Source organism: Symphalangus syndactylus, chromosome 8, assembly GCF_028878055.3.
Source record: "Symphalangus syndactylus isolate Jambi chromosome 8, NHGRI_mSymSyn1-v2.1_pri, whole genome shotgun sequence".
NCBI lineage: Eukaryota > Metazoa > Chordata > Mammalia > Primates > Hylobatidae > Symphalangus > Symphalangus syndactylus.
The window spans coordinates 110,628,661-110,770,105 of NC_072430.2; the positions used below are offsets into that span (position 1 = coordinate 110,628,661).

General features: G+C 42.6%; 3 protein-coding genes, 2 non-coding genes and 1 pseudogene across 14 annotated transcripts; 3 read left to right on the top strand and 3 right to left on the bottom strand.

The window, feature by feature from the left end:
• Positions 1-352: 352 nt before the first annotated feature.
• On the bottom strand, positions 353-37,070 carry NDUFS1 (NADH:ubiquinone oxidoreductase core subunit S1). 3 transcript variants are annotated; one of them, XM_055290368.2, is made up of 19 exons: positions 36,997-37,070; positions 31,232-31,296; positions 30,011-30,102; positions 27,139-27,246; positions 26,344-26,420; positions 25,080-25,161; positions 24,858-24,988; positions 24,231-24,416; positions 22,214-22,348; positions 21,343-21,457; positions 20,002-20,147; positions 19,259-19,387; positions 15,434-15,563; positions 9,976-10,136; positions 6,834-6,988; positions 4,503-4,678; positions 3,395-3,529; positions 3,223-3,295; positions 353-673 (listed from the first exon to the last, which is right to left on the bottom strand). In XM_055290368.2, exons 2-19 carry the CDS (start codon positions 31,290-31,292, stop codon positions 582-584), a joined length of 2,184 nt encoding a protein of 727 aa, XP_055146343.1. In that variant the 5' UTR covers positions 31,293-31,296; positions 36,997-37,070; the 3' UTR covers positions 353-581. The 3 variants fall into 3 exon arrangements, with proteins under 3 accessions (XP_055146343.1, XP_063501099.1, XP_063501100.1); XM_063645029.1 differs by lacking the exon at positions 36,997-37,070 and adding an exon at positions 36,751-36,803; XM_063645030.1 differs by lacking the exons at positions 27,139-27,246; positions 36,997-37,070.
• A 209-nt stretch (positions 37,071-37,279) lies between these two features.
• EEF1B2 (eukaryotic translation elongation factor 1 beta 2) lies at positions 37,280-40,577 on the top strand. Of its 2 annotated transcripts, XM_055290370.2 has the most exons (6): positions 37,280-37,714; positions 38,245-38,367; positions 39,004-39,130; positions 39,702-39,768; positions 40,135-40,260; positions 40,378-40,577. In XM_055290370.2, exons 1-6 carry the CDS (start codon positions 37,635-37,637, stop codon positions 40,530-40,532), a joined length of 678 nt encoding a protein of 225 aa, XP_055146345.1. In that variant the 5' UTR covers positions 37,280-37,634; the 3' UTR covers positions 40,533-40,577. The 2 variants fall into 2 exon arrangements, with proteins under 2 accessions (XP_055146345.1, XP_063501134.1); XM_063645064.1 differs by lacking the exon at positions 38,245-38,367 and having other exon boundaries at positions 37,307-37,714.
• LOC129489026 (small nucleolar RNA SNORD51) lies at positions 39,542-39,620 on the top strand. Its single transcript, XR_008659850.1, has one exon. It is a non-coding gene; the product is annotated as a small nucleolar RNA SNORD51 (small nucleolar RNA).
• On the top strand, positions 39,895-40,024 carry LOC129489032 (small nucleolar RNA SNORA41). Its single transcript, XR_008659856.1, has one exon. It is a non-coding gene; the product is annotated as a small nucleolar RNA SNORA41 (small nucleolar RNA).
• A 10,453-nt stretch (positions 40,578-51,030) lies between the features above and the next one.
• Positions 51,031-94,101, bottom strand: CMKLR2 (chemerin chemokine-like receptor 2). 7 transcript variants are annotated; one of them, XM_063645039.1, is made up of 4 exons: positions 93,928-93,993; positions 89,423-89,541; positions 54,838-55,440; positions 51,031-52,986 (listed from the first exon to the last, which is right to left on the bottom strand). In XM_063645039.1, exon 4 carries the CDS (start codon positions 52,956-52,958, stop codon positions 51,891-51,893), a length of 1,068 nt encoding a protein of 355 aa, XP_063501109.1. In that variant the 5' UTR covers positions 52,959-52,986; positions 54,838-55,440; positions 89,423-89,541; positions 93,928-93,993; the 3' UTR covers positions 51,031-51,890. The 7 variants fall into 7 exon arrangements, 6 of the variants coding, with proteins under 6 accessions (XP_063501109.1, XP_063501111.1, XP_063501106.1 ...); XM_063645041.1 differs by having other exon boundaries at positions 55,260-55,440; positions 93,928-93,985; XM_063645036.1 differs by lacking the exon at positions 54,838-55,440 and having other exon boundaries at positions 89,423-89,537; positions 93,928-94,101.
• Positions 94,102-115,057: 20,956 nt separating this feature from the next.
• LOC129488806 (ATP synthase subunit O, mitochondrial-like) lies at positions 115,058-115,768 on the bottom strand (annotated as a pseudogene).
• Positions 115,769-141,445: the final 25,677 nt, after the last annotated feature.

The window sequence follows — 141,445 nt, forward strand, 5'->3', positions numbered from 1 at the left end:
ATGAGATACTACTACTATCTCACAGGGTTGTAGCAAGAACAAAAGAAGATAATGCATGTAAAACCAGGGTGCTTAGCACATATAATAAAGCTAAATTATCATTAGCCATTGTTACTATGATTATTATTAATTATAATTATCCCAGATACATATCTGAGCATGATTATATATTTTTCCTATTTACCCAGCTTGACAAAGTGCTTAAATCTTTTCTTTAGCACTAGAAAAAAGTGGGTTTTAATTGAAACTCTTTTCATTTCATCCATTTTATAGACATAAATTATTTACGAAGATAAGCCAACAACTCGTAATTTAAGGATTTCTTTATATTCGTCACAAAGGTTATCAATGCTTTTAAGAGCATCTGCATAAAGTTTTATTATTTAACCTTTACACACAATACATGTTTTTCAAACTGCAAAGTTGATAACTAATATCATTTTCAAATAGGCATAGTATAACCTTAAATATTACATGATTCAGATTATTTTTTTTTTACAAAGAAATAAACCTGTAAAGGATCACTGCACTATAGTTGTCCATTAATTATCTGCAGCAAAACTGGGATCCTAGTAGATGCTTCAGCATATGGATGGTTCCTCTACTGCCTGGGCACCCTCTGTGACAGCTTTGACACATTTGGCCATTGTCTGTGAGGCTCTGCTAATTGAATCTGAAAAATATTAAGAGAATGTCATTTTGATAATACAACTTTTTAAAAAGCACATACTAAAACTTTAATGGTGCACATATTCGGGAAGAAAAAAGATTATAAGGCCCTATGCAAGTATATGTAATTATATGTAACCAACAGATTCCAACGATAAACCCCTTACTGGCCAAATGCTTTCAATAACTATCCCTGGAAACAATCAAATAACTATAGAACAGCTAGACAGCGCACCAGTATGCAGCCATTAAAAAATTATAGAAAAGGCCAGGCATGGTGGCTCACGCTTGTAATCCCAGCACTTTGGGAGGCCGAGGCGGGCAAATCACGAGGTCAGGAGATCGAGACCACGGTGAAACCCCATCTCTATTAAAAATACAAAAAATTAGCCGGGCATGGTGGTGGGCGCCTGTAGTCCCAGCTACTCGGAGAGGCTGAGGCAGGAGAATGGCGTGAACCCGGGAGGCGGAGCTTACAGTGAGCCGAGATCGCGCCACTGCGCTCCAGCCTGGGCGACAGAGCGAGACTCCGTCTCAAAAAAAAAAAAGAAAAAAAAATTATAGAAAAGTATTAAAAATATACGAAAGGCCAGGTGCGGTGGCTCACACCTGTAATCCCAGCACTTTGGGAGGCCGAGGCAGGTGGATCACGAGATCAGGAGATTGAGACCATCCTGACTAACACGGTGAAACCCCATCTTTACTAAAAATACAAAAAATTAGCCAGGTGTTGTGGCATATGCCTGTAGTCCCAGCTCGGGAGTCTGAGGCAGGAGAATGGCATGAACCCAGGAGGCGGAGCTTGCAGTGAGCCAAGATCAGGCCACTGCAATCCAGCCTGGGCAAGAGAGCAAGACTCTGTCTCAAAATAAATAAATAAATAAATAAATATAGGAAAAATGTGTACAATACTATTATTGAAAAAGGTTACAAAACAGCATATGTACTAAAATACATTGAATTGTGCACTTCATGAGTAAATTTTAGGGTATGTAAATTATATTTCAATAAAGCTATCAACCCCCACCCCCAAGTGAATAATCTCACTTTTTTTTTTTTTAAGAGACAAGATCTGACTATGTTGCCCAGGCTGGTCTGAAACTCCTGGATTCAAGCCATCTGCCCCCCTCAGCCTCCCAAAATGCTGGAATTACAGGCATGAGCCACTGCACCCGGCCTAATCTCACTTTTTGTTTAACTAAAAAATATATAGGCCAGGGGTGGTGGCTCACACCTGTAGTCCCAGCACTTTGGGAGGCTGAGGTGGGCGGACTGCTTGAGCCTAGGAGTTTGAGATCTGCCTGGGTAACATGGCGAAACCCCATCTCTACAAAAAATACAAAAATTAGCTGGATGTGGTGGTATGCACCTATAGTCCTAGCTACTGAGGAGGCTGAGGTGGGAAGATCGCTTCAGCCCAGGAGGCAGAGGTTGCAGCGAGCCAAGATTGTGCCACTGCACTCCAGCCTGGGTGACAGAGTAAAATCTCATCTCAAAAATTATACACACACACACACGTAAACAGTAATAATTATATATAAATAACAATAGACAATTAATATAATATTATATATGTATATAATGCATATGTATGTCCCTGGAGGAAGAGTGACTAAAATGTTAAAAATAATTATAGTTATTTCTTGATAGTGGGAATGTAGTGATTTTTCTTTTTTAAAAAAAAAAAACTTTTAGGTTCAGGGGTACATGTGAAGGCTTTTTACACAAGTAAACTCATGTCACGGGGATTTGTTGTACAGAATACTTCATCACCGAGGAATTAAGCCTGGTACCCAAGACTTATCTTTTCTGCACCTCTCCCTCCTCCCACTCTCCACCATCAAGAAGACTACAGTGTCTTGTTTCCTTCTTTGTGTTCATAAGTTCGCAGATAAATACCGGAGAAGTGACTTTTTGTTGTGCTTTTGAGCACAGGTATTATTTTACAATGAAGGTAATCTTTATTATCTAACTAAAATACCTATTAAAAAAAACTTAGATACAAACTATATAAAAAAATTAAGAGTTCTATGTGCTTTTAGATAGAAAATTAGTTAAAATAATCTGTCAACTATTAAATACCTCATAACCTAGATGTTGTATCCACTGTTCTAAGAATCTGCAATAAACAAGTTTCAGTCTGTCTGCGTTCCTTAAAAACATTCCTAACAATTTACATCAGAAGCAGTTTAACATGTTTCACATTAAAATGTTTTGATTGTTCCACCTATAATTCTCAGAAAAACCTGCAGTTATTTGCCACTTTGGAAAATTCACCCTAAATTGCTACACAGTGACTTTCCTTACAACAGCAAAATTTTATATTTAAAATCTATTAATTGCTTGGATTTTCAAACTTGCTTACATTTCAGAAACAAAAAAACTAGAGTAGAATCAGAAAATATGCTTACGTTAGTTCCAATGTTTGAAAAGCTTCAAAGATTAACAATTGCAAACACTATCAATCACAAATTGGAATTATAACACCAAATGAGGTGATCTGATTACTTCTTACCTTTCGTATTTGGCAGAGTCATGTTGACAATTACATACCTGTCATGTAGAAGTCTTTTATAGTTAGCTGAGGTGGAACAAGTGGGTCAGCAAGAAGCTGCTGGTTCACTAGCTGCACAAAAAGAGAAGAGATCAACAATAATACGGAAAACTAGTACTGTTACACCAGTAGATACAACATTATGAAAACTGCTCATAGGCGAGCTGTTACCTTTGAGAGCTCATTTGCTTGCTGGAAGTAATTAGCCCCTTCAATATCATCATATCGAACAAGATTAGGAGAGACTTCTTCCAATCTGTTCCTTACTTGATCCAGAGTATCATATGGAAGAGTTATTCCAGCAATCTACAACATGTCAGGTCCCCCAAAACAACAAAAAGCTTTAATACTTAAAAATATCAAATAATAGATAATTCTAACTACGGTGAAATAATGCAGCACTACTGAAAAACCTATTGGTGTCCATTAGCAGACATACATTTATGAAGGAAGCAGTTAAGCAGGGAACACAAATATCAAAAATTCTAATTCATTCACAGCTGTCAGTACATTAGTGACACTATGAAATGATTAAAGAGACAACGCTATGCTAAATCCAAATGTTTTTGCTAACCTGTTACTAATAATACACAAAGTTTACAATGTATTATTATTTTAAAAGTCAGGATGCTTACTTTTACATCAATAAAGAGCTAACAGATATATTTTCAGGCAAAAGACAAGTCAACAATTTTCAACAATAAAAGCACCAATTTCAGGCCAGGTGCAGTGGCTCACACCTGTAATCCCAGCACTTCGGGAGACTGAGGTGGGAGGACCGCTTGAGGCCAGGAGTTCAAGACCAGCCTGGCCAACATGGCGAAACCCCATCTCTACTAAAAATACAAAAATTAGCCAGGCTTGGTGGTACACGCCTGTAATCCCAGTTACTCGGGAAGCTGAGACACAAGAATCGCTTGAGCCCGGGAGGTAGAGGTTGCAGTAAGCTGAGATCACACCACTGCACTCCAGCCTGGGCAACAGAGAAAAACTCTGTCTCAAAAATAAATAAAATAAAATAAAAGCACCAATATCAAGTTCCTTTATTTTTTAAGAGACAGGGTCTTGCTCTGTCCCTCAGGCTGGAGTGCAGCGGTGCAATGAGAGCTCACTGTAACCTTGAATTCCTGTTTCTGAATACTTGTTTTCTATAGAAATTATTCAAATCATCTCTGCATTTCAGATTGGCATCTTCCTTGACTTTGAAAATCATTCTAACAGGTTAAAATATCAAATATCCCTTTAGTAGCATCACTAAGAAATGACTCAGAAATTATACCTCAGAGAGTGCTCTTATAATTTTCCAGTCTTCTCTTGCCAAGCCAGGAGGTGTCACTGCTACCTTAGTCTGCTGAGCTCTACCCTCAGTGTTGACATACGTAGCAGACTTCTCTGTGTAAGCAGCTCCTGGGAGAATAACATCAGCTATGGGAGCCCCAACATCACCATGATGTCCTGCACAAAGATGGAAAATGGCAAACCAAAATTTTATTAAAAACTGATTTTCTACTGTACATGAGGATAGTATATATCATTTTAAATCCCATTTTGTAAAGTCACAAAAGTTTTTAAAACTAAAATAAAATAGTAGTGAAGTAATAAAAATTAAAGCCCACCTCACCCCTAATTCAACTCCCTTCCCAAAGAAAATTATTATTATTTTTTTGAGATGGAGTCTCGCTCTTTCGCCCAGGCTGGAGTGCAGTGATGCAATCTTGGCTCACTGCAAGCTCTGCCTCCTGGGTTCACGTCATTCTCCTGTCTCAGCCTCCCAAGTAGCTGGGACTACAGGTGCCCGCCACCACACTCAGCTAATTTTTTGTATTTTTAGTAGAGACGGGGTTTCACCGTGTTAGCGAGAATGGTCTTGATCTCCTGGCCTCGTGATCCGCCCGCCTCGGCCTCCCAAAGTGCTGGGATTACAGGTGTGAGCCACCGCGTCCGGCCCCAAAGAAAATTATCGTTAAAGCATTTGGGGGCCAGGTGCGGTGGCTCATGCCTGTGATCCCAGCACTTTGGGAGGCCGAGGCGGACAGATGACTTGAGGCCAGGAATTTGTGTCCAGCCTGGCCAACATGGCAAAACCCCATCTCTACTAAAAATACAAAAAAATTAGCCCAATGTGGTGGTGTGTGCCTGTGATCCCAGCTACTCAAGAGGGCTGAGGCATGAGAATCGTTTGAACCCGTGAAGCAGGGGCTGCAGTGAGCTGAGATCACACCACTGCACTCCAGCCTGGGTGACAGAGTGAGACTCTATCTCAAAAAAAAAAAAAAAAAAAAAAAAAATTTTTTTGTAAAGAAAAAAAGTATCTTCTCAGACTATTTTATGCAAATACAAATATGTATAATATCATACACACATATAAAATAGGCGAATAAGCCTACTTATGCTTACAAAGTAGAAATGCTTGCAAAGTAGAACTGCTCAGATGTACCAGTTTGTGAAATTTGGTAAAGTAGACTGAAATGGGGGAGGATGCAAAGACAGGAATATGACAGTAATACTGAAAAAGGCATAAATGAAAAATTACAAAAAAATTTGGAAACACTACCACCCATTAATAACAACTGGCAGAAGAAAAAAGTTATTTAGAAAAGAAGACCTTTAGAAACATCTGAATCAAGTGTAAGAAAGTCGTAGAATAATATATAGTTTAATATAATTTGTGCACATTTGTATATGTGTATGAAGATGTTATGAAGTATGCATATCAAAACTGTCATCAATGATTACTTCTTAAAGGACTAAAAACGGGATTTTAGTTTATTTTGTTTATGTTATTTTAATTTTATTAAAAATAACATTTTTTATTGCTCTGTCACCCAGGCTGGAGTGCAGTGGCGTGATCATGGCTCACTGCAGCCTCAACCTCCTGAACTCAAGTGATCCTCCCACCTCAGCCTCCTGAGTAGCTGGGATCACAGACATGCAGCATCACGCCTAGCTAATTTTTAAATTTTTTGTAGAAATACAGTCTTCCTATGTTGCCCAGACTGGTCTAGAACTCCTAGGCTCAACAAATCCTCCTGCCTCAGCCTCTCAAAGTGCTGGGATTACAGCATGAGCCATGGCACCCAAGGAACAGGATTTAGTTCATATATTTTGGTTTAACTTTTTTTTTTTTTTTGAGAGGGAGTTTCACTCTTATTGCCTAGGCTGGAGTACAATGGCATGATCTTGGCTCACTGCAACCTCTGCCTCCCAGGTTCAAGTGATTCTCCTGTCTCAGCCTCCTGAGTAGCTGGGATTACAGGCGTCCGCCACCATGCTCGGCTAATTTTTATATTTTTAGTAAAGACAGGGTTTTACCACGTTGGTCAAGCTGGTCTTGAACTCCTGACCTCAGGTGATCCACCTGCGTTGGCCTCCCAAAGTGCTGGGATTACAGGTGTGAGCCACCACACCCGGCAGGTAATAATTCTTAAAAGCAGTATCAATTATGTAACTAATAACACTTTTGGTTTGTTTAAAAAAAAAGAAGGGGGAGTAGGGGAAGGCAAAATTCTCAAATGGAAAACATTCAGTTCACTAAATATATTACTAAATGGTTTCTAACATACACAATGTACTACTCTCTTTTGTTTCTGGTGTCACAGGTGATACTTACCTTGATAAATAATGAAACAATCCTTTGGCAAATCCTGCCGTGTGATACAACCTCCATCTGCTCCCAGGAGAAACAGCACCTTGGGAGAGTTCTTCCGAATTGCTTCCACCCCAGGCTTATAGCCAAGGTCCAAAGCAGCTACCTGACTTGCAATCCTGCAAAGCAATTATGGAATTTTACCATAACTGCAGTGTTTTCAATGTAAAAAATTAAATGTGATTTTTGGAATAATTTCCTTTCAACAATGTCAAAAAACCCATTTTATTTTATTTTTTATTTTTTTATTTTTTTTGAGACGGAGTCTCGCTCTGTCGCCCAGGCTGGAGTGCAGTGGCGCCCTCTCGGCTCACTGCAAGCTCCGCCTCCCGGGTTCATGCCATTCTCCTGCCTCAGCCTCTCCGAGTAGCTGGGACTATAGGTGCCCGCCACTACGCCCGGCTAATTTTTTTGTATTTTTAGTAGAGACGGGGTTTCACCGTGGTCTCGATCTCCTGACCTCGTGATCCGCCCGCCTCGGCCTCCCAAAGTGCTGGGATTACAAGCGTGAGCCACCGCGCCCGGCCTATTTTATTTTATTTTTTTCATGGCGACAGAGTCTCACTTTGTCGCCCAGGCTGGAGTGCAGTGGCATGATCTCGGCTCACTGTAACCTCTGCCTCCTGGATTCAAGCGATTCTCCTTCCTCAGCCTCCCAAGTAGCTGGGACTACAGGCACGTGCCACCACACCCGGCTAATTTTTGTATCTTCAGTAGAGATGGGGTTTCACCATGTTGGCCAGGCTGCTCTTGAACTCTTGACCTCAGGTGATCCACCCGCCTTGGCCTCCCAAAGTGCTGGGATTACAGGCGTGAGCCACCACACCTGGCCAAAAAATCCCATTCTTACCCATTTAAAATAGATGCTAAAACCAGAAACAGCAGTCTTTTACTGTTTTGAGAATGGCAATCAAAGAAATGTCAGATTCTTAGGACGCTCTGTCTCTCCATGACATAGTATTGAATGAAATAATTCTAGAAATTTTATGCCAACTGTAATTGCTTTAAGTCTGATTCTTATTCAATAAAGTAAGACATAAAACATGATAAGCCATACATATTCATAAAAGAAAAATCAGATTATTTCAAAAATGAAAAGGGAGAAATTGAAAAACCACTCATTAAACTATAATTCAGCAAAAACCATAATGAAAAAACCAAAACCTTATGGAAATTTTTTCTATGAATATATATTACTCTTATAAGCAGAAAATAATCTTTTAAAGAAGAGGTCTGGAATAAATATACTTTGAATAGCAGGGTTGTTGTTTTGGTTTAGCTTGCTATTTGTTAACTATCTAGAAATAGCCATTCTGAGTACCTAAAACAAGTTGGAAGCATGCTTCGAAAGGCTCAGAAATGGTTATCCTGTGTGCCCCAATAGTTCTACTTTTAGAAATATATCCTAAGAAGATAATTTCAAATGCAAAGGTATCTGTGCATCACTGTATTATTTAAGAAGTTAAAAACTACCATCAACACACATATTAAAAAGAAAATGGCTAAAAAAATTTATAGTATATTCATGATATCAATTAGCCATTAACGTTTTTATTTACAATTTCTAGAAAAAAAATTCTGATCATAGTAGGAAATTCTCATTTGGCAATGAAAACCTATTAAAACCAGGATACAAAATTGTATTCACAGTATAATTTCACCTATGTAACTAAAAAATATTACACAGCTGTGAGGTGCAGTGGCTCATATCTATAATCCCAGCACTTTGAGAGGCCGAGGGCGGCAGATCACCTGAGGTCAGGAGTTTGAGACCAGCCTGGCGAACATGGTGAAATCCCGTCTCTACTAAAAATAAAAAAATTAGGCCGGGCGTGGTGGCTCACACCTGTAATCCCAGCACTTTGGGAGGCTGAGGTGGGCAGATCGCCTGAGGTCAGGAGATCGAGCCCATCCTGGCTAACACGGTGAAACCCAGTACCTACTAAAAATACAAAAAATTAACCTGGCATAGTGGTACATGCCTGTAGTCCCAGCTACTCAGGAGGCTGAGGCAGGAGAATTGCTTGAACTTGAGGGATGGAGGTTGCAGTGAGCTGAGATTGTGCCATTGCACTCCAGCCTGGGCAACAGGGCAATACTCCGTCTCAAAAATAATAATACTAATACTAATAAAATAAAAAAATTAGCCAGGTGTGGTGGCACACGCCAATAGTCCCAGCTACTTGGGAGGCTGAGGCAGGAGGATGGCTTGAACCTGGGAGGGGGAAGCCGCAGTGAGCCAAGATTGTGCCACTGTACTTCAGCCTGGGCAACAAAGTGAGACTCTGGTCTCAAAAAAATAAAATATTACACAGGGTAAAAAAAAAAAAAACTAGAAGAAAATGCATGAAAACAGCAGTAATAATTATCTACACATTGTAGAATAAGGATCAGCTCCATTTCTGCACATATCTGTCTCTTTTCAACTTACCTAAATTAAACCTGCATTATTGATATGGTTTGAAATAAAGGCCAGGTGCAGTGGCTCATGCTTATAATCCCAGCAGTTTGGGAGGCTGAGGCAGAAGTATCACCTGAGCTCAGGAGTTTGAGATCAACCTGGGCAACATAGTGAGACCTTGTCTCTACAAAAACAAAAAATTAGCTGGGCATGTGGCATGCGCCTGTAGTTTCAGCCATTTAATACTTGGGAGGCAGGGGTGGGAGGATCGCTGGAGCTCAGGAAGTCAGGGCTGCAGTGGATTATGATCACGCCACTGCACTGAGACCCTGTCTCAAAACAAAAAGCCAAATAATTAAAAAGAAAAAAAAAAAAGAAATCCTTCAGCTGAATTCTCATATTAGCTTACATTTTTATCATTTAATTAAAGAATTTGTTGCAATTTTTGAACCAAGGTATAACTAATATAACAATTTTTAAAGTACTTCACTTTTTTTCTCAGCACTCACTGTTATTTCAAATATTTTTAATATTCTTTATCATCTTGGGCTCTTCTCACACAGAGTAAAGGTCTATTTCACATGTGTAACTGGTATAATGTTGCTAAATGTTGTTTGTAAGTTAAATTTAACAGTGTATCAGGAACACATACATATACACAAAATTACTTGAATTTATAGTATATAAAGCAATTACTCAACAAACCTATGAAGGATATTCATAACTTTCCAATCACCAGTAACACCACTAGTCATCCGAATCTTTTGTGCAATGCTAGAAACAGCTGCAAGAATTGCTGCTCCATCATTTCTTTGGAGTGCAGAACTGCCTAAAACCACCATTGGTTTTTTAGCTTCCTTTAGGACCTATTAAAAAAAAACAAAAAACTTTGATTTTAAAATATTACAAGTAAGCTGAACACCTAACCATATTTGCCTCTATAATGTATGTTGTCCCAAGTCTTAGGCGTAACACGAATGTCTTCAATTTGTTAGCCCAACATACAGACACACATATACAACCAGATTTAGTTTAATCCAAAGCATCTTGCCAATGCTACTGTGAAATATGCCTGAGTGAGTATCAGCTAAGACACGTTTTCTAAAAGTAATTATTCGGAATAAAAAGCCTAGCAAATTATCCTGTGGTCAGAATAACTATGGGCAGGTCCCAGAAACACTGGGGAACTTCTCTCCAGAGATTCAGATGGTAATTAAAGAATAGGAAAAACCATGCTTAAGTATCATGTCTACTATCTTCCATCTACCTACCATGCCACAGACAGGGAGGAGAAGGCAGGGAAAGCAATGATCACTAGATCACAATGTTAAATACCTAAAATTTTAAGGCTTTGTTTTAAACCATAGTAACTCTGAATGACAAAAACTGGGAGAATGCATCCCAAGACTAAAGGAAACTACAGATTTCACAGAAGATGGGCAAATAAGATGTAAAGTTATAGGCCAGGGGTGGTGGCTCACGCCGGTAATCCCAACACTTTGGGAAGCTGAGGTGGGTGGGTCACTTGAGGACAGGAGTTTGAGACCGGCCTGGCCAACATGGCGAAACCCTGTCTCTACTAAAAATACAAAAAAATTAACCAGGCGTGGTGGTATGTACCTGTAGCCCCAGCTACACAGGAGGCTGAGGCATGAGAATTGCTTGAACCTGGGAGGTGGAGGTTGTAGTGAGCCAAGATTGTGCCACTGCACTCCAGCCTGGGCAACAGAGTGAGACTCTGTCTCAAAAACAAAACAAAACAAAACGTGTAAAGTTATAGAATACACGTCTCATTCTCCCACCCATCCTTTGTGTCATTCTTCAATAAATAGCTGGCCACAATAAAAGAATCAGCATGGAAATTATGCTGAGATATTATAAAGAGGAATACATTAATCACAAGAGGAACTTGCCAAGGAAATATGAATCGTTGAGAGAAATAGTTTTTAACAGTCTCAAAGACACTGAAAAATAACACACTGTTTCTCACTTAAAAACTCAAAGAAGCAACACTGTAGAGAGTATTATATAGTAAGGAGATTTTCATCACCGAATTCAGGAAAGAACTGGAAGAGAAACAAATAATAAATACCATTCCAGAAACAATAAAAAACTAAATAGGCCAGGTGCAGTGGCTCACGCCTGTAATTGCAACACTCCGGGAGGCCGAAGTGGGTGGATGACTTGAGCCCACGGGTTCAAGTGCAGCCTGGGCAATGTGGCAAAACCTCGTCTCTACAAAAAATTGGCCAGGCATGGTGGTGCGCACCTGTGGTCCCAGTGGTGGCTGCAGCGAGCCAAGACAGCACCATTGCACTCCAGCATGGGTGAGAGCCAGACCGTCTCAAAAACAAAAACAAAAAAAGAAAGAAAAGAAAAGAAAGAAAACATGATTAAATACAGGGACAGGAAAGACAGGGTACAGGATACACAACAAATGGAAAAAGGAAAAAAACACAGATATGAAAAACCAGGCAAGGTTGGCTCACGCTTGTAATCCCAACATTTTAAGGAGGCTGAGGTGGGAGAATTGCTTGAGGCCAGGAGTTTGAGGCCAGACTGGGCATCACAATGAGCCCCATCTATACAAAAAAATATAAAAATTAGCTGGGCATGGTGGTGTATGCCTGCAGACTCAGCTACAGGGGAGGCTTAGGTGGGAGGACTGCTTAAGCCCAGGAGTTTGAGGCTACAGTCAGCTACAATTCTGCCATTGCACTGCAGCCTGGGCAACAGAGTGAGACCTTAAAAAATATATATAGAAAAGAAGATTTGACAACTGCATTGCCAAGAGTTCTTTTTTTTTTCTTTTGAGACAGGGTCTTACTCTTTTGCCCAGGCTGGAGTGCAGTGGCATGATCTCGGCTCACTGTAACCTCCACCTCCCAGGTTCAAGCTATTATCTTGCCTCAGCCTCCCAACTAGCTGAGATTACTGGCACGTGCCACCATGCCAAGCAAATTGTTTTTTTTTTTTTGGTATTTTTTAGTAGAGATAGGGTTTCACCATTTTGCTCAGGCTGGTCTTGCTCCTGACCTCAGGTGATCTGCCTGCATTGGCTTCCCAAAGTGCTGGGATTACAGGTGTGAGCCACCACATCAAGAGTTCTTAATGAAGGTAACAGAATTAATGAAAAATATATTTAAATCTATTATAGAAGAAAACATTCTCAGGCCAGGCGCAGTGGCTCACGCCTGTAATCCCAGTACTTTGGGAGGCCAACACAGGCAGATCACGAGGTCAGGAGATTGAGACCATCCTGGCCAACATGGTGAAACCCTGTGTCTACTAAAAATAAAAAAAATTAGCTGGGCATGGTGGCTTGCGCCTGTAGTCCCACCTACTCAGGAGGCTGTGGCAAGAATCACTTGAACCTGGCAGACTGAGGTTGCAGTGAGCCGAGATCATGCCACCGTACTACACTCCAGCCTGGGGACACAGCAAGACTGTCTCAAAAAAAAACAGAAAAAAGAAAAAAAGAAAAGAAAACATTCTCTGAAAATAGCAGTCACCTATCACATGGGGATGGGAATTAGGAGAAAGGAAGACTTTTCACTGAATATTTTTTAATATTTTTGATCTTTTAATCATAATTTTTTTTCTATTCAAAATAAACAAGTTGTGCTTTGCTACTTCATCCTCTTGCACATCACCGTCTTCCCTACACCTGAGACTGTAAGTGAAGCAACCATCTTGGAACCACAAGGAGAGAGACACACAATCACATGTGAGCAAGCAAATGCACCGATGACAGCGAAGCAGGAAGGCAGGCTCTCTTTGATGATATCCTTGGACAACTGCATCAGCTTTTTTTTTTTTCTTTCTTCTTTTTGTTTTTTTGAGATGGAGTCTCACTCTGTCACACAGGCTGGAGTCCAATGGCGTGATCTCAGCTCACTGCAACCTCTGCCTCCTGGGTTCAAATGATTCTCCTGCCCCAGCCTCCCAAGTAGCTGGGATTACAGGCCACCACACCCAGCTAATTTTTGGATTTTTTTTTTTTTTTTAGCAGAGGCAGGGTTTCACCATGGTGGTCAGGCTGGTCTCAAACTCCTGACCTTGTGATCCGCCCGCCTCGGCCTCCCAAAGTGCTGGAATTACAGGCGTGAGCCACCGCGCCCAGCCTGCATCAGCTTTCAATGTGCCTATCTCCAGACCCCCTTGTGTGACAAACAGAAACTCCTTAGTTTTTATTTATTTATTTATTTATTTTTTTGAGATGGAGTCTCGCTCTGTCGCCCAGGCTGGAGTGCAGTGGCATGATCTGAGCTCACTGCAACCTCTGTCTCCTGGGTTCAAGCGATTCTCCAGCCTCAGCCTCCTGAGTAGCTGGGATTATAGGCGCCCATCACCACACCCAGCTAATTTTTGTATTTTTAGTAGAGACGGGGTTTCACCATGTTGGCCAGGCTGGTCTCGAACTCCTGACCTCAGGTGATCCGCCCACCTCGGCCTCCCAAGGTGCTGGGATTACAGGTGTGAGCCACTGCACCTGGCCAGAAATTCCTTAGTTTCTTTCCTTTTTTTTGAGACAGAGTTTCACTCCTGTTGCCCAGGCTAGAGTGCAATGGCGCAATCTCGGCTCACCACAACCTCCACCTCCCAGGTTCAAGCGATTCTCCTGCCTCAGTCTCCCAAGTAGCTGGGATTATAGACATGCACCACCATGCTCAGCTAATTATGTATTTTTAGTAGAGATGGGGTTTCTTCATGTTGGTCAGGCTGGTCTCAAACTCCCGACCTCAGGTGATCCACCATGCCTGGCCAACTCCTTAGTTTTTCAGCCACCTCCACCACCACGCATATATTCTAAAATAATGAGAACCTCGTATCTTTAGACTGAAAGTACATTCTGTCCTATAGTCTTATAGTGATGTCTTCACCTTTAAGACATATTTTGGTGAAGTTACTGAATTTCAAGAATGATAATCAGAATCCCAGCACTTTGGGAGGCCGAGGCGGGTGGACCACAAAGTCAGGAGTTGGAGACCAGCCTGGCCAATATGGTGAAACCCTGTCTCTACTAAAAATACAAAAATTAGCCAGGTGTGGTGGTGCGTGCCTGTAGTCCCAGCTACTCAGGAGGCTGAGGCAGGAGAATGAACCCGGGAGGTGGAGGTTGCAATGAGCCAAGATCGTGCCACTGCACTCCAGCCTGGGTGACAGAGCGAGACTTCATCTCCCTGCCAAGGAAAAAAAAATAAAAAAAAAGATAATCAGGACAGGGTTTGGGGCGGGGCGGGGGAATAAAGTTTACATGCTTCTTCACTAACAAAAGGCAGTGTCTATAAGCTCAGAAAGGGGAGAAAAAAAAAGTCTGACCCTGGAATTTCACATCCTGACAAGCTGTCTCTTCAGGAGTAGACATTCCCAAGCAAGCAAGAACTCAAGGAACACAGGCACCCATGAGCCACCTTTGGGAAAAGCAAAACAATAAAGCCAACGACAAAATGAATTAAAGAAAGAACTCAAATGAAAAAAACATGTACGAAAATAGGAGGACTGGTAAAATTTTAAGGAATAACTCCTTTTGTAATAAAGAAAGATTTAAATGAAGTTAAAAGTGCAATTCTTTCAGTTTTACTTTGATTTCTTTTCAGATAATTTCAAGAAAATTAAACTCTGGTAAATAAAAACTGCATGTAGAGTATGATCTCATTTTTGTTTGACTATTCATCCATCTTGCTTTGCTCTCCGTATAAATGGAGAGATGATTATGATGTTTTATCAATACCTGTTTTGGGGTGGTGGAATTTTAAGTAATGTTTTACTTTCTTCCTCATGTTCTTTTCTGTATTGGTGTAAGTTTTTTGGGGGGCTGGAGTGCAGTGGCACAATCTTGGCTCACTGCAACCTCCGCCTCCTGGGTTCAAGCAATTCTCCTGCTTCAGCCTCCCAAGTAGCTGGTACTACAGGTGCACACTAACTTTTGTTTGTATTTTAGTAGAGACAGGGTTTCACCGTGTTGCCCAGTCTGGTCTTGAACTCCTGACCTCAGGTGATCCGCCTGCCTTGGACTCCCAAAGTGCTGGGATTACAGGCATGAGCCACCGCACCCAACCTGGTGTAAGTTTTAACACTTACATAGGATTATTACAAAAACAGTTAAGTTTAAATAATAATTAAAAGTCAACAAGAGTAGATACATATAAGTTGAGAGCACCTGGCTAAATGGATGGCTTCCCGAAGCAATGTCTTGAAGAATTCTGGGGGAGTCTCCCAGGTGGTCATATGTGTAAGTGAGGTCCACTGGACTGCCTATAAGGGCCACTTTTAAGTCATTATGCAGCCAGCTGAAATAAAAACAACATTTTAAGAAGTAAACAACTAAGCTAAGCAGTTACTGGTCTCATCAATCCTAAGTGATACATCTGTTTACTATTACAAAATGTTAAAAGCACAGACAATACATTTAACAGATATGATTTACTATGTACCTTTCAAAACAGTGTTGCAAAAAGGCACGCCAAGGCAATTCAATACATTAATTTGCTGTGTAGAAATGCTATCTAGACCAGGCGCAGTGGCTCACACCTGTAAATCCCAACACTTTAGGAGGCTAAGGCAGGTGGATTACTTGAGGTCAGGAGTTTGAAACCAGCCTGACCAACATGGTGAAACTCCATCTCTTCTAAAAATACAGTATTAGCTGGGCATGGTGGTGTATGCCTGTAGTCCCAGCTACTTGGGAGGCTGAGGCAGGAGAATCACTTGAACCCAGGAGGTAGAGGTTGCAGTGAGCTGAGATTGGGCCATTGCACTCTAGCCTGGGCAACAAGAGCAAAACTCTGCCTCAAAATAAAAAATTAAAAAAAAAAAAAAGAAAGAAAGCAATGCTATTAAGCCAGCTATAAAAGTTATTTATTTATTTATTTTTTTGAGAGAGAGTCTCACTGTCACCCAGGCTGGAGTGCTGTGGTGCGATCTTGGCTCACTGCAAGCTCCGCCTCCCGGATTCAAGCGATTTTCCTGCCTCAGCCTCCTGAGTAGCTGGGATTACAGGCACCTACCTCTATGCCCAGCTAATTTTTGTATTTTTAGTAGAAGGCAGGCTTTCACCATGTTGGCTAGACTGGTCTTGAACTCCTGACCTCAGGTGATCCACCCGCCTCAGTCTCCCAAAGTGCTGGGATGATAGGCGTGAGCCACTGCGCCCGGCCTAAAAAAATTTTGATTTTAGAATTAATCTGCAATTTTTATTTTGCAGTATTTACATGGCAAGGTCAATTATCTCTTAATTATCCATTAAGGATATTTAAACATTTTCATAATTCATGAAAATATACTATGTTATTCATATTTATTCTCTACAGCAGGGAACTATGGCTCCAGTTCCTCCAAAAAGTCGTAAGTGCAGTGACTATACAATCTGGTTTGTCTGAGATAGTGCTTTTTTTTTTCCCTGTTATCCTGATGTAATTATTAATTCCCTCTTTCACTCCCCTAGTTTAGACAATAAACTATATGGCTACCCTCTTTACACATCTCTAAGATGTAAATCTAAAAGACAGAAAGCATGCTAGAAAATAACTGGTTTGTGGCCGGGCGCGGTGGCTCAGGCCTGTAATCCCAGCACTTTGGGAGGCCGAGGTGGGCGGATCACGAGGTCAGATCGAGACCATCCTGGCTAACATGGTGAAACTCCATCTCTACTAAAAATACAAAAAATTAGCTGGGTGAGGTGGCGGGCGCCTGTAGTCCCAGCTACGCGGGAGGCTGAGGCAGGAGAATGGCGTGAACCCCAGGGGGCGGAGCTTGCAGTGAGCCGAGATCGCGCCACTGCACTGTAGCCTGGGTGAAAGAGCGAGACTCCTTTTCAAAAAAAAAGAAAGAAAATAACTGGTTTGTGTTCTTAAAAAAAAAAAAAAAAAGTCAAAAAAGGGACCAGAACAGTCATGAAACTAATTGTAATGTATGACTCCAGAATGGATCCTGAGGAAACAAAAAAATTGCCATAAAAGAGATTATGAAAAAAAATCAATGAAATTTAAACGGAGGCTTATGAAATAATATTGTATCAAAACTAAATTTCTGGCTGGATGCAGTGGTTTATGTCTATTACCCCCAGCACTTTCAGAGGCCAAGGCAGGAGGAACACTTGAGCTCAGGAGTTCAAGACCAGCCTGGGCAACATAGGGAGATCCCATCTCTACAAAAGGTATTTTAAAAAATTAGCTGGGCATAGTGGTGCATGCCTGCAGTCCCACTACTCAGGAGGTTGTGGTAGGAGCATCATTTGAGCCCAGGAGGTCAAGGCTGCAGTAAGCTGTCATCATGCTAACATATCTTAGCCTGTGTGACAGAGCAAGACCCCTAATACAAAAACTAGCTGGGCGTGGTGGTATACGCCTGTATTCCCAGCTACTCGGGAAGCTGAGGCAGGAGAATTGCTTCAACCCAGGAGGCAGAGGATGCAGTGACCCGAGATCAAGATCTCAGAAACCAAAAAAACTAAATTTCTTTTTTTTGAGATGGAGTTTTGCTCTTGTTGCCCAGGCTGGAGTACAATGGCGTGATCTTGGCTCACCACAACCTTTGCCTCCCAGGTTCAAGCGATTCTTCTGCCTCAGCCTCCCAAGTAGCTGGGATTACAGGCATGCGCCACCACGCCCGGCTAATTTTGTATTTTTAGTAGAGATGGGTTTCTCCATGTTGGTCAGGCTGGTCTCAAACTCCTGACCTCGGGTGATCCACCTGCTTCGGCCTCCCAAAGTGCTGGGATTACAAGCGTGAGCCACTGCGCCCGGCCTAAATTTCTTCATTATTTAAGAGAATGCTCCTTGCTCTCAGGAAATCCACACTGAGAATTTAGGTATAAAAGGGCACCATGTCCACCAGAAACTTCCAAATGATTCAGAAAATTAGATTCACACATATACACACTACATATATATGTAGTGTATATATATATATACACACACATATATATGTAGTGTGTATATATATATATACACACACATATACACTATATATGTACACACACACACTAAGAATCATAATACAAATATGGCAAGATGTTAACATCAGTTAATCTATGTGAACAATATACAAAATGGTATAAAAAGACCATTTAAAGCATCTTGAATTATTTCAAAATAAAAAGCTAACAAAGTAAATTTAAAAGACTGGCAAGGAGAGGAGAAAATGGACCTAGTAGAAATTGTCGCAACTGGGCGTGGCAGTTCATGCCTGTAATTCCAGTACTTTGGGAGGCCAAGGCAGGAGGATGGCCTGAACCCAGGAGTTCGAGACTAGCCTGGCAACATGGCAAGGCTCCATCTCTAAAAAATTAAAAAGGCCGGGCGTGGTGGCTCACACCTGTAATCCCAGCACTTTGAGTGGCTGAGGCAGGCGGATCACAAGGTCAGGAGATCGAGACCACAGTGAAACCCCATCTTTACTAAAAATACAAAAAATAAGCCGGGCGCGGTGGCGGGAGCCTGTAGTCCCAGCTACTCAGGAGGCTGAGGCAGGAAAATGGCATGAACCCGGGAGGCGGAGCTTGCAGTGAGCCGAGATCGTGCCACTGCACTCCAGCCTGGGTGACAGAGCAAGACTCTGTCTCAAAAACAAAAAAATAAAAAATAAAATTAAAAAAATTAAAAAAAATTTTAAAAATTAATTAAAAAAAAAAAAAAAAGGCTCGGCGCAGTGGCTCACACCTGAAATCCCAGCACTTTGGGAGGCCGAGGCGGGCGGATCACAAGGTCAGGAGATCGAGACCATCCTGGCTAACATAGTGAAACCCTGTCTCGAGGCGGAGCTTGCAGGGCCGAGATCCCGCCACTGCACTCCAGCCTGGGTGACAGAGTGAGACTCCATCCCACCAAAAAAAAAAAAAAAAAAAAAAAAAAAAAAAAAAATTGTCTTCCAGTTATCTTTTGGAGTATCACTACCACTAACACTATTAGGAAGATGTCATTTTTCACATATGAAACAAAAAAATTACATAAATATTTTTAAACCTTGAATAAATACTATTACCAACCTCTTTCGAATTCTAGCGTTAAACAGTGGTGCCTCAAAACGTGGATTTGTACCAACCAGAAGTACAACATCTGCCTCTTCCACACCAGCAATTGTAGTATTAAGAAGATAATTGGAACGCAAATCTGTGCTAGAAATACAATATATAAAATGCAAATTTACTTTAAAATACAGAGAATTCATGAAATATTCTATCATCAAACCCATTGCCTTCCCAAACAAAAAATTTTATGAAGTATTTCTAAATTAAATGAACATTTCAGATACTTTTTTTTTTTTTTTTTCCAGACAGTCTCACTCTGTCGCCCATGCTGGAATGCAGTGGCGTGATCTTGGCTCACTGCAACCTCCACCTCCCAGGTTCAATCAATTCTCCTGCCTCAGCTTCCCAAGTAGCTGGGATTACAGGCGCACACCACCACGCCTGGCTAATTTTTTTGTATTTTTAGTAGAGACGGGGGTTCACCATGTTGGCCAGGCTGGTCTCGAACTCCTGCACTCATGCAATCTGCCTGCCTTGGCCTCCCAGAGTGCTGGGATTACAGGCGTGAGCCACTGTGCCTGGCATGAGATACTTAGTGATAAGTGGATTCCTCTATTTCCTATAACTTCTGGTTTGATCTTGGTCTATATGTGAAAATAAATTGGGGGATATGTTGGAGAATCCAGATTGTCACATTTTATACATAACTTGTAACTAAAAAAAAGAGAGGAAAGCCTAGATCCTAGCTTCATATTTCTCACCCAGCTCCTGCAGTGGGGAAGACCTCTTCAGTGCATAAGGTGTCAGAGTCCACTCTATTAAGCAAATCTTTGAGAGCTACTAAGGCTTCAGCATCGACCAAGCCACCTGCAATTGCTGCCACATCTTTGCCTTGAAAACTCTGCAACTAGAAACAGATGAAAAGGGCATCACCAAGAAACCTATATGCAGCAAAGACCATAATGAAATGTTCAGAAAATAAAACAGTAATTGTTTTCAAGTACAAAAAACATTAACAAACTTCTGATTAAAAAGTTTTACAACATGCCCAGGGGCAGTGGCTCATGCCTGTAATCCCAGTACTTTGGGAGGCCGAAGGGGGTGGATCACCTGCAGTCAGGACTTTGAGACCAGCCTAGCCAACATGGTGAAATCCTGTCTCTACTAATAATACAAAAATCAGCTGGGCATGGTGGCATATGCCTGTATTCCCAGCTGCTCGGGAGGCTGAGGCAGGAGAACTGCTTGAATTAAGGAGGCAGAGGCTGCAGTGACCCGAGATCAAGATTGTGCCACTGCACTCCAGCCTGGGCGACAACAGCAAAACTCCATCTCAAAAACACAGAAAAAGTTGTACAACAATTATTAATTAATCTAAAAGTGAAAAGCTGCAGAGGTGTTATGTGGGGCCACAGTTAATAACATCAGCTTAGAAGGAAGCTGTTTTATATTTAGGAACAAAGGCATTTCAAAATGAGGTCTGGAGAATGAAGTGGAACTATAGTTACCGTAAATGCAACCTCCTCTCAAGTATCTGCCTTTCCCTCTAGTGCTTTATGTTGTCTTTCTCTCACAAGACAACTATTCCCTCCACTTGTACTCTGGCAAGCTCATATTCATTCTCAGATTCTTCTTTAAGAATCACCTTCTGTAGGAAGGCATCTTTTTTTTTTTTTTTTTTGAGGTGGAGTCTCGCTGTGTCACCCAGACTGGAGTGCAGTGGTGCGATCTCGGCTCACTGCAACCTCCAAGGAAGGCATCTTGATATGCCTGTCCTAGTTAGGCATTCCTCCTACGTGCTCTCACTCATATTACTCCTTATATAATTACTCATAGCTGCATATAATAATTGCTGAATTGTGCAACTTTCTCCACTACAAGATTGTAGGATGCAGGAATGATATGTCCGTGGTCTTTATATCCCTTAATCTAGCATAATATCTAGCATATGTCCTCAGTAGATGTCTGTAAAATGGAAGGAGATTAAATCATAATCTTGGTAAAAGGAAAAAAGGGAAGAAACATACATCCCCCCTCTTCATGGCAAAGATGTTTCTTGATAATCACAAACACTATTTAACACTATTTATTTCGAATTTTACCATTCCAGCTACACGAGAGAGTGCATCCTCCCAAGAAGTATAGGTTAAAAGCCCTTTTTCATTTCTGACCATTGGCTCGGTAAGTCTTTGACGTTTTAGCCCATCATAGGCAAATCTAGAAAACAGAAATTACACCGTTGTGGAATCTTGCTAAAGAAGTAACTATAATTTTCAAGTTAAATCAACAAGAAATGTTATTTAAATACAGTACTGGTTAAAGTGTCAAATATCTAAACACCTAGATACAAGTAATTATTCCAGATATTTTTAGAGATGAACTAATAGATTTTATGAACTTCACCTAAAACTAAAATACCATCTGAAAGTTTGATTTTTTCCCTTAAATCATACAAAAAAGTTTGATTTCTTACACTTTCAGCTAACTGAACAATCTTAAAATTACAACACAAAAAAACTGACAGCTAAAAAAGGCAAATCATTTTTATTTACAAAACATGAGTATCTCTAAATATTTTATCAAAATTATATTGTGCAAACTCTTCTATTTAGCTTCTTTTTCAAGCAATCATTCCACCTTGGCCTCCCAAAGTGCTGGGATTACAGGTGTGAGTCATTGCGCCCAGTCTAGCTTCTTTTCTCTAACGAACAAACTGAAATAAGTTGAGAATGTATCAATCTACTTGAATTTCTCCATGGGGGAAGAAAAAATATCTTTCTCAAAGTAAATACAATATCCGGGGATTGACCTAGCACTATTAAAGTCAGTATTATCACATTATATAAGGAGCTCAGATTCCAGTAGTCTATATTCAGTAACTAATTTGCAAATATAAAAGCTAATTCTTTAAAATTATTATAAAATTTCCTTTAAATAAACTGTAAAAGTTAAGGAAAACAATATAGCATATACCTAGTTTTATCAGAGATCCACTCTTCATTGATGTCCTCATGCATACGTGGCAAAATCCTCATCACTTCTCCAGTTCTTGTGCTAACCACAATATTACTTCCAACCGCATCCATTACATCAATGGATTCTGTCTTTCTGAGAAACACATACGGTGTTTACTACGGTGCTTTTGAGAATAAAGAAAGTTTCTGTTACCTGGTTTACCAAGAAAAATTTTTTACAATTCATTCCCTTTCTGAATAACTTTGAAAAATGAAGCTTAGAGGAACTACAATTAAATAAAAGAACCCCCCACCTTTTTTTTGCCATGGGGTCTCACTCTGTTGCCCAGGCTACAGTGGCATGATCATAATTCACTGCAGCCTAGAACTCGGGCTCAAACTATCCTCTCACCACATTTTAAAAATTTTTCGTCGAGGCAGTGTCTCATTATGTTGACCAGGCTGGTCTTGAACTCCTGGTCTCAAGCAATCCTCCCACCTTGGCCTCCTAAAAGCTGGGATTATAGGTGTGAGCCACTGCTCCCGGCACACCCACATTTGAACATACAAATTCCTGGCACGGTAAGGAAGGCTTTAAAACTATTATCTGACACAGAAGCTAGTTTGAAGGGGCTCCAACTAGCCAAATCTGGGACAATTCAACAAGAGGGGCAGGATTTCTGTCTATGGGAGATTAAGGAGCTCAAAAAAATCTTCCCACTGAAAAGCAAAAGTAAAGCTGGCCAAAAATGACAAAACCCACAATTTTAACAGTTTAGAAATCTAAACGCATACAACAATGTGCGAAGCATTTATGCACTGAAAAACTGGTGGCTGGGCTCGGTGCTGCTCCTACACTCCTCTCCACCCCCTCAAAATGGAATTTCTTCGAGGCTGAGGCAGGCTGTGAAGATGAGAACTTCTTTGGTACAGATGGAGACAACTCACTTAACTTGCAGCACTAGGCAAACTTGTTTGTGGAGGTGATGCTTTGGAGGTCATCATAACTGAGGATAGCCAAGATTTTACTAGCCTAAGTTTGCAGTGGTAATTGCGGCAAGCATTCCTAGCAGAGGCTGCTACATGTGCAGGTGAAACCAGAGAGAGCTCAACCTATTCATAAACTCCTGGATAACACTGAGACCCAAAGGGACCAGTGCAAAGTAATAGCTGGGCAGACTTGAAAACAGCCTGAACTTTGAATATGCTCCTCCATCCACAAACAGATCCACTGGCAAAGAACATAACTCTTATTAGGTCAAGGTGTTTGAAGTACAATTATACCTGACTACTAAACTATGCAGACACAGGGGAACTCCTAAGAAGCCTCACTTAAAAATAAAACCAAGAATATTAAAATATGTGCAAAGAACCAAAGAAAATCATGTTTAAAAACTGAAGGGGATGTATGACAACCACGAATCAGCAAGTAGAGATTCTCAGTAAGGACACAGAAATTATACAGAAACAAAAAGCCAAAGCCCAAGTTGAAAAGTATAAAGTTTAAAATTGGATGATAATTTGTTATGTTTTAAGAACCTTAAAAATATTCACACCTCTTGCATCTATCTACTCCATTTCTTGGTTTAATCAGGAGAATGAGAGATATACACAGAAATTTGTAAACAGCAATATTTTTTATAGATTTGTAATCATAAAGAAATATACAAGCTAAATGTCTATTAGCCGAAACTGGTTAAATAACATGACATTCCTCATAGTTGAAAACTTAATAAACAATAACATGGGAGACTATACATCTAAAATATCAACACTATTAAACTCTTTAGAAGAACACATGAAAAAAATAATTCTGTGGTTGAGTACTTTAGAATTAATTTCCAAGAAAACTACAGTTAATCTGCACAGGTTTAATCCATTCTAACTACTTACCTTCTATTTAAAGGGTTTTACGTAAACAAACAAAGTCAACAGACCAAAACAACTGAAACCCAGGAAGAAAATGAAACTTAATATTTTTTTGAATAGTAATGAATTAAGGACAAAAAAACAAATTATCATAAAATAAAAGATACCTTGTTTCCCAAGGCCGGGCAGTAAAGGCATAGGGCTTAGAGGTTAGGGCACCTACAGGGCAGATATCAATAATATTCCCAGACAGTTCAGACATGAACATCTTTTCAATGTATGTGCCAACTTGCATATCATTTCCTCTGCCTGTTGTTCCCAAATCATCTACTCCTGCAATCTCACTTGCAAACCTACAAGATAAAAAATGTGCCATCAATGGTCAAGTCCAGCAAAATTATTTCCTTTCTTATTCATGATCACAAAGAGATGATTTTCCAAACACTAAAAAGAAATCAGTATATTTTCAAAGGTGAGCACAGTCCTAGAATAAAAAATAATGAAATGTTTACATTTAATTGAGGTGTAACACACATGCAGACTTGTACAAATCATATGTGTACAACTCAGCAAGTTATGAGTGAAAGCAAATGCTTATAGATTTTAATTTTTAAATCCACCTGAAGTTGGTACTAAATGAAAGTGAACTTATTTTATTCATATATCAGAAACAGCATCCCTCTTCTCCCACCCAACAAAAGTAGCCATTCTTTCCAATGTTATTATTCATCAAATTGTGACTATTAAGTATACAATTATATTCTATAATAGAAGAAAAAAGGAAAAAAAGTTACCTGATGCAGCGAGTACACTGTATACATCTTGTCATGATGGTCTTTACCAATGGCCCAATGTTCTTGTCTTCCACAGCACGCTTCCCCTCTAAAAATCGGCTCCTATCATTTCCAAACATCATGGACTGGTCCTTAAGTAGATTATGAAAGAGTCAGTCTAATGCTGCTAATAAAATTAAAATCTGAGACAACCAAAAAGATTGACAGAATTCTACTACATACCTGCAGATCACATTCACCTCCCTGGTCACAAATAGGACAGTCCAATGGGTGATTTGCTAATAAGAACTCCATCACACCTTCCCTGTATGAAAATTGTAACATATAAAATGACTCTCAAGTACACACACACTGACATTAACTGCTGGCACTCAAAATGACCTATAGACTTTATTTTTTTTTTTTTGAGATGGTGTCTCGCTCTGTTGCTCAGGCTGGAGTGCAGTGGCACAATCTTGACTCATTGCAGCCTCCTGCCTCCGCCTCTCGGGTTCAAGCGATTCTCTTGCCTCAGCCTCCCGAGTATCTAGGATTACAGATGCCCACCACCACACCTGGCTAATTTTTGTATTTTTAGTAGAGGCAGGGTTTCATCATGTTGGTCAGGCTGGTCTCGAACTCCTGACCTCAAGTGATCCTCCTGCCCTGGCATCCCAAAGTGCTAGAATTATAGGCATGAGCCACTGTGCCAGGCCCACCTATAGGCCATTTAAACAACCTTCATAGATGTATATTTTTTATACAATTAATAGTAATTTTACATTTAATATCAGAAATGCCAATTATCTATCATTCTGGTAATTTTTTTTAAGAGATGGGGTCTTGCTATGTTGCCCAGGCTGGCCTTGAGCTCCTGGGCTCAAGGGATCCTCCCAAGTATCATTCTGGTAGTATTAAACACAATCTGGAAAATGCTTAGAGGAGCCTAGAATAAAGTATCATTAGAGAACATAGAAAATTATGATTTTCAGTCAGGTTTGGTGGCTCACGTCTGTAATCCCAGCACTATCGGAGGGAGGCTGAGGCAGGATGATCACTTGAGGCCAGGAGCTCGAGACCAGCTTGGACAACATAGTGAGACCTCATTTCAAAAAATAAAGAAAATTGTAACTTTTAACAATACCGAATGATCAAAAGTTGCTGAATGGTCCTCAGAAAATATTCACATTAATTCAAAACAAAAACAAACACAATCAGTCCCAGTACAGTATAGTAATAGCTTAATAAGTCCAGATTCACCCTTCATCACAAGTTGAGCAAGTTGCTAAACAAGGATTTTTAATGCTGATCCTAAAGCTCAATACCATAAACTCCTGACTTGACCTTCTCTACTATGTAGTACTCACTTCTATTGCTCCTAGAAGCTGAGCACACTAACTTCTTTAGAGTTTGATATTAAATTTTTAATCTATGGGAAGGTCTAAATACCAAAATGTGCAATTTTCTGCTTTATGAAAGGGAACTACGTTGAATAACAATAAAGTACCTGGCTTTTTTGGATTTTTCTGAGTTCGTTAGGATATTCCAACCCTTCATTACTGGCATGGCACAAGCAGCTACAACCTGGGATTTCAATGAAAAAAAAAAATGTGTATTTGTATTTATTTGTGATTGCAAGCAACTCAATATATAAAAATGTTAAATTATATAAAATCATTATACATTTGATAACAGGCAAAGAATAGGGTATTTTTTAAAACTGAATTTTTTTAAGTTTTCATATTCATAATATGATGATCTGGTACTTTGCATTTATCTCAGAAATAAAACATCCTGGTTTTTAGGTTTATTCTAATAGTCAATGCAATTTTTTATTCTGCTCTGAAACAGAACACTAAATAACTGCTTTGATTAGCAGGCACTATTGAATAAAAAAATTACATACACCAAAATGAAATTAAACTACTGAAAGTGAACTTCCTCCCTGCAACCCTCTTCTCTACTAAAAATGGCAGGGCGTCAACACTTTTAATGTGCTACCTGGCAACTCTACATCCTGGTTATATATTATACAGCCATTTGGAAATACTGACAGCTATAAATCACCTTTAATTTCTAGATATGTTACAATTATATGGCACATGGGTTTGTAAAGCACTTCCATCTATGTGTTTCCAGTTTTGAAATGAAGAGAATCAATTGTACAAAAGAATTAAATTTATAGATAGAAGTAAAGAGGGCTAGGTTCTCCACTACAATATTGATTCTAAATAAAATTTGCTGCAAGATTTAAAGTTTTCTACCTTCTACAGCATGGTGTAGAATTTTAGGCATCAAGTACCTTAGGGGCTTTCTCAATTTCAACAAGGCACATCCTGCAGTTTCCAGCAACAGACAACCTTTCATGATAACAGAATCGAGGGATTTGCATGCCAACCTTCTCACAGGCCTAGAAAAAAAAAAAAAAAAGCATTAGAATAACCTGACTTCACTGCTGTTATTGCTGAAACACACACATACAGCATCTTATTACTACTATCTATCTATCTATCTTAATTCATTCTTATTTCAGTCCCTTTCTTTGCCTTTGATGCTAACCCGTCTCCTCTGAAGCTGCCTCAGAGGATCTCAGGATCCTTGGCGTGACTTCACCTTATGTGGAAGAAACTGGATAAAGTATCCTTCCACTGTGCTGAAGACTTGACTTCCCACATCCATTTTGAACCATTGTCCACAATGTCCCCAGTGGTTTCATACCTGGACTTCTTCTTTGCCTCACTCCCCTCCTTTGGATTAGAGATTTCACTACACACTATCTAGCTGGCTATCTGTCTTTGGCTCCTATAACCTACCCAGGACTCACCTCCCACTGTCGTTGAAGGTTTTCCCAGTTCCTGTTTGCCCAGTAAGGGGGATTATCCCTGCTCTACCAATTATCACCTACCCTGCTCTGCAATTTCTTCCTCCTTTTAGTCTATAAACATGTTCAAATTTCCTCTAGAGTTAGCTGCTCCATCCTCAGCCTTCATTCTAAAGCAATCTCATCAATTTCCAGTGTTTAAACTATTTAATTAGCAAAAATGTGTTGAGTCTTTCCTTTGTGCAGGATGCAGGTATAGTAGTGAACAAGACAGATAGTGTCCCAGCCTTCATCCTAGCTGACATTCCTTATGATGATTATGTCCAAACCTTAATCTGCAGCCATGTTAGACCTCCACTTCTCCAAGCTTCAGATTTACAGGCACTTGCATGTGTATGTTCCACAGACAGCTTAAATTCATATGATTTCTCTCCCCTCTATACACTCCAAAATAACCAAACAAATGCAGAAAACCACAAGAATTCCTCTGGTCTCTTTGAATTCTAAAGAACTATTTGTCTGTGTCTCTACTGAAACTTCTTTTGTGTTTTTTTTTTCTCACTGCTAAAGCAATATTGGGAAGTTCTGTACAACGGGGGAAAAAATTCCTCAGGTCTTCATCATTCCTGAAGGCCTGTCTACATTTCATTCTCCCTTGAATCTTCTCTTTTGTTTTCATTCCCATCGCCACTATCTATTTTAGGGCTTTCATAGTATCCTGTCCCAATAATACAAAATGCTTTTTCCTTGTCTCTTATTCCAGTCTTGCTATTCTCCAAACGATCATCCTCTACAGTCACTGTCACCCTGCTTAAATAGGCAACAAAACTCCTGATGGATCAAAATATAAGCTCTTCTGCATAGCAGATACTTTATTTCATGACTGGACCTTCCCTTCCTCAATAACTTGATTTCCTGTGATCTTATCTTCTACTTATACCTTGTTTCATCAATATTAAACTATTTGAAGCTTTCAAAACATGACAAGCTATCTGCCTTAACTTTTTCCATAGGAAATGCAAGCATGTCCTTCTTGTTCACATATGAACACACATGTTCATCCTTTAACACCTCCTCAGGGATGAACAGAGGCACCCAATATCTCTTTCTACTACCTCCTATCCCTGCCACAACTTTTCACTGTACCTTGAACATACATTTATTATATATCATATTTTGTGCTTTCATGTCTGTGACTGGCAGATAGTCTAGAAATGACTGCTAAAATGAACAAAGAACATTTAGATCTCTGACAACTTACAAATGGAGTGAAGCATCACTTCTCTATGACCAATTTATTATTTCTGGAGGAATATGAAGAAATATTTAGAGCATGAATGTAAGCACATGCTACCCTCCGTTTACCTGCTTTGTAGGATATATTTCTATGAATATTACTAATCACAGAAAGGTTATATGAAAATGAAAAGCACCAAGCAGGCCCACAACAAATGAAGGTTATTTTTTCACAAACTTACCTATAGTAACTAATTTAAGTTACTTCAAATTTCTTTTCTTTTTTTTTTTTTTGAGACAGACTCTCGCTCTGTCGCCCAGGCTGGAGTGCAGTGGCACAACCTCAGCTCACTGCAAGCTCCGCCTCCCGGGTTCACGCCATTCTCCCGCCTCAGCCTCCAGAGTAGCTGGGACTACAGGCACCCGCCACCGCGCCTGGCTAATTTTTTTTTTGTATTTTTAGTAGAGACGGGGTTTCACCCTGTTAGCCAGGACAGTCTCGATCTCCTGACCTCGTGATCTGCCCGCCTCAGCCTCCCAAAGTGCTGGGATTACAGGCGTGAGCCACCGCGCCCGGCCTCAAATTTCTTTTCTTTTGTTTTTTTTTTTGAGACAGTCTTGCTCTGTTGCCCAGGCTGGAGTGCAGTGGCACAATCTTGGCTCACTGCAACCTCCACCTCCTGGGTTCAAGCGATTCTCCTGCCTCAGCCTCTCGAGTAGCTGGGATTACAGGTGCGCACCATGATGCGCAGCTAATTTTTTGTATTTTTAGTAGAGAAGGGGTTTCACCATGCTGCCCAGGCTGGTCTAGAACTCCTGAATGATCCGCCCACCTTGGCCTCCCAAAGTGCTGGGATTACAGGCATGAGCCACTGTGCTCGGACTTCAAATTTCTTAATGGGTATTCATTTGGAATGTAGAAGTGAAACAAAAGAACTACCATAATTCACTAAAAATGCCACAAACAAATATATGACAGCTCACTTTGAAGTGCCAAGATTTTGCTATGTATAGTTATTTTAAAGAATTATTTACTAATAATCAGTAAAAAGGAAATAAATTAGTATTTTTTAAAAAATCAGAACACACACACAAAATAGTTAGAATGTATGCCTACTTGGAGGACGGTCGTTCCTGGTTCCACCATGACAGACTGACCATCAACAAATACTTCAATCAAGTTGCTTGCTGCTGTGGCAGTTGTTCGAACTGACCATCAAAGATATTGAAGTGAAAAACAGATTAACAGTTTATTATAGCAGATGATAATGGATGAATTAACTCTAACTACAAACCTAAAATTTTTCATTCCTTATTATTCCTCTGTATTGCTCTGGATGCAAACTTATGGTTCTCTGCTTTTGACAGTAGAGTAGTTTAAACTTAAACTTCTTTCTTCTTCTTCTTTTTTTTTTTTGAGAGGGAGTCTCGCTCTGTCACCCAGGCTGGAGTGCAGTGGTGTGATCTTGGCTCACTACAACCTCCACCTCCCCGTTTCAAGCGATTCTCCTGCCTCAGCCTCCCAAGTAACTGGGATTACAGGCACTCACCACCTAATTATAGGCACTCGCCCGCTAATTTTTGTATTTTTAGTAGAGACAGGGTTTCGCCATATTGGCCAGGATGGTCTCAAACTCCTGACCTCAAGTAATCCTCCTGCCTCGGCCTCCCAAAGTGCTGGGATTACAGGAGTGAGCCACCATACCCAACTCTAAACTGAAACTGTTAATGCCACTGAAAATATATTCATGGGAAGATCACTTTTCAAAAACAGAATGTGATTTTTCCATTTTGGCATTGATGTGTGTAGTTCCTAATACTTTCTATTCCATAATAATTCCTATAAACTGTTTAAAGTAAAATTATATTTTGAAAATTATTCAACTTAGATCATTTGTTTCTTCTTCTTCCTTTTTTTTTTTTTTTTTTTTTTTGAGATGGAGTCTCGATCTGTCTCCCAGGCTGGAGTGCAGTGGCACGATCTTGGCTCTATGCAACCTCCACCTCCTGGGTTTAAGTGATTCTTGTGCCTCAGCCTCCCGAGTAGCTGGGATTACAGGTGTGCACCACCATGCCCAGCTGATTTTTATATTTTTAGTAGTGATGGGGTTTCACCATGTTGGCCAGGCTGGTTTTGAATTCCTGGCTTCAAGCAATCCACCTGCCTCAGCCTCTCAAAATGCTAGGATTACAGGCATGAGCCACCACACCCGGCCTGTTTCTATTTTTATTTTAAAAAATTATGGGTTTAGGGTCTTTGATAAACTATTCCATAGACTTATAAATTTACAAAAATAAGGTCTAATATCCATGAATGCAAATTTAAAAAAATACTCACCACATCCTTTAGGAGACTTAGAAAGGCCTACTAAGGCCTTTCTTACAGGTATCCTTAACATATTGCTAAAAATAAAACAAAGAATTATATTATTGTAGGGAAAAAAAATCACCAACTGTTTGGTAATGTTTTATGGCTTTAAATTATTTCACACACATTATGTCATTGAACACTCGTAGGTTCTGATATTTTCACTCAGTCTGTAGATGAGAATTCTCAGTCTCAGAGATACTGACTTGTACAATGTCAAAGAGCTAAGCAGCAGCAGCTATTGTATACATTTGGACTTTCTAATTCTATGCAGAGAGCAGTTTTGCCATTTAAAAAAAATTACATAGAAAGGATCAAACTTAAAGCACTACCACACGGTAAAATAAACTGCAAGACGAACAGTGAGCTTATCATTAATGGTTATATAAAATAAAGTCGTCTTCTCTGCTTTCATTTCCTACCAATACCCATTCTATCATTTCATGTTCTAAGGATAGCTGTCTACTAAATGCTCCTGAGATATTCTGAGATAGCTCACCAGCCCAAGCCTTTGAGGTGTCTTGATTGCTATTTTCTGGTACACTTATCTTATAGATTTCCAATTATGTGTTTATAAGCCCGTTCTGCCCTCACTGATTAATTCCTTGAATTTTTCTATCTTCAGTACCTATCCACCAGGCTGGCACAGAGTAAGCTCTTAAACAATGGCTCTCAACTGAGGACAATTTTGCTCCCCAGGGAATATTTAGCAATGTCTGAAAACACTGTTGTCACAAACAAGAGGAAGTTACTGACATCTAGTGGGTAGAGGACAGGGTGCTGGCTATTCTACAATGTACAGGACAGTCCCCCACAATAAAGATAATTATCCAAAGTTTCAACAGTGCTGAAGTTGAGACACTGCTCTAAAAGGCTTGCTGAATTACTGAAATAAATGGGGGTGGATTATATAAACACCACGACTTAAAGACACACAAAACAGAAAAGTTACCAAAACTTCTTTTTATTTGTTTTTTGTTTGTTTGTTTTTGAGATGGAGTCTCGCCCTGTCGCCCAGACTGGAGTGCGTTGGTGCAATCTCAGCTCACTGCAACCTCCACGGCCCAGGTTAAAGCAATTCTCCTGCCTCAGCCTCCTGAATACCTGGGATTACAGGCACCTGCCACCACGCCCGACTAATTTTTTATATCTTTAGTAGAGACAGGGTTTCACCATGTTGGCCAGGCTGGTCTTTAACTCCTGACCTCATAATCTGCCCACCTTGACCTCCCGAAGTGTTGGGGTTAAGGCTTGAGCCACCACCCCCGGCCCTTTTTTTTTTTTTGAGATAGAGTCTTACTCTGTTGCACAGGCTGGAGTGCAGTGGCACGATCTCAGCTCATTGCAACCTCTGCCTCCTGGGTTCAAGCGATTCTCCTGCCTCAGCCTCCAGAGTAGCTGAGACTACAGGCATGCACAACCACGCCAGGCTAATTTTTGTATTTTATTTATTTATTTATTTATTTATTTATTTATTTATTTATTTATTTATTGAGACGGAGTCCCGCTCTGTCGCCCAGGCTGGAGTGCAGTGGTGCGAGCTCGGCTCACTGCCACCTCCGCCTCCCAGTTTCAAGCGATTCTCCTGCCTTGGCCTCCTGAGTAGGTGGGACAGGTGTGTACCACCATGCCAGGCTAATTTTTTGTAGTTTTAGTAGAGACGGGGTTTCACCGTATTAGCCATGATGGTCTCCATCTCCTGACCTCATGATCCGGTCGGCTCAGCCTCCCAAAGTGCTGGGATTACAGGAGTGAGCCACTGTGCCCAGCCTATTTATTTATTTTTAAGGCGGGGTCTTGCTGTCACCCAGTCTCACTCTGTCACCCAGGAGTGCAGTGGCACAATCTCGGCTCACTGCGACCTCCACCTCCCAGGTTCAAGTGATTCTCAGCCTCCCGAGCAGTTGGGATTACAGGCGCTCACCACCATGCCCGGCAAATTTTTGTATTTTTAGCAGAGACAGGGTTTCGCCACGTTGGCCAGGCTGGTCCTGAACTCCTGACCTCAGGTCCACCTGCCTCAGCCTCCCAAAGCGCTGGGATTACAGGTGTGAGCCAGTACATCTGGCCAATTTTTTTTATTTTTTAGTAGAGATGGGGTTTCGCCATGTTAGCCAGGCTGGTCTTAAACTCCGGACCTCAGGTGATCCAGCTGCCTCAGCCTCCCAAAGTGCTAGGATTACAGGCGTGAGCCACCATGCCCGGCCAAGTCACCAAAACTTTTAAACTTTTTGAGTTTTTTTTCTTTTCTACTCACTTGATCATATAGGCTAAGCACTGAACTTTTCTTCTATTCATTTGATCATATAGGTTGAGCATCCAAAATCATTTGGAACTTTTAAAGGTATTAAAAATGCCCGTAATCCCAGGACTTTGAGAGGCTGAGGCAGGTGGATCACGAGGTCAAGAGATCGAGACCATCCTGGCCAACATGGTGAAACCCCTTCTCTACTAAAAATAAAAAAAAAAAAATAGCCAGGTGTGGTGGCAGGCGCCTGTAGTCCCAGCTACTCGGGAGACTGAGGAAGGAGAATGGCGTGAACCCGGGAGACGGAGCTTGCAGTGAGCCGAGATCACGCCACTGCACTCCAGCCTGGGCGACAGAGCAAGACTCCGCCTCAAAAAAAAAAAAAAAAAAGCAAATTGGCCAGGAGAGGTGGCTCATGCCTGTAGTCTCAACACTTTGGGAGGCCATCGCAGGAAGATGGCTTGGGTCTAACAGTTAGAGGCCAGCCTGGGCAACACAGCATGATCCCATCTCTACCAAAAAAAAAAAAAAAAAATCAGCTGGGTGTGGTGGCATGCACCTATGGTCCCAGCTTCTCAGGAGGCTGACCTGGGAGGATGGCTTGAGCCCAGGTGTTCGAGGTTACAGTGAGCTACAATCATGCCACTGCACTCCAGCCTGGGTGACAGAATAAGACCCTGTCTCAAAAAAAAAAAAAAAGAAAAAGCAAATTATGTGATTAGAACGTATTAAAAAATTTCAACATTAAAGTTTCAATAGTTGCAATAGTATTATTGAATAATAGTACATATACATAGGTTTTAAGCAGAAAATTCTGCATACTTATCATAGATGATGTACAACAGGAAATTTCATTCATAAATTTCATTAATTAAGAATATGTGATACTGAATTTGCAAACATCAAATCTGTTTCCTGCTAGCGAGTAATTTTTGGTAAATCACTTTCTGGTTCTTTACTTATAGAGCACAAGGAAAACAATACTTCCTAGACAATGAGCTATTAGTAGGGGCTCAACAAATGCCAGTTAAAGCTGAATTCAACTTAGGCAATACTGGCCACTGACAATCAGTGTGTGTGTGTGTGTGTGTGTGTGTGTGTGTGTGTGTGTGTGTTTTGAGACACAGTCTCGCTCTTTCGCCCAGGTTGCAGTGCAATGGTGTGATCTTGGCTCACTGCAACCTCCGCCTCCCAGGTTCAAGCAATTCTCTTGCCTCCCAAGTAGCTGGGATGATAGGCACCTGCCATCATGCCTGGCTAATTTTTGTATTTTCAGTAGAGAAGGGGTTTCGCCATGTTGGCCAAGCTGGTCTCAAACTCCTCACCTCAGGTGATCCACCCACGTCGACCTCCCAACGTGTTGGGATTACAGGCGTGAGTCACCGCGCCCGGCAGACAAACAGTTTTAAAGTACTCTTTCTTTGAGCTCTTTTTCTTCAGTACCAGTACACGCTGTGTAGATATTTTTATTGTTCTACTTACTAAACTGTAGGTTAGTAATCAATTTTAGTACCTACCAGACTGTAAGCTCCTTGAGAACAAGGAATCTGGACATTTCCCTTTTTTGAAGACCCAGCACAGGACCCTTATGAAAATAACCACCAAATAGTCTTATCACCAAGTTCTAGAACTAGAGTAGCATCTGTCCTATTAAAAACTACTGATGGCATAAATGTAAACCTAAACTTACTCCATTAGAGCACTGACAGATTTGAAATCAACAATCAGTATTTCATACAATTTTAAAACTTTTAATACTTTTTTTTATCTCCAATGCGATATAAAAATAGTACTCACTTTGGATAGGAAATCAACTAGAACTAGACTGTTGACATCCAGCAATAAAGCACAGCCCAACTTAAATACAGATTTGCAACACTTCGATATGTGCTTTGAACATTGATATGCCAAGTTGCAACAGAAATAATTATCTCTTTAGATGGAAAAGTGTTAATGACTAATCATTTCTAAAACTGGACTGGATACTTTTCCGTATAGGGGCTATACTATTCCACGTTCTCCAACATGGATCCATCCATTTACTTCTTGCCTTCCAAGGTACCACCCTATCCCAATCCACCATCACTCCTTGCCTGGAGTATTTCAATAGCTTTTTTTTTTTGAGAGAGAGTCTCACTCGGTCGCCCAGGCTGGAGTGCAGTGGCGCGATCTCGGCTCACTGCAAGCCCCGCCTCCCGGGCTGACGCCATCCTCCTGCCTCAGCCTCCCAAGTAGCTGGGACTACAGGCGTCCGCCACCACGCCTGGCTAATTTTTTGTATTTTTAGTAGAGATGGGGTTTCACCGTGTTAGCCAGGATGGTCTCGATCTCCTGGCCTTGTGATCCGCCCGCCTCGGCCTCCCAAAGTGCTGGGATTACAGGCGTGAGCCACCGCGCCCGGCCTTCAATAGCTTCTTAATAGGTCACCAAGCTTCCACACTATTCCCACACAGCCCCTCACCTCTTGCCACCGGCTGTGACCTCAGACTGAAATGCTCTTCCCTGGCCCCTCCTTATCCTTCAAATCTTGGCTTAAAAGCCTTTTCTCAGTTTCATTGACCAGCCTACCTAACATTTCCTGACGATTCCCCCAACATATCACCCATTTTATTCTTCTTTAAGGACTCATTTCTGGCTCGTAGTAAAAGTTCAATAACTGTTAAGTGAACCTAATCTCTAATTTCTGTCGTTAATTTGTAGAGACCACTTTCCCGGATTTAAAAAGTGCAGGTGCTTTGGCAGCCTTAAGTCGGTGAAAACAAGAATATTCCACAAAACAAAAATAACTTGTTTATTCATCAAAAACAGTTATCGTTACACTTCTATACTGTCAATTCGTGTGTGAACAGAGTTGTGTCTGATCCAAGACCTTACAGTACAAGCATTAGATCCCAATAACCTGTAAACAACGTTTTGTTATTTGCAATGCAACCCTGGGCTAACTTTTCAAAAGTCGTTTTTCTCAATTTCCCGTTAGTGAAAGGAATAAAAAAAAATGCTGTCCAACGTGGTCAATGGACAAAACAAACAAGGACAACAAACAGAGGCGTGAGCCATTGCTAACACAACAGCGACCAATCATGCACTGTACCAGGCATGTAAAAATCTCGGGGGAAAGGCTCAGTCTCAAGGCCTAAGTCATCGGACACTGGTCCTCTCCCGGGGAATAAAACGGCCTCCTCCTCTGAGAGGGAAATGTCCTGAATTTTCCCTGCAGAGGGAAGGTCGCCTGCAAGCCTGCATTCGGGCCAGCGTTCCCGAGGGACCCCTGATCCTCATCTTCCTTTCTGCTTCATCAGACCAGAGACCGTGGCTAAAAGCCCCCCCATCTGCCGGCTCTCAGGGGCTTTCGACGCAGCGGGGCGGGAGGCGGCGCCCAGTCAAGGACAAGAGAAGACTAAGTCGCGTGGGCCAAAGGAAACAGTCCCGTCAATAAATAAGCCTCTGGCCGACGCACCTCACCCTTCCCATCCATACAAGACCTCACCTTCTCCCCGGAGCCGCGGAGGCTGTTCTGCTAAACTGTATGGACCACAACGACCTCCTCGGAGGCTGGGTCGCTTACTCAATATGGCGGCCTCAGCTAACTCTGTCAGCCGGGCCTGGAGAACGGAAAGCCCGGAGGGACTAGAATCCTTGCATTCGACAAGTTTGTCGGCAATTTCCGTCAGCGACCAGAGGGCGGAGCTGAGGTCGGCCCAGCCCGGAGGCGGGAAGGACAACTTGGACCCGCAGTTCCGCCGGAAGTGGCCCCAGCCGCGAGGCGGAGCGACTTCGGTCATCTCCGGCGCTTCTAGGGGCGGTTCCCGTCATCTTCGGGAGCCGTGGAGGTACGAACTTAAGACATGCCTATTTTATTAATTTATTTCCAAACGCAACGAAAGGTCCATGGACAATTTGTGGGCCATTTAATTCAGGGCCCCCAATTCGTACGTGGAGAAGTGGGAATGCTAACGTACTTTGACCTTTAACCTTCGGTCCGGCGCGGTGGAGGGAAACGCCTCCGTCTCTATATAAGGAGTTTTCCGGCCTCTTCGGGCCCTTTTTCCTCTCTTCAGCGCGGGGCGCCGACAATTTGCGCGCTCTGTTTCTGCTGCTCCCCAGCTCTCGGATACAGCCGACACCATGGGTTTCGGAGACCTGAAAAGCCCCGCCGGCCTCCAGGTGCTCAACGATTACCTGGCGGACAAGAGCTACATCGAGGGGTGAGCGGACGGGCTGAGTCGGGGTGGCGGGGGAGGTTTCTCCGCCCGGGGCCGGGGCCACGTGGCGCAGCGTGTCGGCTGCCGCGGGAGGGAGGGAGGCCGGGCCCCAGTGCCCTTTCGAGGGTGAGGGGAAAGCTCCCCGTTTCCGTCTCCCAAGGCCCTCGTGTGGTGCGAGCCCGGCCTCCGGGGAGCGGTTCGCGAGCAAAGAAAGGTTAAAATGTGCTTTATTTACACTTAATTCAGCCAGGTGTTTACGCGTCGCTGCCCAGTTAATACATGTTAGGTTGTAGATAGAGCAATGCTAGACATTGCAGTATTTGAGGTCTACTAAGTGGCAGACATTTCTCAGGATAGCGCGGTGACCCAAACATATTGTTTGATTTGAAGGAACTAATAAGAAAAGAAAATCATTAAAGCAACCCTACTGGGGTTAGTGCCCACTAATTAATGTGATGCATGCAGCATTTATTATTTATTCGCTGGCATTTGTTTTTCAAAGGTGTGTGTGAATGCTTCTGTGTCATTGGCAGGTATGTGCCATCACAAGCAGATGTGGCAGTATTTGAAGCCGTGTCCGGCCCACCGCCTGCCGACTTGTGTCATGCCCTACGTTGGTATAATCACATCAAGTCTTATGAAAAGGAAAAGGCTAGGTAAAATCATCTTTGTGTCTAGCTGAAGAGTAAGACTGCTCTCGAAGCTTTATCTGGATGTTCACATGACAAAACTGGACCCAGGCTACTTTAGTTTTGTTGGGATATTGTAAGCTAAATTTTTCTGTAACTTTAGAAGGCCAAGAGACTGAAGCCCTCCATTTTTTCACAGAACAGGTAGAACATGGACAGCAGCAATTCAACTTTTCCCCACACTGCCCTGCCAATGTGCCTCGACCTTGACCTGGGGGGCCCACCTCTGGGGTGAGAGGGTGGCTCATTCATTCAGTCCTTGGCCATTCTTCTGAAACTGCCAACAAGGGTGGAAGTTTGGGGAAGTGGACTCCAGTTCACTAAGAATGGAACTGAGCATACTTAATGAAATCTCAAACAGAAATGTTCATACTGAAAGAGTAAATCATAGTGAGTATTGAAAATAATGTCTCACATGGTACTAATGCTTGTTGGGTGAGGAGTTGAACATATGACAGTGTTTACCTGGGAGCATGTGAAAGGGTAAATTATTATTGCAAAAGGGATCTAGTGATAAGTAGTGATTAAAACAAATTATTTTGTATTGTCTGGAAAAGGATGTTATACTAGCTCAATAGTGGTTGAATTTAAATGTTTTTCAAGCCTGCCAGGAGTGAAGAAAGCTTTGGGCAAGTATGGTCCTGCCGATGTGGAAGACACTACAGGAAGTGGAGCCACAGATAGTAAAGATGATGATGACATTGATCTCTTTGGATCTGATGATGAAGAGGTATGGCATCTTCTATAAAGAATATATCAGCCAGGCGCGGTGGCTCAGGCCTGTAATCCCAGCATGTTGGGAGGCTGAGGCGGGTGGATCACAAGGTCAGGAGTTGAAGACCAGCCTGGCCAAGATGGTGAAACCCTGTCTGTACTAAAAATACAAAAAAATGTGGCGGGCATCTGTAATCCCAGCTACTCGGGGCTAAGGCAGAGAATTGCTTGAACCTAGGAAGCGGAGGTTGCAGTGAGCCGAGATCATGCCACTGCATCCAGCCTGGGCGACAGCGAGACTCCGTCTCAAAAAAAAAAAAAAAAAAAAAAAAAGAATACATCAATTAACACTTTTATCAATGTGGTTAAGCCGAATTGCCTGGATTTGAATCCTGGCTTTAATTTATATGCCTTTTTCAAATTCTGACTGGTTGCATGATGAATAAAATCAAATCACCATCTTTCGGCTGAGTTCGTGATGGATTTGCTGTTTTCTGATTAAGCCAGTCTTTTTTGTGATGACCCCACTAGCTTTAAGCAGAGGAATAACCGACTTTCTGGAGTGGATTAATTTTTTTTCTTTACAGGAAAGTGAAGAAGCAAAGAGGCTAAGGGAAGAACGTCTTGCACAATATGAATCAAAGAAAGCCAAAAGTAGGTCATTTGTTTTTAACGTCATTTCATGATAATGTAAGTAATCTTTTTCAAAGCTTGACCTTGAAGTAATTTCCTCCACATTCCTTGAATAGGTCAATATTTTAAAACCTCCTGTACAGGTTCTTCCACAGCTACTGGTCTGCAGCTGTTCTTATGGTAGCAGTTGTGGCATTCCTCTGTGGGAAAGAAACTGTTAACACAAACACCTCTTTCTTAGCAAAACAGAAAGTAGGTATATGTGTGACAGACACAAGATGTATCTGTAGTTTTGTTTGGCTAAGGAGATAGTCCGTCTCAAAACAAATTGAGTAGGGTGAAAAAAATACATTTCATTATTTGAATAATGCTGTTTATTGTTTTTAGAACCTGCACTTGTTGCCAAGTCTTCCATCTTACTAGATGTGAAACCTTGGGATGATGAGACAGATATGGTGAAATTAGAGGAGTGCGTCAGAAGCATTCAAGCAGATGGCTTAGTCTGGGGCTCATGTGAGTTTAGGCTTTGCATTTTTTTTTTTTTTTTGAAACTATCTGGAATTTGCATACAGCTTCAACCTTTCTCTACAAGGCTTTTCTAACTAAGATTTTTCTTAATGCTCTTTTTAGCTAAACTAGTTCCAGTGGGATACGGAATTAAGAAACTTCAAATACAGTGTGTAGTTGAAGATGATAAAGTTGGGACAGATATGCTGGAGGAGCAGATCACTGCTTTTGAGGACTATGTGCAGTCCATGGATGTGGCTGCTTTCAACAAGATCTAAAATCCATCCTGGATCATGGCATTTAAATAAAAGCTTGAAAGATTACCTTTGGCTCTTGAGTATGTTACATAGGATGGTGGTGTATATATGCCTTTCATTTTGAGGGAAGGAATTAAATGAATATGTGATTCCTAAATAACACAAATTTGGTTCGGCATTGTTGTTAGAAAATTGCAGTGCAGGCCAGGTGTGGTGGTTCATGCCTGTAATCCCAGCAGTTTGGGAGGCTGAAGTGGGTGGATCAAGACCAGGAGGCTGATACCAGCCTGGGCAATGGGGAGAGATCCTGCTCCTACAAAAAATACAAAAATTAGCTGGGCGTGGTCGTGCACCCCTGTATTCCCAGCTATTTGGGAGACTGAGGTGGGAGGATTGCTTGAGCCCAGGAGGTTGAAACTGTAGTGAGCCAAGGTGGTGCGACTGCACTGCAGCCTGGGTGCCAGAGCAAGGTCCTGTCAAAAGAAAAAAATTATAGTGCAACTTTACCGACTTGTAATGTCCTTAGCCGTGCCTGATGATGTGATTTGTTGTAACCTAGCATCTTCGCACTGGGAACTTGAACATGTGAGATATGTGACACTACTAGAAGACACCTAACCCAGAGGAGGGAGGGCTTCCCAGAATTTGGCATGAATTATAACTGCTTAACAGGTTACAAATTTAAAATGATGACTCATGATGTAAAGAAACCATCTTTTAAGTGTTGGGAATGTGATTTGGAGTAGCACTGTGTCCTGGTAGGGGGATTATATAGGTGACTGGTTCCCAGGCTTCCCAGAAAAACTTGACTTTGCTGAAGATTCATAGGTGCTGGGTTGTAGAGGTGGAATATTTTACTTGAATTTGGAAATCCAATTAGTTCTCATGCTGCAGGTAAATACTGGGATGAGGGTAGTATGTTGAGTAAAGAGATAGTCAAGTATTGGAAACAGTTTAATCTTGACAGGGAATTTGGGGTCTGGCTAACATTTGATATATTTTTTTCTAATCGTTTTACAAAAGCAGTGCTTGGGAATTGCTGATCTCAAATGATCAAAAAATTTTAGGTCAATTTTTTTTTTTTTTTTTTTTTTGAGACGCAATCTTGCTCTGTCGCCTGGGCTGGAGTGCAGTGGCGTTCTCTCAGCTCCCTGCAATTTCCGCCTCCCAGGTTCAAGCAATTCTCCTGCCTCAGCCCCCTGAGTAGCTGGGATTACAGGCATATGCCACCAGGCCCGGCTTCACCATTTTGGTCAGGCTGGTCTCGAACCCCTGACCTCAGGTGATCCACCCACCTCAGCCTCCCAAAGTGCTGGGATTATAGGCATAAGCCACAGTGTCCAGCCCCTAGGTCAATTTTTTAATAGAACTATACAGTGCTATTTCTTCATCTGATTTTATGTTGTGACTGCCTTGACTGGGAAACTATATTATAAGGAAGATTTATTTAACAGATAGATACATTGAATGATATCTCTAAGCAATGTTTATAATCCAACCAACAGCCTAAAAGTCATGGGAGACATTTTCAGGTTGTCATTATCATGAGAGCCAGCAGAGGGCAGCACTACATTTTTCTGGAAAACCAGACAGCCTGGGAATTCTGAAAATGCCAAAAAACCACACAAAAAACAAAAAACCAAAACCATGAATAAACTTAAGTGAATGGTAATAAAAATTCGCAATTATTGACATGGTGAAGGGGTTGAGTCCCAAATAGCTTGGCCAAAATGTTAAGTATCAGCAGAAGTTTATGATGAAAAAACTAATGATTAATAATTTGTTTAAAGGTGGTCAAAAATTTAGAATGGTCATTTCAAACCACAGATGTCTTCAGAATCCTACAGTGATGAATGATGAAGCATACCATTTTGAAATCTTGATTCCACACCCTTGAATGAAAAATATTTTGATGGTATCTTTTAACTTCATATTTTAAAAAAATAGATGGCCGAACGTGGTATCTCACACCTGTATTCCCAGCACTTTGGGAGGCCGAGGCAGCTGGATCACGAGGTCAGGAGATCTAGACCATCCTGGCTAACATAGTGAAACCCTGTCTCTACTAAAAATACAAAAAATTAGCCAGGTGTGGTGGCATGCGCCTGTAATCCCAGCTACTTGGGAGGCTGAGGCAGGAGAATCGCTTGAACCCGGGTGGCAGAGGTTGCAGTGAGCTGAGATCGCACCACTGCACTCCAGCCTGGGCGACAGAAGCGATACTCTATCTCAAAAGAAAAAAAAAAAGATGATAATATACCAACAGTTCAAAATTCAAGAATATGTACAGTGAAGTCTGTCCTGTCCCCTAGGCCTCCAGTTCCACTCCATCAAAGCAGTATTAACAGGTTCTTAGGTCTTTCCAGAGCTACTGTAAGCTTTTGCATAGACTAATTGTAACATACCACATAGATTTCTACACCTTGCATTTTCCTTATGAAAATGAACACCTTGGGGCCGGGTGCGGTGGCTCACGCCTGTAATCCCAACACTGGGAGGCCTAGGTGGGCAGATCACAAGGTCAAGAGATCCAGACAATCCTGGCCAACATGGTAAAACCCTGTGTCTACTAAAAATACAAAAATTAGCCGGCAGTGGTGGCGCATGACTGTAGACCCAGCCACTCGGGAGGCTGAGGCAGGAGAATCGCCTGAACCCAGGAGGTGGAGGTTGCAGTGAACTGAGATCGCACCACTACACTCTGTCTCAAAAAAAAAAAAAAAAAAAAGCCAGGCATGGTGGCTCATGCCTGTAATCCCAGAGGTGGGGGATCACGAGGTCAGGAGTTCGAGACCAGCCTGGCCAACATGGTGAAACCCTGTCTACTAAAAATACAAAAAAAAAAAAAGAAATGGACACCTTGGAGATTATGCCTTGGATATCCCATTATTAGTACATCCTTATTTAATAGATGCATAATTCATGTTTTCATTTCATAATTCATTTTCTCATAGTTCATTTAGACAGTCTCCTGTTGACTGGATTCTTAGGTTGCTTTTAATGTTTTGTTATCATGGGCAGTGCTGCAGTAGAAAACCCCGATACTCATTTTCTTGAGAGCCAATATACTGAATGAACTGGTTTGTTTTGTTTGGTTTTGTTTTTTTGAGGTGGAGTCTCACTCTGTCGCCTGGGCTGGAGTAAAGTGGTGCGATCTCAGCTCCCTGCAACCTCTGCCTCCCGGGTTCAAGCGGTTCTCATGCCTCAGCCTCCCGAGTAGCTGGGATTACAGGTGCCTGTCACTATGCCCAGCTAATTTTTTGTATTTTTAGTTTGATGGTGTTTCACCATGTTGGCCAGGCTGGTCTCAAACTCCTGACCTTGTGATCCCCCCTCCTCAGCCTCCCAAAGTGCTGGGATTACAGGCGTGAGCTGCTGCACCCAGCCCGTGAACCCATGAACTTGTTTTAAACCAATAGTCTCAGAAGGCACTGGTTTCCAAAGAGATTTTTTTATTCCTGTTTCTGGCTTTAGAGTGGAAGGAAGCAAAGATAAAAAAGAGTCCACTTTTTTTTTTTTTTTTGCATGCCCCATAAATGATTATAATGACTATGAAAGTTTTTCTTTTCTTTTTTTTTTTTTGAGACAGGGTCTCAATCTATCATCCAGGATGGAGTGCAGTGGCACGATCACGGCTCACTGCAGCCTTGAACTCCTAGGCTTAAGCAATTCTACCTCAGCCTCCTGAGTAGCTGGGACTACAGGCACGTGCCACTATACCCGACTAATTTAAAAAAATTTTTTTAGAGATGGGGTCTTGCTATGATGCCCAGGCTTTGAACTCCTGGACTCAAGTGATCCTTCCACCTTGGCCTTCCAAGGTACTGGGATTACAGGTGTGAGCCACCGTGTCCAGCCTGAAACAGTATTTTTCATGTTTGGCATCCCTAGCAGAGGGCTGGGCAGTGTGGGAACTCAAAACTGATTACTTCTGTATCACTTTGTTAGATGAAACAAAAAAACACAAAAGAAGAGGAGAAAATTAGTATAGGGAGGCAATTCAAACATAAAATTGTTAAAAATAAAAGTCATTGGTTTGGGGATTAAGCAAATAATCTAAAAGTTCAGAAGGTAAGAGAAGGCTAGAAATGATGAAAAGTTTTTTGGAAGAATCAGATATAATGATTTGGGAAGCAATTAGACAAATTCGTGAGATTTTGCAGTGTGTGCCTGGAATCTTAAGATAGGATGGGGCCAGTCTGTAGACACATTTGAATTACAGACTGGCACGTTATATGAGGTTTACAAACCACAGAATATTAACGTTAAGACAGCTTTGAAGGCCGGGCGCGGTGGCTCACGCTTGTAATCCCAGCACTTTGGGAGGCCGAGGCGAGCGGATCACGAGGTCAGGAGATCGAGACCATGGTGAAACCCCGTCTCTACTAAAAATACAAAAAAAAAATTAGCCGGGCGTGGTGGCGGGCGCCTGTAGTCCCAGCTACTCGGAGAGGCTGAGGCAGGAGAATGGCGTGAACCCGGGAGGCGGAGCTTGCAGTGAGCCCAGATTGCGCCACTGCACTCCAGCCTGGGTGACAGAGCGAGACTCCGTCTCAAAAAAAAAAAAAAAAAAGACAGCTTTGATCTGGAGGTGATATGAATGAAAGCAAGGAGATCAAATGACTTATAATCCTCACAGATGGAAATGTCTAAATTGTGGCATATGTATTCAATGAAATATTTTATAAACTTTATTTATTTTTTTGAGATGGAGTCTCACTCTGTTGCCCAGGCTGGCGTGCCGTGGCACGATGTCAGCTCATTGCAACCTCCACCTCCCAGGTTCAAGTGATTCCCCTGCCTCAGCCTCCCAAGTAGCTGGGATTACTTGTGTGTGCCACAATGCCCAGCTAATTTTTGTGTTTTTAGTAGAGATGAAGTTTTGCCATGTTGGCCAGGCTGGTCTTGAACTCCTAACCTCAAGTGATCCACCCATCTCGGCCTCCCAAAGTGCTGGGATTACAGGCGTGAGCCACCACGCCCAGCCTAAACTTTATTTTTAAAAGTAAGTCTATAGCAACATTGAGAAATGCTTGATATTTCATGGACTATTACTATGAAAAGATGTGCTTATTTGTCCATGATTATTCAGTAAATATACTAAGTCACTAGTAAGTGACAGAGGAGAAACACAAACCAGGGTCTTCATAGGCCAGTTGATGTGTTGGTAACAGAATATGGAAGGTTCTTCATCCCTGCTTTTAGACAGTTTAATCCTATTTCATCAGTGTAATCCTTGCTTCATATTCTCATGAATGTGATGAGGTGAGGTGAGGTGATAAGAAAATATGGTGAGGGATAAGAAAATATCACATAAGGGTAAACTTTACCTTGTGTAAACTGAGACTTAAACACTAAAACACTGTTCTAGGCGGAGGTTCTCAAACCTCAATTCTTGATGTCTGTCCACTCACAGGCTCAACACTACATGGAAGCTGTCAAGGCTTGAGGCTTGAACCCTCTGAAGCCATGGCCCAAGCTCTACGCTGGACCCTTTCAACCATGGCTGGAATGGCTAGGATGCAATGCACCAAGTCCCTAGGTTGCACACAGCACGGGGACCCTGGGCCTGGCCCATGAAACCACTTTTTCCTCCCAGGCCTTTGGGCCTGTGATAGGAGGGGCTGCTGCAAAGGTTTTTTTGACATGTCCTAGAGACATTTTCCCCATTGTCTTGGTGATTAATATTTGGTTCCTCATTACTTATGCAAATTTCTGCAGCCAGCTTGGATTTCTCCTCAGAAAAAGATTTTCTTTTCTATCGCATTGTCAGGCTGCAAATTTTCCAAACTGTTATGCACTGTGTCCTTATAAAACTGAATGCCTTTAACAGCACCCAAGTCACCCCTTGCATGCTTTGCTGCTTAGAAATTTCTTCCACCATGATACGGTTTGGCTGTGTCCCCACCCAAATCTCATCTTGAATTTCCATGTGTTGTGGGAGGGACCTGGCAGGAGGCAATTGAATCATGGGGGGCAGGTCTTTCTCATGCTGTTCTCGTTGATACCCAGTCATGGGTATGTTTTACCCATGATTTAGGGTATCTGGTCGGATAAATTTCTAAGCAGCAAAGCATTCAAGAGGTGACTTGGGTGCTGTTAAAGGCATTCAGTTTTATAAGGGAAGCAGAGCATAAAAGTTTGGAAAATTTGCAGCCTGACAATGCAATAAAAAAGAAAATCCCATTTTCTGAGAAGAAAGTCAAGCCAGCTGCAGAAATTTGCATGAATAACAGGGAGCCAAATGTTAATCACCAAGACAAGGGGAAAATGTCTCCAGGGCACATCAGAGGTCTTCATGGCAGCCCCTCCCATCACAAGCCTGGAGGCCTAGGAAGAAAAAGTGGTTTCGTGTGCTGGGCCCAGGGTCCCTGTGCTGTGTGCAGCCTAGGAACTTGGTGCCCTGTGTCCCAGCTGCTCCAGCCATGGCTGAAAGGGCAATGTAGAGCTCGGGCCATGGCTTCAGAGGGTGCAAGCCCCAAGGCTTGGCAGCTTCCAAGTGGTGTTGAGCCTTCAAGTGCACAGACATCAAGAATTGAAGTTTGGGAACCTCTGCCTAGATTTCAGATGTATGGAAACACCTGGATGCCCAGGCAGAGGGGCAGGCCCTCATGGAGAACCTCTGTCAGGGTAGTGCAGAAGGAAAATGTGGGGTGGGAGCCCCCACACAGAGTTTCTACTGGGGCACCACCTAGTGGAGCTGGGAGAAGAGGGCCTCTGTCCTCCAGACCCCAGAATGGTAGATCCACTAACAGCTTACACCATTTGCCTGGAAAAGCTTCAGGCACTCAATGTCAGCCTGTGAAGGCAGCCAGAAGGGAAGCTGTACCCTGCAAAGCCACAGGGGCGGAGCTTCCCAAGACTATGGGAACCTACTACCTCTTGCATCAGTATGACCTGGATGTGAGACATGGAGTCAAAGGAGATCATTTTGAAGCATGTGCCACCACACCCTGCTAATTTTGTATTTGTAGTACAGACGGGGTTTCTCCATGTTGGTCAGGCTGGTCTCGAACTCCTGACCACAGGTGATCCACCCACCTCGGCCTCCCAAAGTGCTGGGATTATAGGTGTGAGCCACTGCGCCCGGCCTGGATTCTGGACTTTTGAGTTAATGCTGAAATGAGACTTTGGAGGACTGTTGGGAAGGCGTGATTGGGTTTGAAATGTGAGGACATGAGATTTGGGTGGGGCCGGGGTGGAATGATATGGTTTGGCTATGTCCCCACCCAAATCTCATCTTGAATTTTCATGTGTTGTGGGAGGGACCCAACAGGAGGTAATTGAACCATGGGGCAGGTCTTTCCCATGCTATTCTTGTGATAGCGAGTAAGTCTGAAAAGATCTGACGGGCTTTAAAAAGGGGAGTTTCCCTATGCAAGCTCTCTTCTCTTGTCTGCCCCATGTGAGACATGCTTTTCGCCTTCCACCATAATTGTGAGGCCTCCCCAGTCAAGTGGAACTGTAAGTCCGTTAAACCTCTTTCTTTTGTAAAACGCCCGGTCATGGGTGTGTGTTTATCAGCAGCCTGAAAACGGACTGCTACAAGTCAGATACCCTAAATCATCTCTCTCAAGTTCAAAGTTCCACAAATCTCTAGGGCCAGGGCAAAATGCCACCAGTCTGTTTGCTAAAACATAACGAGTGACCTTTGCTCAAGTTTCCAACAAGTTCCTCATCTCCATCTGAGACCACCTCAGCCTGGACCTTATTGTTCGTATCACTATCAGCATTTTTGTCAAAGCCATTCAACAAGTCTCTAAGAAGTTCCAAGCTTTCCCACATTCTCCTATCTTCTTCTGAGCCCTCCAAATTGTTCCAACCTCTGCCTGTTACCCAGTTCCAATGTCACTTCCACATTTTCAGGTACCTTTTCAGCAGTGACCCACTCTACTGGTGCCAATTTACTGTATTTGTCTGTTTTCGTGCTGCTGATAAAGACATACCTGAGACTGGGCAATTTACAAAAGAAAGAGGTTGAATTGGACTCACAGTTCCACATAGCTGTGGAGGCCTCACAATCATGGTGGAAGTTAAGGAGGAGCAAGCCACATCTTCTGTGGATGGTGGCAGGCAAAAAGACTGCTCCCTCCATAATTTTCAAAAGAAAATTGAGAAATTATAGAAATTGAAATATGTTTTTAAACTTGTAGTGAGTAGCAGAGTCAGATAAGACAAAGACTCTAGCAGAGACTGGGATAAGAGGCGGATCTTCAGAAGAGACTGGGATAAGGGGTGGATCTTTGGGAAACCCCAAAGACAAAGATACAGATTTCCAGTGTTTCTTGACCTCCACAGTTGGACGGAATCTCTTTCCTCTGAACAATCTGCACTTCTTCTTGGCTCTCTTATGGCACTTACTATTTTCTACCTTATTTTAGGATTTTTAATGCAGGTTTAATCTCACTTTCTAAACCCATTCCATGCTGTGCAGGTCTACGCAAACCAACCATCAAAGTCTGAGGAAGCTGAGAGGCTAAAGAGGCTGACATATCCAGTTTCTCAGAAAGAAACATTTGATAGAGACTTACGAACAGAAGCCATATCTGTGTCTTGGACGGTGGTGAGACAAGATGGTGGATCCCCGCACCATTACCCCCAAGACCCAGGGATTATATACCTTAGGGAAAAAGTGATTTGGAAGGGATGTGTAGTCTAAAATTCAACAGATTTGCACCATGAAGAGGTCACTGACCTAAAGGTATGCTTTATTGATCTTACACTGGTGTCTATATAAATATAGGAATAGAAGGTAGAAATATATCAATATGTCCATGATTTTTCCGAAATCATTCTGAAATTAGACTGGTCTGTTTGCCATCTGAGTGTCAGTGTTTTCATATATACCCTTAGTTTATACACGTTTACATACCCATTTCCTTTTTTTTAAATTTCAACTTTTATTTTAGTTAGGGGGGTACATGTGCAGATTCATTACATGGGAATATTGTGTGATGCTGAGGTTTAAAGTATGAATCCTGTCACCCTGGTAGTGAGCACAGTACCCCAACAGGTGGTTGCTTTTTTTTTTTTGAGACCGAGTCTCGCTCTGTTGCCCAGGCTGGAGTTCAGTGGCTCGATCTCAGCTCACTGCAACCTCCACCTCCTGGGTTCAAGTGATTCTCCTGCCTCAGCCTCCTGAGTAGCTGGGATTACAGGCACGTGCCACCACGCCCAGTTAATTTTTTGTATTTTTAGTAGAGACGGGGTTTCACCATGTTGGTCAGGCTGGTCTCGAATTCCTCACCTTGTGATCCACTCCTCCTTGGCCTCCCAAAGTGCTGGAAGTACAAGTGTGAGCCACTGAACCCGGCCGCCCAGGCTTTTTTTTTTTTTTTTTTGAGACAGAGTCTTACTCTGTTGCCCAGGCTAGAGTACAGTGATGCGATCTCGGTTCACTGCAACCTCCGCCTCCCAGGTTCAAGTGATTCTCTTGCCTCAGCCTCCTGAGTAGCTGGGACTACAGGCATTTGCCACCACGCCCAGCTAATTTTTGTATTTTTAGTAGAGACAGGGTTTCACCATGTTGACAGGCTGGTCTTGAACTCCTGACTTCAGGTGACCCGCCTACCTTGGCCTCCCAAAGTGCGGGGATTACAGGCATTAGCCACCGAGTCCAGCCTCAGCTCCCACTTACAAGTGAGAACATGCAGTATTTGGTTTTCTGTCCTGCACTAATTTACTTAGGATGATGGCCTCCAGTTCCACCCATGTTGCTGCAAAGGACACGATTTCATTCTTTTTTATGGCTGTGTAGTAGTCCATGATGTATATGTACCACACTTTGTTTATTCAATCTGCCATTGATAGGTACCTGATACCCAGAATTTTCTAAAAGCATTTCTGTTTATAATGATACTGTAGAGGATTAAAGATGGGTGCAATTTTTTTTGACATTCTTTCCGTTGAGAGGTGGGGATCTGTGTCTCTTCCCCTTGAACCTGAACTGTTCTATGCCTGCTTTGACCAATACAATACAGTAGAAGTAATACTGTACCTGTGCCAGTCATAGCCTTTAAGAGGACTAGAAATTTCCACCTTGGCCTCTTGGAGCCCTGAGTTGCCACATTAGAAGTCTGGCTACCCTGAAGTGCCATGGTGGAATAGCTGTGTTGGGAGGGGAGAGGGAGGGAGGGAAGGGGATGTCTTCGGCAGATTCCAGCTGTGATTTGCATCATCTCAGTCCAGCTGATGCTCCAGATATTGCAAAGCAGAGAGAGATGAACCTCCCTCTGACTTCTTTGAATTCCTGACCCTCAGAATTGTGAGAATTATATCACAAGTATAAATTGTCTTAAAAACGAGGTTCAGGAGGAGTTTATTAAGCATCATTAGTTTACTGGGTTTTTGGAGTGTGGCGACGGTATTTGTAGACACTGTTCCAGGAACATGAGCTGTCATATCCCCTCCTCTTCCACTTCCCATTGCAACCAATAAAGGCTGTTCCTACTATAAAAAACAAAGAGAGAGAGAGGGAGCAAGAAGAAAAAACCTCCCAAATCATTAACTAGAACAGATGTTTTAAGATAACCAACAATTACTTTAATTCATAAATGTATATACATAGATTACATAAAGAAATTAAGTACACATGTTGCATTTTAAAAATGTGTCTAGTAGGTTATTTGTACAGAATTAAAATGAATTTAAGAACACATTTTAACATTTTTAAAATTAATCATATATTTATTTATCTATCTTGTTTATTTATTTTTGAGACAGAGTTTTACTCTTGTTGCCCAGGCTGGAGTGCAATGGTGTGATCTTGGCTCACCGCACCCTCTGCCTCCCAGGTTCAAGAGATTCTCCTGCCTCAGCCTCCTGAGTAGCTGGGATTACAGACATGCACCACCGTGACCGGCTAATTTTGTATTTTTAGTAGAGACAGAGTTTCTCCATGTTGGTCAGGCTGGTCTCGAATTTTCGACCTCAGGTGATCCCCCCGCCTTGGCCTCCCAAAGTGCTGGGATTACAGGTGTGAGCCACCGTGCCTCACCAATCATATATTTAATATTAAGACTTAAGGCTTTAGAAAAGTTGTTATTTAAAAAATAACTGATATTGCTTCAAAAGTGATTAATTCACCATGGTATAATTAACAAGAATGATGCATTTCATTTAAGTTGCAGAAAAAAATTATGCAGATCCTTCCTAAGTATTTTCAGTTTTTTAAAAAAATTTATTGCCACATCACAAGGAGTCAAGAGGATCCTTCCTAAGTTTCATATCCACACAAAAATGTGATGCCTATATACTGACCAGAAACAATAACAATGAAAGTGGAGTTGGCTCTCTATCTTGGAAACAATTTTAATCTGAAAGCATCAGTCAGAGGACCCACATAAAAAGCAATATACTGATTTGTGGAAAAGTAATAACTTATTGAGCTGTTTCCGGGAGACACAGATTCTTGGTTTCTGAGTTCCTGAGCTGTTCACTCACTGTGCCAGAACAGCTGACTTCCCACAGCGTGTACTTGAGTATCTCAGCAACTGAGGACCGGAAGCGAGCTTGGAACTTCTTACTAATTAGGACATAAAGGATGGGGTTCAAGCAACTATTGAGGAATGCCAAACCAGTGGAGAGGGGGATTCCAGCCTGCATCACGTGGTGGGAATAGCTATTGTGGTGAATGGTGAGCTCCCAAATGCTAAACAGGTGATAAGGAGTCCAGCAAACCACAAAGGCCACAACCACAACCAGAATTGTCCAGAAATGCCTACTGGAGATCAGGATGCTTCGCTTCTTCACCTTGAAGATGAGACACAAGTAGCAAATACTCATTGTTAGCAAAGGGAAGAGATAGCCAACGATAAATTTCACCCAGGTCAGAACATGGTGCCTGATCAAAGTGAGGTCAGGATCATGCTTCTGAAAATTGTTATAGCAAAGAGTGTGATTATTGAACTCCACAGTGTCCCGGAAGTATAGGGCAGGACCACCAATTAGAGAAGCCAAAAGCCAGATGAATATAATGACAATCAGAGAGTTCTTGAGGGTTCGATGCCGATGAGATAAGACAGGATGGATCAAGTGGATATAATGGTCCAGGCTGATCACTGTCAGGAAAAAAACACTGGCAAACATATTCAACTGGGCAGTGAAGGAATTGGCTTTGCACAGCCAGATGCCAAAGGGCCAGTGGAAATTCATGGCCACATAGGAGATGTACAGGGGCAGGAAGAGAAGAAAAATGAAATCCGCAATGGCTAGATTGAGGAACCACAGAGTGGTGACTGTCTTCTTCCACTTGAACCCCGTGAACCAAATGACAATGGCATTTCCTGGAATTCCCAGAACAAAAGCCAAACAATATAACACCAGGGAGACCCAGTGAACAACTCCCAGCTGGACTTTCTCCTCCAAATCAGACTCCAGAGAGTAATAGTCTAGGTCATAGGAATAGTTTTCAAATTCTTCAAATAATGTTTCCTCCAAATCTTCCATGACCTTGCTAAATGGAGAATGAAGAAATCTGTAGAAGCAAATTTAAAAAGAAAGAAAAAAATTTTTAAAGAAAAATGAAAGTTCAGTGCATGATAAGGAACATGAAGATAAAAATATTTCAGGTTATGGACCAGACATAGTATTTTTTTTTCTTTTTTTTGAGACAGGGTCTCACTCTGTTGCCCAAGCTGGAGTGCAATGGCATATTTTCGCTCACTGCAGCCTTGACCTCCTAGGCTCAACTGCCTCCTACCTCAGCCTCCCCAATAACTAGGACCACAGGTGCTCATGACCATGCTCAGCCAATTTTTAAATTTTTTGTAGAGATGAGGTCTCACTATGTTGCCCAGGCTGGTCTCAAACTCCTGAGCTCAAGTGATCCTCCTACCTCAGCCTCCCAAAGTGCTGGGATTATAGGCATGAACAACTATGCCCAGCAAATATAGTATATTTTTTCATAGGACTTGTGGTTATACTCCATATGTTCAAGTCTTGGTGAGCCTCAGTTTCACTCTGATTATCATTCTCCCAGCATGAGAGTTCATTTCTATAAAGTATTTAGTACTTGCTAAATTAAAATGAATGACTCTACAGTTATAATTCTTCTGTTCGTAATGCTTGTAGGGCTGACTAGAGAGAACTCAACAAGCATTTATTAGATTCCTACTATGCATTATTATTTTACAGCAGATGCAAAAGAAAACGGATTAATACTTACAGAGTGATAACTTCAAAATCTGTATTTCAGCCAGACACAGTGGCTCACATCTGTAATCCCAGCATTTTGGGAGGCTGAGGCAGGGAGATTGCTTGAGACCAGCCTGGGAAATATAGCAAAAACCTGTCTCTACAAAAAAATTTTTTAAAAATAGCCAGATCTGGTGGCTCATGCTGTAGTCCCAACTACTCAGGAGGCCGAGGCAAGAGGATTGCGTGAGCCCAGGAGTTTGAGGCTGCAGTGAGCTATGATCAAGCCACTGCACTCCAGCCTGGGCAACAGAGCAGGACCCCACCTCAAAACAAAATTTTTCGTGAAAAAATCTGGATTTGTTGTTGCCCTGACTTCTTAAACTCTAGATAAAGAGTTCCTACTACTTCCTAGACCAATCCACCTGGATGTCACTGGAGATTTTGACCTGAGATTTTGCATCCAAGGATGTTTCGAGTACATGTTTATGAAAGCAAACATAGTAATCAGAATTATATCAATATGGATGGCTTCTCATCCAAAAGATGGCTTTTGGAGTAAATTTGATTATGACCACTTAATTTCTATATTAATTTCCTACAGAACGCTATTAAGCTTTATTTAAATTTTTACCTTATTGAAATAATTCTTTTCCATAATAATTTATGACAAAGATTAGAATTTTTTTTTGAGACAGCCTTCTGTTTTTGTTTTTTTGTTTGTTTGTTTGTTTTTTTGAGACAACCTCCCATTACAGAGGCTGGAATGCATGGCACAATCTCGGCTCACTGTAGCCTCTGCTTCCTGGGCTCAAACAATTCCCCTGTTTCAGCCTCCTGAGTAGTTGGGATTACAGATGCCGGCTACCATTCCTGGCTAATTTTTGTATTTTTAGTAGAGACAGGGTTTCACCATGTTGACCAGGCTGGTCTCGAACTCCTGATCTCAAGTGATCCACCCATCTCAGCCTCCCAAAGTGCTGAAATTACAGGTGTAAGCCAGAGTACCTGGCCAAAGATTGGATTTATTAATCAGTTTTACTTTATTTTTGCCCATACCAAATTTTGTCTCTTATAATTTCTACCAAAGTAAGTTTTATTTTGTGCCCACTCCCTGCCCTTTTTTTTTTTTTGAGACAGAGTTTTGCTCTTGTTGACCAGGCTAGAGTACAGTGGTGTGATCTTGGCTTACCTCAACCTCACCTCCCGGGTTCAAGCAATTCTCCTGCCTCAGCCTCCCGAGTAGCTGGAATTACAGGCATGTGCCACCACGCCCGGCTAATTTTTGTGTTTTTAGTAGAGACAGGGTTTCTCCATGTTGGTCAGGCTGGTCTCGAACTCCCGACTTCAGGTGATTCGCCCACCTGGGCCTCCCAAAGTGCTGGGATTACAGGCATGAGCCATCGCACCCAGCCTTTTTTTTTTTTTTTTTTGAGACAGAGTCTTGCTTGTCACCAGGCTGGAGTGCAGTGGCACCATCTCGGCTTATTGCAACCTCCACCTCCCGGGTTCAAGCGATTCTCCTGCCTCAGCCTCCAGGTATTTTTAGTAGAGACAGGGTTTCACCATGTTGGCCAGGATGGTCTTGATCTCTTGACCTCATGATTCACCCACCTCGGCCTCCCAAAGTGCTGGGATTACAGGAATAAGCCACTGCACCTGGCCCCTTTGCCTTTTTTCTTATCAAGGCCAGTTTTTCTGGGTTAAGAAGACTTGAATGTCAATTTTTCAATCAGCACAAAAGTATACTGTGTGCAACTCTGTCTTCTTCCATTTTATTTTGTGCTATTTCTATCTGTAGTATTGAATGAAGATCAAGCAGAAAAAAGATTAATAGTTACATTCATTTCATGGAGCTACAATCATACATGAGGCAAGTATGTAAAATTTTAGATTATAGTAGGGTTAGAATAAAGAGGTCAAAACATCCTGTGTTGCTCACAGGCATCTCAAATTCAATTTGACTATCACTGAATTCATCATCCTACCTAAAACTTTCTGAGAAATCCGGCAGGGCATAATTAAAAAACAAAAGCAATTTATTCCCTTCCTCCCAACCCCAGCCCAGCAACTTTTTTGTTCTTCAATATTCAATTCAAATGCCACCTTTCTTAGAAACATTTTCTGACTTACCTTCCTGCAGTTAATTATAATTATTATTGTTATTATTAAAACAATTTATAATAAAATGATAGTCAATGTTATTGAGAATTTACTAGATGCCAGACATGTATGATCTAATTTGATCCTCATAAGAATCTTACATACACTTGTAATCCCAGTGCTTTGGGAGGCCAAGGCAGGAGGATTGCTTGAGCCGAAGAGTTTGAGACAAGCTTGGGCAACAAAGTGAGAAACTGTCTCTTAAAAAAAAAAAAAAAAAAAAAAAAGATCTTACATTTTAGGTAAGTACAGGTGACCCTTGAAAAACATGGGGGGTGCCTAGAGGTGCTGACCCCACACACACTAAAAAAAATTTACATAAAACTTTTCGTTGTTATTGAGACATGGTCTCCCGCTGTCACCCAGGTCAGAATGCAGTGGCACAATCATAGCTCACTGCAGCCTCAAATTCCTAGGCTCAAGTCATTCTCCCACCTCCACCTCCCAAGCAGCTGGGACTACAGGCTTGTGCCACCATGCCTGGCTAATTTTTGTATTTTTAGTAGAGACAGAGTTTCACCATGTTGGCCAGGCTGGTCATCTTGATCTCCTGACCTCAAGTAATCCGCCCATCTCAGCCTCCCAAAGTGCTGGGATTACAGGCGTGAGCCACCATGCCTGGCCCTATTATTTTTTTTAGAAACGAGTATCACTATGTTGCCCAGGCTGGATTCAAATTCCTGAGCTCAAGGGTTCCTCCTGACTCAGCCTCCTAAGTAGCTGAGACTACAGAAACACACCACCAAACTTGACTTGCATATAACTTTTGACTCCCCCAAAACTTAACTATTAATAGCCTTCTGTTGATCAAAAGCCTTACTAATGACATAAAGCATCAATTAACACATATTTTGTATATTTTATGTATTATATACTGTATTCTTGCAATAAAGTAAGCCAGAGAAAAGAAAATGTTATTAGGAAATCATAAGGGGTTGAGAGCAGTGGCTCACGCCTATAATCCCAGCACTTTGGGAGGCCGAGGTGGGTGAATCACCTAAGGTCAGGAATTCAAGACCAGGCTGACCGACATGGTGAAACCCCATCTCTACTAAAAATACACAATTAGCCGGGTATGGTGATGCATGCATGTAATCCCAGCTGCTTGGGAGGCTGAGACAGGAGAATTGCTTGAACCTGGGAGGTGGAGGTTGTAGTGAGCCGAGATTGTACCATTGCACTCCAGCCTGGGCAACAAGAGCAAAACTCCATCTCAAAAAAAAAAAAAGGAAATCATAAAGAAGAAAATACATATTTACTAGTCATTAAGTGGAAGTGGACCATCATAAAGGGCTTCATCCTCATCATCTTTACAACAAGTAGGTTGTGGAGGAGGAAGAAGATGGGTGGGTCTTGCTGTCTCGGAGTGGTAGGGGCAGAGGGAGAAAATCTATGCCTAAGTGAATCTGCACAGTTGAAACCCATGTTGTTCAAGGATCAACTGTACTATTATTGGTCTCATTTTTAAGAAACAACACTGAAGCTTGTAGAAGCTTAGTAACTTACTCAAGATCACACAACCTGCAATTGCAGAGTCAGGATCTAAAGTCAGATCTGTTGGACCCCTGGCCTGAGCTCTTAACCACTACAGCATTCCCCTCTTCTGTCATACTTGTCTTATCACACTTAACATGTTATGTTGTCATTAATTTTTAATTTCTTCTCTATTAGACTGTGAACTCTTTGAGAATAAGGACTGTCATGGCTGTACCCCCAGTGCCTTGTACATCTTAATATATCACAGGTGATTAACAGATGCTTAATAAATGATTGGCTCCCATTCCGAACCAAAGATAATTTTAAAACTTCAGGTGAGATTTTCTGAGTTCACCCCTAAGTCAGGGTCACTGCCAGACTCTCTCCAACCTTGACCCACAGTTATTTATCTATTTATTTATTTTTTCTGGATGGAGTCTCACTTTGTCAAACAGGCTAGAGTGAGTGCAGTGGCGTGATCTTGGCTCACTGCAACCTTCATCCCCCGAGTTCAAGCAATTCTCCTGCCTCAGCCTCCAGAGTAGTTGGGATTACAACTGCCACCACACCCGGCTAATTTTTTGTGTGTTTTTAGTAGAGACAGGGTTTCACCTTCTTGGCCAGGCTGGTCTTGAACTCCTGACCTCGTGATCCACCCGCCTCAGCCTCCCAAAGTGCTGGGATTACAGGCGTGAGCCACCGCACCCAGCTGACCCACAGTTCTATCATCAGGATCTTGGCTTATTCCTGGACACCAAATCCCTTCCTTCGTGTGTCCTATTCCAGTGAGCAAGAATTGGCTCCTGTCATGCTGCCCCATTCTTTCAGGCCTGGGATCTCAGTCTGCCCTCTCACTCACTCCTGGTGGCTGATTCTCCCCACTGTCAGATCCTTCCCAGCTTAGTCTAAAACTTTCTGTCTTTTCTGTGTACTAGGACATCCTTACCTTCCAGGTGCCTATGATCTGTTCCTTTAAGCTATTAGCAATTCAGAAGCCACATGGCCCATGGGGTGGTCTGAATCACCTTATAAAACCCTAAACAGAATCTCATTCCCCAAACAAAGAAAAGCCCATGGAAGACCCCTAATAGCTTCTAACCACTATCCTCACCAAAAGTCAGGAGCCTCCCCTTCCAATGTCATTACTGACCCTGCTGGGACAGTGTGATCATCGCAGGGCCTGTTGAAGGCAACCATCTTCTTCTGCATTCTGTTGGGGCAGGGGATTGGAGTGTGGGATACTGGTATGTTTATGTGTGTGTGCATATGCCTTGAGGATGAGTGATTTATCTGAATAGAACACCTTCAAACAGAAAGCCCTGCACCAGAGAAGTTCCTAATCTTCCAGGAAGCAGATGAATACATTAGATTTAAGGTATAGTTCAGGCTCGGAGAAAAAGCTTCAAGAACAGCTGGTTGATGCTCACCTGAATCCTTTATGGGAAATAGGAGCTTAGGAATTCCCCTAAGACTTAGAGCAGATGTTTTTGTGTGATGGTGATGGTGAGGGGTAAGGATAGAGTGTAGAAAAGACAGACAGCAGAACTTAGCAACTGTCCTACTGAATCCTTGAGTGGGCACAGTTAACTTTTGAAGACATACTCTTGTTTACCTATTATACCTTGTTTGGCCATTGCTTTACAGTTTTCAGGTACTTCCAGATCTAAGTAAGTTTCCAGACCTCATTTAAACCTTCCCAAATATCTAGAGACAAAATGTATTCATTTCCTAGGGCTGCCGTAACAAAGTACCAGAAACTGCTTGGCCTAAGACAACAGAAATGTATTGTCTCACAGTCTGGAGACTAAGTCTGAAATCAAGGTTGTTTATTATGAGGGCTGTCTTGGAACATCCTTTCCATGCCTCTTGCCTAGCTTCTTGTGGTTTGCTGGCAAACTTTGGCCTTCCTTGGCTTGTACATGTGTTACGCTGATCTCTGCCTACATCTTCACATAGCATTCTCCTTGTGTGACTCTGTGTCTAAATTTCCCCTTTATATAAAGACACCAGTCATTTCGAATTAGGGCCCACCCTAATACCTCATTCTATTTTCTATTCTATTGCCTCTGTAAAGACCCCATTTCTCTCTGTCTCTCTTTTTTTTTTTTAAGACAGGGTTTCACTCTTGTTGCCTAGGCTGGAGTGCAGTGGCATGATCTCGGCTCACTGCAACCTCTGTCTCCCGGTTTCAAGCGATTCTTCTGCCTCAGCCTCCTGAGTAGCTGGGACTACAGGTGTGCACCACCACATCCGGCTAATTTTTTTATTTTTAGTAAAGTCAGGCTTTCACTATATTGGCCAGGCTGGTCTTAAACTCCTGACCTCGTGATCCGGCCGCCTCGGTCTCCCAAAGTGCTGGGATTACAGGTGTGAGCCACTGTGCCCAACCTAGACCCCATTTCAAATAAGGTCACAGTCTGAGGTAGTGGGGGTTAGGACTTCAACGTATCTTTTTTTGGTGGGGGAGGAGGGTTACCATCCAACCCATAAGACTAACTCAGGAGTGGCAACCACCATTTCTGAATCCTGATCACTCATTCATTCAGCCAATATTTGGTAAGTGCTCATATTGTTCAGGCACTATTCTAACTGATTGAGATACTTCACTAATTAAGACAGACAACTATTTCTTCCCTCTTAGATTTTATATTTACCAGGCAGGGATAGATAGTAAAAAGGTAATATTATAAAATTACATAGTGTATTAAGAGATGGTAAGTGCTATAGAAAGATGAAAAAATTGAACAGGATAAAGGGAATAGAAGGTGGTTTTAACTAACTTACTTTCTTTCTTTCTTTCTTTCTTTCTTTCTTTCTTTCTTTCTTTCTTTCTTTCTTTCCTTTCTTTCCTTTCTTTCTGACACTCTTGCTCTGTTGCCTAGGCTGGAGTGCAGTGGCATGATCTCGGCACACTGCAACCTTCACATCCTGGGTTCCAGCGATTCTCCTGCCTCAGTCTCCAAGTAGTTGGGATTACAGGTGTGAGCCACCACAGCCAGCTAATTTTCATATTTTTAGTACAGATGGGATTTCACTATGTTGGCCAGACTGGTCTCAAACTCCTGAGCTCAAGTGATCTGCCCACCTCAGCATCCCAAATACTAGGATCACAGGCTTAAGCCACTGCACCCAGCCTGGTTTTAGCTTTTAATAAGGTGGTCCGAGAAGGACTTGTTGAAAAAATAACTGAAAAGGCTTGACGGAGGTGAGGGAATTAGTCATGGATATTTCCAGCAAGAGTGTTCCAGGCACTATTGCTATGGCAGAAGTGTGTCTAACATATTCTAGAAGCAATAAGGATGCCAGTATGTCTAGGATAGGATGAGAAAACCGAGCAAGAGGAAGAAAAGAAGGAAAAAATTCAACAAGAATGTAGGAGGTTACATCATATAGATGCTTGTCAGCCTTTGAATGATTTTTGCAAAGGGAAAAGGCAATCTGATTTTTATTATAGAAAGATCTCTCTTTCTGTTGTGTTGAGAATAGACTGTTAGATATAATGGTGGGGCAAACAAGTAAGAAATGGGCAGACCAGATAGAAAATTATTGCAATAATCCTGGCCAGAGATGACGGTGGCTTGTTAGGTGGTAGCAGTGAAGGTGATGGGAAATGATTAGATTCTAGGTATATTTTGAAGATAGAACCAACAGTTTTCTTAATGAAGTCAAATATAACCCCCAGACTTTGGAGCCTTCTGTACCAGAGTCCAAGGCCTTATACATCTGCTTTCCTCCTCTTCTCATGGGCTAGAATATAGATGCAGTGATAAGCCACCTTGCACCATGTAAATGAAGAAAACATGGTTTTTCTTTTTTTTTTTTTTTGAGATGGAGTCTTGCTCTGTCACCCAGGCTGGAGTGCAGTGGCGCGATCTTGGCTCACTGCAACCTCCGCCTCCCGGGTTCACTCCATTCTCCTGCCTCAGCCTCCCTAGTAGCTGGGGCTACAGGCGCCCACCAACACGCCCGACTAATTTTATGTACTTTTAGTAGAGGCGGGGTTTCACCATGCTGCGCCTGGCAAAACATGGTTTTTCACAAATAGAAGTTTGGGCCCCGGGGTGACCTCGTGGAACAGAGCTACCCTACTTTTCTGGACCACCTCCTTTGGATTACTAAGTGAAAATATTCTCCTGGAATCCTTTTGGGCTATTTTTTTCTCACAAAACTGTGTGGGTCTGTGGAATGGGCCTTTTTTTTTTTTTTTTTTTTTTTGATGGAGTCTCACACTGTCGCCCAGGCTGGAGTGCAGTGGCACGATCTTGGCTCACTGCAAGCTCTGCCTCCCAGGTTCATGCCATTCTCTTGCCTCAGCCTCCCAAGTAGCTGGGACTACAGGCGCCCACCACCATGCCCGGCTAATTTTTTGTATTTTTAGTAGAGATGGGGTTTCACCGTGTTAGCCAGGATGGTCTCCATCTCCTGACCTCGTGATCCGCCTGCCTCGGCCTCTCAAAGTGCTGAGATTACAGGCGTGAGCCACCGCGCCTGGCCAGAATGGGCTTTTGTTAAAGCAGCTGAACATGTATCCTAACTAATATAACTTCTCTAGGCCCTACCTTTGAGCACTGTGGTGGAGCCCTGGCAGTGCTCACCTCCTGTGACAAGATGTTATAAGAGGTCTTTGTGGTAGGAGCTATTTCTCACAATGGTTATGGCTTCAGAAGCTCACTGGAGGAGGGAGAGGGGAGCTTCCCTTAGAGGGGACAGAAAGGGAAAGAAGCTGGCCTTATGAGGAGGAACTCTTACCCCAGCAATGGTTAGGGAGCTATTTAGGAAATCCCCTTTTTAGCCATGAAGACTTAACATGAAGGAGGTTTTGCAGTTGACTATGGTGGGTTAAAGAGGTGCTGCTGGGAAGACTCCGCTGCCCTTTTTTTTTTTAAGACAGGGGTTTTGCTCTGTCACCCAGGCTGGAGAACAGTGGCAGAATCATAGCTCACTAGGCAGTAACCCAGTTACCCTGATTAGAGAATGAAGTAGGCCAGCCACAGGGGCCCACACTTGTAATCCCAGTACTTCTGGAGGCTGAGGTGAGGGGACTGCTCGAGCCCAGGAGTTCAAGAACAGCCTGGGCAACACAGTGAAGACCCTGCCTCTATGAAAATAAGAATACATTTTTTTCCAAAAAAGAGAATGAAGGCCAGGCCCGGTGGCTCATGCCTGTAATCTCAGCACTTTGGGAGGTCAAGGCAGGCAGATCACTTGAGGTCAGGTGTTTGAGACCAGCCTGGCCAACATGGCAAAACCCCATCTCTACTAAAAACACAAAAATTAGCCAGGCGCAGTAAGGCGGAGGTTGCAGTGAGCTGAGATCACACCACTGCACTCCAGTCTGGCAACAGAATGAGACTCCATCTCAAAAAATAAAATAAAAAAAAGAATGAAGTAGAAGGGGGTCAGGTGTCTGCTAAGTTATACTTTGAACTAGAAACATGGTTGAGTGCAACTTTGGGGCAGAGCATAGCTTACAGGTAGGAATTGACATACCCAATCTGTGGAGATTAGAGCATGAAAATGAACTGTGTGATAATGCAATCTCAAAGTGATATCGGTGCTCTCAAAGGAAAAATGTGTTTACAAAGAAAGCTTACTACCTTGAGCATTTCTGCCAACTTAAATTTAAAGGCCTGTAGAGATGCTTCTTTAAATTATTAAAAAGTGGTATTACACTATATAATCAATCATGTCGTGTTGTATTTCCCTGTTTATTTTTGGTGGGTTAAGAGAGAAAGGACAAAAAGAGACACAAAAAGAAAATGGGGGAAATTTTTCCTCAACTTAGCCGTGTGAAGATATACATATATACATGCACACACATATATACATATGCATATATACAAATAGTTTTTGAGAGATGATGGGAGGATGTGAATGAAGGATCAGAGGTGAATAGGAGGGATGTCTGGGCAATAGAAAGAAGCTGTGGTGGGCAGTAACCAGAAATGAAGACAGATAGTAGGTGGACATTAGGTCTCTTTTTTTTATTTTTGAGACAGTCTCTTTCCATCATTCAGGCTGGAGTGGAGTGGCACAATCTTGGCTCACTGCGACCTCCACCTCCCAGATTCAAGCAATTCTCACTCGAGAATCAAGTGTGAAAAATCAAGTGATTTTTGTGCCTCAGCCTCCCAAGTAGCTGGGATTACAGGCGTGCGCCACCATACCTGGCTAATTTTTATATTTTTAGTAGAGACAAGGTTTTGCCATGTTGGACAGGCTGGCCTTGAACTCCTGACCTCAAGTGCTCCATCCCCTTTGACCTCCCAAAGTTCTGGGATTACAGGTGTGAGCCACCACACCTGGCAGCATTAGGTCTTTAAATCCAGGTTTAAAATAAAGAGGATCATTAAACAGGCAGGATCAAGTGGCCTTGGATGGCAGTGACTTTCCATTGAGATGTCCATGTAGTTTTCTCAGTTTGGAAGAGCACAATAACAATGTCAGCATAAGGCTTTTCGACTTGACAGAAAAGAGGAAATAGCTACTGTATTTGTCTTAAACCATATGTGCTGCTGAAAGGCAAATAAATAATTCTGACTGAAATGAAGACTAATAAAGGCCTCTATGATCATAAAAAGTTTGTGTAGCCATTTAACCGCCAAGCTGTACTGTGAACAGGGATATATGTAGGGCCACCCAAGTCTATTAAAAATGTGTGAAAAATGCTTGGTGTGAAGCAAAGTTCAGAGAACCTCTATGAAGTCTCTGGTTTATGTTCCAAAGAAAGTGAAGGGACATATTTACTGCAGGGATTCAGCTGCTTCGAGGACCCACGTTACCACATTCCTGGGTTACTTCTACCTAGATATTCAAATGGCAAATCGTGTGTTTGTGGAGCATAGAACTACCTATTGAATTAAACAATCTGGTGTCTGATCTATTCAGATTTAATAGATGGCAAAGCTGAAACTCTTTTCTGAATAAATAAATTTTACTGCAAGAGTTCTGGCAGAAAATGTAATAATAAACAGTCTATAAAATCCAGATGATTTGGGGGAAGGACACCTGGTAGAAGTGTGTAACATTAAACTTTTAAATGTGGCTTTAGACAAGGCTTGGCTATAGAGGGAAACATTTTGTTCATCTACCTTGACAAAACACAAAGATTCCTTCTGGCAGAACATTTGGTGAATGAAGAGAGGTTTAATTTTGTTCTGTATTGTTGAGTTAGATGGGTTTTCATGGATCACTGCAAAAATGTACACCTCACAGAATCTTAAGGCAGTTTAGGCTCTAAGCTGGTTTGAACAGAGAGAAGGACTTGATATGGCAAACTTTGTCTACGTAGGTTGCCTGTGTAGTGTTCCCTACACACTCTGGTAAAAAGAACTCAAGCTCTGAATGTGTCTCCTGTTAACACCACAGGGGCCCTTGGGGGAACATGTATTTTGCTTCTGACCGGATAACACGAAGGAATAGAAAAGGCAGGGAGCGGTGGCTCATGCCTGTAATCCCAGCACTTTGAGAGGCTGAGGAAGGCAGATCATTTGAGGTCAGGAGTTCAAGACCAGCCTGGCCAACATGGTGAAATCCCATCTCTACTAAAAATACAAAAATTAGCCGGGTGTGGTGGTATGTGCCTGTAGTCCCAGCTACTCAGGAGGCTGAGGGAGAAGAATTGCTTGAACTCAGGAGGTGGAGGTTGCAGTGAGCCAAGACGGTGCCACTGCACTCCAGCCTGGGCAATAGAGTCAGACTTCATCTAAAAAAAAAAAAAAAAGAAAAGAAAAGAATGAATAGAAAGGATTGATGGACACAAGAGAGAAATTCTCCAGTAAAAACCAGAGATCCATGACCTAGCAAACATATGGTCAGCAAGCTGTTTTTCAAGGGCTGTCTTCTTAGGGAAGAAAGATTTTTTGAAACATGTATATGTGTGTGTTGCCCCAGGGAGGTGGTATTTGGGACATTGCTCAGTATTTTCCACTGTCAAACATAAACTATACTACACCCCAGAATGTACTCAAGATGTTTGGCATCAGTAGAGTATTTTGTTGCCATTCAGATGAACGATCTCTGTTTGGAAGGCGTTGAGGCAGAGCAACGCTTTAAAAAGAGACCCTGTTTATTCACCCAAGGGAAGCAAAGGGAGGTTAGATGGAAATTGAAGGTTGGGTGGTGATATTGTTGTTGCTGCCAGTTGGGAGGTGGTAGAACAACCCTCACACCCCAACCCCTGACATAGCTTATCCTGTAATAGAGATGCAGCTTGCCTAGCTGTAGTTACCATGTCATTTATTACTTAATGTCAGGCATTAAGACAAATGACAATGTTCTTTGGTATATTAGGAAGAATGAAAGTATTTTGATTTGGCTAGAGAAGGGACAACATAAATGGGAGTGTTCTGATGACAAAGGCCTTTGAATGTCATGCGTAAGGGTTTGGATTTTATTCCATTGCTCCCAAAGCATGTAAAAATGTTTGTAACAGGGAGTGACGTGACAGAATATTTGTTTTTGTAAAGATCATCTGGTAGCAGTTTGCAAGATGGTTTGGAAAATAATTTGAATGGAAGTAAGACAATCATTCAGGAGCCTATTACCACAGTGGAAGTCAAAGATGGAAGGTCCTTAGACAGTGAGAGAATTGAGATGAGGGAGATGTATTTGGAAGACATTGATTTGAGAAATGAATAGAATCTTTCAGGAAGCTTAGCTGAATTGCGTATAATCTTCACAATAACGTTTTTCTTGAGTTGGCACTGAAAACCTTGAACAGAAAAGAGAGCTAATTTTAGGCATACAAATGTTTTATCAGTTTTAAAGGCAGCGAGATTGGGAGAGAGAAAGAGAAAGTTTTTCCTTTTCAAAGAATAATTGAATCAAATGGAAATTAATGATACCTATTTTCATGATGCTGGGATCAAATTCTTGTCATAAAAGGCATTTGCAGCCTGATCTGCATGTCAGCCCCCATGCTTCACTTTGACAGTTTGAAAAGAGAACACAGCACATGTACGGGAAGTCAACGCCTACTTATGTACCTGTTGTTTTAATGCTCCACCCAGAAATTAGTGTTCTAACTTGTACAATCTGTATGGCTCTGTTGATTGCTGGGGGTGAATGATTATCCTTAGGTTAGGAAGAAACTTTTAGGCTTAATTCCTTTGCAAGACTTTAAGATAATTAACACACATGTATAATGTAAATATCAGGCAATATCGTGGCCTATGGGTTGTAGAATTAGACTGCCTGCTCTCAAATCCCAGTCCTTCCTGTTTCTGTCTGTGGGATCATGGACAAATTACCTGCTACCAAGAAACTTGTTTCCTCACTTGTTAAAATGGGAATAGTAATAGCACCTAACTCATGGGATTGCCATAATGATCACATGAGGAAATCCTTAAAAAGTGGTTAGCTCAGTGCCTGGCACACAAAGCATGCTCAATAATTGTAGCTATTAATCATTACCTACAAGTTTTAGCTTAGGACTTTTAAAAGCAGTAGAGAATAAAGGGGAAGGCAGAGAGAGAGAGTGGGACTTCTTTGAGTTACTTCATGAGAAGGGTGAGAAGATTTTAAGTAGAGATTCGAAAACATGTTTTGTTTTGTGGATTTTATGTTAAAAAAATACTGAATCTGCATGGAGTTCACACATTATTATATGCCTGCCTTCTGAAGGCATCTGAGTTGGGGACCCCTGTGTCTAGCCCCAAAATGCCATGTTTATCACCATATCTGGTTAAGAGTGGTGAGAAAATATCATACTGTATAGCACTATATTTCTCTTCTCTTTCTTTTTTTTTTTTTTTTTTTTTTAGACAGGGTCTGGCTCTGTCACCTAGGCTGTAGTATAGTGGTGTGATGTTGGCTTACTGCAGCCTTGACCTCCCAGGGCTCAAGCAGTCCTCTACCTTAGCCCCCCGCAGCAGCTGGGACCACAGAGACATGTGCCACCATGCCAAACTAATTTTTTTTTTTTTTTTTTTGATATGGAGTCTCGCTCTGTCGCCCAGGCTGGAGTGCAATGGCGCAGTCTCGGTTCACTGCAACCTCCGCCTCCCGGGTTCACAGTATTCTCCTGCCTCAGCCTCCTGAGTAGCTGGGATTACAGGCGCACACCACCACACCTGGCTAATTTTTTGTATTTTTTTTTTAGTAGAGATGGGGTTTCACTATGTTGGCCAGGCTGGTCTTGAACTTCTGACCTCCTGATTTGCCCGCCTCAGCCTCCCAAAGTGCTGGGATTACAGGCATGAGCCACTGTGCCAGGCCTTCTTTTTGGATTTTTTAGTAAAGATGGGGTTTTACCATGTTGCCCGGGCTGGTCTCGCGCTCCTGAGTTCAAGTGATCTGCCCACCTCAGCCTCCCAATGTGCTAGGATTGCAAGCATGAGCTACCGGGACTGGCATTCTCTTTAAAAAAAAAAAAAAAAAAAATTATTTATTTTATTTTATTATTTTTTTTTATAAAATAAATTTTATTTGAATTTTGATTCAATTATATTTTATTATTTTATTATTTTTATTTTATTTTTATTTTTCTATTTATTTGGTTGGACATGGTGGCTCATGTCTGAAATCCTAGCATTTTGGGAGGCTGAGGTGGGAGGATTGCTTGAGGTCAGGGCTTCAAGACCATAGTGAGAACCCTGTCTCTTAAACAACAAAACAAAACAAAACAAAACAAAACAAAAACTCCTTGTTGACCTTTGCTATAAGGATATAGTCTAGGTCTTTATCTCACGCTCTCCCATTTTTTTTTTCTCTCTATTTCATAAACTGAAACAAGTGGTAACTTCTTCCCAAACTTTATCTCAAGTCTTGGAAAGAATCTCAATGTAACAATGTAATGTAATCAGCAATGTAATGTTTAAAAGTCTTGATCATAGTAGAGAGAAATCTCCAAATTAGTACAGTTATCCTTCAGTATCCGCAGGAGATTGCTTTCAGGACCTCTCATGCATACCAAAATCCAAGGATGCTCAAGTCCCTGATATAAAATAGTATCGTATTTGCATATAACCTATGCACATCATCCCATATACTTTAAATCCTCTTTAGAGTACTTATAACACCTAATACAATGTAAATGCTATAAAAATAGTCGTTGTATTGTTTAGGGGATAACAATAAGAAAAAAAGCCTGGGCATGTTTAGTACAGATACAGCCATTGATTTGTTTTTTTCTGAATATTTTTCATCTGTGAAACTACAGATATGGAGGGCCAACTGTGTTTTCTTTTTTTTTGAGACCAAATCTTGCTCTGTCACCCAGGCTGGAGTGCAATGGCACAATCTTGGCCCACTGCAACCTCCGCCTCCTGGGTTCAAGTGACTCTCTTGCCTCAGCCTCCTGAGTAGCTAGGATTACAGGTGTCCGCCACCATGCCCAGTTAGCTTTTGTATTTTTAGTAGAGACAGGGTTTCACCATGTTGGCCAGGCTGGTCTTGAAATCCTGATCTCAGGTGATCCACCTGGCTCAGCTTTTCAAGGTGCTGGGATTACAGGCGTGAGCCACCACGCCTGGCCCCAGCTGTGTTTTCTTAAAAAGAGATTTCTGTGTATAAAAGTAACTTTTTATCAGGAAGAATATGGGCACTGAATTTGGAAACCTTGATGGCACAGGACTTCTGTAAATTTACATTTGTAGGGCATGTGACTGGACAACTGTTAGAGATCTGAAATGTTTAGTTTATGTTGCAGATATGTTCATCCATATAAAGAGTCAGAACTAAAGCTTGCATCCTCTTTAGTGTCTTCTGGGCAATGTTATGTATCGTAACATAACAAAGAACTGATTTTGGAAGCAAGTATCATGGCAGGGTACCTACCAGATTATAAAACTTCTCATAAATAGATATTACCCATGGCTTAAAAGTTTTTTAAAGGCTAAAAATGACTATGTCTGAGACTAGAATATTTAATCATGACCTGAAATCTCTGCAGGCCAAGATAGGCTTCCAAAATTTCCACCGGGGAACATGGTGGAAATCTGTACTCCTGTATCTCTGCTTTCTATTTCATCATTATTTGGCACTGAAGATGTTTTGGTTCTCAATCACTCATTGTCAGTGACACTGATAGAAGTCCAGGGAGAATATCCGGTTTAGGGTGGAAACTGAATTGGTGGTCAATGTATTCTTATTTTAATTTACATCAAGATACTTCCTGTCTTAAAGAAAGAGAAGGCTTTCTCCTAAAGGGGAGGGAACAGTAATCAGGGAACTTGCAGAATATATTGAGATTGCAGCCACTTCATAAAACAATACTGTTCATTATCCTGAGAGGTAATACATGAACTCAGTGAAGGGGAGGGAAGGGAAACTTGTTTTTGTAGCAACAGTAATTCTGTTTCAACACAGCAGCAAAAGGAGGGGGAGGAGGACAATTCTAGAACTGCCTTTCATTCGTACAGATAATGCTTGAAAATATTTTTGCCTTTTTTTCTCCTAGGAGGAGATACAAAGAAGTATAAGATAAAATGTAGACATAAAAGATAAAGCACAGGTTAAAAGACTTGCTTATTGATCACAACTAAACAATGTGGGTGCCAGATTCATTATTATGGTGATTTAATGGTTTATGACATTCGTTATGGGCTTTTTTTTTTTTTTTTTTGGAGACAGAATTTCGCTCTGTCACCCAGGCTGGAGTGCAGTGGCGTGATATGGCTCACTGCAACCTCCACCTCCCAGGTCCAAGCAGTTCTTGTGCCTCAGTCTCCCAAGTAGCCACGCCCGGCTAATTTTTGTATTTTTAGTAGAAAAAGGGTTTCACCATGTCGGCCAGGCTGATCTTGAACTCCTGGCCTCAAGTGATCTACCTGCCTCAGGCTCCCAAAGTGTTGGGATTACAGGCGTGAGCCACCACACTGGGCCATCATAGACATTTTTTTTTTTTTTGAGACAGAGTCTCGTTCTGTCGCCCAGGCTGGAGTGCAGTGGCACGATCTCGGCTCACTGCAAGCTCTGCCTCCCAGGTTCACGCCATTCTCCTGCCTCAGCCTCCCGAGTAGCTGGGACTACAGGCACCAGCCACAAAGCCTGGCTAATTTTTTTTGTATCTTTAGTAGAGACGGAGTTTCACTGTGTTAGCCAGGATGGTCTCGATCTCCTGACCTCGTGATCCGCCCGCCTCGGCCTCCCAAAGTGCTGGGATTACAGGCATGAGCCACCATGCCCGACCCATCATAGACATTTTAAATTATTTTATGGTAATGAAAACAAAGGTAGCAACTGCAACACTATTTTCTCATGGCCAATCTATATTTGGAACAGTTTGTTGAGTTCTGCAAAACGGACATTGGAGAGACCATTGGAAAACAAAAGCAGTGCAAAAGAAAGAACTCTGGAGGGTGATGGAGGGGACTTGAAATTAGTCTTTGTTGGAATGCTTAACGAACCAGTGAGAAAGGAAGACTTGAGGAGTTTCATGACTATCTTCAGATTCTTGAAGATGCTAGGGCATAAAATGTTGGCATAATAGTCAAGATAATTTTGACTTAGGAGAAGCAAGACGTTACATCTGTTTAATATCCAGAAAGTTAAAAGTCTACCAAGAAAGCAAGCAAGCAAGCAAGCAGAATGCATTGCATTGGGTGGGCACTAAGGGAGTTTGATCACAGCCTGGATGCTGCTGGCTGGGGATACTCCAGAAGGCACTGACTCATGCACTAAGTGAGCTTTTCACATCATCCTTCAAGGGCAAGACTCTATGATAATGGATATCATTTTTGAGCTCTCATTCTCTATTTACAGATTAGGAAGCTGAAGATCAAGAAAATTAAAGAATTTATAAAAACTCTTCAGAGGCCAGGCACAGTGGCTCACGCCTGTAATCCCAGCACTTTGGGAGGCTGAGGCGGGCAGATCACCTGAGGTCAGGAGTTCGAGACCAGCCTGACCAACATAGGGAAACTCCATCTCTACTAAAAATACAAAATTAGCTGGGCGTGGTGGCGCATGCCTGTAATCCCAGCTACTCAGGAGGCTGAGGCAGAAGAATCGCTTGAACCCGGGAGGCGGAGGTTGCAGTGAGCCGAGATCACGCCATTGCACTCCAGCCTGGGCAACAGGAGCGAAATTCCATCTCAAAAACAAACAAACAAACAAAACCCCAAAAACTATTCAGTGGCATGGTTAGCATTCTTATCTAAATTGGTAAATGCCTATGTTCTTAACCACCAGGCATTTGAGGCACAAGAATCCTTCTTCAAAAGTGCTTAAACCAGGCCAGGCATGGTGGCTCATGTCTGTAATCCCAGCACTTTGGGAGGCTGAGGTGGGCAGATCGCTTGAGTTCAGGAGTTTGAGACCAGCCTGGCAAACACAGTGAAACCCTATCTCTACTAAAAATACAAAACTTAGCCGAGCGTGGTGGCACACTCCTGTAATCCGAGCTACTTGGAGGTCGAGGCAGGAGAATCGCTGGAACCCTGGAGGCACAGGTTGCAGTGTGCCAAGATCACACCACTGCACTCCAGCCTAGCTGACAGAGTGAGACTCTGTCTCAAAAAAATAAATAAAAATAAAAATAAAGAAATAAATAGTGTTTAAACCAGGAGAGAGTGATGCTGAATTTAGAGAATAAATCTACATTCCTTTTCTAGAGCTGCACCTGTGGCTGAATGAAAAAACAAAACAAAACACAAAATAAACCATTCTTCCCTGCAGAGGAGGATGACTTCATAGGAGGAAGCCTAGAATGATGCATGGAAAAGAAAGCGACTTTGGTTCTTTGTTAGACTCTTCCTCACCACTCCCCTCTTCTCACCTCCACCTCCAGGCCCAGTGGAGCAGCCAGTTTGTAAGAACAGTTTTTAATTTTGAGCTTTTATCATAGCTTTATTTTAGTACTACGTCAGAAGTCCACATTTGCCCAGGGTCTGCTCTGTTCCTTGGGCTGGTTCTGACTGTTGTTAAAGTCACTGCAGGATGACTTTACAAGAACCAAATTGCCAGACGTAAACCAACTCTCATCCAGCCTCTGGCAGCTGGATTCTGAGGAATAAATGAAGAGAGGACAGTCAGGCAAATGCATATTCTTTTTTTGTTTGTTTTTTAGACCGAGTCTTCTCTGTCTCCCTGGCTGGAGTGCAGTGGCGTGATCTCGGCACACTGCAACCTCCGCCTCCTGAGTTCAACTGATTTCTACTGCTTCAGCCTTCCGAGTAGCTGGGACTACAGGTGTGCACCACCACGCCCAGCTAATTTTTGTATTTTTAGTAGAGACGGGGTTTCACCATATTGGCCAGGCTGGTCTCAATCTCTTGACCTCGTGATCTGCCTGCCTCGGCCTCCCAAAGTGCTGGGATTACAGGCGTTAGCCACTATGCCCGGCCCAAATACATATTCTTTACTGCTCCAGAGCTGGTTAAGTCCCAAATGCCCTTTCAGTCTCTCTTGGTGACCTGTAGGACTCCTATGTGAACCTGTAGGACTGCATTTCTCCAAGGGCCTGTCCTTTCTTCTGGGACCCAGTGTGATTGCTTCTAGGTTTTTTTCTTCTAGGTTTTCTAAGGGCACGGGTACTTTCAAATGGTGCAAATCCAGGTGCTGGTTAACACTTCAGGCACAGGACATGGATGAGAGAGAAGAAAATCAAACAGGGAAAGAAAAATTTTAACCCAGGCCGGGCGCGGTGGCTCACGCTTGTAATCCCAGCACTTTGGGAGGCCGAGGCGGGTGGATCACGAGGTCAGGAGATCGAGACCACGGTGAAACCCCGTCTCTACTGAAAAATAGAAAAAATTAGCCGGGCGTGGTGGCGGGCGCCTGTAGTCCCAGCTACTCGGAGAAGCTGAGGCAGGAGAATGGCGTGAACCCAGGAGGCGGAGCTTGCAGTGAGCCGAGATGGTGCCACTGCACTCCAGCCTGGGCGACAGAGCGAGACTCCATCTCAAAAAAAAAAAAAAAAAAGAAAAATTTTAACCCAGTATCTTGCTGTAATCAAAGCCCTCCAACTAAACCCCTTTGTAGGGTTCTGGGGATTCCATTTTGTGCTCTGCCTAGCAGTGCTCTTGAATGGAATGGGGTTCATTATGGGAGCAGTGCCCTGTAGAGGTTATGACCCACTGTCACATCTTGAGTTTCCCCTTTACTCTTCAGTTTTATTTTAAAAATTTCATTGTAATTAAAAAAATTTTTTTGTAGAGACGGTGTCTTGCTATGTTGCCCAGGCTGGTCTAGAACTTCTGAGCTCAAGCAATCCTTCCACCTCGGCCTCCCAAAGTGCTGGGATTACAGGTGTGAGCCACCATGCTCAACCCAGTCTCACTTTCTTTTTGTAGTTTTACCCTCAAAACTGCCATCGCTTTTTAATTAAAACAAATGAGAGACATTTTCTCTCAATACACTATTGTGCACAAAGGTTTGTGATCCATCTTCGAACACCTGGACAGCTCACTCTACACATCCAGGGATTCCAGCCAGTGGAATATTTTCCATGTTGGTTTTCCCCCTTGATCCACCTAAAAGTTCAGACTGTATGATGGAGGGCTGAGATTAGGGTGAGACAGGTGAAGCTGGGTTATGGAAGAGCAGGGTAGGACCTTGTCTTTGTTTAAAAATTTGATATTTTGTTAATCATGGACTATTTTCCATTAATTTTAATTACTGAGGCTTTTGGTGTCCTGTTAAATTTTGCCTCAATTGCCTTATCCTAGTTCTTTTTTTTTTTTTTTTTTGAGACGGAGTCTCGCTCTGTCACCCAGGCTGGAGTGCAGTGGCGCGATCTCGGCTCACTGCAAGCTCCGCCTCCCGGGTTCACGCCATTCTCCTGCCTCAGCCTCTCCGAGTAGCTGGGACTACAGGCGCCCGCCACCACGCCCGGCTAATTTTTTTGTATTTTTAGTAGAGACGGGGTTTCACCGTGGTCTCGATCTCCTGACCTTGTGATCCGCCCACCTCGGCCTCCCAAAGTGCTGGGATTACAAGCGTGAGCCACCGCGCCCGGCCGCCTTATCCTAGTTCTGACGTGCCGTAACACTTGATCCTGTTTAAGTCCATGGATATTAGGCAGTCCTGTGTGCTGAAAAAGCATTGGAACTTAGGAGAGATGGTTCTAAAATGTAGCTCTGCATATCATTAGCTATGTAACTTTGGATGGGGTCAGTGGCCCAGTTGGGACCCCAGGTGTCTCATGTGCAAAATACAGGTGACATCTAATTCTAAACTTTTATGATTCTGCCCCTGGTGTTTCCTAACTGAGAAGCTCAAAGATGGCAGCACCGTATATTCTAGCTCTTTTATTACTCTCCATGCCTCAAACTAGCACCAAATCCGGTCCCTCGCACAGAGTGGACATTCAAACAATGTCTTCCAGTAAATGGTTTTTTGCACATTGGAACAAAAATACAGATCAAGGTCCAAACCAAAAAGCCTACACAAATTAAAAACATTCTGCAAATGAAAACAAAACCTTCCCAAACAAGAATATTGTGCCTCCCTCATTCCTCCCACAGAAAAGAACCAACTGAAATTATTAGTGTTTCTGATTCATGAAAGTATGGCAAAGTCTTACTGCTTTTTCTCCCCCCCAAGAAATATTCTATTCAAATATTTCAGGTTTTGAGTAAAGCAGACTTATGTAATCATCCTGCCCTTGGGGATTTCTGTCCATCTAAAGAAGCTAGAACCACCCTAATGAGTCACAGTTCATAAAATGTAACATCTGTGAGAGAAGGTTATAAACATCAGCAGTGCCCAGAACAGCTGTAGAATTTCAGAAGAAACAGAATTTCCACTTCCCCACCAGTTCTTCATATTTAAGTTCACATAACTAGAATGCAGGGAGAGAGAGCATTTGTGCATATAGCCCAAACTCCCTTTTCTTTTCTCCTCTTTTTTCCTTGAGAGAGAGAGAGGCTGGGTGCAATGGCTCACATCTGTAATCTCAGCACTTTGGGAGGCCCAGGTGGGCAGATTACTTGAGACCAGGAGTTCGAGACCAGCCTGGCCAACATGGTGAAACCCCATCTCCACTAAAAATACAAAAAATTAGCTGGGCGTGGTGGCACATGCCTTTAATCCCAGCTACTCAGAGGCTGAGGCAAGAGAATTGCTTGAGCCTCGGAGGTGGAGGTTGCAGTGAGCCAAGATCACACTACTGCACTCCAGCCTGGGCAACAGAGCGAGACTCTGTCTCATTTAAAGAAAGAGAGGCCAGGTATGGTGGCTCACGCCTGTAATCCCAGCACTTTGGGAGGCCGAGGCAGGTGGGTCACGAGGTCAGGAGATCGAGACCATCCTGGCGAACACAGCGAAACCCTGTCTCTACTAAAAATACAAAAATATTAGCTGGGCATGGTGGCATGCGCCTGTAGTCCCAGCTACTCGGGAGGCTGAGGCAAGAGAATGGCGTGAACCCAGGAGGCGGAGCTTGCAGTGAGCCGAGATCGCGCCACTGCACTCCAGCCCGGGCGACAGAGCGAGACTACGTCTCAAAAAAAAAAAAAAAAAGAAAGAGAAAGAAGAGAGAGAGAGAGCATGAGTGCGAGCACATGTGCAAGAAAGAATGCCGAGAGGGAAAGACGCAAAGGAGGGAAGGGAAAAGATCCTGGTTCAATGGTAAAATACGTGACCTTAAAATAGAAAACATATTTTAAGCGCTCTTTTCTTTATTCTTAGCCTATTTTGTATTACAGCATTTTTTTTTTCCCCCGAAATGGAGCCTCTCGCTCTGTCTGCCAGGCTGGAGTGCAGTGGCTCAATCTCAGCTCACTGCAACCTCTGCCTCCTGGGTTCAAGCGATTCTCCTGCCTCAGCCTCCCAAGTAGCCAGGATTACAGGCACCCACCACCACGCCTGGCTAATTTTTGTATTTTTAATAGGGACAGGGTTTTGCCATGTTGGCCAGGCTGGTCTAAGGTGATCCACCTGCCTCGCCCTCCCAAAGTACTGGGATTACAGGCGTGAGACACCGTGCCCAGCCCTATGACATCTTTTCCACATACCTATTCTCTAACCAGTGGTAGAAATGAGAGGGCAAGAACCACTTTAGAGACACTTCTTGACGTATTGTAAATTGCTTCTGGACACGAAGAGTATATACCAATAGCTGTATAGTAAGTCATTTTAATTTTCTTAATCTTTCTTTCATAGTTGATATTAATCACCTTGTCCCAGAAACAAAGGTCTTGTACTTGAGGGAAATGAAAGTGACCTTCGAAAGGCCATTAAGAATGGTGGGTCAGCCGGGCGCAGTGGCTCATGCCTGTAATCCCAGCACTTTGGGAGGCTGAGGCGGGCGGATCACCTGAGGTCAGGAGTTCGAGATCAGCCTGGGCAACACAGTGAAACCCCGTCTCTACTAAAAATACAAAATTAGCTGGGCCTGGTGACACATGCCTGTAATCCCAGCTGCTCGGGAGGCTGAGGCAGGAGAATCGCTTGAACCTGGGAGGCGGAGGATGCGGTGAGCTGAGATGGCGCCATTGCACTCCAGCCTGGGCAACAAGAGTAAATCTCCATCTCACCAAAAAAAAAAAAAAAAAAAAAAAAGAAAAAGAATGGTGGGTCATAGAAAGGATGGATATAGGCACATATCTGCACTGTCTATGGTCTCAATACTTTAGACAATTCAAGAGCCAAGTACATCTCCAGGTATTCAAATTCAAGAAAATAGTCACAAAATATCTTGACACTTATACCAGTAATACAATATACCTTCACTGAAACATAATACAAGCACTTTTCCTTTTTATGTTTCTTTTTTATTTTTATAGAGATGGGATCTTGCTATGTTGCCCAGGCTGGACTAGAACTCCTGGCCCCAAGAGATCCTCCCTTTCAGCCTCTGGAGTAGCTGGGATTACAGGCATGTGCCATCATACCTAATAGGCAGTTTATTTCTGACAATGAACTTGGAAGGAACACAGTAAAAAACCATCTGATACAAGAAAATTTTGTTTTAAAAATTCTACTTTTAGAATAATTTCCTGTATCTTTTGTTCTCATCACAGATTTTCTCTAACAAGGCAAAAATCAGACAAAGCATGTTTTTTCCTTTTCTTTCTTTCTTTCTTTCGTTTTATTTTTATTATTCTTTTTTAGAGGTAGGGTCTCACTCTTTCTCCCATGTTGGAGTGTAGGGACACAATCATAGCTAACTGCAACTTCAAACTCCTGGACTCAAGAGATCCTCCCACTGTAGCCTCCTGAGTAACTGAGATTACAGGCACCCGCCACCACTCCTGGCTGATTTTTGTATCTTTTGTAGCGATGGGTTTTTACCATGTTGGCCAGTCTGATCTCAAACTTCTGACCTCAAGTGATCCTCCCAAAGTGCTGGGATTATAGGTGTGAGCCACCCTGCCTGGTCAGCATTCATTTGTTAAGCAACACCTGCACTGAACTTTATGCCAGTTGCCATGCAAAGCAAATAATCTTCTCCAACAGGTTTTCCTAGCAGGTAATGTGTCTAGGCAGCAATTGCAGGCCCTGAATTATTTCCTTAAAATGGATTTCATAATTCTACATTAAAGAGATATGTAATATTGACTAATGGCTTACTTAGTGCCTTTTCACCATGAAAAGGAAGTAAATGTAGTGTACCCCAGCGGGGTCCCACACAACCACTTTTCATATACATTTCCTTTGAACACACACCATTCACCAAGGGCATCAGAATTAGTGCCCTGTGATGACCTGTTCTGTGATTTAAACAACCTAAATTTCTGCCCAAACACAACCTTTCTCCTTGACCTTGAGCTCAATGTGAGTCAACAACGGGATGAGACAGCTAAAAAAAAAAAAAAAAAAAAAAGTAACTTTGCCCTTGGGCTGTCTTAATAGAATTGGGGGAGTGTTTATCCAATTCTACTTGAACTGATCAGACAGCACCTAGGGGAACTGTGTTCTTTTCTGGGAATTACAGTTTAAGAGAAACAATGATAAACTGAAATATGTCCAGAGGAGAGGGAACCGGATGGAGAGAAACTATATCATGTGAAGAGCATTGAGCAAACTGGTGGAAGCTATTTATCCTGGAAAAGAAAGAGCAGGGTAACAATTTTTTCAAATGCCCAAGGGCTGGCATTTGGAAGAGGGAACTGTTCAAACTGGCTTCAAAAAATTGAGGGACTCTAATGTTAGCTCAATGTAAGGCAGAATTTCCTAAAGATTATAGTTGTTAAACATTTAAAAACTAAATTAAATGGATTATTTATTCAGCACCTACTATGTATTCTAGGCCCTGGAGAGATAGTAGGCCACAGAACTTATGGAGCTTTCATTCTACTGTAAAGCTATGTCAGAGGGTGGTATAATTCTCATACTTGGAGATGTTTAATGATGCAACAATAAAGTGAGGGGTTTTAAGCAGGAAATCAGACATTACACGTGATTAGACTTGTTGATGTCTAAAGTTCAGTAAGCGCTGAAACCCTAAGGTTCTGTTAGGTTCTACTAAGTTTTTTGAAGGGATGGGGTGACATGGAGGGTATAGAGAGAGGACGGTATGAAATATATTTTTTTAAATAATCTTTAGACTGTTTGAAAAGGGATGGAGTCAGATTGGCTAAAGATCATAGGATCACAGCCTTGTTTTGTGTGTGTGTTTCCCTTTGTTTTTAAAAGACAGGTCTCGCTCAGTAGCCCAGACTGGAGTGCAGTGGCGCAATAATGGTTCACTGCAGTTTCAACCTCCTGGACTCAAGCAATTCTCCTGCTTCAGCCTCCTGAGTAGCTGCGGCTGCAGGCGCGCCACCACGTTCCGCACTAGCGTGGTTAAAGCTGGATGGCGTCCATAGCTATTCGCCCAGGGCGCCCGCCTCATTCGGGTGGGGATGGGGGAGGTGGGTGGTGGCAGCGGCGGGGGGCGGGGTTTCAACCCACCCAGGTCAGGCGGCCAGCTTACCTTACTACAAAAGAGGAAAACTCTGCTCCTCTCAGTGCCTTGGTCCACATGGCACTGTGGACCTCAGATGCTGCCAGCCCCTCAAAGCCTGTCACCCCTCCATCCACTGCACCCACTCCAGCGCGTTTCCTTTCCTATTGCGGACACCTCCCAAACTCACCTTCCACCCTAGTTCTTTCTTGGTACCAGATCGACCTCCTCCCTCCTAGATAACCCTGTTTTGTGCCCCTTTGTAGGCACAAACTTGAACCTTGCTCCGTTTGAAAGAGCCCAGGCCGGGCACAGTGGCTCACACCTGTAATCCCAGCACTTTGGGAGGCCGAGGCGGGCGGCTCATTTGAGGTCAGGAGTTCAAGACCAGCCTGACCAACATGGTGAAACCTCGTCTCCTCTAAAATTACAAAAAAAAAAAAAAAAAAAAAAATTAGCCGGGCATGGTGGCGCATGCCTGTAATCCCAGCTACTCGGGAGGCTGAGGCAGGAGAATTGCTTGAACCCGGGAGGTGGAGGTTTGCAGTGAGCCAAGATCGCGCCATTGCACTCCAGCCTGGGCGAATAGCGCAAGACTCTCAAAAAAAAAAAAAAAAAGCAGCCCAACACCGGTGTCTTGCATTCATTACAAATCGTGTCCACAGCCCACTTCCCAACTTCCAACTTCCACCTCCAGGGGAGGACTGGGGGCTGGAGATTGCATTAATTTCCAATGGCCAGTGGTTTAATCAATCATGACTAAGTAATGAGCCTCCGTAAAAGCCAGAGCTTCCGGTTTGGTGAACACACGGAGGTCCTGGAAATGGTGGCGCGCCCAGAGGGCATGGAATCTCCGCGCCGCTTCCCACAGACCTTGTCCCGTGCATCGCTTCCATCCGGCTCTTCTTGAGTTCTGGCGCTTGTAGTAAACCTGCAGTCTTGTAAGTACGCCATTTTCCCGAGTTCTCCGACCTGATCTAGCGAACTAATGAATGTGAGGGGCGGTCGTGGGAAGCCTCAGCCTCCCAAGTAGCTGGGACTCCAGGCATGTGCCACCATGCCCAGCTTAGTTCCTGTTTTCTTATTTGTAGGTACTGCTTTGCATGTTTTTCTCAGCCCAGCATAGATACTACATCAAATACATTGATCAAGCTTACTATATAAATGTTTTGGTACAATCAGTTCCTGTTCCTTCATCGATGATCTAGGGAACTGAGGAAGAAACCATGAGTAAACTGTTCTAGATTTATTGTATGAATGACAAAAGATAATATATGCTAGGGCATAGCTCGGTGTCTGGATCATAGTAAGAGCTCAATAAATGTGCAATATCAGGCCGGGCGCAGGGCTCACGCCTGTAATCCCAGCACTTTGGGAGGCCGAGGCAGGCGGATCAGGAGGTCAGGAGATCGAGACCATCCTGGCTAACATGGTGAAACCCCGTCTTTACTAAAAATACAAAAAATTAGCCAGACGTGGTGGCGGGCGTCTGTAGTCCCAGCTACTCGGGAGGCTGAGGTAGGAGAATGGTGTGAACCCGGGAGGCGGAGCTCATAGTGAGCTGAGATCGCGCCACTGCACTCCAGCCTGGGCTACAGAGCAAGACTCCGTCCCCCCCGAAAAAAAAAAAAGTGCAATATCATTGCTATGACTTTACTTGATTCTTTCATTACATTGTATTATGAAATATTTCACATGACTTACATGACTTTGCTGAAACATAGCAAATTCTTGGGCTTCTAGTTAATATAATGATCAATGGCTCCAATCACAGAGCTCATTTGTGGTTACTGTTTTCGAGTCTCGCTCTGTCGCCCAGGCCAGAGTGCGGTGGCATGATCTTGGCTCACTGCAACCTCAACCTCCCAGGTTCAAGCAATTCCTCTGCCCTCAGCCTCCTGAGTAGCAGGGATTACAGGCATGAGCCACCGCACCCGGTTTGTGGGTACTTTTGATGGCATTTTGGATCTGCGTTTCATCCTGAGAGAAAACATCAACTGAAAGACTGCTGTGAGCCACAAAATAATGGTTTCCTGCTGTTACAGTAAAGCTACACTGTGTTCATTCCGTCATAAGAAAGTGGCACATTCTGATCTTGTGATAATGTTCCACCAAAGGAGTTTATTTATTTTGCAGCAAAAGATTTGTGTAGATTAGTTCATTTCTTGTGATGAATATCAGTACAACATAATCAGACTACTTGCTATGATCTCACTGACCTGCTGTAATCCAACTGGCTAAAGAAACAATCAGTTGTTTTTCTTAGGAAGAGATACATTTTGTTTACTCTCTTAAGTTTGATGAATATATCATTTACTGATTGCTTGAGAAACAAGTAAACAGAAGTGGTCATAATGTGGGAAATTAGTAAAGAGCATCCAGTGATTCTGAGCAGATTCCATTTACCATATCAAGAAAATAGGTCTCTATTTTCAAAAATCAATCTTTTATTTATTTAAGGCTGAAAGATGTGTGAATATTCTTGTAAATGTTCAAGTAACAAGTTAAAATAGCTAAACTTTTTTTTAACTTACTGCATTTTGGGAAATCTAACATATTTCTGAGGAAGTCTCGAAATACGACTTTGTTTCTTTCTTTTTTTGGAAACAGAGTCTGTCTCCAGGCTAGAGTGCACTAGCACAATCATAGCTCACTGCAGCCTCGAACTCCTGGGCTCAAGTGGTCCTCCCACCTCAGCCTTCCCAGTAGCTGGGACTACAGGTGCGCGCCACCACACCCGGCTAATTTTTTTTTTTTTTTTAATTTGGGGTAGAGACAGCAGTCTTACTCTGTTGCTCAGGCTGGTCTTGAACTCCTGGGCTCAAGTGATCTTCTTGCCTTGGCCTCCCAAAGTGGTGGGATTTTAGGTGTGAGGTGAAAATGCCACTTTTACACAGTGTTTGGTATATTATTATTATTATTATTATTTGAGACAGAGTTTCGCTCTTGTTGCCCAGGCTGGAGTGCAATGGCGTGATCTCGGCTCACCGCAACCTCCACCTCCCAGGTTCAAGCGATTCTCCTGTCTCAGCCTCCCTAGTAGCTGGGATTACAGGCATATGCCACCATGCCCGGCTAATTTTGTATTTTTAGTAGAGACGGGGTTTCTCCGTGTTGGTCAGGCTGGTCTCGAACTCCCGACCTCAGGTGATCTGCCCGCCTCGGCCTCCCAAAGTGCTGGGATTACAGGCATGAGCCACTGCGCCTGGCCTGTTTGGTGTATTATAATCCTTCCTACAAGACAAGCAGTTTTCAGTGTGTGCTGAAATACACCCTTCCCCATTCAACTACCAAAAACCCAAAAGGAAGATCATGGAGAAACACCATGTTTATCTATGAAATATCATTCCAGAACAAGGAGTCTCTCCCAGACAAGAAAGAAACCATTTCATTTTACCATCTAAATTTTTCCCAACTTGTTTGTTGTATGTAAAGAACTGTAATTAAGTATGCATTTATATGTGTGTGTTGATAGGGATAAAATCATTCTAAAGGTGGATGGTTTTATTTTGAATACAGTTAATAAAATGAGAGTCACATTGGGGCACAATAACATATGGAAAGGCCATGCTTAATGTTATCAATACAGCTGGGTGATAGAATAAATAATTTATATCAACATGGCATTTTCCATATAGTAACCAAAAATTTATTTGACTAAGCTTTTATCTCCTAAACTTGCTGGTGGTTTTGGAATTAAAGAGAAAATCACCAGCTCTTCTAAAGGGTAAGTGGTACTTTTAGATGTTACTTCCCTAAATGAACTCTTCCCTGCGTCCACAAACTTATGCCCCAGCCTAAATCAGGGCCCCTGCTCTAAGCTCCTCACTTAGAGCAACTGTTATAATGTATGTGGAGGCTTATTTCAAGAATGTCTGTCTCCGCCACCAGCCTGTGGTTTTGCTTACCTTCATACTCCCAGAGCCTAGCACAGTGCCTGGCAAACTGTAGGGCTCAATAGTATTTATTGAAGGAAAGACTATTCAGTAGGTTTTGATAAAGGCATTCATGTGCCTGGGCATCTTGGCAATAACTATTTTGTCTGAGAAGACAAACATGAACTGGAGAAGAGAATTTGAGTTCTTGATTATCATCAAATCCATTAGTTCCTGTTTCAGTTCCCGCCCCCTCCTTTTTTTTTTTTTTTTTTTTTTTTAAATCAGAAGCATTAAAAGAATGTTGAGGATCTAGAAAAGCCAGCCCCACTCCTGAGAGGTGTGTTCAATCTGTTCAGCCACTTCCTTAGACCAGCACTTCTCACTGACAACAGGTCCCATTTCTAGGAAAAGATGATGAGATTTTTCTATAAACTGGTATGAGGAGCAAACAAGTTCACCATAAACCATTGTCACTGTCATGTGTTGCTTATAATTTTTTTTTTTTTTTGAGACGGAGTCTCGCTCTTTCACCCAGGCTGGAGTGCAGTGGCGCGATCTCGGCTCACTGCAGGCTCCGCCCCCCGGGGTTCACGCCATTCTCCTGCCTCAGCCTCCCTTGTAGCTGGGACTACAGGCGCCTGCCACCTCGCCCGGCTAATTTTTTGTATTTTTAGTAGAGACGGGGTTTCACCGTGTTAGCCAGGATGGTCTCGATCTCCTGACCTCGTGATCCGCCCGCCTCGGCCTCCCAGAGTGCTGGGATTACAGGCGTGAGCCACCGCGCCCGGCAATTTTTTTTTTTTTTTTGAGACAGAGTTTCTTGCTCTGTTGCCCAGGCTGGAGTGCAGTGGCATGATCTCGGTTCACTGCAACCTCCACCTCCAGGGTTCAAGCGATTCTCCTGCCTCAGCCTCCGGAGTAGCTGGGACAACAAGCATGTGCCACCTCACTTGGCTAATTTTGTATTTTTAGTAGAGACAGGGTTTCACCATGTTGGCCAGGCTGGTCTCAAACTCCTGACCGCAACCTCTGGCTCCTGGGTTCCAGTGGTTCTCCTGCCTCAGTCTCCCAAGTAGCTGAGATTACGGGCATGTGCCACCACGCCCAGCTAATTTTGTATTTTTAGTAGAGACAGAGTTTCTCCATGTTGGTCGGGCTGGTCTCGAATTCCTGAGCTCAGGTGATCCACCCACTTCGGCCCCTCAAAGTGCTGGGATTAAGACGTAAGCCACCGTGCCCAGGCAGGGCCTTCCTTCTTAATCCCTGCACACACAGTCTCTCTGAGTAATGATCTGTTAAGGTGCTCATCTCCCTTACTAAACTAAGAACATCAAGGGCAAGGAATAACTTTTACTCATCTTTATATCTCAGCAAGGAACAAAGTGCTCAGTAGGTGCTCAATGAATGTCTCGTGAAAAAAGAAGGAAGTGCTTTCTCAATCATCAAAACTATGTTATGTTTAGGCTGGGTGCGGTGGCTCATGCCTGTAATTCCTGCAGTTTGGGAGGCAGAGGTGGGAGGATTGCTTGTGGCCAGGAGTTTGAAACCAGCCTGGGAAACATAATGAGACCTCCATCTCTATAAAATCGAAAGAGTAGCCAGGCTTGGTGGTGTATGCCTGGAGTCCCAGCTACTCAGAAGTGGGAGGATTAATTGGGCCCAGAAGGTCGAAGTTACAGTGAACTGTGATAGTGCTACTGCACTCCAGCCTGGCAACAGAGAGAGCCATGTCTCAAAAATAAACAAACAAATGTTATGCTTACTATGGTTTTAATGTATAGAAATACACAAAACAAATATTTATATAAAATGAGACAAATATTTACATATATAAATATATGTAACTTTTTTTTTTTTTCCAGGCAGAGTCTCACTCTGTCATGCAGGCTAGAATGCAGTGGCATGATCACATCTCATTGCAGCCTCCACCTTCCAGGCTCCAGCAATCCTCCTGCCTCAGCTTCCTAAGTAGCTGGGACTACAGCCATGCACTACCATGCCTGGCTAATTCTTAAATTTTTGGTAGAAACAAGGACTCACTACAGTGCCCAGGCTGGTCTCAAACTCTTGGGCTCAAGCAACCCTCCCTTCTTGGCCTCCCAAAGTGCTGGGACTACAGGTGTGGGCCACTAGGCCCAGCCTTCTATTTTTATTACATTTTGATCCATTTTTTATGTCAAAGCATAAGAAACTGCCATTTTGTTAGATCAAAAATAGTCAAGGTCACAGCCAGGCTCGGTGGCTCACACCTGTAATCTGAACACTTTGGGAGGCTGAGGTTGTTGGATAACTTGAGGCCAGGAGTTGAAGACCAGCCTGGCCAACATGGTGAAACTCCATTTCTACTAAAAATACAAAAATTAGCCAGGCATGGTGGTACATGCCTATAATCCCAGCTACTCTGATGGCTGAAGCATGAGAATCGCTTGAACCTAGGAGGTAGAGGTTGCAGTGAGCTGAGATCGCAACCACTGCACTTCAGCCTGGGTGACAGAGTAAGACTGGGTCTCCAAAAAAAAAGCAAAACAAAAAAAAAACCAGCACTTTTCTTGTTGTTTTTTTCAACTTTTAAGTTCTGGGATACAGGTGCAGGATGTACAGGTTTGTTACATAGGTAAATGTGTGTCAGGGTGGTTTGCTGCACAAATCAACCCATCACCTAGGTATTAAGCCCAGCATCCATTAGCTATTCTTCCTGATGCTCTCTTTCCCCTAGCCCTCCCACGTGCCCCCAGTGTGTTGTTACCCCCATGTGTCCATGTGTTCTCATCATTCAGTTCTTACTTATAAATGAGAACATGCCGTGTTTGGTTTTCTTTTTTCTTTTATTCTTTACTTTTTTTTTGAGACGGAGTCTTACTCTGTTGCCCAGGCTGGAGTGCAGTGGTGCAATCTCGGCTCACTGCAAGCTCCGCCTCCCAGGTTCACGCCATTCTCCTGCCTCAGCCGCCTGAGTAGCTGGGACTACAGGCACCCGCCATGATGCCCGGCTAATTTTTTGTATTTTTAGTAGAGACGGACTTTCACTGTGTTAGCCAGGATGGTCTCGATCTCCTGGCCCCATGATCCACCCGCCTCGGCCTCCCAAAATGCTGGGATTACAGGTGTGAGCCACCAAGCCTGGCCTTTTTCTTTCTTTTTTTTTTTTTCTGAGACAGAGTCTCACTCTGTCACCCAGACTGGAGGGCAATGGCATAATCTTAGCTCACTGCAACCTCTGCCTCCCAGGTTCAAGCAATTCTCGTGCCTCAGCCTCCCAAGTAGCTGGGACTACAGGTGTGCACCACCACGGCTGGCTAATTTTTGTATTTTTAGTAGAGACAGGGTTTCACCATGTTGGCCAGGCTGGTCTCGAACTCCTGACCTCAGGTGATCTGCCTGCCTCAGCCTCCCAAAGTGCTGGGATTACAGACGTAAGCCACCATGCCTGGCCTCATGTTTGGTTTTCTGTTCCTGTATTAGTCTGCTGAGGATAATGGCTTCCAGCTCTATCCATGTCCCTGCAAAGGACATGATCTAATTCCTTTTCATGGCTGCATAGTATTCCATGGTGTATATGAGCCACACTTTCTTTATCCAGTCTATTATTGATGGGCATTTAGGTTGATTCCAGGTCTTTGCTATTGTGAATAGCAAATAGCATTTTTACTCTTTTCTTTTTTTGAGACGGAGTTTCACTCTTATTGCCCAGGCTGGAGTGCAATGGCACAATCTTGGCTTACTGCAACCTCTGCCTCCCAGGTTCAAGCGATTCTCCTGCCTCAGCCTCCCAAGTAGCCGGGATTACAAGCATGTGCCACACTGGGCTAATTTTTTTGTATTGTTAGTAGAGACGGAGTTTCTCCATGTTGGTCAGGCTGGTCTCGAACTCCCGACCTCAGGTGATCAGTCTGCCTCGGCCTCCCAAAGTGCTCGGATTACAGGCATGAGCCACCATGCCCGGCCTGCAAATAGCATTTTTATATGGCACAACTGAATAAAGAAAAAGCTCTGTCAACTCTCACTTATACAATTAAGTAAAATGTTTCATTGCCAGATTTTTCCACTCAATTAGAGGTTTATCATTATAAACTGTTAAAAAGAAAGTTTTGTGAAAAATTAAGGATGTCATATCTATATGCCATTTTTTCTAGGTTCAATGATTTAACGTCGATTCAACTTTGTATTTTATTATTTTTCATGCCTAGGGACAATTTGGTCCTAATGAAAATTCAAGCAGGCACATGTATAGTCCTGCTTGGATTCTCCACCTTTTTCAAGTTGCCAGGTTGTCTACCTCCTTTCAAACTCATTCTCCATGAAATCTTTTCCTTTTCTTTCTTTTTCAGATTAACTCTGCCTTTATCCTGTGCCTGACCCGCCCGCTAGTGTTCCTCAAGCACTTTCATAATGATGATAGTTCATGTGTTTATAGTGATCACTTTTGGTTGAATATTGGTCTCCACTGTATCCAGTTATGTAAAGCACTTAACATGGAGGAACTATACCCAATTCATTCAGTTATTTTTTGTTTTGTTTTGTTTTTTGAGACGGAGTCTTGCTCTGTCTCCCAGGCTAGAGTGCAGTGGCATGATCTTAGCTCACTGCAGCCTCCACCTCCTGGGTTCAAGCAATTCTCCTGTCTTAGCCTCCTGAATTGCTGGGACTACAGGCACATGCCATCACTTCTGGCTAATTTTTGTATTTTTAGTAGAGACAGAGTCTCTACTAAAGGCTGGTCTCAAACTCCTGGCCTTATCTTATCACCAGAGATGAGAAGTCTCCACACCACACCTGAAGTTATTGTCACTAAAACTATCGTATCACCAGTCTGTTCTCCTAAGGACCCATTTATGTTTCCAAAAAGTCATTTGTTTTCCCATAAGTGCCCTTCTCTTCCATTTCTCCTATTCTCCTATTAAGATGGCATATATAAAACAAAACAAAAAACAAAAAAACCACACATTAAAAAAAAAAAAAAAAAAAGAAAAAGACGGCATGTGAGCCCTAAATTCTAACTACTTATCTGAGTCATGTTTTTTTTTTTTGATAGGGTTAGGTCCTGGTTGCCCAGGCTGGAATGCAGTGGCACAATCATAGCTCACTCAGCAACCTCTGAGTCACATTTACTTGGGAACGCCCATATCTACATACATACAATTAAATTTTGTTTTCTCTTGCTAATCTTTCTTCTGTCAATTTCATTTGCTGGCGCCTGATAACAAATCTAAGAGGGAACAGGAGAAGTTTTTTCTCCGTGACACATCTATAATCTCACCATCAGAGTAACACATCTATTATCAGTTTTGCATATTCAGTCTTTTCTACTTCATTTATTTTTTACATGATTATCATTCGGTTAACATGATCTGTTATTAAATATTTATCTCAGGGACATGACAATTAGCGGTCAAGTAACAGAAAATGTATGACCTTTTATAAACTAAATGACTTAAATTACATAAAATCATAAAATAGGCCATGAAAAACATAATAATCTAGTGTCTGGAAGATGTACAGATATGATGAGAATTATTCACTAGGAGTAATTACTTGTAACTGGAGACCCAGGAAAGCTCCCTTTGCCTTTTTTTTTTCTTTAACAAAACAAAAATACCATCGGATTAATTTAACAACAGGTTTGTGGATTCTTGAGTGAATGAGTCTGCCTTAAGTGAAAAAGGCAATTTAAGAGTATTATTGCCAGTGAAAGTTCTGTTATCAAACTTTATTTGGTTTTCATTAGCTTTCTTTTGGAGGAAAAGATAAAAGGCAATTGGTGCTCACAGTTTCTGACTAGAACAGGAACAATTGAATAGCTGAACCCTTCTCTCCCACAGTCTTCCCTGTATTTAGCCATCTACCCCTTGTTGGGAGAGCCCAGATACCAATTATTCTAAAAAGAAATTGATAGCCAGATTCAAAAAGGCAACAACAAGAAAGAAATGGGAAGGCCCAACAAGCCACAAGCCTTTCATCGTAAAAATGGGGAGCCAGTGGCGAGCAACCGCATTACAACTCAATTTAGAACTTTTTTCCCACCTTGTAATCTAAAGAGGGCAATATCAGCTTTCATTTCGGAGTACCATTTTTTTCTACTAGTTTCTCAACAGTGAGCCTTCCACAAATGATGTTTGACTATTTCTAGATCACAACTCCTTAAAAGACAGATTTACGAGCTGTAATTATGTAGGTAAAAGCTGAGAAAATTACTGAAAGTTCTTCTTTGTCCGCCCACCCCAGCAACATGCTCATTTTCTCTCTTGCAGTGTTTTAGGATTAATCAGCAGCTGTAGCCAACCCTGTAGGATCGCCCCCAAACACTTTTGCCAAGACCAAAAATACCAATCTGCAGACAGAGCATTTTGTAAACGATCAGGAGTCCTTTTCCTTTTTTGCAAGCTGGTAGTTAGTCAAATGCTGTTTTGTAAATAAATCATCTGCAGGAATCCTCATCAGGTCCACTGTAAATGTGTCAGTTTGAGGAAAACAAACAGGAAAGCACTTACCAGTTAATTTTCAGTGAGGAGAGAAGCTATTGTCATGCCTGGGTGTACCTTCCCGGTTCCAGAATGAAATGGAGGGTGGTGTTCAGAACGGCTGCATTCCTCATTCCACTTTTATCTGGCTTTTGAAATGACAGTGTAGAGAAGAATGATGTTGGGTTTTGAATGTAGTTCTTCCCTTCCCCCACCACCCTCCATAAAAATTCATCATGCAATCCTGGAGAAAAGTAAGCAATGAACATACTGTACAAATTAATTCTTTCGACCAGCCTGTGTTTGTGTAACAAGTTTGTTTTTTGAATGGAAACCACTGCTACTAGCTGTTCTGCTGCAGGCTGAAAATCAGTAATGGATGGGGGGCACTCAGCCCTCCTTTGTCTGGGTAGGCTTTTGCTTATGAAAAGTCACGTTAAATTAGCAGAGATGGAATGTTCTTCAAATGCATGGTATAAGGCTCATCAGGAGATTTTACTTTCTGTGCTTCAGTGTGTCCTGATAGTGAAGAGATGGAATCACATATTAGTTAAGTGTGAATTTTAACGTGTTTTTTTTTTTTTTTTTTTTTTTTTTGAGTCAGAGTTTCACTCTGTCGCCCAGGCTGGAGTGCAATGGCTTAATCTCGGCTCACTGCAACCTCCGCCTCCCAGGTTCAAGTGATTCTCCTGCCTCAGCCTCTGGAGTAGCTGGGATTACAGGCACCCACCACCACGCCCGGTTAATTTTTGTATTTTTAGTAGAGACGGGGTTTCACCACGTTGGCCCGGCTGGTCTTGAATTCCTGACCTCAGGTGATCCACCCGCCTCAGTCTCCCAAAGTGCTGGGATTACAGGTATGAGCCACCACGTCTGGCCTTAAAGACTTGATTTTTTTTTTTTTTTTGAGACGGAGTCTCACTCTGTTGCCCAGGTGGGAGTGCAGTGGTGTGATCACAGTTCACTGCAACCTCCGCCTCCCGTGTTCAAGGAATTTTCCTGCGTCAGCCTCCCAAGTAGCTGGGATTACAGGCATGCGCCACCACGCCCAGCTAATTTTTTTGTATTTTTAGTAGAAACGGAGTTTCACCATATTAGCCAGGCTGGTCTCGAATTCCTGACCTTGTGACCCACCCACCTGGGTCTCCCAAAGTGCCCGGCCTAAAGGTTTGATTTTTATCCCTGGTCACCTTTTGTGGGCCTGGCAGATGTGGGCACATCTGTGTACCTGAGGCAGGACTCAAAATTCATAAATTCAAGGGATGAGAAGCGTGGAGCTTGAAGGCAGGCATGCCTTGATGTGGTGAGCTTACCTCTGACGGCTAGCTATCTTTATTTTTAAAATTTTATTTATTATTATTATTTTTTTGAGACGGAGTCTCGCTCTGTCGCCCAGCGTGGAGTGCAGTGGCAGGATCTCGGCTCACTGCAAGCTCCACCTCCTAGGTTAACGCCATTCTCCTGCCTTAGCCTCCCGAGTAGCTGGGACTGCAGGTGCCCGCCACCACGCCCAGCTAAATTTTTTTTTGTATTTTAGTAGAGACGGGGTTTCACCATGTTAGCCAGGATGTTCTCGATCTCCTGACCTCATGATCCACCCACCTCGGCCTCCCAAAGTGCTGGGATTACAGGCGTGAGCCACCACAGCCGGCCGATATCTTTATTTTTGTATGGTCTAACTTCAGCTTAACCATGTGATACCTGAAATTGTTAGGCCGTGAAAGGTCAGCTGCCAGAGAAGCACAGGATTTTGTTTTTGTCCACTGTTAAAGACCAAGTCTAGGAAATCTAAAGCAGGAATTCCCATGGTGGAGGTCGGGGGTGGGGGGTGCACTTTTTCAAACTACAAATATGCCTCTGCCCTATAAGAATGTATACTCTTCCACATCTACCCTCAATCCCTTGATTCAATCTTGGCATATTTTTCAGTGTTTTGTGAGACCGGATGAATAGATGTGGTCAGTGAAGGGGGTACTTAGTAGAGTTCTGCTAGTTTCCATTCCTTTGTGTTAGCAGTATTAGTATTTACTATAGTCTATACTATGTTCTGTAATTACACAAAATCACAATTTCATCTGTAAAAGCCATTATTGAAGAGAATCTCAGGAAGTTTTGGTTACTTTACATAAGTTTATTTTTGGCTATAGAGCAGGAACCATTGAGTAGCAAAGAATATGAAAAGTGACAAGAGAAATGACATTGATCAAGGATTGTCCTATGTGCCGAGCATAGTTTAAGCACACAGTGAAACCCAGGAAAGTGTATACATTTTTATGTTTTAGCCACCACCTAAAACAATTAAAACATATGCTTGCTTAGCTTTGAAATTAGTCTAAGAAACAATAAATAAAAGGAATAATAAATAAAATATCTCTGCAAATGTGCCTTATAGTTTGATGTATGTTTGAAGAGCTTCCCTTTGACACCCTAAGGCATGACTTGCAGTTGACCTGTTATGCAAAAGTAGCTCAAGTGCTCAGGTGTACTAGAGATAAGCTACCTGCCACCTCTGAGCATTAAGGGTATAGTAGATAACAGCCAGGCGGTTTGATGCATTGGTTAAGCTGGTGGGTCAGTTAATTGGAGATCTGTTAAGAGAGGCTTTTGTGTAAGTGGCAGAGTTGGGGTTTGGCTCCAGACGTTCTGACTTCAAATACCATTATCTTAAGAGACTTAACCATTGGGCTATCCATCTCCTTATTGGAAGAGATATTTATAGAATTGAGTGTATGAGAGGAAGGGATAGCAAAACTTCTGCCAGGTAGAAGGATTTCCGGACAGTTTTGCCACTTCCTAAAAAATCAATTGCAAATTTTCTGAAGGCTGTTATGGCTAGTATTTCAAGGGGTTTCTTTTTATATTATTTTTATTTTTAAAAATAGAGACAGGAGCTGGGTGCGGTGGCTCACGCCTGTAATCCTAGCACTTTGGGAGGTGGAGGTGGGTGGATCAGCTGAGGTCTGGAGTTCAAGACCAGCCTGACCAATATGGTGAAACCCTGTCTCTACTAAAAATACAAAAATTAGCCAGAAGTGGTGGCATGCACCCATAGTCCCCAGCTACTTGGGAGGCTGAGGCAGGAGACTTGCTTGAACTGGGAGGTGGAGGTTGCAGTGAGCCGAGATAGTGCCACTGCACTCCAGTCTGGGCGACAGAGCAAGACTCCATCTCAAAATAAAAATAATAAAAATAGAGACAGGGTCTCACTGTATTGCACAGGCAGGTCTTAAACTCCTGGGCTCAAGTAATCCTCCTGCCTCAGCCTCCCAAAGTGCTGGGATTACAGGCGTGGGCCACCATGCCTGATCTCAATAGGTTTTTGACAGAAGAATGTGTGCAAGCAGGTCTATAGGGCCAACTGGGCTCAGAGATGGAAGATACACAATGCCGCTATCATATTATTCTGGGGACTAGGATCTCCCATTTCATACAAATAGCATTTCTCTACTAGTGCTTGAAATATCACTATTAGAAAACTGTTCTTTTGAAGATATTACATGGTAAAAGAGAAGATTTATATTAATCTAATGAAGGTTTAATAGTGAGAAAGGGTTGGGCGATTTTAAGTGGGTCATCCCCTCCCCTCCCATCAACCCCACAAGAAAAATTGGGGTTGCCAACTTGGCCTTTCATCTTTTGATATCATTAAGGTTAGCATTATTCTTTCTCTTTCTTGTGTGATGTTAAAATAGCACATTTCTCCCAAACATCTAAAAACTCTGATGATGGAAATTTTAGAAATAGCCATTTGGGAGAATATTATATCATCACGTCATATTAATTTTTGTCAGTGATCATTCTAATCTTTTTGTTGTTGTTTGAAAAAAAAATCTATCTGGAACAAAAGCACTGGAAAAGAGACATACAAAAGGACACTTTCTTACAAAGAAGCTGATTTATGAAAAACAAAGACACTTCAATTTTTTCCTCCTGTCATACAGGGTGATGACTATCTTTTGTAAATGCCTTTCTTAGGCCTGGCTCTTCAGGGTAGTCAGGTTGGAGATTAGACTTGGGGGGCCCTTACTTGGTTAAACTGTGAGGCTGCAGACACACAAAGCTTTTTCCAGAGACTGAAATGGACTCACAGGGCAGGCTCAGTAGCCCTGGGGGTCACAGCAAGGAACCATGGCAACCCAGCCATACAGGGACGTTTTCATCCACTTAAAGCAGAGAATTCTTAAAGGCTTCTAAATGAGGACGAAGCCTTGTCTAGATTCTTGCTTCTAATTCTGTTTTGCCCCATGTAGAAAGTGAGTCTTGAGGATACTTAGTGGGAAAGTCTGCGGAGGACTTAGTTCTCCATCTTTTCCACTAAGATTTCCAAAGTTCTAATTACCTGTAGAAATGTGGGGAACAGCTTCTGTTTTATCTCTAATTTGAATAAACCTTCACTTTTAACAAGCCAAATGCGAATTCAAAAAAGATCCAGATACAAAGCATTTTTAGGTTGGTTTTCTTAACTACAGTCTACTGGCTCAGACACATGGCATGCGCGGGGTGTGAAGCTTTGGGGGAGCAAAGCAAGCACTCACCTCTCTGAAGTTGCCGGTGCCTGTGGCTGCTGCGGGAAAGTGCGTGGCCAAAGTTTTCAGGGCTCTGGGCTCTGTCTGAATCCTTGTGGTTTAATGATTTCTCTGGGAGTACAGGTCACAGCTGCCCTGAGTTTAGGAAGAAGTATTTCCTCTCTTTGCAACAAAGGGAAATACATAATCTTTTAAGTTATTGCCCTGGAAAAGGAAATGTGGTTTGCCAGTGGTTAAGTAAATCTGTTGTACATCAGTTAGTCAACAGCATCTGGGTGACACCATTGTTGGCCCTGATTTAAGAGAAGGGGCTGCTGTGGACATTCAGGTCACTCCCAATTACCTACTGTAATTATGCTACTTTTCTCATTAAACTGCAGATAATTGTGGCTATGATGTAAGTGTATCTGGATTTTTCCAAAATGCAACATTTTAGGAAAGGAAAAGGATCAGATAAGACAGCATATTTTCTCAACCTCTTTAAACTTGTTCAGCTGCTACTTTTGCATTTTTCATTAGGAAATTGGTAGCCTGGGGGTTCACTGCAGCTGTGAATGTGTTGTGTTTGTGAAGCAGTGTTTTCTAGAGTTTGAATTAATTTCCAACATTTAGAAGTCAGGAATCTTAGCCATCTAGATTATCGGCTACTCATGAAAAAATTAGCAGATCTGGGTACACTGGGCCCATGTCCCAACAAGGATACTGTTCGAGGTGCCTGCGTAGTTGCTTACTCCCAGCACCACCTGCCCGCTTTTGGCAGGGCATTGCATCCCAGCTCCACACCTTTCTCCTCTGTTCTCCTCACTCATGGACACTGTCTGGAACCTCCAGCAATTTGCACTTTCAATTTTTGTATCTCTTTCTAATTCTTTTCCTGTTGAGTTTCTTCCATTTAGGAAAATTGAATATGCAGAATAAGTCACTGGGTGCTTATTTTTACTGCATAAGGAACTTTAGATTTGTTCATTAAAAGAAAATGAATCCCCAGTGTTTCCCTAGTAAAACCTGAATGCGTTATAAAGCATATGAAATTAACAAAACCAACCTTGCTGAGCTTAACTATGGAATGGAGGTATGATGAAAGGCCATGTAGTAGGGAGCAGTCCACCCAGGTGTGGGCAATCAAGGGACTACTGTCTGTAGGGAATTTAAAAACGATAATAAAACCAGCTAAAGCCCTTCTGCTTTTTGTTGGCACCATGTGCCAGCAATTCTCAAGTCAATGATGAAATACTCCTCCCCTCAAGAGACCTCTTGTTGGTTTTGGTTTAAGCTGTGAACAATTACTGTGATTATAATGAGCTGTAGTTTTATGAATATGTATAATCTACTCTTAGACAATGTATTTTACATAAAAGCTAAGTATTCTTATTTTAATTTTTGTTACTTCTCTTTAATAGACAATGTATTTTACATTGAAGATAACTGAAAAAACTCCCAATTATAAAGATGCCCCGATGCCATGTGTTGATTCAGATATGCTTTCTCTTGAGATTAAGTTGATAATGGTTCCAAAACATTGGCACAGCTTGTATTTTCCCATCGTGATCTACATGTGCCTGCATTCAAACAACAGATTTAAAATACATAATGATAGCACAACCATGGCAAAATAAAGAAGCAGAACTTGTCATTTCAACTTCTTTATTCCATATTCTCTCTTGGAATTTTTAGTTTTTTAAAATTTTAAACAGTGAAACAAAAAGTGCTTCAAGGTGTACTATTTTTTTTTCCTTTGGCAATTGTAAATTTCAGTCCATAGATGAAATTTTTGGCTGAATTTGAATATTTTTTACATTAAATTTTTTTTTTTTTTTGAGATGGAGTCTCACTCTGTCACCCAGACTGGAGTGCAGTGGCATGCTCTTGGCTCACTGCAACCTCCGCCTCCCGAGTTCAAGTGATTCTCCTGCCTCAGCCTCTCTGGTAGCTGGGATTACAGGGATGCATCACCACGCCCAGCTAATTTTTGCATTTTTAGTAGAGACGGGGTCTTGCCATGTTGACCAGGCTGGTCTTGAACTCCTGATCTTAGGGGATTCACCTGCCTCGGCCTCTCAAAGTGCTAGGATTACAGGCATGAGCCACGATACCTGGCCTAAAAATTATTTTAAAAAATGGTCATTTTGGGAGCTGAGGCAGGAGGATCACTTGAGCCCAATAGTTCAGGACCGGCCTGGGCAACGTAGTGAGACTCTGTCTCTACAAAAAAAAAAAAAAAAAAAAATGCTGGGCATGGTGGCTTGTACCTGTGGTCCCAGCTACTTGGGAAGCTGAGGTGGGAGGATCACTTGACCCCGGGACTTTGAGACTGCAGTGAGGTGTGATTGTGCCACTGCACTCAGGAGCCTGGGTGACAGAGCAAGACCTTGTCTCAAAAAAAAAAAGAGGAAGGAAAAAAATTTTTTAAAAAATGTTTTTTAATGCTCTGTTTTAAAACTACAAACTGAATCAAGAAGTAAAGGCATTATGGCAATGATGTGATTTACTAGTTGCCTAAATTGTACCTTCTGCAGACATTTCAGTTTTATTAAAATTTAGTTCTTAATTGCTGGACAATTATTTGCATAAAATATTATTATGTCATACTGTAACCAAGAGATCTATGGTCAAATGTGTTAGTTAGATATAAAAACTGTGAGGAAATCATTGTCCATTTTTTCTTTTTTTGTGCAGTGGATATATATTACTCATTTATTTTTAATTTAGTTTCCTGGCACAATTATATATTATGAGGTTCAATTAAAAAAAAATTCTGTGGTAGCTCATGCCTAAGTGTGGTGGCTCACACTTGAAATCCCAGCACTTCGGGAGGCTGAGGCAGGAGGATTGCTTGAGTGCAGGAGTCCGAGACTAGCCAGGTTAACATAGTGAGACCCTGTCTGTAAAAATTAGCCAGCCGTGGCAGCACATGCATGTAGTCCAAGCTACTTGGGAGGCTGAGATGTGAGAATTACTGGAGCCCAGGACATTGAGGCTGCAGTGAACCACAATCATTCCACTGTACTCCAGTCTGGGCAATAGAAGGAGACTCTAAAACAAACAAACAAACAAACAAACACCTTATCATCTGCAGTTTTTGTTTCATTTCATGATATTACTGAAATTATTCTGGTCATATTGAAAAAGCGGGTACTAAAAATTGATCTACTATAGATGCCAGCATAGATACACCACTGCAATGGTACACGGAGACATCAAAGTAATGTAGGGGAGGAAAAAGTTCCTGTGCACCCTCTTAAATTTGGAAGCTGGGGCTTGCAAACTGAACTGACAAAAGACAGATTAACAGGAGAAAAGATTTATTTCACGAGCACACAGAGGCTTCACAGAAAAGAATTAAAAACCCAAAGAAGCAGTTCAAAGCTTGTATACCATTTTAACAAAGGGTGATAAATTGTAGAGAAGTGACTAGACAAAGGAAAGTGAGGTGGTTTGGGCTTCTAGGGGCAGTAAATTGTGGGAAGGTGACTAGGAAATGTATAGTAGACAAGGCTTGTTAAGTAAAGTTTGTTATGCAGGATGTGAGGGCGATCTGGTTGTGACATCTCTCACCCCATTGATTGCCAGGGTTGATTCAGCTGATCTGGATGGCTAGGCGGGTGTCCCCTTCCTCCCTCAGCACTCCACATGCATCCCTCTCGAAGCTGTACACTTGGTGGAAGAGGATGACCATCCCCGATGAAGGACTGGTCTTCGGTCAAGGAAATAAGAGTAGCTGTGCTCCCCTTTTAGAACCTCCAAATAAGCTCCCAAGTTTGTTATGCAGACTCAATTCAGTGTCATCTCCAGTGATAAGATAGTCTTGTGGTTAAATTTATTCTCCTGTCCTGGTACTAGAGAGAAACATATCTTTATAAATGGAAACTTGTGTTACCTGTACAAAGGGAAACCTATGCACTGGTTTTAGGCAGAAAGGAAGAGAGCAAAGGTTCTTCCTATGTCCACTATTTCTTAATTGCCTTCAGCTCAAAATATTCCTTATACCAAAGTGGTATATTTGGGGGTGGCATATTCTGATCCCCTTCACAAACTTATCAATGTATGTCCCGGTTCATTGGGTTTCTTCTGTTCTGTTGGAGCTCTCTGTACTGAATTTTTAGAAACTTTTCTTTCTAAAAAAACTGTGGTAAAAAACACATAAAACTTACTGTCTTAACCATTTTTTAAAAGAGACGAGGTCTTGCTATTTTGCCTAGACTGAAATGCAGTGGCTATTCACAGGTGCTATCATAGTACATTATAGTCTCAAACTTCTGGGCTCATGTGATCCTCTTGCCTTAGCCTTCTGGGTAACTGGGAATACAGATACACACCACTGTGCCTGACGTATCTTGACCACTTTCATTTTTATTTACTTCTTCTTATTACTATTATTTTAGTCAGGATCTCAGCCTGTCACCCAGGCTGGAGTGCAGTGGCATGATCATGGTTCACTGCAGCCTTGACCTCCTGGGCTGAAGTGATCCTGTCATGTCAGACTCCCAAAGTGCTGGGGTTACAGTTGTAAGGCATGTGTCTGGACCTTAACCATTTTTTTTAGGGGGGTGGGGATGGAGTCTTGCTCTGTCACCCAGGCTGGAGTGCAGTGGCACAATCTCTGCTCACTACATTCTCCACCTCCTGGGTTCAAGCAATTCTCTGGCCTCAACCTCCCAAGTAGCTAGGACTACAGGCGTGCGCGACAACGCCCAGCTAATTTTTGTATTTTTAGTAGAGACGGGGTTTCACCATGTTGGCCAGGATGGTCTCGATCTCTTGACCTCGTAATCTGCCCACTTTGGCCTCCCGAAGTGCTGGGATTACAGGCGAGAGCCACCAAGCCTGGCCTGGACCTTAACCATTTTTAAGTGTACAGTTCAGTAATTCACTTTTACATTGTCATGAAACAGACTCCTAGAATGTTTTTACCTTGAAAATCTAAAACTTTATACTTATTAAACAACTACTGCCTTGATTTTTTTTTTTTTTTTTTTTTTTTTTAGAGACAGGGTCTCACTCTATTGCCCAGGCTGGAATACAGTGGTATGATTATAGCTCCTGGACTCAAGTGATCCTCCCATCTCGGCCTCCTGAGCAGCTAGGACTACAGGCACGTGACGCCACCCCTCACTAATTTTTAAATTTTTTGTAGAAGCAGGGTCTTGCTATGTTGCTCTGGCTGGTCTCAAATTCTTTTTTTTTTTTTTTTTTTGAGACGGAGTCTCGCTCTGTCGCCCAGGCTGGAGTGCAGTGGCGCAATCTCGGCTCACTGCAAGCTCCACCTCCCGGGTTCACGCCATTCTCCTGCCTCAGCCTCTCCGAGTAGCTGGGACTACAGGCGCCCGCCACCACGCCTGGCTAATTTTTTGTATTTTTAGTAGAGACGGGGTTTCACCGTGGTCTCGATCTCCTGACCTCGTGATCCGCCCGCCTCGGCCTCCCAAAGTGCTGGGATTACAAGCGTGAGCCACCGCGCCCGGCCAAAAAAGTTGCAGCCAGGCATGGTGGCTCACGCCTATAATCCCGGCACTTTGGGAGGCCGAGGTGGGAGAATCACTTGAGTCCAGGAGTTCAAGACCAGCCTGGGCAACACAAGGAGACCTCATTTTGAAAATGACAGAAATCATTCTCAACCCTCCCCCTGCCATTTAGAGAAACCAATCTTGACATTTTGGCATATTTTTAATATTTAAAAAATATCTATGTGAGATTAGGTCATACATGGAGTTTTATAGCCTACCCATTTTACTTACATCATGAGCATTTTTTCATGTCATTACATATTATTCACAAACAGGCTTTTAATAGCTGCATAATGTCATACTCTACAGAGTTCTTTAAGGCATTTTAAAAAGTGACAACTAAATTTATTGCCACCCGAGAACACAAAAGTTTCAGTGCTGTCAAACCTGTCTTCTAAGCAATTACTGGTTTATCTTATGCTGAAATAAAGTATTATCAAGTTGTATCCTAAAGGATAAGTACATTTTAAGAAATATTAAAGTAAAAGACAAAACCTTAGCACAGGCTGCAATTTAGGCAAAATAAAAAGAGAATCTGGTGTTATCTGTCAACAATTTAGAAAGCTTTTTCCATAAAATTAAATAATGACGTGATATGTCATTCACTGTACTTGTAGCAGCATAATTACAATAATGAGACTTATTTAATATAATGAGACTATATTTTAAAAATGTTATTCCAAGCATGCTGCTTCGTGTTGCTTTGCTATTAAGCTACTTAATATTTTCCATTTAAGTTTTTATGAAATCCAGGAAGCAACGTGAGGAGAAATTTTTGTTGAATTATAAAGCATATTGAAATGGAAAAACAAAAGCCTCTCTTGCATCCTCTAGAGTCAGATAGCAACAGAGTTGGAAGCTTATAGCTTTAGCTAGAGCCCACAAGCCCTCTGCAATGAATACAAATTTATAGTGCTTTAAAGCATAATAAAAAGAGCATACTTGATATTTTATTTCCTCTCCTGTCATTGTGGCTATCAAAAAGTTGCAGTTAATGTCACCTTTGAAAATTTGTCTGGAAACAAAACCAAAATTATTATGGCACCAAGGCACATAAGGGTGATAAATGCAAAGAGCAGGACACTCTTGGCCAGAACGGAAAATGGAAATGGCACTGAAGAAATTACTTGCTGGTAGAAAAAGCAGAGTCAGACTGATTAAGTGCTGTTGCACTTGGAGATAAAGGGCCCAGCCCTGAGAAAGGCACTGACCACGCATTTTCCAAGAGAGGTCTTTCCTCTCTAGAATGAGACTCTTCAACTTTCAATTTTGTGATTAGTCGCTTGTTTCAGAGGGAGAGGAGAGCTCATCAAATACTGATGGCAAGATCTGGGCCATTAGAAGGGCGAGTTTTTTAATCCGAGTTGCTCTTGCACTGCCTGGCTAGATGACCTTAAGCATGTTTCTGAAATTATTCAAGCCCTGGTTTTTTAATCTGGTGAATGGGGATAACGATATTACCTATATCATAGTGTTGTGAGGTTTCACTCAGACGGTATGTGTAAAGCACATAAAGAGTAAAGTTTCAATAAATGTTTGTGTTATTATTATTACTTGCTATGAATTGCCCTAGATACTTTCTGATTTTACTTTCTTTCTTTTTTTGTTTTTTGAGGCAGTCTCACTGTGTCGCCCAGGCTGGAGTGCAGTGGCATGATCTTGGCTCACTGCAACCTCCACCTCCCTAGTTCAAGTGATCCTCCTGCCTCAGCCTCTCAAGTAGCTGGGATTACAGGTGCATGCCACTATGCCTGGCTAATTTTGTTTTGTATTTTTAGTAGAGATAGGGTTTCACTATGTTGGCCAGGCAGGTCTTGAACTCCTGACCTCAAGTGATCCACCTGCCTCAGCCTCCCAAAATGCTGGGATTACAGGTGTGAGCCACCATGCCCAGCCTTATACTTTCTTTTGAGACAGGGTCTCACTCTGTTGCCCAGGCTGTAGTGCAGTGGCCATGATCTGCAGCCTCAACCTCCTGGACTCAAGTGATCCTCCCATCTCAGCCTCCAAAGTAACTGGGACTCTAGGCATGTGCCCCCACCATGCCCAGCTAATTTTTTTTTCCTGTGGAGTTGAGGTCTCACTATAAATAGGTGAATCCCCAAATTGGGGTTGGTCCAGTAGAGTTCTTGACTTCACACAGGAAAGAATTCAAGAGTGAGCCAACAGAATAAAGTGAAAGCAGGCCAGGCGCGGTGGCTCACGCCTGTAATCCCAGCACTTTGGGAGGCTGAGGCAGGCGGATCATGAGGTCAGGAGATCGAGACCATCCTGGCTAACACGGTGAAACCCCGTCTCTACTAAAAATACAAAAAATTAGCCGGGCGTGGTGGTGGGCGCCTGTAGTCCCAGCTAGTCGGAGAGGCTGAGGCAGGAGAATGGCGTGAACCCGGGAGGCGGAGCTTGCAGTGAGCCGAGATCGCGCCACTGCACTCCAGCCTGGGCGACAGAGCGAGACTCCGTCTCAAAAAAAAAAAAAAAAAAAAAGAAAGCAATGGAAGTTTATTACAAGAATAGAGTATGGGAAAACGGCTGCTCCATAGACAGAGCAAGGCTACCCCACAGGCAGAGAGGAGCACATACGGATTGCTATTATCTAGATCTGTAGCCATTCCTTAATTATATGCTACATAAGGGGTGAGTCATTCACAGATTTTCTAGAAAAGGGGTGGAGAGGTTCCAGAACCAAGAGTTCCTTCCATTTTAAACCATATAAGACAACTTTTGGGCATTGCCATGGCATTTGTAAACTCATGGTGCTGATGGGAGTGTCTTAGCATGCTAATGCATTATAATTGGCTTATAATGAGCAGTAAGGGCAACTAGAAGTCCCTTTTGTCACCATCTTGGTTGTAGCTGGTTTTGGCCAGTTTCTTTACACCATCCTGTTTTAATCATATTCTATTTTGATCAGCAGGATCATGACAGGCGCTCAGAAAACAAGTGCTGCTGATCAACAACCTCAGCTACGTTGCCCAGGTTGGTTTTGAACTCCTGGGCTCAAGTGATCCTCCTGCCTTGGCCTTCCGAAGTGCTGGGATTACAGGTGTGAGCCACCATGCCCAGACTGGTTATACTTTCTATTGGTAAGGTGCTATGCCACCTCTTTACCTTGTGACAGGGACCACAATAGCCACCTAAAAATCCATTCTCTCCTTTCTTACCATCAGAACCACAGTTTTACTTAGGACAGCAGTATACTCAGACAGAACACTACATTTCCCAGCTTCCAGTGAAACTGAGCATGGCCACTAAGATTTCAGTAGAAAACACTGGCTGGGGCTTCAAGGAAAGCTGGCTCAGATTTTGAGGTATGACTTGGAAGGTCAACAAGATTCAGCAACTCTTTTGAACTACAAGCACAAGACAAGTGTAGGGGAGAAGTTACCAAAGCTGTCTCAGTTTAGAAATTCTTGAGGCACTGAAGTAATGCTAGCAACCTTTTATTTCCAGACTTTTTGTCTCTTGAGAGATACAAGCTCTCATGTGTTTAGGTCACCATTACTTTGAGTTTGTTATGATATGTTGCCAAACCAAGCTGTGACTCACATACATCACACTGTGTTAAATTCCTTGAAAAATAAGGACAACTTTCATCATTCAAGGTATCATTACAATAACATCTCATTGTGTGAGGTAATCTGGGTAACTTTGTGTTTGAAACAAATAAATGAAAAACTTAACTGACCGCAAACTCTCCCTCAACAGAATTTTTGTAAAGATGGAATGAAAAGAAAGCACGTAAGTTTACCTGTTTAGCACAGTCCCTAACACATAGGGGTTACTTGGTTCATAGTGGCTAACATTATAGGGCTATCACAAAGGGAAACAAGCTAGAAAAAAATCCTGTTTATCCTTGGAGTAAAAAGCAGGGACAATCATTTTTATAGCTTAGCTGTTGGCAATCTGTATTGTTATTTTCCTAATCTCTTTTTTTTTTTTTTTTTTTTTTTGAGAAGGAGTCTCGCTCTTTCACCCAGGCTGGAGTGCAGTGGCGCGATCTCGGCTCACTGCAGGCTCCGTCCCCCGGGGTTCACGCCATTCTCCTGCCTCAGCCTTCCGCGTAGCTGGGAGTACAGGCGCCCGCCACCTCGCCCGGCTAATTTTTTGTATTTTTTAGTAGAAACGGGGTTTCACTGTGTTAGCCAGGATGGTCTCGATCTCCTGACCTCGTGATCCGCCCGCCTTGGCCTCCCAAAGTGCTGGGATTACAGGCGTGAGCCACCGCGCTTGGCTGCCAAGGATTTTTTTAAATTACCCTAGTCTGTTTTAGCATTGTGCTATTTTTAGTTAAGCTGTGAAAGAGTGAAAAAATGGAAGCGACAGCTCCTAGACACTGTGTATCTCGTCTTAAATTTATTCTCACTGGTCATAGGAGGAAGGCTTCTCTGAAAATTGTTGGCAATGTCATGAGAGTCTTGGTGTCACAAACATCATATTGTGAAGTCACAGTGTCCTAGATGATGTGTAAAACACACAAAAGGTAAGATTACTGCTTTCCCCGAATTCTGCACTGCTTATCCAAACTATGACCTAATTTAAGTGGAAGGAAACATTTTGTACAACAATCATTCATAGATATGTTTTATAGTATCGAATTGGTAACCACATTCTAAAATTATAAATCTTTTTTAGTGACCTGTAATCCCAACACTTTGGGAGGCCAAGGCGGGCAGATCACTTGAGGTCAGGAGTTCGAGACCAGCCTGGACAACATGGTGAAACCCTGTCTCTACTAAAAATACAAAAATTAACCAGGTGTAGTGGTGCGTGCCTGTAGTCCCAGCTACCTGGGAGGCTGAGGTGGGAGGATTGCTTAATCCCAGGAGGTGGAGGTTGCAGTGAGCTGAGATTGTGCCACTGCATTCCAGCCTGGGTGACAGAGCAAGACTCTGTCTCAAAAACAAAGAATCTTTTTTGTGACAGTGAAAAACAGGCTAATTCAACTCTACATTATATATAAGAGACACACATAAATCAAAGAGATTATGGTATATCCACACAATGGAGTCTTTTGCAGGTGACAGAGAAATAAAGAAAATCATTGCATACTGATATAGAGTGATCACCAAGATATATTTTAGCAAAAAAAGATGAAGGTCTAGAACTGTATTATAGTATGCTAATGTTTGATTAAGACAAAGTGTGTGCATATGTGTCTATATGTGAATATGTGTGTGTATACACGTGCGCTCACACACACATCTGTATATACTTATATTAAAATGGTTATCTATAAATAGGGTAGAAGAAAAGGTGAAAAAGATAAGGATGAAAGCTGTCCCTATCTACAATCCATTCCCTTTGCAACAAAAGGTATCTAAAAAGTAACTTGAGCTGGGCATTGTGGCTCATGCCTGTAATCCCAGCTACTTGGGAAGCTGAGGTGGGAGGATCACTTGAGCCCAGGAGTTTGAGCCTGTAATAAGCTATGACTATGCCACTGTGCTCCAGCCTGAGTGACAGAGCAAGACTTTGTCCCTACAAAAACCAAAAAACGTGTATCTCAATATATAATTCTGTTTTTGTAATCATATGTTTTATTTAATTAAATGAATAAAACAGAATCAAATGAAGACAGTGGTCTTTAAAAATGAAAGACAACCTGAAACTAATAAACCTAACTGTATGTCAAGTTGGTAGCATATTTGTACAGAGAAAAAAATCACTTCAAGTGACTTTAAAATACAGTATTTTTCCTGTACATCCTTATGAGATGTAATTTAAGAACAAAAGTACTGCAAAGAAACTTGAAACTGCAATCAGTATTTATTGATAATAGAAATATTGGCATTATTTGAAAATATTCTAGATATATTGAAAAGTAAAGTGAAATTAAAACTTACATCAATATAATTTAGAATGAAGATATTCAGTAATCAGTACAAGAGCAGAGAAATAATGTACAAAACTCAAGGAAGTTTATATTCATGGGTAACAAAACCCAAAAGAAGTGTATAAATAAATATGAATAAAATAATTTAAAACAATTTAAAAAAAGAAAGAAAAAATATTTAAAAAGATTTAAAAAATCAAGGAGGTTAAGTTAAAACATTGTAATTTTAAATTTGAATTGGAAATATAAGAATGAACTCAAAATTATATTTTTCTCTTAAAAATGTAATTTTAGCTCTGTTCTCCAAAACACCTAGAAGTAATAAAAAGCAAGTGACGAGCTCCAGTTGTGCCTAGATTACAGTCTCTAAATATCCATTTACTTTACAAAGCTGCCAGAGGTCTTTGGAAAAAATGATAGGAAATGTACACTACCTATATAAGGTTAGTACCTATATGAGCTGGAAAACAAAGAAGTTATAAATTAAGTCAAAATGATAAAAGAGCCATCTATTTTTTTGAGATGGAGTCTCACTCTGTCACCTAGGCTGGAGTGTGGTGGTGTGATCTCGGCTCACTGCAATCTCCGCCTCCCGCGTCCAAGTGATTCTCCTGCTTCAGCCTCCTGAGTAGCTGGGACTACAGGCATGCACCACCATGCCTGGCTAATTTTTGTATTTTTGGTAGAGACAGGGTTTCACCATGTTGGCCAGGCTGGTCTTGAACTCCTGACCTCAGGTGATCCACCTGCCTCGGCCTCTCAAAGTGCTGGGCTTACAGGCGTGAGCTACTGCGCCTGGGCATAAAAGAGCCATCTTGAAGGGCCTTTCTCTGGTCTCAGAAGAGATTTTGGGCAGAAATCAAGATAAATAATGACTGCAGCTCATCAAATATATTAAAAATCCATGAGTTCATAATGACACTGAAGGAAAAACTAATTGGTCACCATTTGGAGGTCGTTAGGGCATTATAACTCATTTACTGTTATTACCCTGAAAATAAGGAAAGAATTAAGCATTTTCCTGTGTTTCCTGTATACACTATGCCCAGGATAGCCAAACTATTAATAAAGGAAAGTTTTTCTTTACGTAAAAAATCCAGCTTATAACTGTAGGTGGAAAAAAATGAAAAGATTAGAAAACCACCATTTTGCAACTCCTAAAGATATAATGGATCTAGGCAATGATCTTCAGTGGATGCTAAAATAAGTAGATTAAAGGTTGATGGAGGAACTTTACAAATGAAGAATCAGGCTGCTACCTGAACCCAACCGATCGATCTTAACATCACTAAACGTGGGCCAGCCCGACATTCCGTGCATCTTGATGTGATACAATAGAAAGTGCACAGCATCACCTATGAAGTATTCTTGCCTAAAGTAAATTGAACCAAATAGAATCAAATCTCTAAATTTAACTACCATTTTGCCGGAAATGCCGGGGATGGAGGAAAAGTTAAATGACATTATGAGAAAGCAACCAGCCACATCTAAAATGTGTAACATTCTAAAGGATAAATGATTCTCCAACAAATTTATTGTACGAGAATGAAAGGAGAGTTGAGGGACTCATAAAATAAAAGAGATTTAAGGGACTTTATAACCAGATAAAATGTGTAGACCTTGTTTGAAGGCTGGCTGCCTTTGAGACAATCAGGGAAATGTTAACACACACTGGGTATTAGATGAAGTAAGTAAAGGATCCCTTGTTAATTTTGTCAGGTGTGATAATGGAAAGATGATTATGTTTAAAAAGGTTTGTTAGCAATACATACTGAAATGCTTATTAATCATATGATATCTGGGTCTTTAAAATATGCCAGTGTCCTAAAATACTAAACAAAAAGATTTAAAGAAAGGTATGGCCATCAGGCAGAAATGTTTCAGAGATGACCAGTAGAGTGGGAAAAGTATTCCTTGGTTTAAGCAGTAGGTGAGTCATTGGTGACTTTACAAGAGCATCTACAGACAGATGGGTGGTCAAAGAGCAAGCCAGACCAAATGATTTGAGGAGTAGTTAGAGGAAAGGGGGTGGACAAGTGCAGTCAGTGAGAAATTACTTATTTTTTCTTTTGAGACAGGAGTCCCACTCTATCGCCCAGGCTGCAGTGCAGTGGCACGATCTCAGCTCACTGTAACCTCCACCTCCCAGGTTTAAGCAATTCTCCTGTCTCAGCCTCCTGAGTAGCTGGAATTACAGGCATGCGCCACCACACCTGGCTAATTTTTTGCATTTTTAGTAGAGACGGGGTTTCTCCATGTTGGCCAGGCTGGTCTCAAACTCCTGACCTCAAGTGATCTGCCCGCCTCGGCCTCCCAAAGTGTTGGGATTACAGGTGTGTGTCTTCGCGCCTGGCTGAGAAATTACTTTTAAAAGGCTGGAAAGGGCTGGGTGCGGCGGCTCACGGCTGTAAAAGACTAGGGAATGGCTAGGCGCAGTGGCTCACGCCTGTAATCCCAGGACTTTGGGAGGCCTAGGCGGGCGGAACACGAGGTCAGGAGATGGAGACCATCCTGGCTAACACGGTGAAACCCCATCTCTACTAAAAATACAAAAAATTAGCCGGGCATGGTGGCAGTTGCCTGTAATCCCAGCTACTCGGGAGGCTGAGGCAGGAGGATCTCTTGAACCCAGGAGGTGGAGGTTGTGGTGAGCTGAGATCGTGCCATTGCACTCCAGCCTGGGCAACAAGAGTGAAACTTCGTCTCCGGGGGAAAAAAAAAAGGTTGGAAAGATACTAATAAAAATAATAATAGTAATAGTAACTAGAGGGGTTTGAGAAAGGTTTGTTTGCTGACTTTTTTTTAATGTGAAGAGATTCTATAGAGAGGGAAGGGGGATAATACCTGCCTTTTTTTTGAACTTTCAGAATTCGATCTACAACACCATGTTCTCCCTTTTCCTGTGCCAGAGAGACAGGCAATATTCTCGAGAATGTCTTCTCCTTTTCCCCTGAGTCCCAGAGTGAGTAAACTTGGAGCAGAGTTTCCAGCAAAGGTATGATGGATGTGTAGGGAGAGTGAGAATAAACCTTTATTGTTTTAAGCAACTGATATTTTGGAAGTGTTTGTTATTGCAGCATAACTTAGCCCATTTGATTTAGGGATACCTTTTAACATAATAAAATACAGAAGATGTTTAATGGATTCTGAGAGTAGTGTTCAGTCAGACATACACTTGCAATAACACCTTACCAATGTGGCCAAGGGAGAATTTAATGCCACCAAGTGTGTGTTCTCCATCTGGGTCTCATACTAATGGTACCTACATCTGTTTTCTCTGGTAGGACCACAGAGAAGGTTTCTGTGTTTTCAGAGAAGGTTTTTTTTTCTTATCTTTTCACAAGAATGGAAGTTAAAGATAGATCCCCTTTTGGCAGCATCATGCTACCTGGCCCTTCCTTCCCTGCCAAAATGGGTTGCACTAGCAGAGGGTGGCCCCAGTCTATGGGCCCTAAAATCAGAGCAAGAAGAGCTGGGGCTGGGGCTGGGGGGTGAGGCAGGTTGAGACACTTCAAACTTTAGGAAGTCTGTAGAGGACTTGGTAAGTATTCAAAGAACACTGGTAAGGAAAGTAAAATGGTTGGAAACTTTGACCCAGTCTAGGTCTGGAAACTCTGAGGACCAAGCATGGTGGGATATTTGGAACTCCTTCCCCATCTTCAGGCACGATCTGGGATTTGTTGCCTGCCTGAATCCTGGTGCATTTATTCAGGCACTGCAGTTACCCACTTAGCAGCTCTCCCTGGTTTCCCTCAGTGGAGCCCCACTGGGCAGGAATGTGATTAATCTGCCTATGGCCTAAAATCCTAGCTAGTGCTTTGGTGGATCAGGCTTTGTCTTAGAAATATTTTCCAGTGGACAGAAAAACAGCTCTTTCTGGCTCACCACAGGGTCTGTCTCTAAGAGTGCTCTCAGAACTGCTGACACAGTGATATATTTCTATGAGGCAGTAATTAGCCAGCTGCCCTGGGGCTGATCCCTTCTACACTTGCAGCAGGTTCACAGCAGGGATCCCTGCTGGATAACCTAAGCCCAGTTCATCTTAGGACTCAGACTTGCTTGGGCATGATCTGGAAGGCTGATGTGTCCCAGGCGGTTGGGTTTTTGAATTAAGAGCCTCATGGAAAGGAACCACATAAAGGGAAAAAATAATTGAAGTTCACAGGTTGGTTTAAAGATAGCAAGAAGCCAAGTACTGGGGACAAGAGAGGGCAGGGTTGTGAGGGTGCTGTGGTGGATGTCTGCCACTCCCATGGCCCTCTGTGTCAGCTTACTGGGCTGCACTCTTGCATCCTGGAGGAAGGAGAAGGAGCGGCAATAAACATCAAATCAGAATGGAAAGAGTTGCTCTGCTGGTAACCTCAGTAAGACACAAAGGGGACCAGGACACCTTACTGTGAAACTTCATCTGAGAGCACCCTGATCTTTCAGTTTCCCGTGGCTATCCCCAGGGTCACCTCTGGCTCTTGCTCCCACTGGCCTCTTCACCCCACCCCTCAGCCGGCTTGGCTTTTCTCTTCTTCAATTACCCGCATTTGGAATTCAGGCACTTTCCCAGGATTATTTCTCTCCCCTTCTTCCTTCCCTCCCTCCTTCCCTCCCTCCCTCTCTCCCTCCCTCCCTCTCTCCCTCCCTCCCTCTCTGCCTCCCTCCTTCCCTCCCTCCCTCTCTCCCTCCCTCTCTGCCTCCCTCCCTCTCTCCCTCCCTCCCTCCCTCCGTCTCTCCCTCCCTCCCTCTCTCCCTGCCTCCCTCTCTCCCTCCCTCCCTGTCTCCCTCCCTGTCTCCCTCCCTACCTCCCTCCCTGTCTCCCTCCCTTCCTTCCTCCCTGTCTCCCTCCCTTCCTTCCTCTCTCTCTTTCTTTCTTTCTTTCTTTCTTTCTTTCTTTCTTTCTTTCTTTCTTTCTTTCTTTCTTTCTTTCTTTCTCTTTCTGGCTCACTGCAACCTCTGCCTCCCGGGTTCAAGCAATTCTCCTGTCTCAGCCTCCGGAGTATCTGGGACTACAAGCACATGCCACCACGCCCAGCTAATTTTTGTATTTTTAGTAGAGACGGGGTTTCACCTTATTGGTCAGGCTGGTCTTTTTTTTTTTTTTTTTTTTTTGAGACCGAGTCTTGCTCTGTCGCCCAGGCCGGAGTGCAGTGGCGTGATCTCGGCTCACTGCAAGCTCTGCCTCCCGGGTTCACGCCATTCTCCTGCCACAGCCTCCCGAACAGCTGGGACTACAGGCATGTGCCACGATGCCCGGCTAATTTTTTGTATTTTTAGTAGAGACGGGGTTTCACTGTGTTAGCCAGGATGGTCTCGATCTCCTGATCTGGTGATCCGCCCGCCTCGGCCTCCCAAAGTGCTGGGATTATAGGCAGAAGCCACCGCACCCAGCCTTTCCTGCTTTCTTTCAAATACCCCCTTATGGAAGGTGTTTATATATGTGGAAGATTTTATTGAATATTTAGAGTCCAGAAATGGTATCACATCACTGCACTGCTCAACCTCCCCTGGAGAGTCTATCTCACCACAAAGCAATCCGCCCTCTCTGAGGTCACCTGTCAATTTTGATGGCTGGTTATCAGGCACACTGACTATTCCTCACCTCGGGGCCCTAAGTGCGTCACTGCTTAAGGGCATTCTCAGACACTGGGCCTGGGACAGGGGGGTTTATGCTCCAATACCAACCCACAGCTGATGGGGAGCATATGTAGGTAGATAAATACCCCAGCTTCCCAGTCTCACAGTGGGGAGATTGTGTAGCATGTTCTACAGAGCTCTGCGGAGAGTCCCAGCACCAGCAGTGTTCTTATTAACATATGCCACTGTAGGGTGGCTATAATTAACAATAATATATTATGTCATTTCAATAGTGAGAAGGAAGATATTGAATGTTCCCAACACAAAGAAATGATAAATGTTTGAGATGATGGATATGCTAATTATCCCGATCTAATCACTCTACATATGTATTGCAACATCACTATGTACCCCATTAATATACACAATTATTATTTGTCAATTAACAAAATAAAATTTAGTTAAAAAAAAAAACACAGAAAAACAAAAATCCTTAATGGCTTCTCTCTTTTTGCTGTCTCTCACTTTATACCCACCCCCTCACTTCTGTTTCCTAGCAACACCTCCCAGCAACCTGCCTACACCTAAGCCCTTCCTTAGCAGCTGCTTTTTGTAAAACCTAAACCAGTACACCTACTCTCTGTATTTCAGTTGCTACTAGTTTAAATTCTCTGCCCTCTCTTAGTTTTTCAGGCCTTTGGTCTTATAGCTGAAGTCTCATGAATACCTCCGTGAAAACAACATGCCATCTACTCTCTGTATCGCACAGTTTAGCGACATAGAGGAGCTGTGTCTTTGACATTTCAGTCTCCCTTTTCCTCTTGCCTCCACTGGTGTCTGTTTGCAGTAGATGGAAGCAGTGAAGAAATTCCTCTGCCCCTTGATATGAATTGTGCATGGACTGTGGCCTCTTGCAAGGCAGAAATGACTGCAGTAAGCTTGCTTTTATGCAGTTTTACTTCCATCCAGTGGCAGGATATGTTTCTCCTTGGATGCAGTTGGAGCGGGTGGTGGACACAGGGATTTACGGAGTAAAAGCAGGGAGGATATCAGATCTTGCAACATTATGGTCGCTTTGGAGGCTCTGGCACCAGATGTAAGTGCTGAGTGAGGTACATGGAAGGTGGCTTCGAGGGTACATTGGAGGCACCCAATACAGCTAAGTAGCACCATTTGGGAGGAATTTGATGGATGATTGGATTTCCTACAGCATAAATGAGAATGAAATCAAGGTTATCCTTTTAGGTGATGTCTATTTTGATTATTTTTAACCTCCAGGTTCATGTGGACTGGAAATATGCATTACATCAAGTTGCTTAATTTTTTTTTTTTTTTTTGAGATGGAGTTTTGCTTTGTTGCCCAGGCTGGAGTGCAATGGCGTGATCTCGGCTCACTGCAACCTCCTTCTCCCGGGTTCAAGTGATTCTCCTGCCTCAGCCTCTGAGTAGCTGGGATTACAGGGGCCCACAACCATGCCCAGCTAATTTTTGTATTTTTAGTAGAGACGGGTTTCACCATGTTTGCCAGGATGGTCTCGAACTCCTGACTTCAGCTGATCCACTTGACTTCAGGTGATCCACCCGCCTCGGCCTCCCAAAGTGCTGGGATTACAGGCATGAGCCACCGCGCCTGGCTTAAGTTGTTTAATTTAACTGAGTGAATGCACAGTAATATGTTCATGGACAAACCAGGCACAAAGGGATGTTTTCCCATAAAGCAAACACATTATGGCAGATACTGTGTGAGGCTAGAGGTTCTGTCATATTTGAACTTGGGTGGAACCCTGTGAGAATGACACAGTGGTAAGGGCTTCTGACACCTTGAATAAAGCCTACAATTGGGAATGATTTGAACAGATGAATCTGTTAAGAAAAGTTCACTAGGAGGATTGTGTGAACCAGTTCTTTGGAAGAATGAAATTCATAGCTGCTTTAAGATCATGCAAACAGCCGAGTGTGGTGGCTCACGCCTGTGATCCCAGCACTTTGGGAGGCTGAGGTGGGTGGATCACTTGAGCCCGGGAGTTCAAGACCAGCCTGGGCAACATAGCAAAACCCCATCTCTACAAAAAATAAAAAAAATTAGCCCAGTGTTGTGACACATGCACCTCTGGTCCTAGCTACTTGGGAGGCTGATGCAGGAGGATTGCTTGAGCCAGGAGGTTGAGGCTGCAGTGAACCATGATCATGACACTGCACTCCAGCCTGGGCAACAGTGAGATTCTGTCTCAAAAAATAAAAAAGATGATGCAAATTATTACAACCTTAGGACTCGGTGAAGCTCGATAACATTTATTGAATGTATTATTTACTTGGGTACATAAACTCCTTAAAATTGAGTGTGAACTTTTTCTGGAGAAAAGATTTGTAGTTTCATCAGATTCTCAGTGGTTGGGTTTGTGACTACCCCCCCCCATCCCCAAAGATTAAAAGCCATGAATATACTTAAAAGAGAAATACCCTGGGTCACATAAATCTACCAACATTTAACCTCTGTCTTGCTGCTGTTCATGAGTGCATTTGTACTTTAATGGTAACAGAAACAACCACCGCCACCACCACCTCCATAATGAGCCTGAGGATCGTATTGCCAAGCTGACATACATGCTTTTGTGTGTATGGAAATGCGTTTTATACTCAGATGGATATAGGTTCGAGGACCTGTTCTGCTAGTTAATAATTATATGACACTGATTCAGGAACTTTATCTCCTGTATTTTATTTTCTCTCCTCTAAAATGAGAGTCCTACCTCCTATGTTGCTGTGACTGGACTTAGGTTGCTGTGTTGATTGGGGTTCACTTTTAGAGAACAGAATCTACTCAAGCTATAGAAAAGTTGATTTTTTTTTTTTGAGTTGGAGTCTCGCTCTGTCTCACTCTGTTGCCCAGGCTGGAGTATAGTGGCATAATCAGGGCTCACTGCAACCTCTGCCTCCTGGGTTCAAGCTGTTCTCCTGCCTCTGCCTCTGCCTCCCGAATATCTGGGGTTACAGGTGCCCACCACCATGCCCGGCTAATTTTTGTATTTTTAGTAGAAATAGGATTTCACCATGTTGACAAGGCTGGTCTTGAACTCCTGACCTCAAGTGATCCATCTGCCTCAAGCCTCTCAGAGTGCCGGGATTGCAGGTGTGAGCTGTGCCCAGCCGAAAAGTAGAAATTTGAAGGACTAAAGAAACAGATTCTAGGCTGAGTATTCACAAATGATTCTCAAAGCCACACTGCAGAATCAGAACACCAAGGAAGCTGGTGCATATTATCTTGTCAGGAAGGCATTTGCTAAATGGGGAAGCTGCCATAACAGTTGTTGGCCATGAAGTCATACCATCACTGATCCAATCAGGAAGCCGTCATGAATAGAAACCTGTCTCCACAATGACCAGCTTCAGAATGGAGCTGTACCTGCTGTAGCCTGCTCCTTGACAGAGGAGCTAGTGCCTGAATGCTGCTAATCCTACCCTAGAGAAACCACACACCTCTGTGACCATTTTTTAAAAATTATTATTTTGAGACAGAGTCTTGCTCTTTTACTCAGGCTGGAGTTCAATGGCACAATCACAACTCACTGCAGCCTTGAACTCCAGGCTCCAACTTCAGCCTTCCAAATAGCTGGGACTACAAGTGTGCACAACCATGCCTGGCTAACTCTTTAATTTTTTGTAGAGACAGGGTTTTGCTATGTTGCCCAGGTTGGTCTTGAACTTCTGGGTTTAAGAGATCCATCCACCTCAGCCTCCCAAAGGGCTGGAATTATAGGAGTGAGCCACCATGCCCAGCCTCTTTGTGACCATTTTTAAAGTGTAAATGTAGAAACAACAAAAAAGGAGGGCTCTTACCTCATAATCTGATTTAAGAAAACTAAATCACACCCAGAGCCCTAGCTGCAAGGGAGTCTGAAATATGTAGAATTTTTTTTCTTTAATCTTTCATCTTCTTCAATATAAGAGAGCACACTAGAAAGAGATTAGGTAGATATTGAATGTTAATCTGCCATGTGTATTCTAGTAATTTTTATCCAAGTATTATTAGTAGAGAGAGAATTTCACCATGTTGACAAGGCTGGTCTTGAATTCCTGACCTGAAGTGATCCATCCCCCTCAAGCCTCCCAGAGGGCTGGGAAAACAGGCGTGAGCCACCATGCCTGGCTGAAAAGTAGAAATTTGAAGGGCTAAAGATTATTATTAATTATTTTGTCCAAGTAGTATTTTTATTATTATTGTTTCTGCTCTGAAAGCTTTTTATTATTGCTCCAAGTTTAAGAATTTTCAGTGATGGCAGAAAACCAATACTTTTAGACAACCTCCTGCATAGCCCTGGTCAGCTTCTGAATCTTGGTCTTGACAGACATGTCAACATATTTCTCTCAAATGAGCACAATCATTCTACCCATAATTGACAGATCAGTCTTACCCTCCAATTTCAATACTTGGCCTTGACTTAGGAAGCTCTTCAGGACTGTTTTTAATTCAGAGAGTGTGGCTTCCTCTAAAGGAGATGCAGTGGTCCCTGTGCAAGGTACCTCTCCACGATAGACACTCATCATGGTACAAAAAGAAGAAACGACTCCTTGGGTATTGCTTAAGCGACCATATTGGGCAAGCAAATTGATCAGGGTCGGAGAGAGAACGTCTCTTTGGCTGTGATGTCATTTAGGCTTTTCACTTTAATGGAACACTTCACACAGGGATTCAAAATAGAAGCAGCCACTTTGGGTTCCTTTAGGATTTGTGCTATTCTTAACAGCTCCTTTTCTACTTGCTCCAGCTTATTTTGTTTCGATGCAGCAGAATAAAGAGCCGTGGCATAGTGACCTTCCATACTGTGTACCTAAACAGGAGGCCTCACAAGCTTGGCAATGGTCTGACCATAGATGTACTGAAGCATCATACCCGCCAGTAGAGCCCAGACACTGCTGGGGGGTGGCCATCACCTCCCGGGCACATTTTTACTATTTTTTAATTATAGAAGTAATACATAGGCCAGGTGTGGTAGCTCATGCTTGTAATCCCAGCACTTTGGGTGGCAGAGGTGGGAGGATTGCTTGAGCCCAGGGGTTCAAGACCAGCCTGGGCACTATAGCAAGATGCTGTCTCTATAAAAAATACAAAAATTAAGGCCAGGTGTGGTGGCTCACGCCTGTAATCGCAGCACTTTGGGAGGCTGAGGTGGGTAGATCACTTGAGGTCAGGAGTTCAAGACCAGCTTGACCAATATGGTGAAACCCTGTTTCTACTAAAAATACAAAAATTAGCCGGGAGTGGTGGCATGCGCCTGTAGTCCCAGCTACTCGGGAGGCAGAGACTGGAGAGTTGCTTGAACCTGGGAGGCAGAGGTTGCAGTGAGCCAAGATCTTGCCACTGCACTCCAGCCTGGGTGACAGAGTGAAACTCCGTCACAAACAAAAACAAACAAACAAACAAAACATGAAAATTAGCCAGGCATGGTGGTGCACATCTGTAGTCCCAACTGCATGGGGGGTTGAGGTGGAAGGATTGCTTGAGCCCAGGAGTTCAACACTGCAGTGAGCTGTGATGGTGCCATTGCACTCCAGCCTGGGTGACAGAATGAGACCCTGTCTCAAAACAAAAACAACAATAACAAACAAAACAAAAAAGTAATACATAAATATATTCTCTTTGTAGAAGACAAGAATAGAACAAATCTGTAGAGCAAAAAGTAAACATCCCGACCCACTTAGTTCCCACATCGCCTCCTAGCGGGAGTCACTGACTGCAGTTTACCGGCTATTGATTCAATCTTTTGTCTGTGCCTGTATATGTACATAGAGGTACGTACACATATCTAAGAATTTTTAAAAACATAAATATGCTAATACTAGTCCATAACTTTGCTTAGAAATCTTTCCATGTCAGGTCATAAAGATCTAACAGGGGTCAGGAAACTTTCTGCAAAGGGCCAGATAGTAAAGATTTTAGGCTTTGTGGACCACATATAGCAGTGGTCCCCAACCTTTTTGGCACTAGGGACTGGTTTCATGAAAGACAATTTTTCCATGGATGAGGGTATGGGGCAGATGGTTTCGGGGTGAAATGGTTCCACCTCAGATCATCAGGCGTTAGATCCTCATAAGGGGTGCACAACCTAGATCCCTTGTATGTGCAGTTCACAACAGAGTTTGTGCTCCTATGAGAATCTAGTAGATCTGGCAGGAGACAGAGCTCAGGTGGTAATGCTCTCTCGCCTGCCACTTGCCTCCTGCTGTGCAGCCTGGTTCCTAACAGGCCACTGATCTGATATACAGTCTCTGTGACAGTCTTCTGGTTTTTGTTGCTATTTGTTTTTGTTCTTTAAAACAACCATTTAAAAATGTCAAAAACATTCTTTTTTTTTTTTTTTTGAGATGGAGTCTCACTCTGTCACCCAGGCTGGAGTGCAGTAGCATGACCTCGGCTCACTGCAACCTCTGCCTCCCAGGTTCCAGTGATTCTCCTGCCTCAGCCTCCCTAGTAGCTGGGACTACAGTTGCACACCACCACGCCTGGCTAATTTTTGTATTTTTAGTAGAGACAGGGTTTCACCATGTTGGCCAGGCTGGCCTCAAACTCCTGTCCTCAGGTGATCCACCCGCCCCAGCCTCCCAAAGTGCTGGGATTACAGGCGTGAACCACCACGCCTGGCCCCACATTTTCTTTATTCACCCATCCTTCAATGGATATTTAGGTTGTTTCCATAGCCATCTTGGCTGTTACGAATAATGGTGCAATGAACGCAGGGGTACAGATACCTCTTTGGGATCCTGATTTCAATTCTTTTGGATATGTACCCACAAGTGGGATTGCTAGATCACATGGTAGTTCTATTTTTAATTTTTTGAGGAAACTCCAAACTCTTTTCTATAGTGGCTGCATCATTTTGCTTTCCTACCAACTGTGTGCAGGAGTTCCACATCCTTGACAACACTTTTTGTCTTTTTCTTTTTGATAAGTGGGAGTGCTGGGCCAACTCTCTCTCCTCTGGGAGAAGCTGAGAACTGGACTTTTTTTTATCCACAAGCTCTGTGCTGTGCAAGGGGAAGGGCCAATGGCGCCTATCAGCCAGAGACTCCATTCTCCCCTCGGTATCCAAACTGTAACTGATCATGAGACTTCCAGGACTGGCAAAATAAAAGTTAGGTTTTTGGGAAGTCCTCTCACAAGAGTTGGGGTGCTGGACACAAAAACTAACCTCTCCCCTCCTCTGGTGGAAGCTTGGGAGTGAGGGGATCTTCTCATGGTCATACAGCATGGGGTTAGGGGCAGGGTTTCCAGTGAGAGAATGTCCCTTGTCTCCTTACTGGCTTCAGTGAGTCTGATGTAGCATTTTCTGGGGGTGCAGGAGCCTTTCAGGTAGTTTCTGATCTTTTGCAAAGGGATTTTGTCAATGACTTTTTGCTGAATCAGTATGTGGAGGGGAGGGGGGAAGGATAATTCAGGGTTTTTTATACTGCCATGTTGCTGACATAACAACCTCTTATTAACACAACTACTTATTTTTTTGTGAGTCTAGAAAGTTGTTAATCCTTTTTGAACCTTGTTTCTTTTAAAAATAACTATAAATTGGAGGTCACAACACTGAGACTTTATTAGGTTGCAGTAAGCATTAAATGAGATAATGTATGCGTTTCGTGTGGATGTTACTGGCCCCTACTCCCAGTGGAGCAGAAGACTAGATCCATTTCATGGACTCACTAAGGGTGGCTTACATTTCCTTAACACCAAACTGGCTAATTAAAAGATGGCTTTAGCCATTTGCTCCCTTTCCTACTCTGGGCTATATTCTCTGAGAGCCACCATTTCTGCCCAGCACTTTTTTTTTTTTTGAGACAGGGTCTCACCCTGTCACCCAGGCTGGAGTGCAGTGGTGCCATCTCAGCTTACTGTAACCTCCACCTCCCGGGTTCAAGCGATTCTCCTGCCTCAGCCTCCCGAGTAGCTGGGATTATAGGTGCCCGCCACCACACCCAGCTAATTTTTGTATTTTTAGTAGAGATGGGGTTTCACCATGTTGGCCAGGCTGGTCTCGAACTCCTGGCCTCAAGTGATCCACCTGCCCCAGCCTCTCAAAGTGCTGGGATTACAGGTGTGAGCCACTGTGTCTGGCCTCTGTCCAGTAGCCTCCAGCAACTACTTCCTCTTCTTCCTCCATGCCCGGGATATGGGCTCTATTCCAGGCACTACTGCCGGTTCCTCCACTAGGATCTGAACCTCCCTGTCACCCATAAACAGGCCCTTTCCTAGGGTCAGAGCAATGCTCTGGTCTGTGGTCCGTCTTGGGGGTTGGGGGACTGCTGCCCTCCCATATCCCTGTTAGAGAGACGATAGGAAAGCTGGGCTGCATGTGTCCCAGCATCTTCCAGCATTGATATGTAGCCTTGCCCCTTACTGTTTAAAACCAGTTTCCTCTGCTCCTTCCTTCACTCTGAGGACTTTGTAATTGGACAAATGTTAACATCCCTACTATTTTCTCCCTTAGGATCAATTTTCTCTCAGGAGGCTCCTCATTGACTCATGCAAACAGATTTTTGGCGGGAACTGCTCCAAGGCCTTCCAGATGTGCACAGGCATGGATGAATCAGAGCAGAAATGGACAGATGCAGCTTAAATGGAGGGTTCTGCTATGTAAGTAAAGCATCCAGCCTTCCACGCTGGGAATCACCACTAGTCCCAAGCTTGAGTTGAGTCATCTTTAATTGAGGCACACAGAGTAGGGCAGCTTTGAAGTCATTTACACCTGAAGCTGGACTCCTACCCAAGTGTCTTTCTCTCTTTGTGACCTGGAGTTAGCTACTTAACTTTGAGTTTTAATTTACTCATAGTTAAAATAGTAATAATAATTTTCATTTTATGGTTTGTTATATGCATTACTAAATAATATTTAGAAAATATCTGGCAAGTACTAGGCTTGCTTTTTATTCTTTTTCCATTAAGCATCTCTTTTGTGACTTACTAAGGCTGAGTTTTATTTTATTATATTTCTATCATCTTTCTTTTCGTGTAGTCTTTTTCTTTCTCTCTTTTTTTCTTTTTTCTCTTTCTCCCTGCCTGCCTGCTTGCCTATCTTCCTTCTTTTTTCTTTTTTTTCTTTTTTTTTTGAGACGGAGTCTCGCTCTGTCGCCCAGGCTAGAGTGCAGTGGCTCAATCTCGGCTCACTGCAAGCTCCGCCTCCCGGGTTCACGCCATTCTCCTGCCTCAGCCTCTCCGAGTAGCTGGGACTACAGGTGCCCGCCACCACGGCTGGCTAATTTTTTGTATTTTTAGTAGAGACGGGGTTTCACCATGGTCTCGATCTCCTGACCTCGTGATCCGCCCGCCTCGGCCTCTCAAAGTGCTGGGATTACAAGCGTGAGCTGCCGCGCCTGTCCCCTATCCTTGTTTTTTCTTTGCTGTGTTTTTAAAACAGTAGACAAACATCGGAGAACAGGACCTCATCATTAGAACATTGATAAGTTTTTCTAGCAGAAACAATATTTTGTTCCAACAATTGTGTAGGCTTAATATATAAGTAACTTCACAATATCCTTTAGAAGTTAAACACAGATTAGAGTGTTCTAAAATTATTTAAAAATTTAAAAATGTTAAAAATCAGCTGGGTGTGGTGGCTCACACCTGTAATCCCAGCACTTTGGGAGGCTGAGGTGGGTGGATCACCTGAGGTCGGAAGTTCGAGACCAGCCTGACCAACACAGAGAAACCCTGTCTCTACTGAAAATACAAAATTAGCCGGGTGTGGTGGTACATGCCTGTAATCCCAGCTACTCAGGAGGCTGAGGCAGGAGAATCACTTGAACCCAGGAGGCAGAGGTTGTGGTGAGCCAAGATCGCGCTATTGCACTCCAGCCTCCAGTTTCACAAGAGTGAAATGCATCTCAAAAAAAAAAAAAAGTTAAAAATCACACATAAGCTCACAACTTACATGAACAAAAGAACTTTTACATTTTATATTACTTACCATAAACCAATAGCAAATACTATTTCTCAAAGGCAGAAATTCTGCATAAAATTCAGCAATGCCTTCTCATACCTGTTACCCAAATACAATTCAATAAAATCAGTGACACCAGGGTATTGTGAAGCTTAAACTACAACTGGATGTAAAATGAGCTTATCTAAGCTGTTGTTATGGTGTTAATTTTATAAAAAATGTATCTGAGAATGGACTTTCTCTTTCTACCTAATCTAAAAGGTAGGACGCTGGAGATAGTAAATTACCTCAAACCACAAATGGGAAACAGATGGCTTTTCAGCCAGGGACAGAACCAATTATTTATAACCTTCTCCTCGTCATCCTTCTTACAAACTAAACCTGGCAAATGGTTGGGAACATGAGCTCACGAGTCAGTAGGACAACAAAATATGCTGACTATACTGTAGGCTAGTTTCTTCCTGAAAGAAGGCACAGTAATGCAGGATGAAAATAGTGGTGATGAAAGCAACTTAAAGTTACTTTTGATTTTTAAAAGTAGTAATTCCGGGCCAGGCGCTGTGGCTCATGCCTGTAATCCCAGCACTTTGGGAGGCCAAGGCGGGTGGATCACCTGAGGTTAGGAGTTTGAGACCAGCCTGGCTAACATGGTAAAACCCCGTTTCTACTAAAAATACAAAAAATTAGCCAGGTGTGGTGGCACGTGCCTATAATCCCAGCTACTTGGGAGGCTGAGGCAGGAGGATTGCTTGAACCCGGGAGGCGGAGGTTGCAGTGAGCCGAGATCGCTCCACTGTACTCTGGCTTGGGCAATAAGGGTAAAACTCCGTCTCAAAAAAAAAAAAAGTAATTCTGGCAGGGTGCAGTGGCTCATGCCTGTAATCCCAGCACTTTGGGAGGCTGAGGTGGGTGGATCACCTGAGGTTAGGAGTTTAAGACCAGCCTGACCAACATAGTGAAACCCTCTCTCTAATAAAAATACAAAAATTAGCTGAGTGTGGTGGCGGGTGCCTGTAATCCCAGCTACTCAGGAGGCTGAGGCAGGAGAATTGCTTGAACCCGGGAGGCGGAGGTTGCAGTGAGCCGAGCCATTGCCCTCCAGCCTGGGTGACAGAGCGAGACTGTCTCCAGAAAAAAAAAAGTAATACCATCACAGCTATTGAATGAAATGTTTCCGAGTGTTCTAATATTAATTCTGAAGTAGTCAACATCATGTTTTTAGAAGGATGTTATTGAATCAGAACATATTGTCACTTGAAGGCACCTCTAATCTCAGTTCACAAATAAGAAAGTGTGATATACTTATTGGGCAAACGCAGTGGGCAATGGACCAGCCAGTGAGGACACCCCAATCCTGAGTTACAATTCTAAATACTACCTCATTTGTACACACTGGGAACTGGGAAAATGTCAGGTTACAAGCAAAATATATTTGCGTAGACCTTTACATTTTTCACTGTGCTATTCTCAACAACACTGTCGATTACTATCCTCTTTGAAATCCACATCTAACTCAGATCAGCAATGAAGGCTCTTGCTTTAATTCTTAAAACCAGTAATGTCAGTGTTGCTGATCTACATGTAGGATTTCAGAATTTAACCAGGCCAGATAATACAACTGTGCTCAACTCTACTAGGACCAGGAAGTTCCCAAGTGGACTTTGCATTGAGTGGAGTTTTAAAATTCCACGGAGGCCCACCAGTGGATTAAGTATATATTCTTGGAACACCAAAAAACAGGAGGCCTTGTTGGTATCACTGGCAATCCCTAGATGACAAAGTTTCGAGTAAGGTGAAATGAAGACAGGGTCTTGCTCTGCCACCCAGGCTGAAGTGCAGTAGTGTGACCTTGGCTTACTGCAGCTTGAATTCTTAGGCTCAAGCGATCCCCTTGCCTCAGCCTCCTGAGTAGCTTGGACTACAGGCACATGCCACCATGCCCAGCTATGTTTCTATAGAGACAGGGTTTCACTATGTTGCCCAGGCTGGTCTTAAGCTCCTGGCCCAAAGCCATCATCCTGCTTTGGCCTCCCAAAGCACTGGGATTACAGGTATGAGCCACTGTGCCTGGCCCAAGAAAGTAATCTGTTTAAAGTTTAGCGCCTAAGGAATTCAATAAGGAGAGGTCATAGTGCTCTCTCAGGTATCACGTAGAAGCAAAGCAGAGCTCACATGTGCTTAAAATGTCATCCAGGGTCACTCTCTGAAGTGCTAATTTTATGTTTCCTTTTACACAAAAAAAGAAAAACAATTAATCTTCCAACTCAACCAGTCCCCTAGTATAATAACTGAATGAGTTGGGTATAGTTCCTCCATTTCAAATGGTTTACATAATTGGATATAATAGAGAGCAGTATTCAACAAAAGGTGATCACTATAAACACGTGAACTATCATCATTATGAAAGTGCTTGAGGAACACTGGGGGTGGGTTAGGGCATGGGATAAAGGTGGAGTTAATCTAAAAAAGAAAAGACTTCATTGAGAAGGAGTTTGAAAGGGGATAAGCAATCTGGCAGCTGAAAAATATGGAGAATCCAAGCCATGTGTAATATATGTGTGCCTGCTTGAATTTTCGTTAGTACCAAATTGTCCCTAATGGCATGAAAAATAATAAAACACAAAGTTGGATGAAAGTTAGATTATTCAACCTGGAAGAAAGTGCATATAGATAGGATATCCTTAATTTTTTATGAAACTTTCTCTTTAACAGTTTATAATGACAAATCTCTAGTTGAGTGGAAAAATCTGGCACTGGAGAATTTTACTTAATTATATAACTGAGAGTTGACAGAGCTTTTAAAAAAATTAGCTTGTGCCATGTAAAAGTGCTGGTATTTGATCTTGACCTTTTTTTTTTTTTTTTTTTTTGAGATGGAGTCTTGCTGTGTCACCCAGGCTGGAGTGCAATGGCGCAATCTCAGCTCACTGCAAGCTCCACCTCCCAGGTTCATGCCATTCTCCTGGCTCAGCCTCCCAAATAGCTGGGACTATAGGCACCTGCCACCACGCTTGGCTAATTTTTTAATTTTTAGTAGAGACGGGGTTTCACTGTGTTAGCCAGGATGGTCTCGATCTCCTGACCTCATGATCCACCCACCTAGGCCTCCCAAAGTGCTGGGATTACAGGCGTAAGCCACCGTGCCCGGCCTGATCTTGACCATTTTTGACCTGACAAACTGGCAGTGTTTTATGCTTTGACATAAAACATGGACTAATAATTTAATAAAAATAGTTATATATACCAGGTGCAATGGCATGCCTGTAAGCCCAGCACTTTGTGAGGCCAAGGCAGGAGGATTGCTTGCATCCAGAAGTTCGAGACCAGCCTGGACAATATAGCGAGACCTCATCTCTCCAAAAAATCAGAACCTATCCAGGTGTGGTGGCGTGTGCCTGTAGTCCTAGCTACTTGGGAGGCTAAAGTGGGATGGTCACTTTAGCCCAGGAGGTTGAGGCTACAGTGAGCTGTGATCGTGCCACTGCACTCAGCCTGGACGACAGAGTGAGACCCTGTCTCAAAAAAATTAAAAAAAACTCAAGAAGAGCTATATATATTTATATATGTAATATTTGACTTATTACATACAATTTGTCTTATTTCATATTTTATTTCTATACATAATATAGTTCAGTATATGTAACATTAAAACCCTACTAAACATAGCATCATTTTGATGATTGGGAAAGCACTTCCTTCTTCATTCACTAGACATTCATTGAGCACCTATTATGTTTCCAGCACTCTGCTCCTTGCTGAGATACAAGGATGAGTAAAATATATGTCTTGCCCTTGACTTTCTCAGTTTAGTAAGGGAGATGAACACCTCAACAGATCATTACTCAGAGAGACTGTGTATACAGGGGTTAAGAAGGCAGGCCCTGAGGTCAGACAAACCCAGATGTTTAGTCTGGTCTTCACCACTTTTGCTAAGTGCCAAAGCTCTCTTAGCCTTGTGGAAATAATAACAGTACCTCCCAGGATTCTTGTGAGAGTTAAATGTGACAATGCACGTGAAGTTGCTTAGCATTGTACTGTACTTAACAAGTACTCAGGAAATGCAGAGTATTACTGTATGTGTTAAGTGCTATTTACATAATTAGATGTGGTTGCTACTTGCTTCCTTTGAGTGGAGTTATGTCAACTGGTTTTAATGATAAGCAACACATGACAGTGACAATGGTTTATAGTGAACTATAGTGAACTCCTCATAGTAGTTTAGAGAAAAATCTCATCATCATTTCCTGGAAATGAGACCTGTTATCAATCAAAAGTGCTGGTCTAAGAAAGTGGCTGAACAGATTGAACATACCTCTCAGGAGTGGGGCTGGCTTTTCTAGGTACTCAACATTCTTTTAACACTTTTGATTAAAAGAAAAAAAAAAAAAAGGGCCGGGCTCTGTGGCTCAGGCCTGTAATCCGGCTCAGGCCTGTAATCCCAGCACTTTGGGAGACCAAGGCAGGTGAATCATGGTATCAGGAGATCGAGACCATCCTGGCTAACACAGTGAAACCCTGTCTCTACTAAAAATACAAAAAAATTAGCCAGGCGTGGTGGCGGGCAGGTGGCAGGTGCCTGTAGTCTCAGCTACTCGGGAGGCTGAGACAGGAGAATGGCATGAACCCAGGAGGCAGAGCTTGCAGTGAGCCGAGATCACGCCACTGCACTCCAGCCTGGGTGACAGAGTGAGACTCCGTCTCAAAAAAAAAAAAAAAAAAAAAAAAAAAAAAAAGAGGAACTGAAACAGGAACTAATAGATTTAGCAGATTTGATGACAATTAAGAACTCAAATTCTTTTCTCCAGTTCACGTTTGTCTTCTCAGACAAAATAGTTATTGCCAAGATGCCCAAGCACATGAATGCCTTTATCAAAATCTACTGAATAGTCTTTCCTTCAATAAATACTATTGAGCCCTACAGTTTGCCAGGCACTGTGCTAGGCTCTGGGAGTATGAAGGTAAGCAAAACCACAGGCTGGTGGTGGAGACAGACATTCATGAAATAAGCCTCCCCATACATAATAATAGTTGCTCTAAGTGAGAAGTTTAGAGCAGGGGCCCTGATTTAGGCTGGGGCATAGGTTTGTGGAGGCAGGGAAGAGTTCATATGGGGAAGTAACATCTAAAAATACCACTTACCCTTTAGAAGAGCTGGCGATTTTCTCTCTCTCTCTCTCTTTTTTTTTTTTTTTGAGACAGAGTCTTGCTCTGTCGCCCAGGCTACCGTGCAATGGTGCAATCTTGGCTCAGTACAACCTCTGCCTCTTGGGTTCAAGCCATTCTCCTGCCTCAGCCTCCCAAGCAGCTGGGATTACAGGTGCCCACCACCATGCCTGGCTAATTTTTGTATTTTTTAGTAGAGACGGGGTTTCACCATGTTGGCCAGGCTGGTCTTGAACTCCTGACCTTGTGATCCACAACCCCCTCTTGTCCTCCCAAAGTGCTGGGATTACAGGTGTGAGCCACCATGCCCGGCCGATTTTCTCTTTAATTCCAAAGCCGCCAGCAAGTTCAGGAGATAAAAGCTTAGTCAAATAAATTTTTGGTTACCATATGGAAAATGTCATGTTGATATAAATTATTTATTCTATCACCCAACTATATTGATAACATTAAACATGGCCTTTCTATCTGTCATTCTGCCCCAATGGGACGTTCATTTCGTTAACGCTATACAAAGTAAAATCATCTACCTCTAGAATGATTTTATCATTATTAACACACATACACATGTATACTTAATTATGGTTCTTTATATGCACTAAAGAAGCTGGGAAAATTTTAGAAGATAGTAAAATGAAATGGTTCTTCCTTTCTTGTCTGGGAGGGGCTCCTTGCTCTGGAATGATACTTCATATATAAATACAGTGTTTCTCCGTGGTCTTCCTTTTGGATTTTTGGAGATTGGATGGGAAGGGCTGAATTTCAGCACACACTGAAAACAGCTTATCTTGTAGGAGGGATTATAATATCCCAAACATTGTATAAAAGTGGCATTTTGAGATTTCCTCAGAAATATATTAAAAACAGAGAGAGGAAAAAAAAATGATTGTAGCAAGTATTCAGCCATTTTACCTTTTTATTCAAATATTTAGCAATTTCTTGGGCTTCTAGTAATTTAGTGATCAGTGGCTCCAATCAGAGAGTTCATTCACAGGAATATTCACACTCATTTGTTTCAGCCTTAAATAAATAAAGCTTGATTTTTTAAGAGGCTGTCTTCTAGGTATTGCAAGTGGAATCTGCTCATATTGATTGGGTTGCTCTTCAGTAATTTCCTACAGCGTGCACATCTCTTCCTTTTTATGGTTTTCTCAAGCAATCAGTAAATAACGTATTCATCAAACTTAAGAGAGTGTCCAAACAGACTTTCTTGGGAAAAGCTGGGTTTCTTTCTTGCTGAGGTATACAGTTGATGAGTTCTTTAGCCAGTTGGATTATAGCAGCTCAGTGAGATCATAGCAAGTAACCTGGTTATGTTGTACTGATATTCATCACAGGAAATGAACTCATCTCCACAAATTATTTGCTGCAAAATAAATTAACTCCTTTAATAGAAAATTATCACAGGATCAGCACGTCCCACTTGTCAAGGAAGGAATATGAGCACAGTGTAGCTTTACTGTAACAGCAAGAAAGCATTATCTTGTTGCTCACAGTAGTCTCAACATAAATCTAAAATAATATCATCAAATGAACTCTCTGATTGGAGCCATTGATCACTAAATTACTAGAAGCCCAAGAAATTGTAAGTTTCGCCCGGCACGGTGGCTCACCCCTGTAATCGCAGCACTTTGGGAGGGCGAGATGGGCGGATCACCTGAGGTTGGGAGTTTGAGACCAGCCTGACCAACACGGAGAAACCCCGTCTCTACTAAAAATACAAAATTATCTGGGTGTGGTGGCGCATGCCTGTAACCCCAGCTACTCAGGAGGCTGAGGCAAGAGAATTGCTTGAACCTGGGTGGTGGAAGTTGCGGTGAGCCGAGATAGTGCCATTGCACTCTGGCCTGGGCAACAAGAGCGAAACTCTGTCTCAAAAAAAAAAAAAAAAAAAAAAAAAGAAAGAAAGAAAGAAAAAGAAAAAGAAATTGCTAAGTTTCAACAAAGTCATGTTAGTTGTGTGAAATATTTCATAATACATTCTAATAAAAGGATTAATCACGTAAGGTTATTACAATGATATTGCGCACTTTTACTATTGCATAGCTTTTCCTATGAGCCCGACACTATGCTAGGCACTTACATGCATTATCTTGTGTCCTTTGTACAGCAAACCTAGAATGATTTACTCATGGGTTTCTTCCCCAGATCACACATAAAGAAATGAGAACTGATTGTGCTAAAAATTTTTTCTCGTGCCTGTGATCAGCGTATTATATTTGGTATCTATGTTGGGCTGAGAATAAGAAAATAGAAACTAGAAGGACACTAGAAATAGAGGGAAGATAGGGAATTGGAGGGGACCAGAGCTAGAAAAGGAAATTATAGTAATAGATTACTATATGCCAGAGTAATGTATATGATGGGACAAACAAACTTTTCTTTTTTTTTTTTTTTTTTTTTTGATACAGAGCCTTGCTCTGTGGCTCAGATTGGAGTGCAGTGGTATAATCCGGGCTCCCTGCAAACTCTGCCTCCCTGGTTCAAGCAATTCTCGTGCACCAACCTCCCAAGTAGCTGGGATTATAGATGTGTGCCATCATGCCTGGCTAATGTTTGTATTTGTAGTAGAGACGGGGTTTTTGCCATGTTGGCCAGGCTGGTCTCGAACACCTGACCTCAAGTGATCTGCCTGCCTCAGCCTCTAAAAGTGTTGGGATTACAAGTGTGAGCCATTGTGCCCGGCCACAAACTTTTTTTCTATACTTTCACTGTATTCTTAATATTTCTGCCACAAGATTCAGTTTTTCCTACAGCAAACAATTTTCCAGGTCTCTATGGACATCAAGTAGTGTCCTACGAATCAACTTAATTCTGACTCTATCTCCATCTGGCGATAGTACAGAAACCACAGGTCAAGGGCTCAGTCAAGACTGCCCCCATTTCAGATGCCGGGTTGTAACTTGTTCTTACAGCCAACAGGAATCCAGGGTTCCTATGACTGCTTCTCACTTTCGTTAATTTACTAGATCAGCTTGGAGAACTCAGGAAAATAGTTAACTCCCTATATTTGCAGTTTATTACAAAGGCTAGAACTCAGAGGCAGCCAGATGGGAGTGATGCATAGGACAAGCTACACAGGAAAGTGCACAGAGGTTCTATGCTGTCTCTGGGTGGGATTTTTTTTTTTGAGATAGGGTCTCGTTCTGTCACCCAGGCTGGAGTGCAGTGGCGCAATCACTGCTCACTGAAGCCTCGACCTCCCTGGCTCAAGCAATCCCCTCACCTGAGCCTTCTAAGTAGCTGGGACTACAGGCGCACGCTACCATGCCCAGTTAATTTTGGACTTTTTGTAGAGATGAAGTCTTGCCATGTTGCCCAGGTGAGTCTCAAACGCCTGGGTTCAAGTGATCTTCCTGCCTCTGCCTCCCAAAGTGCTGGGCTTACAGGCATGGGCCACCCTGTTTTCTTTTGTTTTGAGACAGGGTCACCCAGGCTAGAGTGCAGTGGTGCAATCATAGCTCGCTGTAACTTTGAGCTCTTGGGCTCGAGTGATCGTCCTGCCTCATCCTCGAGTTGCTAGGATTAAAGGCACGCACCACCATGCCTAGCTAATTTCCCTTTTTTTTTTTTTTGTAGAGACGGGGTCTCGCTTTGTTGCCCATGCTGGTCTCAAACACCTGGGCTCGAGCGATCCTCCCACTTTGCCTCTTGGAAGTGCTGGGATTCCAGGCAGGAGCCGTCGAGCACAGCCTGGGGCCTGGATGTCTATGTGAGACAGTAGGCGGCACTGTAAGCATCTCGGAACTGTCGGTGTTCGTTTTTCGGCACTCTATTGTAAGCCATACTTTGTGCTGCACTCTACTCACGTTTGACTCTTTGTAGTACACTAAGCCTCACTCCTCATCTTGGAATCATTTGCTGTACCATACGCCTCAGTCTTTTTGTCTTGGAATTTTTTTTTGAGACGGAGTTTCGCTCATGTTGCCCGGGTTGGAGTGCAATGGCGCGATCTCGGTTCACTGCAACCTCCGCCTCCTGGGATCAAGCGACTCTTCAGCCTCAGCCTTCCGCGTAGCTGAGATTACAGGCGCATGCCACTATGCCCGGCTAATTTTTGCATTTTTAGTAGAGACGGGGTTTCATCATATTGGTCAGGCTGGTCTCAAACTCCTGACCTCAGGTGATCCGCCCGCCTCGGCCTCCCAAAGTGCCGGAATTACAGGCGTGAGCCACCGCGCCCGGCCTGTCGGGATCTTTAGTGGTGCCGGATGCCCTAGGTTTTCATCTTGGGATTCTTTGGAGGCCATACGCCCGAGTCATTTTGTTTTGGAATCATTTGGGAGACCGTATGCTCCGGGTTTTTTGTTTGTTTGTTTTTTGAGACGGGGTTTCGCTCTCGCCAGGCTGGAGTGCAGTGGCGCGATCTCGGCTCGGCTCACTGCAACCTCCGCCTACGGGGTTCAAGCGATTCTCCTGCCTCAGCTTCCGGAGTAGCTGGGATTACAGGCACGCGCCACTATGCCCGGCTAATTTTTGTATTTTTAGTAGAGATGGGGTTTCACCATGTTGGCCAGGATGGTCGCCATCTCCTGACCTCGTGATCCGACCGCCTCGGCCTCCCAAAGTGCTGGGATTACAGGCGTGATCCACGGCGCTCGACTGTCCCGGTCTTTTTGTCTTGCAATTGTTTGCAGTACTGTACTCCCTGATCTTTTCGTCTTGAAATTCTTTGGGGAACTGTACACCCAATCTTTTCATCTTGGAATCCTTTAGCGGACCGTGTTGCCCTAGTGCTTTTGTCTCGGCATTGTTTGCAGTGCTGTACACCCCAATCTTTTCGTCTTGAAAACCTTTGGGATACTGTACCCTTGGTCTTTTCGTCTTGGAATTCTTTGCGGGATCGTATGCACCCGTTTTTCATCTTGGAATCTTTTGGGAGACCGTATGCCGCAGTCTTTTTGTTGTGGGATTATTTGGGATACTGTATTCACCAGTCGTTCCATCTTGGAATGTTTTGGGAGATTGTATGCTCCAGTTTTTATGGCTTGGAATCGCTTGCAATGCCCTATGCCCTAGTCATTTCACCTTGGAATATTTTGGGGTATCAAATGCCCCAGTCTTTTGTCTTGGAGTCATTTGCAGTGTTGTATGCGCTAGTCTTTTTTATCTTGGAATTATTTGGTGGACTGTACACCCCAATGTTTTCATCACGAAATCTTTTGGGAAAGGCTATGTTCCAGTCTTTTCATCTTGGAACCTTTTGCAGTGCCATACGCCCCAGACTTTTTGTCTTGGAATCTGTAGGGGCAGCTTATGCCTCAGTCTTTTCATTTTGGAATTCTTTGGCGACTGTATTCACCAGTTTTTTCATCTCGGAATCTTTTGTGAGATCGTATATCCCAAGCTTTTTGTCTTGGAATCGTTTGCAGTGCCATCTGCCCCAATCTTTTCATTTTGGAGCTCTTTGGGGGGACTATACACCCCAGTCTTTTAATCTGTGAATCTTTAGGGAGTCCGTATGCCCCAATCTTTTTGTCTTAGAATTTTTTGTGACATTGTACACCCCAGTCTTTTCATCTTGGAATCTTTTGGGAGACTGTATGCCCCAGTCTTTCTGTCTTGGAATCACTTGCAGTGTCATACACCCTAGTCTTTTAGTTTTGGAATCGTTTTCAGTGCAGTATTTCCTAGTTTTTTTTTCTCTTGGAACTATTTGGGGGACTATATACCCCAGTCTTTTCATCTTCGAATTTTTCAGGGAACCGTATACTCCAGTCTTTTTATCTTGGAATCATTTGCAGTGCTTTACTCCCTAGTCTTTTTTTTTTTTTTTTTAGATGGAGTCTCGCTCTGTCGCCCAGGCTGGAGTTCAGTGGCGTGATCTCGGCTCACTGCAACCTCCGCCTCCCGGGTTGAAGCGATTCTTCTGCCTCAGCCTCCCGAGTAGCTGGAACTACAGGCAACTGCCACCATGCCCGGCTAATTTTTTGTATTTTTAGTAGAGATGGGGTTTCATCGCGTTAGCCAGGATGGTCTCCATCTCCTGACCTTGTGTTCCGCCTGCCTAGGCGTCCCAAAGTCCTGGGATTACAAGCGTGAGCCACTGTGCCTAGCCATTCCCTAGTCTTTTCGTCTTGGAATCATTTGTAGTGTTTCGTCTTGGAATCATTTGTAGTGTCACATGCCCCAGTTCTTTCATCTTGGAATTCTTTGGGGGACCGTGTGCCCCAGTGTTTCCATTTTGGAATCACTTGCAGGGCTGTACTCTTCAAATCTTTGGGGACACTGTATTATGCCCCAGTCTTTCCCATCTTGGAATCTTTCCAGAGACCCTATGCCCAGTCTTTTTGTCTTGGACTTATTTGCACGGCTATATGCCCCAGTCTTTTCATCCTGGAATCTTTTGAGAGATCGCACGCCCCAGCCTTTCCATCCTGGGATCATTTGCAGTGCTGGACTCCCTAATCTTTTTGTGTCGTAATCGTTTGCCGTGTCATCTTGGAATTATCTTGTCATCTTGGAAGTGTCTTTTCATCTTGGAATTATTTCAGGGACTATAAGTCCCAGTCATCTGTCTTGGAATTGTTTTCGGGGATGGATGCCCCAATCTTTTCGTTTTGGGGTCTTTGGGGAATTGTATGCCCCAGTGTTATTGTTTCAGGATTCTTTGCAGTACCGTGCACCGCAGTCTTTTCATCTTAGCATCCTTTGGGGTACCATCCTCCCGGCTCATCTTGGAATTATCGGGGAGACAGTATGCCCTTGTTTTTTTTCAAGGTACCACAGTTTTAAACATTTATGTTCAACTATTGAGAGTCATCTTGGTTACTTCCAGTTGCCCCAGTTTTTTTGTCTTGGAATCTTTGGAGGTACTGTATTCCCCCTTTTTTTGTCTTGGAATCATTTGCGGTGCTGTATACCCCAGTCTTCTCGTCTTACAATTCTTTAGGGGTACAATATGCTCCAGTCTTTTCATCTTGGGATTCTTTCAGTGAACGCAGGTCCCAGTTTTTTTGTCTGGGAATTCTTTATGGGACCACACACCCCCGTCTTCCTGTCTTGGAACCGTTCGCAGCACTCCATTGCATGCAATACCGCCGGCGGCACTCTACAGGACTTGGAGCCGCCTCCGCTACCATATGCAGCACTCTCCACGGTAGCTCCCTGGGGACTCAGCTTTTCCAATTCCCCATCTTTAGGCTGCAACAGCATGGCAATGCCCAATAGAAAACCACGCAAGCAGTAGCCATCACGCTGCCAACACTGGTGGTGCCCTCTTGGGCAGTGGCCACAGTCTGCTGGGCGCATTACTAAGCCCTGAGCACTCTATGAACTCATCATCTCCATCTGGTGTCCATGTCCTGCTTGCTGCTCCAGTTGTCCTAAAAATATGCCCCAGTCTTGTTTTGAGCAGGTATAGTAAGATGCACAGACACGCAAATGATTGACAACGAACAAGTCATATTTTATTATACTCACAGTCCCCAAGACACGGGAGGGGGTCACTCCACACAGGGCCACACAGGGAAGTGACAAAGCAGAATGAGCAGGCGTAGAGAGAGGGAAAGCACCGGCAGACTCTTTACTATGGATTTCTCAGGAAGGAATGGGCAAAGCAAGGTAAGCAAATGGCACAAATTTAGGATTGGATAGTTTGCATTGTTTCAGCAGATTCTGTGCTATAGGGTGCATCCCCAATTGTGTAAAAACTGGTTTTGGAGAGTCTGAGTCTTAGTAAATCATGAATTTTTTTTTTTTTTTTTTTTTTTTTTTGAGACGGAGTCTCGCTCTGTCGCCCAGGCTGGAGTGCAGTGGCGCGATCTCGGCTCACTGCAAGCTCCGCCTCCTGGGTTCAGGCCATTCTCCTGCCTCAGCCTCCCAAGTAGCTGGGACTACAGGCACCTGCAACCACACCCGGCTAATTTTTTGTATTTTTAGTAGAGATGGGGTTTCACCGTTATAGCCAGGACCGTCTCGATCTCCTGACCTCGTGATCCACCCGCCTTGGCCTCCCAAAGTGCTGGGATTACAGGCGTGAGCCACCGTGCCCAGCTAGTAAATCATGAATTTTAGGGCCTGATGCTCTCTCAGCAAATCGCTGCTTCTCCAAGATAATGGACTGTAGCTTGGAGCCCACAGAGAAGTCCCTAGAAACCAGTCTGTCCGTTGTTCTCCCTCCTCTTTTCAAGATTTTAAAACTTGTAGCAATAAACACATAACATTAAATTTACCATATTTACCATTTTAAGCGTACAGTAATTTAATGTTAAGTATATTCACCTTATTATGCAACAAATCCCTGGAACTTTTTCTTCTTGCAAATCTAAAAGTCTATAAACAGCAAACACTGATTCTCCTTCCCTCTTTCTGGCCTTTGGTAACCTCTTTCTACTGTTTCTGTGATTTTGACTGCCTTATTTAGTTTTTCTTTTCTTTCTTTCTCTCTTTTTCTTTTTTTTCAGACAGGGTCTCACTCTGTTACCCAGGCTGGAGTGCACGTGCAGTATTGTGATCATAGCTCACTGCAGCCTCGAACTCCTGGGCTCAAGTGATCCTCCTACATCAGCTTCCCAAGTAGCTGGGACTACAGGCACTCACCACCACATCCTGCTAATTTTTAAATCTTTTATAGAGACAGAGTTTCCCTATGTTGCCGTAGCTGGTCTCAAACTCCTGGCCTCAAGGGATCGTCCCTCATGGCTGGGATTACTGGCTTGAGCCACTGTGCCTGGCCGTTTTTGTTTTTGTTTGTTTTAGAGACTGGGTCTCACTCTGTCCCCCAGGCTGGAATGCAGTGGTGGGATCACAGCTCATTGTAGGCTCCACTCCCTTGGGCTTAATCAATCCTACCATCTCAGCCCTTCAAATAGCTGGATTACAGGTGTGCGCCACAACACCTGGCGATTTGACTCCTTTAGATCCTTCACAGGAGTCCTTTTGTGACTGGCTCATTTTTTTAAGGGCTCTACATATTGTTTTCCATAATGGCTATATTATTTTACATTCCTACCAACAGTGCCCAAGGGTCCCAACTTCTCCATTTTCTGGCCAACACTTGTTATTTTTGTTTCTTTTTTCTTTAATAGTGGGCATGTTGTGGGCTGTGTTGAGGATCAGTACACAAACATTTGCATTTGAATACAATTTTTAACATACTAGAATGAAAATCTCAAAAGCCATGCTGTTGTGATCTTTTCTAAAATGATTCCAGTGACTTCCCAGCTTAAAAGCTTGGGGCAAATTTTCCTTAAGAGCTGTTAATTTCCAATGTAATATCATATAAATTACCTGCTCAAATTTTCAATTTTCCATGGCATATTAACAAAGTTATTAGGAAATAACTTTGGTTATGGACTACCATAACCAAAGATATTACAGAGTGCACGTAATCCTTTTTTTTTTTTTTTTTTTTTTTTTTTTTTGAGACAGAATCTCAATCCGTACCCAGGCTGGAGTGCAGGGGCGCGATCTCGGCTCACTGCAACCTCTGCCTCCCAGGTTCAAGCGATTCTTTTGCCTCAGCCTCTCAAATAGCTGGAATTACAGGTGAGTGACACCATGCCTGGTTAGTTTTTGTATTTTCAGTACAGACAGGTTTCACTATGTTGGCCAGGCTAGTCTTGAACTCCTGACCTCAAGTGATCCTCCTGCCTCAGCCTCCCAAAGTGCTGGGATTACAAGCGTGAGCTACCACACCCCGGCCGAGTGCATACAATTCTGACAGGGAGAGTAAAGATTAAGGAGTGGTTTTCTTTTCTTTCTTTTTCTTTTTTTTAGAGACAGGGTCTTGCTTTGTCAGCCAGACTGGAAAACATTGGTGCCATCATAGCTCACTGCGGCTTTGAACTCCTGGGTTTAAGCGATCCTTCCGCCTCAGCCGCCCGAGTAGCTGGGACTACAAGCGTGAGCCATCACGCCCACCCGCCCCCCGCCCCTCCAACCCCTTTTGAAAGTAAAATATTTAGAATGGCTTTTATTTCTAGGCAACTACCATTTTTCCCCCTCTGTCTTTTGATGTTCACCTGACAAGCTCCTGGTGGTAGCCGGTAGCTCTGAAAGAGAGCAAAATAAGGTAAGGTCCCAACCTAGTGATCGCAGGCCTGGGCGGTATTTCACCTTTGGTGGTGCCATTGGTTTCCTGTTGTGAGATTATTCCTCCCATTGGGGTTAGGACACGTAGGCCAGGGGCGGGGTGGTGGGGGGGTGCGCGGTGTAGTAGGGGGTCGGGGGTGGGAGGGGTGAGGGAAGACTCCTTCCTTTGCTATGGGTGTTACTTTCTTAGTTCACTTTAGCATTTAGCCCCACCTTGGGCGGAGATAGCAATCTTGCAATTGTTCCATGCCCATCAGCTCTCCTTGGTCTACAGGCAGGGAGGACCTGGTCTTTAATCTGTCTTGTCTTTAACCTTAGTCAATCAGGAGCTGCTATATGGTCTATTCTTGTTAGACCAGAGGCGCCTGGTCGCATGGCTCTCTTTGGGAGGACTTAGGTTGATAATGGCAACCTCACACTTTAGGGCAGACACCGCGAACAACAGACAGCAGAGGGCTTTATGCAGCCCACATAGCAGCAGCACACCCCTCCAGCAAGCAGTTCTGCTTCCCCACATGGTGCTAGCCATGGGGGAGAGCCACAGCAAGCTACACGCGGGTCAAAGGCATTTTGTTGTGCCCCTTGTGGTTGTGACCACACACCCTGCTTGATGCGCCAGTTGTATTTTTCTCTAATTTGATCTTTCCTCTAATTTGCTCCTGAGACAGAGAGTAGCTATGAAGTCTAGCCTGTCCTGAAGGGGCTGCCCTGAAGGGGATGCTTATATTGTGTTTTTCACAGAGTATTTCTTTATCCTGACCTAATGCCTGATTGTCCAGCCTGTATCCAGGTGTCCTTCTCACAGGAAGCTTGTTTATATGGGCAGGTGCCCTTGTGGCTCTTGTCTGACCTGTGTCCAGTTTATTCCGCTGAAGCCGGAATACTCCCTCTAAGAGCCCTGACCGGCAGGAGGGTTCACTTCCAGTGTTTAGCTCAGGTGAGACACAGCGGAGGTAACACAACAAAACACGTGAAATAACAACAACAAAAAAAGCAGTGTGTCACTGACAGATCCCAGAGAGAAGAGGACGGCACGCTTTGCAGGGCCAGCAGGAAGCGGGAGCCATCTGGGACATGCAGGCTCAGATAGCGAGTGGGGAGCAAGCAAGAGTGTGCAGGGGAACTGTGGGCCAAGCCTTTAGAGGGGTCCAGGGCGTCACCCAAGCAGGTTTCCCGCGGGGAGTTTTTTTTTTTTTTTTAACGGGATTTGGCTCTTGTTGCCCAGGCTGGAGTACAGGGGCATGATCTCGGCTTACTGCAACCTCTGCCTCCCCAATTCAAGCAATTCTCCTGCCTCAGCCTCCCAAGTAGCTGAGATTACAGGTGGCCCACCACCACGCCTGGCTAATTTTTTGTATTTTTAGTAGAGGTGGGGTTTCACCATATTGGCCAGGCTGGTCTCAAACACCTTGACCTCAGGTGATCCACCTACCTCGGTCTCCCAAGGTGCTGGGATTACAGGCGTGAGTCACCGCACCTGGTCCCCATGGGGGGTTTAGAGCAAGCAGGCATGAGTTCCGTGGGGGCACACACGCTGTGACTGGGAGGAGGGCACTGTGGCATATCTGTGCAGTCCAAGCAGTGTGTGGGAGCCAGTGGGTGAATCTAGTAGGTTGTGCCTAGCTGTCCTCTAGGGAGGTGGTCACCAGAAGGTGGTGTATAGATTGTTGGATCGTCTACCTTGAGGAACTGAGAGGAGGTGGAGAGTTGAGAACTGGAAACGGTGTCAAGGGTGACTAAGCCCTGCTTCTGGTACGAGAAAGTCCAACTTATATTCAATACGAGAAAGTCCAACTTATATTCAATATGAGAAAGTCCAACATATATTCAATACGAGAAAGTCCAACTTATATTCAATACGAGAAAGTCCAACTTATATTCAATACGAGAAAGTCCAACTTATATTCAATACGAGAAAGTCCAACTTATATTCAATACGAGAAAGTCCAACTTATATTCAATACGAGAAAGTCCAACTTATATTCAATACGAGAAAGTCCAACTTATATTCAATACGAGAAAGTCCAACTTATATTCAATACGAGAAAGTCCAACTTACATTCAATACGAGAAAGTCCAACTTACATTCAATACGAGAAAGTCCAACTTACATTCAATACGAGAAAGTCCAACTTATATTCAATACGAGAAAGTCCAACTTATATTCAATACGAGAAAGTCCAACTTATATTCAATACGAGAAAGTCCAACTTATATTCAATATGAGAAAGTCCAACTTATATTCAATACGAGAAAGTCCAACTTATATTCAATATGAGAAAGTCCAACTTATATTCAATACGAGAAAGTCCAACTTATATTCAATACGAGAAAGTCCAACTTATATTCAATACGAGAAAGTCCAACTTATATTCAATACGAGAAAGTCCAACTTATATTCAATACGAGAAAGTCCAACTTATATTCAATACGAGAAAGTCCAACTTATATTCAATACGAGAAAGTCCAACTTATATTCAATACGAGAAAGTCCAACTTATATTCAATACGAGAAAGTCCAACTTATATTCAATACGAGAAAGTCCAACTTATATTCAATACGAGAAAGTCCAACTTATATTCAATACGAGAAAGTCCAACTTATATTCAATACGAGAAAGTCCAACTTACATTCAATACGAGAAAGTCCAACTTACATTCAATACGAGAAAGTCCAACTTACATTCAATACGAGAAAGTCCAACTTATATTCAATACGAGAAAGTCCAACTTATATTCAATACGAGAAAGTCCAACTTATATTCAATATGAGAAAGTCCAACTTATATTCAATACGAGAAAGTCCAACTTATATTCAATACGAGAAAGTCCAACTTATATTCAATACGAGAAAGTCCAACTTATATTCAATACGAGAAAGTCCAACTTATATTCAATACGAGAAAGTCCAACTTATATTCAATACGAGAAAGTCCAACTTATATTCAATACGAGAAAGTCCAACTTATATTCAATACGAGAAAGTCCAACTTATATTCAATACGAGAAAGTCCAACTTATATTCAATACGAGAAAGTCCAACTTATATTCAATACGAGAAAGTCCAACTTATATTCAATACGAGAAAGTCCAACTTATATTCAATACGAGAAAGTCCAACTTATATTCAATACGAGAAAGTCCAACTTATATTCAATACGAGAAAGTCCAACTTATATTCAATACGAGAAAGTCCAACTTATATTCAATACGAGAAAGTCCAACTTATATTCAATACGAGAAAGTCCAACTTATATTCAATACGAGAAAGTCCAACTTATATTCAATACGAGAAAGTCCAACTTATATTCAATACGAGAAAGTCCAACTTATATTCAATACGAGAAAGTCCAACTTATATTCAATACGAGAAAGTCCAACTTATATTCAATACGAGAAAGTCCAACTTATATTCAATACGAGAAAGTCCAACTTATATTCAATACGAGAAAGTCCAACTTATATTCAATACGAGAAAGTCCAACTTATATTCAATACGAGAAAGTCCAACTTATATTCAATACGAGAAAGTCCAACTTATATTCAATACGAGAAAGTCCAACTTATATTCAATACGAGAAAGTCCAACTTATATTCAATATGAGAAAGTCCAACTTATATTCAATATGAGAAAGTCCAACTTACATTCAATATGAGAAAGTCCAACTTACATTCAATATGAGAAAGTCCAACTTACATTCAATATGAGAAAGTCCAACTTACATTCAATATGAGAAAGTCCAACTTATATTCAATATGAGAAAGTCCAACTTATATTCAATATGAGAAAGTCCAACTTATATTCAATATGAGAAAGTCCAACTTATATTCAATATGAGAAAGTCCAACTTATATTCAATACGAGAAAGTCCAACTTATATTCAATACGAGAAAGTCCAACTTATATTCAATACGAGAAAGTCCAACTTACATTCAATATGAGAAAGTCCAACTTACATTCAATATGAGAAAGTCCAACTTATATTCAATATGAGAAAGTCCAACTTATATTCAATATGAGAAAGTCCAACTTATATTCAATATGAGAAAGTCCAACTTATATTCAATACGAGAAAGTCCAACTTATATTCAATACGAGAAAGTCCAACTTATATTCAATACGAGAAAGTCCAACTTATATTCAATACGAGAAAGTCCAACTTATATTCAATACGAGAAAGTCCAACTTATATTCAATACGAGAAAGTCCAACTTATATTCAATACGAGAAAGTCCAACTTATATTCAATACGAGAAAGTCCAAATTATATTCAATACGAGAAAGTCCAACTTATATTCAATACGAGAAAGTCCAACTTACATTCAATACGAGAAAGTCCAACTTACATTCAATATGAGAAAGTCCAACTTATATTCAATACGAGAAAGTCCAACTTATACTCAATACGAGAAAGTCCAACTTATATTCAATACGAGAAAGTCCAACTTATATTCAATACGAGAAAGTCCAACTTATATTCAATACGAGAAAGTCCAACTTATATTCAATACGAGAAAGTCCAACTTATATTCAATACGAGAAAGTCCAACTTATATTCAATACGAGAAAGTCCAACTTATATTCAATACGAGAAAGTCCAACTTATATTCAATATGAGAAAGTCCAACTTATATTCAATATGAGAAAGTCCAACTTATTATCAATATGAGAAAGTCCAACTTATATTCAATATGAGAAAGTCCAACTTATATTCAATATGAGAAAGTCCAACTTATATTCAATATGAGAAAGTCCAACTTATATTCAATATGAGAAAGTCCAACTTATATTCAATATGAGAAAGTCCAACTTATATTCAATATGAGAAAGTCCAACTTATATTCAATATGAGAAAGTCCAACTTATATTCAATATGAGAAAGTCCAACTTATATTCGAAGTGGATGCCAGGCAACATAAAATTATAAGAATTCCCTCCAGCTATGTATTATAGGATATAAAACTACCCTCTCCACCTATGGTTTGTTAAGTTGACACCCACAACAGTAAAGTGCTCCCATAATTTATGTCCCACCGTTTTCTGGTTGTATAAAAAATAAACAGCATATGATTTTGCCTCTTTTTTTAAAAAAAGCACTTAGTTGGAAAGCTGAGGCGGGCAGATCACGAGGTCAGGCGATCGAGACCATCCTCACTAACACGGTGAAACCCTGTCTCTACTAAAAATAAAACAATTAGCTAGGGAATGGTGGCACATGCCTGTAGTCCCAGAGGCAGGAGAATCACTTGAACCTGGGAGGCGGAGGTTCCAGTGATTGTGCCACTGCACTCCAGCCTGGGCGACAGAGTGAGACTCTGTCTCAAAAATAAATAAATAAATAAAAATAAAAAGCACTTAGGCCAGGTGCAGTGACTCAAGCCTGTAATCCCAGCATTTTAGGAGGCTGAGGTGGGAGGATTGCTTGAGCCTAGGAGTTCAAGATCAGCCTGAGCAACATGTCAAAAATCCGTTTCTACAAAAAATGAAAAAAAATTAGCCG

What these genes read in the sequence shown, in the direction of transcription:
- NDUFS1 (XM_063645029.1), bottom strand. Translation starts at nt 36,788, where the DNA reads ATGAGGATCAGGGGTCCCTCGGGAACGCTGGCCCGAAT. An exon ending in GAGGTGAATGTGATCTGCAG is followed by an intron (nt 24,989 to 25,079) that starts GTATGTAGTAGA and finishes AATCTACTTAAG; the next exon opens with GACCAGTCCATGATGTTTGG. An exon ending in AAGCAAATGAGCTCTCAAAG is followed by an intron (nt 3,296 to 3,394) that starts GTAACAGCTCGC and finishes CTTTTTGTGCAG; the next exon opens with CTAGTGAACCAGCAGCTTCT.
- EEF1B2 (XM_055290370.2), top strand. Translation starts at nt 37,635, where the DNA reads ATGGGTTTCGGAGACCTGAAAAGCCCCGCCGGCCTCCAGGTGCTCAAC. An exon ending in GACAAGAGCTACATCGAGGG is followed by an intron (nt 37,715 to 38,244) that starts GTGAGCGGACGG and finishes TGTCATTGGCAG; the next exon opens with GTATGTGCCATCACAAGCAG. An exon ending in TGGCTTAGTCTGGGGCTCAT is followed by an intron (nt 40,261 to 40,377) that starts GTGAGTTTAGGC and finishes TGCTCTTTTTAG; the next exon opens with CTAAACTAGTTCCAGTGGGA.
- CMKLR2 (XM_063645036.1), bottom strand. Translation starts at nt 52,958, where the DNA reads ATGGAAGATTTGGAGGAAACATTATTTGAAGAATTTGAAAACTATTCC.